This window comes from Hippopotamus amphibius, chromosome 9 (genome assembly GCF_030028045.1).
Source record: "Hippopotamus amphibius kiboko isolate mHipAmp2 chromosome 9, mHipAmp2.hap2, whole genome shotgun sequence".
Lineage (NCBI taxonomy): Eukaryota > Metazoa > Chordata > Mammalia > Artiodactyla > Hippopotamidae > Hippopotamus > Hippopotamus amphibius.
In genome coordinates this window covers 103,326,072-103,437,603 of record NC_080194.1, presented here as the reverse complement: position 1 = coordinate 103,437,603, position 111,532 = coordinate 103,326,072, and the positions used below count along the sequence as shown (strand labels likewise).

Below are 111,532 nucleotides of genomic sequence, written 5' to 3'. Positions count from 1 at the left end.
AGGAAATCCAACATGTGCGAGGGAGAGAGGGCTCCCCAGGGGGCTGCTGAAGGGAGAACCTGAGGTGATACCAGTGCAGGAGCTGAGAAGCAGCCAGGCTTTTCTGGTGCAGGAAGCAAGAGCTCCAGAAGTTTTCTAAAGAGTAAAATGCATCCCCGTACTCAGGTGATAAATCTAACTGTTCTCAAAACTTAAAGAAAACATTTTAGCCCCAATGGAAAGGGACTTCTTTGTATTTCTTAAACCCCCCCCCTTTTTTTTTTTGCTGCTGTTGTTCAGCAGTTTCCAAAAAACAATCAGGTCCTTCTGTTTTTCCATGTTGTTTGTCATTTGTGCATCTACGTGATGATATGAAGAAGAGAGAATTTTGGGTAAAGAATATTCCAGCGTCTCTGGCTACCTCCAGAATGCAGGATCGCACTACTCTCTCGTTTTAAACGCTTCAGTTTTCCTCTTTTATATTATGCAGCAACCCCTGCCCCCCGCCCCCCAATGCACAGAGCCCACGGGTCTCCCAGACGGCTTGGGGCCTGTTCTATTATGTGAGCGCAGGAGACGTGCGCGTCTCAGCCAGCTGCTCTGAAGCTGTGATTAGTCACCTTATTCCCATCTGCTGTTGGTTAAGAACGCGAAACAGCTCTTGTCTTCATTCTGGGTAGGGAGGAAAATAAGAGCCTCTAGGGAGGATTTTAGTGACAAGAGCCTGAGCGTTGAACTTGAACAGACTAGCCTCTGCCACTCTGTAGCTGATGCATTGTGGCAACTGTTCTGAGTTTTAAAGATGATCCTGTCCTGGCTGCAAAGCATCTAGTACCATGGGTGGTTCCTAGGAGATGCTTAACGCCGTGTGGTTGTGACAGGTGTTAATGTTTTGTAGTTTCCACAATGCTTTCATCTGTCCTTTCTCATCGACTCTTCAATGAGGTGGGAGGGTGAGTCTGATGTCTCCACTTGAAAACGGACAAAACCAAGGCTCAGCACAGCCTAGTCCTCTGGGATGGACCCTTTGGGGGCGTAGCGTTTCTGGTCACTGGGCAAGGCTCTGCCACAGACAAAGCCATTGGGAAGGGAACTTCCTTGAAAGAGCATTCATCCCCGCTGTGGTTTTACTTCCAGTCCTACCCTCCCAGCAGCAGGACTGTGTGGTTGAGAACAGAATGTGATTACAGACCTGCTCCCAGAAAGAGGGTGTTTTCATGTTCCAAGTGGGACCAGGAGGAGTAAGTGATGACGGGACAGAGTGGATCCGGGAAATAATGTTTTCCTATCCATTGCCCCGAAAGAAATTGGAAAACAAGCGTGTGTGAGTCACTTCACTCTTGTAAATACGGTTACTACATAGATGGGATAAGAACTATCAGGGCACTCTGTGGTAATAATGACAAAGCCCCAAGCAAAGGATAGAGTTATTTTTAAGCAGGCTTAGAGCTCCTCTTCCAACATAACTAAGTAAACATGTGTGTTAAACCATGTCTTTAAAATGGCGAATGGGGACTTTCCTGGTGGTGCAGTGGTTAAGAATCCGCCTGCCAATGCAGGGAACAAGGGTTTGATCCCTGGTCCAGGAAGATTCCACATGCCGAGGAGCAACTAAGCCCATGTGCGACAACTACTGAGCCTGCGCCTAAGGCCTGTGCTCTGCAACAAGAAAACCCACTGCAATGAGAAGCCCTCTCACCACAACGAACACTTGCCACAACTAGAGAAAGCCCCACCCTCAGCAACGAAGACCCAACACAGCCCCCCCCCCCCAAAAAAAGGTGAATGGGAAGGGTTGTGGCAAGAATGCCATTTTAAATAAAAGTTTTTCAGACTTCTTGAGTTATTTAGAAATAACTTAAAAAACTTCAGAGACTATTATAAGAACTGCCATGAAAGCAGGATTCACATTTGTCTGAGCAAATTATCTGTGTATATGAGACTTCTGTTTACTTTTCCTTTTAAAAGAATGTACAGTGGGGCTAAGAAAGTGATGTAAGACCGTTCTGTGTAGGGCAAAGAACTCTGAGGGCGTCATTGTGTAAAGGATATTCATAATGTTGACAAAGAGAAAAATCAGTGAAATCATACACACACAGGCAGGTGTCATAAATTTAGAAAGATTTCCATGCAGAATGATTGTGTTATTTCTGAAAATATTAGCAAAAGGTCAGTAAATGTGGCTGAATGAAGAAAAATTACTTGCAACAGTAAAATATCCAAAGACTAAAACACTAGCGTGCAAATGGTTATCTCCAACATATAACAATGTATTCCAATAGTCCAGTTATAGACTGGCTTTTGGGAACTTGGAGCCTGTCTTCCCAAACAAGCAGTGCTGTAGACATTAGTCATGTGCTCACAAAAGTTTAGGTAAAACATAATGTAGATAAAACCATGTGTACCTGCAGTGAAAAACAGTATAAATTCTAGCATCAAAGTACAAAAGGAAAACAATAAGATTGGGTTAGAAATGTTATATTATTTTGGATGCTAGTATTTGAGGATTAGAGGACTACTGAAAAAAGAGATTACTTCTAGGGGGATTCTGAGTGAGGTATCTGGGCCTTCAAATAACTGAGGTGCAGGTAGCACCCATGTGATTTCACCTTAATACCTACAGCCTTCTCTTTTCTTGACACAGTTCTATCTCTGGATTATTGTGAGTCAAATCAGCAATGATTATTGTCATTTTTAAGTTCACAAATGGTATGAAGAGGGTGAGAGGATAAAGGACAGTGTTTTTTTTGTTTTGTTTTCTAATTGAGGTATAGTTGATTTACAATGCTGTGTTAAGGACAGTGTGCTTTTTAAGATAAAAGGCAAATGATGAGAGATAGGGGCCTGCTGCAGGGACATAAAGAGGAAGCTTGTGCACCCTCATGAAAGAGTCTGAGACGTAACTTACTGGTAAGCAGTGATGGGCAGGAAAACCAGTGAGCACATGCTTTCCCTGAGGTGGTGACAAAGAGACGCCTCATCAGACTTGTCCTTCAGCCTTAACTCTTGGTTGCTGGTCAGCATTTTCAGGGGTGGTGGATTCTGGGGGTGGGGTGGTGTGGGGGAGGGTAGAGCAAGAAGGATATATTTCAGTCTTTCCCCACATGTTTTCCAAATGTGATAACTATGCGTTTCTGCAGTAGAATCAGCATTATTACACATCACATCCTTTCCTGAGAAATTAAGAAAAATGTAGCTTGAGGCTTTACAAAAGGACCAGAAGAAAACAGTGACCAGAGAGCCGGCGTAGCTAGACTACGCATTTCTGGTATGTGAATTAGCTCATGCACAGTTGGTAAACAGGGGAACCATACTAGTACAACTGTGAAGCCCTACTGTTTCGTATACAAGTTTTCTCAACATGTGACTACTGTTCTTAGCTGCTAAAGCACCAGCACCTGCAAGCAAAGCACACCAATGCAGCTGCACTCAGCAAGCTGAGGGGCAAACCAGACCCTTCTTTCCTCCTGTTAGCGCTGGTGGCCACAGGCTTTATTCTGGAAAGGCTTATGCACAGTTGTCCCTAATCTGTGTATTTGCCCATGTCTCCCTAACACTATAGGCTCAACCTTTCCTCACAGCCCTTCCACCAAGCTACCTTCCCCTTTCATTTAAAAAATTTCCCCGTTTTACTGAGATATAATTGACACAGTATTGTATTAGTTTCAGGTGTACAACATAATGATTTGATATATGTGTATATTGTGAAATTATCACAATTAGTTAACACCCATCACCTCATGTAGTCACAATTTTTTTCTTGTGATGCAAACTTTTAAGATCCAGTCTCTTAGCAACTTTCAAATATTTAACACAGTATTAACTATAGTCATCAAGCTGTACGTTACATTTCCAGAATTTATCTTATAACAAAGTTTGTATTTTTGGGTCACTTTCACTATTTTTAGCAGAAATCTCTACAGCAGGGATTTGTGTCCACACATTCTTTAATCTCCACTACCCAGCGCAGAATAAACATTTATCAGAATGGTGTTGAAATATTTACCCCTCGCTCTGCAGTTCTCCCCACTCTTTCACCTTTGTGCTTTTGCATCAGCTCTATCTGGAATGTTCTTGGCTGGTAGAGCGTTTCCACAGATCCAACTCCCACCCTCCTTCGAATACCCCGCCCCCTTTGCAGCGTCTCCCTGATATGATCTCTGCCCCCCCGCAGCTCTTTATCTGCATCTCTCCATCTCTCAGTTATGATACCTCACATGATATCGACAGCTCCTGTCAGTTCCCTTGCTAGAGCGCTCGGTTCAGGAAACGCAAGAATCTAGTCTGATCTTTATTCCCCCTAAGCCCAGGCCAGCGCCCGGCTGACGAAGTGTACGTGGGGTTGTTTGAAAAGCAGTTTCCGTGGACAGCAGCACGGACTTGGGGGGGCGGGGCCGGCTTGAACTGCGGCTGGGCTGACTCTTAGGCGGCCGGAACCGGGGGGTCAAACCTCGGACCCCCGCCCCGCGCCGTCTTTGTAAGTTCTTGCCGGCTGGGGGCACAAAGGAGGGCAAGGCCAAAAAATGTGGGGGCAGGAAGGGAGATGTGGCGCCCGCAACCGGCCGCCGGGCCTCCTTGAGCCCCACAGGCCTCGGCTGGCGCCGTGTGACCCGGGAACCCACGCCTCTGTGCTGGGGGCCCCAGAGCCGCGTCTCGCCAATCGCCCCGGCAGCTGGGAGCGCGGGGAACTGACCCCCTGGGGCCGCCGTCCGCAGCGACACACAAAGGCCGGAAGTGCGTCTGCGTCGGCCTGGCGAGGCGCCCTCTCTAGGAGCCGGGAGGCCCCACACCTCGGTGGTTCTCCAGACTCGAAGGTGGAGGGCGCGGGGGGCGGCGGAGGACCGGACTCCGCAAGGCCCAGACTGCCAGGGCGTGTGCCCCACTCCAGGGGCAGCGAAGAAACAAACTGGAAATCAAACCCAGAATTTATGTGTGGGAGAGAAACCCCACTTAAATATCCCCAGGCCTGTGTCAGTCAAGGTTTGGAGCACAGTGGAGTATCACCCTAGCTCCCCTCCAGAGGATGAGGAAACAGGCCTGGAGAAAGTGCTCGGCCGCTCAGGGTTCAGGGTCTCTCCGTGACAGAGTGGGTCAGAAACTGGACCTGTGCCACAACGGGCGGTGCACTTTACGCTGCTTGAGGCTGCCTCTCAGAAATGAACACTATTAAGGTCAAAGTCTGTGCTTTCAAAATGGCAGGAAACGTAACACTTTCAAAGCTGACCAAACGAAGTGTGCAAGAATGCGGAGAAGACCGTCTCATACCCTATAGGATGGCTACTATAAAAAACAAAGAAACAAAGCCCCCAAAACTAACTGACAAGCACTGACAAAGATGTGGAGAAATTGGAACCCTTGCGCATGGCCGGTGTGCGTGTAGAATGCTGCAGCCCCCGTGGAAGACGGTATACACTAACAAGGAAACATCTGCAAAAGAAAATAAATAAAGCAATCACATTCGCAATACCATCAAAAAAAAAAAAAAATAAAATACTTAGGAATAAACTTACTGAAGGAGATGAAAATCTGTACACCGAAAACTGTAAGACTTTGGTAAAAGAAACCCAAGAAGTCACAAAAAAATGGAAAGATATCCGGTACTCATGGATTGGAAGAAATAACATTAAAATGTCTATACTGGGGACAGCCCTGGCGGTCCTCCGTGCTTCCACTGCTGGTGGAGCTGGTCCGATCCCTGGTCAGGGAACTAAGATACCACATGACATGTGATGCTGCCAAAAAATAAAGGTTGTTGAAGATTAAAAAATAATAAATAGTCCATACTACACAAATATATCTATAGATTCAATGCAATCCCTTTCAAAATTCCTGTGGCATTTTTCACAGAAATAGAAAAAATAATCCTAAAATTCATATAGATCCACAAAAGACCCAGAATAGCCAAAGCAATCCTGAGAAAAAAGAACAAAGCTGGAGGCACCCTACTTCTTGATCTCAAACTGTTATTAAATATAATAATCAAAACTATGGTACTGGCACACAGAAAAGAACCATAGACCAATGGAACAGAATCGAGAGCCCAGAGATAAACCCACACACAGACAGGCAACTGATCTTCAACAAGGGTGCCAGGAAGACTCAATGGGGACAGGAGAGTGTCTTTAGTAAATGGTGCTGGGAAACTGGTTTTCCACATGCAAAAGAATGAAACTGGACCCCTATCTTCTACCACTCACAAAACTAACTCAAAATGGATTAAAAACAAATATGAGACCTGGAACTGTAAAACTAATGAAGAAAACACAAGGAAAATGCTCCTTGACATTGGTTTTGGTAACGATTTTTTTGAAGATGACACCAAAAGCACAAGCAACAAAAGCAAAGATAAATGAGTAAGACTGCATTAAACTAAAGAAGTCTGCTCAGGAAAAAAAAAATCCACAAAATGAAAATGGAATGGGAATAAATATTTGTAAATCATCTGATAAGGAGTTACTATCCAAGATATATAAGAAACTCATACAACTTAATAGCAAAAACCTAATAACCAATTGTATAATGGACAGAGGACCTGAATTGACATTCTTCCAAGGAAGAGATACAAATCACTAATAGGTACATGAAGAGATACTCAACATCACCAATCATCAGGAAAATGCAAGTCAAAATGACAATGAGATATCACCTCACATTTGTTATAATGGCTAATATCGAAAAGACAAGAGTTAACAAATGCTGGTGAGGATGTAGAAAAAAGGGAACCCTAATGCAGTGTTGATGGGAATGTAACTTGGTACAGTGACTATGGAGAACAGTATGGAGGTTTTTCGAAAAATTAAAAATAGAACTTCAATATGATCCAGCAATCCCACTGGTGGGTAGATATCCAGAGGAAATGAAATCAGGATCTTGAAGAGATGTCTGCATTCCTGTTCATTGCAGCATTATTTGCAATAGTCAAGATATGGAAACAACCTAAGTGTCCATCTATGGATGAATGGATAAAGGAGATGCTATATATATCTTCTTTTGATACATGGGATAATTCAGCCATGAGAAAGGACATCCTGCCATTTTTGACAACATAGATGGACCTTGAGGGCATTATGCTAAGTGAAGTAAGTCAGACAGGGAAGTCTCTGGGTCCAATAGCCAGTTCTGGATTAAGCCAGACTCTTCTGTTCCTTAGTAGAATGTCCTCAGGTTCATCCATGTTGCAGCACCAGTAACGATTTCCTCCCTTTCTCTAAAATTGAATAATATTCCATTGTTTGGATAGGTCACATTTTGTTTAGCTCTTCATCCTTTGATGGACACTTGGGTTGTTTCCACCTCATCTTGACATTTAAGAGGGAAATGACGTGATCTTACCTGTGTTGTCAGAGCATCAAGCGTGACCGGACAGGAGGCAGACTTGTGAGGACTGTAAATACCTGTTAGAGGCGCAGTAAGACAGGTGCAGTCTGGGTGGAGAAAAGGGCCGGAGTCAGAGCATAATTTGGCTTTGGTGACATCTAGGCTGACTGGGATGAAAGGAAGGGGACAGGAACCCAAGGTCTTAGTTTGGGAGGTTGTGAGGAGAAACCCAGAGGAGAAGGAGCAGGAGGAGGAAGGAGAGGAGGATGGTGAAGAGGAGAAGTGGTTTTGGTTTTCTTTGGGGGTGGGGTGGAGTGGAGAAGATCATGCTGTAATTGGGACTCGTGATGCTGAGACGTCTTCAGGACATCCAGGTGGAAATGCTGGGGGACAGGTGTGAAAATGGAGTGAGATGATCCCATAATTATAAAAAGGATCAATAAATACAGTGGAAGAGAAATGTCCTCTCTCCTCTCATCCAGGGCTGCCAGCCAAGCCCTGCAGATTCTTTTTTTTTTTATTATTTTTTTTGGGGTACACCAGGTTCAATCATCTGTTTTTATACACATATCCCCGTATTCCCTCCCTTCCTTGACTCCCCCCTTCTCGAGTCCCCCCCACCCTCCCCGCCCCAGTCCTCTAAGGCATCTTCCATCCTCGAGTTGGACTCCCTTTGTTATACAACTTCCCACTGACTATTTTACAGTTGGTAGTATACATATGTCTGTGCTACTCTCTCGCTTCGTCTCAGTTTCCCCTTCACCCCCTGCCCCCTCCCATACCTCGAGTTCTCCAGTCCATTCTCTGTATCAAGCCCTGCAGATTCTTAGAGCTGCTGGGAGAACCTCTCTGGGTCCGTTAGCTGGGCACACAGTGCCCTCTCGTGGCGACAACTTGTAGCTGCAACTGAGCCTACATGCTCGGGTGGAAATGGCTTTCGGGCACCATCCTGAAAACCGCAGTTGTGGCCCGTTAGTCTAAGAAGGAACTCTCACTCTGACCCACACGGTAGGTTTTAAGATCCTGCATGTGAGGACTGGGTGCTCAAGGGTCCGGGGAAGCTAACCGCCCCCTCAGCAGGTACCGGGAGCCTAGGAGGCACCTGTGGGACAGCAAAGTAGAAATGGGAGCCGGATACGGAAGGTTTATGTGGAGCCCTATACAAAAGTCACAATTTGGAGTTAATTCATGGCCTAGCAACTCAGACCTGGAGTTCGCTCGACTCCCCCCACCACACCCCAAAACCTTTATTTCCTAGCTTAGGTTATGTTTCCTGACTTAGAATAGCTGATAACATGACCCCATATTAGGGAAGGTATTCAACATATAGGATCCTGGCCTATCACCTAGTGACACCCTTTGCCTTATGGCGCACTGACCAATCGATTAATGCCATTTTCCTAGCAGGAATTTTCTTTGTCTTGGGCTTATAAAAGCTGGCTGTGAGCCCACGAAAGGGTCGGCCCTCACTGGTCTGCCAGGAAGTTGGCCCGCTGATTTTTCAGCACCTTTTCCACCCTCTCTGTTTCTTGTTTTCAATAAACCTACTCTTTCCTACACTGCTTTGTGTCTGGAAATTCTTTTCCAACCCATGCTCGAGCCCCAACATTTTACACCTATTACACCTAACTTAAAGGGGTCCGATGCATTTGCTGTAACTCTTGTTTGTTTGAAAGCATTCACATACAGGGAATCTCACAAACAAAAGAGGCCCTGGGCGATGAGAGTGCCTTCATCCCTGTGGTCCCTTGAGGGCCGCAAGCCCAGTATCGTAATTCTATCATCTTTCTCAGTCCGGCCCCTCCCGCAGCCCTGGCTCTTTTGCCTGTCTCCCTAATCATACCTTCCTCTGAGGTCTGGGATTTAACACAAAGGGATCCTGGCCTTGTCAGCGTGTCAGGAATCTAAGCAGCTCTCAGGAGCTCTGGCTCCCATCTGCTCCCTCACTAGGAAACATGCTGCGTCCACCCAGCCCCGGCCAGATGCTTGGTATCTGAGTTTTGAGGTGCCCAGAGCTGGCTGCATGGTTTGGGGGTGGAAGGGAGGAAGAGGAGAGGAAGGGAGGAGAGGAAGGAAGGGAGAAGGCAGCAAAACAGAACCCAGGGAACAGTTTAGACTGAGCTTTGCTGGTAAATTCTGAGCACTCTCCCCTGTCATGTTGTCCACAACATACCATGATTTTTTCCTGATTGGAAGACCTCCCGTGGCTTAGACTCAACACTCCCCTGGTTCTAAGAGCTCCAAGTCTCCTGGTGATTTCTCTGCACAGATGCAGCCCATGCATCCGTCCCTCCTTCCACTCTTCCCAGGACACAACATCCTGCCCCGATGCTCCCAGCCATGTGGGAGGGAGCCACGCACCCATGCTCTGAACTCAGCCTCCTCCCTCCCAGCCAGGGGCCCAGGGCTTCCCTGTCACACGTGAGCCTGAAGCCACATAATCCACGGCCCACTGGGGACACGGAGTGTGCACAGGCAGGGAGGGAGTCATCTTGCCAAGGAGTTGGACTTGTTGATAAGGCAAGATTTAGAGGCTCTGGCTCTGTTTACAGAGCCGAGAGAGGGACCCCCTCAGGGTGGGGAAAGGAAAAATCAAGGTCAGTGACGGGGTGGCGTTGGGGGTACTCATAGCGGTGGCTCCAGGGACAGATTAAAAAAAAAGTAAATGTTGAAAAATTGTCACATGGCTTCACTAAGGGCATTTCACAAGGCTGGTGGCCACGGGAAGACAGGGTGAGAGGTGCCAGAAGGAATGCCAGTGAGGGGTGATGCTCTCTGCCCATGACACTCATCTGGAGGCCTGAGCAAGGGCTTGTCCATAAGCAGGAGTGCACAGAGAAGGGAGTCTTCTGGCCGGAGCCCACCTGAACCCCAGCTCTCCCCCAGGCCCTGCTTCCAGCCACACCCATGTCTGCCTCTTTGTCTTTCATTCCGCGCAGCCTCTGTTGGAGGGCAGAAGACCAGCAGCTGGAGGCAGCCCTGCTCCTGCCTGCATTGAGAAGCAGCAGAAACATGGTTTCCTGAGCAAGGGGTGCGGATGGGGGTGGGGGTCTGGAGAATCACTCCTGCAGCTGGTGTGGCAGCGAGGAGGGTGGGAGGAGGTGATGCCTGGGAGGAGTGCCCTGGGGGAGGCTCTGATCTTGGCAGTGGCAGGTCTTAGAGCCCAGGGCTTGCAGGGGCCTGGGCAGCAGGAAGGAATGCAGTCCCCGGTTACCTCCTAACTGTCCTCTGTGTCACCTCCTTTCCCTGCTGTCTACCACTGCTCAATTCTTAGACCTCCTGGAAGAAAGCACTGTGAGCGCTATCTCCAGTTCTTGCCGCACCATCACTGCTCAAGTCACTGCAACCTGGCAGCGTTTGGTTCTCTTAACGAGTGAGCAGGGTGGAGAGGAAGGCTGCCCCGGAGATGGGAGATGCCTGACAGCTGGAGTTAGGAGGGCTGGGAGAGCCTGGGTTCCTAAAGAGAAGTAGCACTGAAGAATGTTCCTGAATACAGCACCGCAAGGTTGCAGGTGCTGCCAAGGTGGGGGCTGTGCTTGTCACGCTGACCACTGTGTCCTAAGCTGGGTGTCTCACATGTGGTACGTTTGAAGTAACAGGAAAACACAGTAAATAGGAAACAGAAGATGAGATGAAAGCAATCAATTTAACTGTGTCTAATTACAATGTATTTAAATAGGTTAATTTCCTATATAAAAGTGCAGATGTTTAAAAAAAATACAATGCAAATGTTTAGGATATCATTCTCCGTTCCCCAGGATCCTTAAGAAGACACACTTTTACCCAAAAGGCCTTTACAATTTTGCAGTGTGTAAAATGAGCCTCAGCCCAGAGCACAGAAGGCTCTCGGGCAGGGTCGCAGGAGTTTGCAATCCAAGGGCACTGTTCCCCCTAAGTCCACTTGTTGAAGCCCCAACTCCCAGCACCTCAGAATGTGACTGTATTTGGAGATGGGGCCTTTAAAGAGGTAACTGAGTTACAATGAGGCCCTTAGGGTGGGTTCTAGTCCGATATGTCTGGTGCCCTTATAAGAAGAGGAAATTTGGACATACAGGAGACACCAGGGGTGTGCATGCACAGGGTGACAGCTGCGTGAAGACACAGGGAGGAGACGGCCGTCTGCAAGCCAAGGAGAGCCCTCAGGAGAAACCAACCCTGCCAACACCTGATCTTGGATTTCTCGCCTCCAGAACTGGGAGAAATAAATTTGTTGTTTAAACCAGCCAGTGTGTGGTGTTCTGTTACGGCAGCCCTGGGAAATTAATACAGGCGTGTACAAGAACATTGGGTGCTGAGGGGTCATCGGCAAGTTACCAGTGGCATCTGCTACAGGGGCCGACTCATTTCATCAGATTCTCAGGGAGTGACGATCTCCCAAAGTTAGAGTCACAGCATAGAGATTTCATAACTCAGGGTGGAGACAGAGAAAGGTAGTAAGGGCCTCTCACCCCAGCTTCTGAGGCTGCTCACTCTGACATTTACCAGGCGGAAAAAGATCAGCAGAGGCTGATTTCCTGCAAACGACCAAGGGGCTGCGATTTGGGAAGTAACTGCATAAAAGAAAACCCTAGGGGCCTTGAGTGTCTGAGGCTGATCATGTGCTATGTATTTCAGAGGTATGACAGACTTAATTTCCACGGTGGGAAGAAGAAAATAAAATGAGGCTACCTGGGGGTGGGGGTGGGGGTGTCTTCTCCTCTTCTGTCCCTTCTGGGGCAGCCAAGGGCATGAGGAGGCATCTGCCATGGGGGCTTCAGGGAGAAGTTCAGTTGGGTCTCTTCGATTTGGCCCCTTTGTTTAAGAATAATCGATAGCAGTTATTAACCTGCCAGGTAGAAAGTATTTCCACTTCCTGGAGCTCTCCTGCTGTCGGGGTATTTAATCCAGCCACCTTGGCTGCATCAGATTCACGGGAGCCCATGGATTTCTTGACACTCAAGTGGGGAGGAAACCCCGCCCCGGTGAGCGCCGCCTACCTGCACTTTTGCTTTTGGACCACGAGGGGGCGCCCTGGGGATTGGGAGACAGGGCTGTTGAGGATGCTCTTGTTGGAGGGTTTGCAGGCTGCGTCAGGGCACCTACGGAGAGGATGCTAAAAGGGGGGCGTAACTGTGAACTTAGCTTGCAGCTTGGGATAGAGGGAGGGAAGACGGAGGTCTGAGCTTTAAGAGCGAAGAGGAATGCAGAAAGGAATAGCATGGATTGGATTGGAGGCTGATTCTGGGAGCCTGAGCAATGACTGGGGGCACTGGAAATACGATTGCGGGTGGGTCAGTTTGAAAACTCTTCTGCAGATGAGAAGCTGGGATTTACTTTTTCTTATAACAGGGCCAGGGTTCAGAATGTCCCGGTCTCTCTGAAGCCACAGTGACCCCTTGTCCTCGAAGACAAGATGGTGGCTCTGCTGGGGGTGGCAGTGGAGGACTGGGTGTATTGTGGAAATAGGACCCACGGACTTGGTGATGGGTTGGGATTGGTGGGTCGGGAAAGGTCGAGCTTGAGGAGAGGGTTTAGATTTCTTGCTGGGAAGAGAGGTGTGGGCTGAAGATATAAATTTGGGAGCTTTCAGCAGATTGATGGCTTCAAATCCGTGGAAATGGAGTGAAAATCCTAGGAAAGGGTGGGCACAGAAAATAGAGGAGGGTCCATGCATTAACCGTGAAGGGCAAACCGAGTTATCAAAAAACCTCTCTGCACCTCAAAGGCTTAAAATAAAGGTGTGTTTCTCACTTACTTCACAGTTAGTGATGGATGCATAGATGTCAGGAGTCTGGGGACCACGGCCAACCTGTGTGTCCAAGAGGACAATGGATTGGTTTGGTGGACACCCAGCATTGTCTCTGCCACAGTCCAGGTCCTGGCTTCCATCAAAGGAGGCTGAGACAGGAAGCCTGTGTGCGAGGTGACAGCCTGCGGAGGAGGGAGCTGCAGGAAGTGGCTCAGAGTAAAAACTTGGGATGCAGACTTGAGTTGTGCTTTCTGCCACAGCTCATATTCAGCCCATCAGCAAACCCAGCGCTCACTGATTCATCAGCAAGTCCTGCAGGCTTGATCTCCAGGATGTATCCTAATCTGGCTTACTACCTTCTCCACTGCTGCCACTCTGGTCCAAGCCCCTTGCCAGGGCTTGGATCTGGTTTTCTTGTCTCCATCCTTGCATCACTGTGGTCAGTTCACACAGCAGCTGAAGGGATGTTCTAAAAACTTAAATCAAATCATATTGCCACCTTGGTTAAAACCCACCGGGAGTTGCCATGTACAACAGAAACTCCTTCCCAAGGCCTACAAAGCCCTACATGTTCTGGTTTCAACATCTTCTCTTAGGACTTTCTTTCCTCTTGTTCACGATGCTCCAGCCCCACTGATCTTCATCCTGCCTTTCAAACACTGAGATGGCTCCTTCCCTGGGACTTGGCATTTGCTGTGCCCTCTGCCCCAAGTGCAATTCCCCCAGATAGTCCCAGCTTTGATTTCTTCACTTTTCTTTCCCTTATTTTTCACTTGGGAAGGAACAAAAAAGAGACTTGGTGATGGGTAGTCTGGGATGTCTCGTGACAAACTCAGATGGTGTAGAGATTGGCTTCACTCAACCATCTTGAAATCTCCCTTGGTATTTCTTTCTGGAAGAAATCTCAGCATGAAAAGACTGCATGCTGGAATTGGTAATCGTGGAAGTGGACATGGGAGGAGATGAGATTGGAGCTGGACCTTGACAGTGAAGTCCTATATCCAGTTGGTATCCCCTGCCTAATTCAGAGCATGCCATCCCTGCAATCCAGCTGGTAAACTATCCCCAGAGGAATCCTCCAGGGAGAGGTGAGGTAGTACCCAGGGACTGAGGAATTGTTGAGGAGACAATTTGTGGCAAAGAACCCCTCCTGGAGTGGGACACCCTCAAACTGCACTGGAAGTTGGTCCTGCCCACAGGAGAATCTGTTGGTGGGTCTCTGCCGGGTGGGCAGGGGGTGACCGCGGCAGGACCCACAGTTGGCTCTCTGGGCCCCTTCTTCCTCCCTGTGCCCAGTCAATGCCCAGGACCCAGCCCTTCCCTCAGGTTGCTTCCCTTGTCAGGACCCTGCCACCTTCACATCTCGGCTGTCTCAACCCGACTGTTCAGGAACAATCTTTTCACCTCTTCTTGGCAAGCTGTCTTAGGCTTCCCCTGAAATGTGAACCTCTCCAGGAAGTGTCTCTGGGTGTTTGAGTGGATCTGTGCCCTCTCCTTGTCCCCACCCTTGGCCAGGACTCAGGTCTCTTGAGGTTTCCTCCCTCTTGCCCACCTGGCCCATCTCTCCTGTCGTAGGTGGGGTGGATCTCACATTCCAGTCGGCCTCAGCCCTGGCCTGTGCACGCAGACTCTGTGTCTGCTCATTGATCTGAAACTTTTCTTCTGTCACGTGTTAGTATTTGTTCACAGTCTCATAATGTTGTGAAATATCAATTGCTATATTTTCCCTTTTTGACTATTTGGATTTTCTTCTCTGTACCCCTCCTATTGGTTAGACAGGCCGTTGTTTTTTTTTTTTTTTTTGGCCCTGGGGAGGGGGCGGGGAGACATGTGACATCACATAGACTAAAAAAGCTGTTTCTTGGCTTTGATTTTCAAATTGGATCAAAGTACTAAAAAGAAAAGTATAGCCTTCAATTTTAGGCTATCAAGAAAGAAAGATAAGAGAGTTGGTTCAGAATTCTGAAGGCTGCAGGACTTCCCTGATGGTCCAGGGGTTAAGACTTCGCCTTCCAATGCAGGGGGTTACGGGTCCCATCCCTGGTGAGGAGCTAAGATCCCACAATGCCTCAGAGCCAAAAAAACCAAAACATAAAGCAGAAGCAATATTGTAACAAATTCAGTAATGACTTAAAAAAAGAAAAGAATTCTGAAGGCTGGGAATGATTTGTCTAAGGATCTCAACTTGGAGGGTTGACTGTGGAGTAATCAGGAGTGGGAGGCCAAGGCTGGGATGTGAAGGAAGGTCTTGCCTTGCAGGAAGGGAAGAGCAGTCATAGGCAGGGGAGGCCTAATAATACGGCCAGGTGTGAGAGCTGGTCAGGCGTGAGGGTTCTGCTCTGTCTTTGGGGCTTAAACCTGTGCATGGGGGTGGGTGACAGTTCAAAAAACACACTCAAATGAATTTGGAGGGAGTCCAATAACATCAGGGCCGATTCCTGCTTCCTGAAAGTGGGTCCTGGAGGGATAGAGCCTCTCCAATGAGCTGTGTGTGGCCCCAAGGCCAGCAAGGTGTGGGGAAGGTCCGGGAGCTGGAGTGGAGGGCGGTGTCTCACAGGGAGTGGGGGAGTGCCAGGGAAAATGAGGTACAGAAGAGGCTTACAGAGTTCTATGGCCTCTCGACCAAAGGGGACATCGGCAGTGGGCACGTGAGCCATGCCCAAGGGACCGGGTGGTCCAGGCCATGCTATGGTGGATACTCCAGGTAAGGTGTCCAGTAAGCACTGCTTCCAGTGGGTACTAAGAATTTCAGATGAATCCAGTGCTCAGGGGGCAGGATGAATGATAAACTCACATTTCTACAGCATTTTGCAGTTTAAAAGTACCTTTCTATATTGTGTGCTCGGCAAGGCGATGATGCTAATTTGATTTTACAGATTAGAGGATGGGGGTTTGCAAGGCCCTTTGGCTGTGAGTCCGCTCAGTGCCCGGCATCAGGTCTTCTCTCTGGGAATCCACCACCCGGAATTCACCACCATCCCCCTGCACCGTCCCCTGGGCCTGGCTGACGGTGTTGACAGTGGTCTCTAGAGCTCATCTCTCTCACGGCCTCAGAAAGGCGGGCTACTGGGCTTGTGTGCCCACTTCACCTTCAGCCCTGGCTTCCTGCCGTGCATCCCACGGGACAGTGAGGGGCTGGGCCAGGCTGCTGTGCTGCACGTGGCAGGAGTGGGGATCTTGGTCCTGAGGGGGCACTCCCACCACCACCCAGGACTGGTAAGTGCCATTGCCACTGGGGAGAACGTCTCCCCCTGACTCAGTCTCCTGCGTGTCGCCGGCCCGAGTCCAGCGCAGCCCGATTCCTCGTGGGTAGAAGTCATAGGCCAGGCACTTGAGTGTTGTCTTCTGTCCTGGGGCCACGTGGCTGGTGACTGACACAGAGGGAGAATCTGTGGAGGGACAGAGCGTGGATACTGAGGGCCCGAAGTCTCCCCATCCCCGGATGTCGGGGATGAGCGGGGCTCAGAGCTCCGGATCCACCTCCTGGCTCTGTGTCCCCACCCCTCCCCAGCTCAGCCCCTCCAGTGATCGGACTCTTCCCTGCTCTGTGCCCCGCGACCCTCTTCCTCATTACTTCTCAAATCAGTCTCAGCTGGTGACAGTTGATCCTGCTCACACCTGTTTTCATCTTTGCGGGGCAGACATTTTACACACCTGCCTTCTCTCCAGCCAAGCTGGGCAGCATCGTCATGGAGAGAAATGACTTCAGGATCTGTCTGAGATAGTCCCCTGAGTGCCCACCTGAGATCACCCCAGTGTTTCCCAGCAGAGCGAGAGAAGGGTGGAGAGGGGGGAGGGGAGAGCAGGACGTAGGAAGCAGCGGGTACCTTGTCGGTCCAAGTGGGTCCTGCTGTATGGCAGGTACCTCCGCAGCATCCCTGGACACTCCTCTTCCAGGTAGGCCTTGGCCCGCTGCACGTACACTTCCTCAGCCTCCCACTTCTGCTTGGTGTTCAGAGCTGCTGGGTCCAGAGGGACCCAGGCTGGGATTTCTTTGTCGAACTTGATGAAGTCCTGACTGTCATAGGCGTACCTCCAGAACGCTCCACTGCTTTCGTTATTCTGGAGCTCACAGCCGAACATTCCCTGAAAGGTGTGAGACCCTGCATCCTCCCCCCGGCCCCCCCAGAAGTCAGCCAGCCCGCATCAACTCTGTTTAAATAGCTCTTCCTTCTATACAATTTGCAATTCAATAGGAAGAAAGGCTTTTGAAATCGAAGCGTGCAATCCTTTTACCCTGGCAAATGGAGCGCAAGTCAGACACACAGCAGACAGAGAGGGAAACTTGGTTTGGTGTTTTGCACGGGTCTGAGATGAGATGCATTCTTTCCAGCCAGGGAATCTCAGAGAACTACATACGATGGCCAGATTTTCTAGCCCCTCTGCGTGGCCTCATTTAGCGACCTCTGTTTGAATGTACTGTGAGTTCTTAGGAACCTGACACAGCCATGCTGAACTCCATTTCCAAGTTAAGTAGAAAATATTCGTAGTTTTATATAGATTACAAAATCTCTCCTTTTTTCTGAGTTCTAGATGAAGTTGATGTCACTGCTGGTGTAAACATACTTTGATTACTTCTTCCCTCTTTCCCTGTGTTTGAAATCTTTAATACAAATCTCTAAAACCCTGCCTCCCTTCCCCATTCTCCTTCTTAGGGAAGGGGGACACCAGCTCTTTGTTTGAATAATAAAAGCAGGAGTTCACCCGATACTGACTAGTGCTATTGGCACAGGCTCTGATCTCCAGCTATCTGGGCTCGAATCCCAGATCTCTCTCCACCCTCACCAGGCTTGTTGCATGAATTTGAGCTGTTGACCTCTCTGTACTTCAGTTTTGTCACCACTGAAATGGCAACAGCCTTAGTACTATTGTAGAGGGTTACCATGAGCCCTGCATGTGTTAATATCTGTGCCTGGCATATAGTAAGTGCTCAATAAATGTTAGCCACTGTGATTTTCTAATACCCCGTGTCCCTCTTTTTATTCTCTTCACTCATAACTACTCCCATGCACATTTCTATTCTAGCCAATCAGAATGTCTCCCAGTGTCCTTCTGGGCACCTGTGCAGTACCCTCTCCTATTCCTGACATAGCCCAGGCCATTTTCCTTACCAGGGTTTCCCATCCCATCCATATCCTTCAGATTTCTGCACTACTTTTGCTTCCTTTTGGAAGGTTTCAGATTCCATGTAGCTTCTTGGGCATTTTTGTACTCAGAAGCCCATCTTTTGACACCTGCCCTATGGGATGGGCAGTGGGGTTCAGGAGAAAGAGCGCTGGGCTGGGAGACACTGGGAACTGGCCCCTGTGCTTAGCTCCGCACCAGCTCCTCACACCATGAGCCCAGATGACCCCTCTGAGGATGCTCATTATTGACCAGGGGTGGGGGTGTGCTTCCCTGTAATGCTAACAGTCTGTTATCTTGAATTCAGGCCTCACCGAGCCCTGAGGATGGGCCATGATTTACGTCAGGTACCTCCTCTCAGTTGTTCAGCAAATTTCATTTGAGCAAGTAGTATTGGCTGTCCTAGGTTATGGAGCTCTTGGGGAGACCAAGACAGACTCTGTTCTAGCCTTCATGGAATTTACCCAAGTAAGGTTTACAGAATCTCTTGCAGGCAGGTCTCAAGGCTCCAATTTTTGTAGATTCAGACTAGATGACTAAGAAATGTGTTCACTGTCAAGTAGTTAGTGACTGGTGGAGCCACCATGAACCCAGGACAGACTGACCCCAAGGTTATCTTACCCTCCACCCCACATCCCTGGGCAGGGGTGACTCTGACACTCAAAGAGGGATCAGCCTCCAATGGATGGGGTTGTGGAGCTGAGAGCTCAGATGTGCCTGGATTAGTCCTGACTCTGCCATCACTTCCTGTGTGAGCTGAGACCTGGGAGTGAGGATGGGGGAAGCAGGAAAGCAGATATGTGTGGGGTGGGGGTGGAAGGGAGGTGCAGAAATGTCTGTATTTTTACTTGTGCTTCCTGATCCACCTTTGGGAGGGATTATTTCCATCCTGCTGACATCCTGCTCACAACTGAGGGGTTGCCTCTTGAGCTAAGACCCTCTGCCCCAGCAGCCCATCGTGCACTGACCTTCTTTGTCCTTGTAAAAGTCCATGATGTCATTCAGGGTCACCATGAAGATGTCCTCCCTGGCTTTCTGAAGTTCGCTCTCCTTCTCCCAGTCCTCCATTCCTTCCACCTGGCTCCATGGGCCCAGGGGCTTGGCCTTCCTGCTCTCACTATTGTAGTGGAAGAAGGGCTGGTCATTGAGGTAGGCAATGGCCTGAAAGCTGGGGAAGCCTTCACTGGGCCTGGACAGCCCGGTGTAGAGGAAGCTCAGAGAGTAAGACCCTGCAAAAGGGGAGAAGACTTTGAGGAGTGGCATCCAGGCAGGCAAGTCCCAGTGCGGGGCAGCAGAGGGCCAGGAAGGGAGAGGCACTGGGCCCCTTCCTCCTCTGCTCTCTCCACACTGCTGTCAGCCTCAGACCACTGGAGGCTCCCTCAAGTGAAAGGGCTCCACTTCTGTTCTGGGGATGATGGTTCAGGGAGCCTTCACTACATCATGTCTTCTTGGCAAATAAGAAAACAGTATCTCTCAGCCTCCTTGTAGGTATATTGGGACCATGTGGTTGAGGTCTGTCAAAAGGAAATGTGAGTGGAAGTGACATCCTTCTTTTGGTCGCAGGCCCTATGAGCTGGTTTGCCCCATCTGCCTCTCTTCCCTTTAGGGGATGACTGCAGAGGCCACAGGATGAAACAGAAGAATCCCAAGATGCAAACAGCTTGGATCCCTGAGTCACCCCATGGAGGAGAGGAAAGTTGCCTGATCTGTATTCAGCTTCACATGAGTAAGAAATAAGTATTTGATGGCTTAAGCCACCAAAAACTTTGTTACTGGAGCATAGCCTAGTCTAACCTGACAAATACATATAGTTAGAAAGTGTAGGAAGGAGAATTTACTAGAAAACTCAGGAAATGACCTAGAATAGCTTGGCACAGGGTAAGAGCAGGAAGGATCTCACAGTTCCCAGGGCTGTACCTTGCATGTTGGTATGAGGCAGGGACTGGAAGAGGGGGGAGAATTCCCACAATTAATTCCATAATTAACTCATCCTGTAACTCATGTGGGTGTTAATAATATTGGAGGTCATATGGCAGATTCCTAGTTCAAGCACTGAAATTTTTGCTAATTAGTTTCTAAATGTGATGAGCATTTAACTCAGTAGACCTCAAATAAAGCAGATTACCCTCCATAAGGTGGGTGGGCCTCGTCTAATCAGTTGAAGGCCATAAGAGGAAGGACTGAAGTCCAGAAGGAGTTCTGCCTCCAGGTTGTCTTCAGATTCAACAGCAACATCAACTCTTCTCTGGTCTCCAGACTGCTGACCTATCCTGTAGATTTCTGATTTGCCAGTCCAGCCCCACAATTGTGAGCCAATTCCTTAAAACAAACCATTTTCTCTAATGTCCTATTAGTTCTGTTTCTCTGGAGAACCTTAATACAGATTTTGGTGTAGGAGGTGATTAAGGTTCTAAATGTGATTGATGGTTATAAAGTTAACACAAAACATATTTCTGACAGCTCATACATGTAATGGATTTTAAACCTGCACAGTTTATCTTACATTTCTTCATCCTGAAATTCTGTATGCCAAAAGACAGCCTCATTTCCCTGTCCTAGGATCAGCCCTTGCTCTTCCCAAGCTCCAGCTGGCTTCTTTCCTAGTCCTCACCTGCCAGGCCTAGTGTAGTAATGTCTGACTGTGGAGTGAGGGGGAGTGAGGGAGTGAGTTTCCTTCTAGAATCATCTCTTCAGTTAACTTGCCTTCACAGCTGCCCCTTAGGGTCACTCTCTCTTCTCCCCAAGTGTCAGGTACATCCCATGATTACAAGGAGGGAAGGAATGAGAAGTTCTGCCTGTGTGGCTCCTGCTCTGTCCTGGCTGTGTGACCCTGGACAGGTCACTCCACCTCTCTGGGTCTTAGTTTTGTTTATTCTGTAAATTAAGAGTTATAGATTCTGATTCTTTAAGGTCTTATTTTGCCTGAGTCCAGAGGCTCCCTGAATGCTTCTGGAAGTGTGTAAGTTGAGCTAGCTGACAGCCTGGGACACTCGTTCCCACAGCACACCTGGGGATCCCAGCTATATCAGGGCCCTTCTTGAGCCCATGTGTCCAGTTCATTACCTCCCCTCCGTTCTTCTCCAAACCCACCCTTTGCTTCCCCACTCACCAGCCTGGGTCTCCTTGGGGACTGCAGGACCCAGAAGGAGCAGCAGGGACAGCAGGACAGGTGCCATTGTGCTCACTGTCCCCAACTGGAAGGTTCTGAACTTCCCCAGGTCCTGGAGCTCGGAGCAGACAGCTTGGAGATAGGGCCAGGTGTAGCTATGGGAATGGCTGGGCTTTGAGCCCAGTCAGGTGTGTGTGTGTGTGTGTGTGTGTGTGTGTGTGAGAGAGAGAGAGAGAGAGAGAGAGAGAGAGAGAGAGAGAGTTCACAGGCCAATGAGAGGCGCCAGGATGGGCTCCTCCCCTGACAGTGAGAGAAAAGGATGCACAGGCCAGGCTGGGTGGAGTTTGTGCCCAGAGAGTCTACACACGATCTGCAGATTGAGAGCTGAGACAGCTGACCTGGGGACCAGGACTTGGAGTCACCCTTCTAGTCTCTTATGACATCCCCGCCCTGGGATTAGCAGGGGGATTTGGGTGTTGTCAGACCACACTTCCCTCCTCCCCTCTGGAAAAGCCTGGGCCTGGGTAGACCCCAGCCAGGGTTCGACCCCCCCTCCCCAACGCTGCTCCACCAGAGTTCTGTCTGGAGGACATTCACACCTCTGCCCCTGCCGTCTGTGCCTGCGGAATCCCAGTACTTCCATCAGGGAAGCAGACACAGCCAGACGCCCCTTTCGCAGCCTCCCCTGCAACAGCACAGCGCGCTGGGCGTGGGCTCAGGGAAGCTGATGCTCCTTCCCTGGACACTGACTCAGCTGTACGCAAAGCAAAGAAGCAGGCACAGTGGACAGCCCTTTCCGGGGGTCTTGGTGGCTCCTGGGGGCAGCGGGGCAGCCGTAGCCCCGGGGGCGTCCAGCTTCCACTGTGTGGTGTCACTGGTCCACTGTGGCCTCTGGTGCCCCAGGTGGCAGCAGATGTTTACAGAGCCAGTTCCGCAGTCCAGTGCCTGGCAGAAAGAAGGCAGTCGATAAACACTTAGAAAAACAGATCAATGGACACACGAGCAAAGACACAAAGAGATGGCACCAGACCTACGTGAGGGTCCCTGAGGCCAACTTGATGGAAACGGAAGAAGGTCGAGGGATTGGGCAGGTGGGATGATAAACGCAAAAGGGAGGTTGGAGTCAGGTTCTGGGGGGGGGGGGGCCCAATCCTATGGGCGCCCAACGTCCAAGGAATGAGGCACATCCACGATCGCGTCTCTTCCCTCCCAGCCTTCATTCTCCGTACCCCCATCCCTCTAGGTCGGCAGCTCTTAGTCTATTCCCTTGCCAGTTATTCTCAAGATAATTTTTCTTTTTTTAATTAAAAAACTATTTTCTTTCAAGATGTTTTCTTTTTTTAAATTTATTTGAAAGGTTACATCTTTTTTTTTTTTTTTGACTGCGCCACACGGCTGTGGGATCTTAGTTCCCCAACCAGAGATTGAACCCACGACTTCAGCAGTGAAAGAGCAGAGTCCTAACCACTGGACCGCCAGGGAATTCCCTCAAGATAATTTTTAATGCATAAAATAAAACAGGTAGGATACAGAGGAGGCCCCTTACATGGAAACGCAGGTCTTTCCGTACACCCCTTGGGGCTGACAGGCTGTCTGTAGAGGGGTCCCCCAGATACAGAGCACTGTGCTATTCTAAAGGGACTGAGGAATTGTTGAGAAGGCGACAGTCTGTGGCAACGAGCCCCTCCTGGGGTGGGACACCCTCAAACTGCACTGGAAGTTGGTCCTGCCCACAGGAGAATCTGTTGGTGGGTCTCTGCCGGGTGGGCGGGGGTGACCGCGGCAGGACCCACAGTTGGCTCTCTGGGCCCCTTCTTCCTCCCTGTGCCCAGTCAATGCCCAGGACCCAGCCCTTCCCTCAGGTTGCTTCCCTTGTCAGGACCCTGCCACCTTCACATCTCGGCTGTCTCAACCCGACTGTTCAGGAACAATCTTTTCACCTCTTCTTGGCAAGCTGTCTTAGGCTTCCCCTGAAATGTGAACCTCTCCAGGAAGTGTCTCTGGGTGTCTGAGTGGCTGTGTGCCCTCTCCTTGTCCCCACCCTTGGCCAGGACTCAGGTCTCTTGAGGTTTCCTCCCTCTTGCCCACCTGGCCCATCTCTCCTGTCGTAGGTGGGGTGGATCTCACATTCCAGTCGGCCTCAGCCCTGGCCTGTGCGTGCAGACTCTGGGTCTCCTCATTGATCTGAAAGTTTTCTCCTGTCACGTGTTATTCTTTATTTGTTCAATGGTCAGAAGTTGCTTTGAAATATCATTGGCTGTGTTATTTCCTTCAGAGTTTTTTGTTCTTCTTCCATGACTAATTATTAAAGACAGAATTTCCACGTATTGTTCACAAATTACAGGCTAAGAAAAAATACTACTATGAGAGAGAACTATAGGACCATGGGGCTTATCCAGGCTAGTGTCTCCCTGAGGAGCTCAGGACAAGGACAGAATCCAGACTTAGGCCCTTTTCTTGAGTCCCAGAAGTGGGCTGGCAATGTCCCTCCCTGTCACCATCCTTGTCCTGAACCTAGAGCTTTGGAGATACTTTTAGTGGGTTAAGTAGGGTTCTGAGGAACACTATTCCGTACCTCTAAGCCTTCTTCTTGCTCTTCCACTGAGTCATACACCGTTTGATGTCCCCTTTCCTCAAGGTTCCTTGGCCCTTCTCTTGCTCAGTGCTGATGAGTAGAACACACGACACAGTGAACACTTGGTCCAGGTGGTAGGTGATCTCTCTGAGCATCTCAGCGCACAACTCCTCTGGGCAGGCCTCTGCCACTTCACTGGGCTGCTCCCCACTTCCCACTTCTGATTGGTGTCTAGAGTTGCAGGGTCCAGAGAGACTCAGGTTGGGATTTCTTTGCTGAATTTGATGAATCTGTCAATTGTAGGCATACCTCCAGAGCACTACCCTGCTTTGTTTTTTTATTTGTATTTTCACTCCAGAGCTCTCAACCCAACGTTCTCTGGAGGGGGAGAGACCCCGACAGTACAGCCTCCTGGACCCTGTGTGCAGTCAGGTGGTCCGGCTTCATTTCCTGCTTCGTTCTAGCATCATTTCCATCTCTGTTTGTAAAAAATTTTAATGTTTCATTTTTATTACTTTATCCTATAAAGCTATAAAAGCAGTTGAGGCTTGAGCTACATTTTTAAAAATTAATTTTTATTGGCGTATAGTTGTTTTACAATGTTCTGTTAGTTTCTGCAAAGTATGAGCCACATTTTTTGTTTTAAATAAACTTCCACACAGTTACTTCCAATTACATAACTTTTTGGCAGTTCTTTCCTTTTTCTGTTAATTATGTTCCAGTAAAAATTCTTTGCTTAAGACCATAAGTCTTTTTGTTTTTCCAATGCTTGGTTGCAAATTAATATAGCTTCCAAAATATTTTTCCTTTATTTTTCACGCAACGATTTTTCATATCTTCTAGCTGGTAATTTTGGAGATATTTACCTCCATGTCTCTAAATAAAATGCTTTCTTGATGTTTCATTATAAAGTCAATATCCTGGAAGATGATGATTTACTTTCATCCTTTCCCAGCCTCCACCACACACATCCATTTCCTACCATCCATCCTCCAATATAAATATCTCATATAAGAATTTAGGTTAGATCTTTATTATTGTCATTATTACGACTCTGTAATACATTTCATAGCTCTGCTGTGTAGCAAACTATAATCATTTTACTTTCCCACACAACTTTTTATTTTGAATGGAGCTAATAGTTACCACTTTTCAATGTTTTTATTCAACTGCAAACTTCTCACCAGTCACATTAATCTCATCACAAGACATTCAGAAATCTCAGGTTTACACGGGTTGCTCTCCACGCCTGGGATTTCCCTTCATCATCCTCATCCTGGGAATTCCATCTCTTACCTGTGTGGTACCTTCTACGTCCTAGGTACCACATATAGTTTCCTCTCATAGCTTCCTTTTTCAGTTTGATGGAGCACATTATCAAGAAGATTCTGGAGGTAAATTTTTTGAGTGCTTGTGTATCTGAAAATTTCTGTACCCTCACACTTGACTGAGAGTTTGGCTAGGTATAGAAGTTTAGGTTAGAAATGATTTTCTTCAGAAGTTGAGGTGTCTCTCTGTTATCTCTGGCTTTCATTGGTACACTTGAAATGTCTGGAGCCATTCTGATTTGTAATTCTTTAGTATTTGACCTGTTTTTTTTGTCCCCATTGGAAGCTTATAAAAATTTTTATTTTTTTCCTCTAGCATTTTGAAATTTTCTAATGATATGCCTTGATATGAGTCTATTCCTTCTCAATTCTTTCTTTTTTTTTTTTATATATTTTTTTAATTTTTTTTGGGGGGGTACATCAGGTTCAATCATCTGTTTTTATACACATATCCCCGTATTCCCTCCCTTCCTTGACTCCCCCCCCCCCTTCAATTCTTTCTTTAGGGAACTCCTATTGTGTAGCTGTTGAAACTGCCAGCCAGGTTAATTTTTTAAAATTTCTTTTCTCCTACTTTCTATTTCTTTTTCTTTTTACCACAGTTTCTGGGAAATTTCTTGAACTAAGGAAACAGCCCCCCCCCCCCAGATGAGGGGCTCCAGACACAGAGTGACCCATCACTCTGTTCCTGTGCCTGATGGACCACCTAGAGCTTTTCAGGGCCAGAGAGAGGGGCTGGAGGGGGACTTCCAATGACGGGAGGACCCTCCCTTCCCCTGGCAGAGGGGGATCCCCAAGAGACAGTGGACCCTGAGCCATACCCCACCAACCACATGGCTGAGGGCAGAAAGAGGGAGGCTCAAGGGGGCAGCAGGAAGGGCAGTCAATCCTCATGTCTACACCAGCCAGGAGGGCACCGAGTCACTGCTTGGGTCTCCACAAGTGAGGATGTTCCTCTGCCTAATTCACCTGGAAAGCCCATCTACAAAGACAGGTCCTCTCCCTGCTCCCCCAGCCTGATCTGAGAAACAGAGGGGGGCATCCTGGGTGCTGGCAGTGAGGGGAGCCGGGGTGAAGAACACCAGCTGCCACCCTCACTGCCCTGGGGTGCTGTGGATTGGAGGAGGGAACTGCACAAGTTTCTCCTGCTCCACAACTCACAAGAAGGATAGGGCAGTGGGCCACTCTAGCCCAGAACTCACGCCTGTGAGAGCCACCAGAGATCAGTGTGTTAGCATCATTCTGATGCAATCCTACCTCACCAGCAGGAGCAGTCAGCGTGTGTGGACAACTGGCCAATCTGGCATAGAAATGGGGTGGGGGGCAAGGAGGCGGGGAGGGTGCTGGTGGGAGGGCCAATCCACCAGGGGTCTTGAACTCCCTTCACGTTCTGGACGTGTCACGAATGCAAAATCCTGGGGCTTCCCTGTTGGTCTAGTGGTAAAGAATCCCCCTTTTCAATGATCCCTGGTTGGGGAACTAAGATCCCACATGTTGCAGAGCAACTAAGCCCGTGCACAGAAACTACTGAGCTCCTGTGCCACAACTAAAGAAGAGAAAACTCGCACGCCACAACGAGAGAGAAGCCCGCGTGCCACAACGAAGATCCCGCATACTGCAACTAAGAGCTGATGCAGCCAAAAAAGGAAAAAAAAGGAAAGAAATTTAAAAAAAACGAGTGCAAAGTCCCGTGTAATCGTTACTGGGCTGTTTCTCAGGGCACCATCTGCAGCCACCACCAGGGAGGAGGTACTGAACCCTCTGGGAAAAGATCAGGCTTGTGCCAGCTCACTGTCATGCCCCAAGCTCCGTGTTCCCTGCTGCGCTCCAAGCCTGCCGCCTGTAGAGTGCCCACCTGGGTCCCCTGTAGTCATTGTCTGGGATTTGGGGCCATGCTGCTTTCTGTGCCACCATCATCAGTTCTTCGTCTCTGGTCCAGAGCTGTCCTGTCTCCTGCCAGCATCCCTGAAGCAGTAACGGGTTAATTTATTGGCTTGCAAGTAGGGTTAAATTCCAGAGCCTGACAAGCACCTGCCTCAGGGGAGGGTCTCACACCCCCCCCCCCACCCCCCCGCATCTGATTCTCTGCTGGCAGTGGCTGGGGACTTTGTGTGCCAAGCTGATCAACCCACCTGTGTGCACCCCAGCCATGGATATATCAGTGCAGTTTTAGGAAACCGGGTCCACTACTCCAGGGAAAACAGTCAGGATGATCCAGCCCTCACTGCCGGCCTCCTGGAACTCTTGTGGGGACACCACCACACACCTTCACTTGGTAAAGTCCAAGCCTGACATTGATCGGCACTTGGGTTGGTGTTCTAGAGGTACAATCCTGTTCAGCCACAAGAGGGAGCCTATCAGTGGGCTGGGAGAGGAAAATCCGCTCTGCGGGCGCTCCTGAGTCAGTGGAATAGAATCTCCCTCTCTCTTTCTTTTTTCATTGAAATATAGTTAATGTGCAATATTTTACGTTAGTTTCAGCTGTACTATATCATGACTGTACATCTGCATACACTGTGAAGTGATCAGCATGGTAAGGCTAGGAACCTTCTGTCCCCACACAAAGTTATAATATCATTGATATTATCATCAATATCATATGATTCTTTATGCTGTGGATTATTATACATCCCCATGGCTTACTTATTATGTAACTGCAGGTTTTTACCTCTTAATCCCCTTCACCTATTTCGCCTGCCCTTTACTCCCTCCCTTCTGGCAACATTCATTTGTTCTCTGTCTCTGAGTCTGTTTCTGTTTTGACCGTTTGTTTTGTTTTTTTAGATTCCACATATAAATGAGATCATGTGGTATTTGTCTTTCTCTGACTTATGTCACTTGGCATAATACCTCTAAGTTATCCACCTTGTTGCAAATGGCAAGATTTCTTTCTTTTTTAATAGCTGAGTCATATTCCATTGTGTGTATATATATACATTCTCTCTATATATGTATACTGTATATATACACCACATTTTTTTCTTTTTTCCTTTTGGCTGTGCTGCAAGGCTTGTAGGATTTTTTAGTTCCCCAACCAGGGATCGAACCCAGGCCCTTGGCAGTGAAAGTGTGGAGTCCTAACCACTGGACCACCAGGGAATTCCCCATAACATATCTTCTTTATCCATTTAGCTATGAATGCACTCTCAGGTTGCTTCCATATCTTGGCTATTGCAAATAATGCTGCAATGCACACTGGAGTGCAAATATCTTTTCAAATTAGTTTTTATTTTCTTCAGTTAAATACCCGGAAGTGAAAATGCTGGGTCATATGGTAGTTCATTTTTGAGGAAACTCCATACTGTTTTCCACAGCAGCTGTACCAATTTAATTCCCAACAACACTGCCCAAACATTCCCTTCCTGTCCACCTCCTCGTCAGCACTTGTTATTTGTTGTCTTTTTGATGACGGCCATCCTGACATGTGTGAGGGGGAATTTCACTGTGGTTTCAATCGGCATTTCCCTCATGATTAGCAGATGGGGGGGGAGGGGGAGAAGGCAGAAACCTCTGGATATCTCTTCCCCTCCCTCCCACCTCCTGGGATCAGTATAATCCCTACCCAGAGCTTTCTCCTCCTTCCTCCTTCCAACCACCCTTCAGAACAGAGACTCCAACTTGGATTTAACCCAGTAGAGTCAGTGTTTTGGTTAATGATCCAGGTTTTACAGAGAGCACGTCCGGGTTTGAATCCCAGCTCCACCACCAGTGGTTAAATTTGTGACCTTGAGCAAATCACTTAATTCTCTGTGCTTCAACTTCTTCCTCAATAAAATGGATATTATGATAGCAGTTTTATCATAGAGTTTTTTTGGGTGAGAATTAAATGAGATAACATGTACCTGGTACACAGTACTTGCTCAGTGAATGCCATCGACTGTAATTCCTTAGTGTCCCGTTCTTTCTTTGCCCGTCACCCCTGTTACTCATGACTCTGACCACAACTCTTCGGTTCCAGCCTACGTCTCTCCCAGGACTCTGTGCCTTAATCACGCCTACTTAGGACACGTGATCCAGGCTGTTTTCTTGATCTCTTCTGGATATTCCAGATTCTCTGTAGCTTTCTGGGCATTCTGTTCTCTAATCTCGCTCTTTATTACCTCTTACTCTGTGTCTTGGTATCAATGCATCTGAGGAACTGGTTCTTGCCCTGGCCTGGATCTTGGAGCCTGCATCACTCATAGATATTATTTATTCTTTTTTAAAAAATTAGTTAATTAATTGGGTGGTCATTGCTGTGCGTGGGCTTTCTCTAGTTGCAGTGAGCGGGGGCTACTCTTCGTTGTGGTCTATGGGCTTCTCATTGCAGTGGCTCCTCTGGTTGTGGAGCACGGGCTCTAGGCACGCGGGCTTCAGTAGTTGTGGCACGTGGGCTCACTAGTTGTGGCTCACAGGCTCTAGGGCGAAGGCTCAGTAGTTGTGGTGCACAGGCTTAGTTGCTCTGTGGCATGTGGGATCTTCCCAGACCAGGGATCGAACTCGTGTCCCCTGTATTGGCAGGTGGATTCTTAACTACTGAGCCACCAGGGAAGCCCCGAAATTATTTATTCTGAGTATGTTTCTTCATGCGTAAAATGGCCTGGGATTCCATGTAGCTCTGATGGTCTATGGAAAGGAAAACAGTGAGCACCTGGCATGGACCATGAACTATGCACCGTAAGTACTGAGCAAGTTCTAAATGCTGAGTGATGCCCTTGGCAGTGAGGGTCAGGGCAGATCAAGAGATGCACCCTCCCTGTCCTCATGATGCTTACATAGGCTAGTTTTTAGAAACTGAATTCTTATAACAACCATGAGAGGACTCCTGGAGGCAATGCTACCCAGATGATTACTTGATTAAGTCACTAAGAAACAGCTAGTGACTGGTGGAGTCACCATGTGAACCCAGGTCTGATTGACCCCAAGATTGGCTCACTTTCCACCCAACATTCCTGGACAGGGGTGAGTCTGACACTTTCTAAAGTGGGAACAGCCTCAGTCAGGTGGCGGCTGTGGCACTGAGGGTTCAGATGTGCCGAGGATAAGAGCTGACTCTGACATTACTTCCTGTGTGAGCTGAGGCCTGGGAGTGAGGACGGGGGAGGGGTAGCGGAAGGAGGAAAGCAGATGACAATAGGGTTGGGGAAAGGCAGAAATGTCTGTGTGTCTTTTGGGGCTCTGATATTCCCTTCCTGCTCTCTCTCCTTCTCATGCCTGCGTGGGACTGGCCTTTGACCTTGTGAAAACAGCCTTCCATCCACAGCCTTCAGTCCACTAGCCTTCTGTCCTTGGACTAGTCCACGATGTCTTTCAAGGTCACCATGAAGATGTCCTCTCTGGTCTTCTGAACTTGCCTCTCCTCCATCCACACCACCTGGCTCTAGGGTCCCAGGGGTTTACTGCCTTCACAGTCATGGAGAAAGAAGGCCTAATCATTGGGGCGGGCAGTGGCCTAGAACATGGGGAACACTTCATGGGGCCTGGGAAATCTGCTGTAAAGAAAGTCACAGAGCAAGGACCTACAGAAGTGGAGAGGCCTTTGAGGTGTGAGTCTACTGTGAATCCCACTGCAGGGAAGCAGAGGGTCAAGAGGGAAGACCTGGTCGTTGGGATCAACGGTTGCCCACAGCCTCTGGTCTCTAGCCTTTTCTTTCTCGTGGCCTCCCAGCCACGCATGCTCACAGAGGTGAGGACTTGCCTTTATATGGTAGAAAGTGCAGGAAGGAGAAATGTCTAGAAATCTAGGTAATAAACCAGATGGGACAAAACTAGGATGCTGCTCCCGTTAAACTTCACCAGTGCTTTGAGTTAAACCCGTTGCTAAGTTGAATCCTTGCCATACTGGTGGGAAATGCATTTGCTGACTCTTTGTAAATGTTACAGATTTTAAACCCACACGATATTAAAAAATTACTAGCTTATATTTTTGTGACCTTCAGATGGTCACACGATGGTGGGCCCAGGACTAGCTTCTCTCCCTTCTCTCCAGGTCACGTAGTACCCCAGGCCTAGTGCCATCGAATCTGATTCTCTGGGGAGATGTTTTTCTTTTTGTTTTGACGCTTTCCTTCTACTGACTGTAACCGAGCAGGACCCTAAGATGCCTTCCCAGAATAGACCCCACCCATGTCCTCTGCCTGCCTTTTGTACATAGAAAAACTTTAGTCAAAGAATAAATTTAATCAGAGAAGTGAGAAAATGCAAAAAGAAAGGAAAACAGTCAACTAAGACAAAATAATAATACTTTAGCCATTAAACAAAGTCAAGGACTTTTATTTCTTCCTCAAGGACTATAGATAATATTGAGCCATGTCCTTTGAACTGTTTTGCAAATACTGAAACCCTGACCAGGTGGAATAAGTTAACTGTGTGCTAACCACAAGCCCATAGACCCTAGACTGGTCGGAACCAGAAGGTTGCTGATGCTGACTCCACATTACCTCACCACTGACCAATCAGAAGAATGTCCACAAGCTGACCACGCCCTATTCCTTGACTGCTAGAAGACTCCTCACTGCCCCCTGGGGGGGGGGGGACGACAGAGTTTTGAGGGCATTAGCCGGCCGTGGCCCCCTTTGCCTGGCAGAGCAATAAATCTATTCTTTTCTACTTCACTCAAAACTCTGTCTCTGAGATTTAATCCAGCACTGGTGTACAGAGGCCGAATTTCGGCAACGTGACCTCTCCTCAATCCTCGTTGCTGGTGGTCTCTCACTTTCCCCCAAAGCAGATAGATACATCCAGCTGTGGAAAGAGGGAGGCAGGAGAGAAGAAAGATTTCTCCTCCCATCACCGTGGGGGTTACAGAGATGCTCCCCACCCTCGGGTGATCCCTGCACCCTGGGCGCCCTGCTGCTCCAGGTCTTGGCATGTTTCATCAACATATGGCTGTGGGAGGAGGCTGGTCTCATCTGGTGGGAGGAGGCGAGACAAAGAGGGCCTTGTTTGGTGGCATTAAGCAGTGGGATGAGCGTTCTCTTGACCCTTGAGGGCTTCTTTCCTGGCACCAATCCTCAGAAACTTACTGTGAAAGAGAAGTTTGTCTTGGTGCTTTAGGATCCTGTCAGAAGCTTAGAAATAATGAGGCAGAAGTCCCCAGCCTCCAGCCCCAACCTTACCCTCCTGCCCTGATACCCACACTGACCCGGGCACTGTAGACATTTATAAATGGAGCCATTGAGGAATCAGGAGAAATCCAGGCAACTGTGAAACATTTATTCCCCAAGTCCTGTGCATCTCCCCACTTTCCACCCCCACTTCACAGACAGTTAGGCAAGGACTGGTCAGTGTGGCTGGACTGTCTGCACAGCCCCGAATGGCGGGCTCACAGTTCTCTGTTTCCAAGGAGGTGATCACATGCCATCAGCAAAGATGTGCTGAAGGCACCTGACTCAGTGGCTCCTCCTTGAGAAGCGGCTTAGCGGGGGGTAAGAGTCGGACTCTAGAGCCACCCTTGGTTCCCAACCTGCCTCTTCCACTCACTGCCTGAGTGACCTTCACAAGGGACTCAACCTTTTGAACCTTAGTTTCCTTGCTATTCACCTAACTCTGTTACTAGGTGTGTAAATGCTTAGGATTTGATGAATTGACCCCGTTATAATACTGGAATGACCTCTTTATCCCTGGTTATATTTTTGCTATGAAACCTACTTTGATATTAATATAGCCCCTCAAGCTTTCTTTTGATTAGTGTTAGCACAGTATATTTTTCCATCCTATCACTTTTAATCTATGTGTGAATTTATATTTAAAGTGAGTTATTTGTACGTAGCATATAGTTAGTTCTGGCTTTTTTACTCAGTCTGTCTCTCTGCCTATAAACTGGGGTTGGTTGACCACTTACACTTAATGTGGTTATTTATATGGTTAGATTTAAACCTCCCAGGCCGCTATTTGTTTGCCATTTGTCTCATTTGCTTTATTTGTTCCCTTTTCCTCCATTTCTGCCTTCTTTTGGATGAACTGTCATGTTTATATTTCTGTTTTGTCTCCTTGGTTGCCTATTAGCTGCACTCCTTTTCTGACTGCTTTATACTGTATGTCTTCATCTTATCACAGTTTACCTTCAGGTGATATCAGACCATCACACACAGTACAAGAATCTTACAAAACATACTCCTCTTTCTCTCCCCCTGGCCTGTATGTACTATGGGGTCACAGCACACTCCACCATACTCTCACCACAGGTGAAGGTCTTTTCTCATGGAAGTCAGTCTATAAAGTCTGGAAAAGGAGGGAGCACTTATTTCCACACTGCATTCCTTGCCTCATGGCCCGTGCCACCCACCACTCCAGACCCTGCCTCTGACATCATATCTCCCACTGCCCTCTCTGACCTCCCGTCTCCTTCTTGTGAAAAGCCCTGTGATTTCATCGGGCACACCCAGACAATCCATGATAAAGTCCGCATCTCCAGATCCTTAACTTTTTTTTTGGCCGCACCACAAGGCTTGCAAGATCTTAGTTCCCTGACGAGGGAGGGAACCCATGCCTCCTGTAGTGGAAGCATGGTGTCCTAATTCACTGGACCACTGGAGAAGTCCTGAGATATCCTTAACTTAATCACATCCGCAAGGTCCTTTTTTCATATATGGCAACATTCACAGGTTCCGGGAGTTGGGATGTGGATATCTTGGGGGGTATTACCCAGTCTACTCTAGGCAAGAAAAGGAGGCACAAATGGCCCCCAAACATACAAAAAGTGGATCAACATCATTAATATTAAAAAAAATGCAACTTAAAACAAAATGGGGGGACTTCCCTGGTGGCACAGTGGTTAAGAATCTGCCTGCCAATGCAGGGGACACGGTACAAACCTGGTCCGGGAAGATCCCACATGCCGAGGAGCAACTAAGCCTGTGCGCCACAGCTACTGACCCTGCACTCTACAGCCTGCGAGCCACAACTACTGAGCCCATGTGCCGCAACTACTGAAGCCTGTGCATCTAGAGTCCATGCTCCACAACAACAGAAGCCACCACACTGAGAAGCCCGTGCACCACAACAAAGAGTCGCCCCAGCTCGCTTCAACTAGAGAAAGCCCTCGTGCAGCAATGAACATTCAACAAAGCCAATAAATAAATTTTTTTTTTCTATTCAGTTTCAATTTTTTTATTTTTATAAAACTTTGAAAGTTACGAACATGGAAGTTTTAAGAATTTCCTAAGCTTTTTACATAAGTAAACTTCAAGTTCACAGTCTGCAATTTTGAACTATTTATGATTAAGGGGAGGATTAACACAGTAATACCTCAGACAAGGAAGAGGACATTAGTTCTGCAGGCAGTTAGCAATGAAAATGCTAACCCTGAACAATCGGTCACTGACCATTTCCTTATACAGTTTGAGCAAAAAGATGTAGACTACAGAATAGAAACAAAAGTGAATAATAAATTCATCTTCCCCAAATACAGTTCTACTTTATACAAGTCTTGACGTTTACCCATGACATCAACAAAAATTAATGCATTCAGGGAATTAGTTCTCTCCCCCACTGTCAGGAAAAAAAAAAAAAGCATATATATTTTTAAGTTAGAAAAAGTGAACGGCAATTTGCAAGCAAAAGAAAACTAGATTCACATTCTACTATTTACATTTGTTCTATTTACAGGTCAAAATTAAAATGTTTCTTTTCATTAGACAATCAGAAACAAACACTTAAAAAAATGCATTTTACCGCATCAATACTGTGGGGAGGTAATTCTGAATTTAGAAATGCTCTCTAGAGCAAAATTAACTTAACTTTGCGAGGGCCAACTGGCCTATCATTCAGATCTTTAATAGCAGCCATAGCTTCATTGTAGTTTACCATGGCAACAATGGCTTCCCCTGTAGGTAATCCTTGCTCATTATACTGTATTGAAACTGAATCAGGTATGATTCTATAACCATGGAAAAAGTCTAGAATTTCATTAACATTAGCTTTAAATGGAAGGTTCATTATCTTAATAGGTGTTACTCTACCTGAATTACAATTTAATTTTGGATCAGGCATAAATCTCCCCTCAGGAAAATTTCCCATATTACACTTTCCAAAATCAAACTTGCCACCTTCTGGGCGACCAAAATTCACAAAAGGACGATGACTTCTAAAATCATCAGAGGGGCTCCTAAACTCCTCACCAGGAAGTCTAAAACTGTCAGGAAGTCTCGGGTCCTCCTCCGGAGCTTCCCTGAGGTCTTCCTCCGGGAGGTGCCTGAAGTCCTTATCAGAAGGGCTTCTAAAACCTTCCTCCTGGGGACTCCTGAAGTCCTCATCAGGAGGGTGCCTAAAGTCTTCATCTGGAGGGCCCCTGAAATCTTCATCCAGCGGGTGCCTAAAATCTTCCTCTCGGGGGCGCCTAAAATGCTCCTGGGGTGGCCGCCTGAAATGCTCCTGAGGTGGCCGCCTGAAATGCTCCTGAGGCGGCCTTCTGAAATGCTCCTGAGGTGGCCGCCGGAAGTGCTCTGGGGGCGGCCTCCGGAAGTGCTCTGGGGGTGCACTCTACAGCCTGCGAGCCACAACTACTGAGCCCATGTGCCGCAACTACTGAAGCCTGTGCATCTAGAGTCCATGCTCCACAACAACAGAAGCCACCGCACTGAGAAGCCCGTGCACCACAACAAAGAGTCGCCCCAGCTCGCTTCAACTAGAGAAAGCCCTCGTGCAGCAATGAACATCCAACAAAGCCAATAAATAAATTATTAAAAAAAAAAACAAAAAACCAAAATGGGCACAACCACAGAGAGCTGTTGGGTGTTACCTTATAGGATTTGGTATATTCTACCTAACATTAACGTACATTTTGGAAATTCCTCAAAGATGAAAACGCTAAAGGAAATCTTGCTTGGCTGCAGATATAGAAATGTATGAGAGTGTGCGTAACAACACTGATGAAACTGCAAAACCTGGAAACAACCCAGATAGCCATCACTATTAGAACACATAAATCACGGTGGTTTATTTAAACAATGAAGAACTACGAAGCAGTGAAAATTAATGGACTTCAACTCTTTGTATGAGCATTACTTATATTCATACTCATATGAAAATGTAAATATGAGTCTAAAAACATACAATACAGAGGCAAGAAGGAAATCACAGAACCGTATAATCCTGACACATATATAAAAAGTAAAAACAGGCAACATTAAAAAACAGATTTTTAACAAAGTAGATATGTGTTAAAAGTATAAAAACATAAAGGTATGATAAATATAAATTTAGGAAGATGGATACCCTGGAGGGTTGGGAGAAGGAGGGTTTTAAAAGGGGCAACACATCATTAAAAAGTCTACAAATAACAAATGCTGGAGAGGGTGTGGAGAAAAGGTAAACCCTCCTACACTCTTGGTGGGGATGCAAACTGGTGCAGCCACTATGGAAAACAGTATGGATGTTTCTCAAAAAACTAAAAATAGAATTACCATATGACCCAGCAATCCCAACCCTGGGTATATAGTTAAAAAAAAAAAAGAAAAAAGAAAACACTAATATGAAAGGATATATGCACCCCAATGTTCATAGCAGTATTGTTTACAATAGAGAAGATATAAAAGCAATGTAAGTGTCCATTAACAGATGAACAGACCAAGAAGATGAGATACACACACACACATACACAAAAACACACAATGGAATACTACTCAGCCATAAAAAAGAATGAGATTTTGCCATTTGTAACAACATAAATGGACTTGGGGAGTATTATGCTAAGTGAAATAAGTCTGACAGCGAAGGACAAATACTGTATGATATCAATTACATGTGGAATCTAAAAAATACAACAAACTAGTGAATATAACAAAAAAGAAACAGATTCACAGATACAGAGAAAAAACTAGTGATGACCAGTGCGGAGAGGGAAGGGGGGAGGGGCACGATAGGGGTAGGGGACTAAGAGGGACAAACTACTATATATAAAATAAATAAGCTACAGGATATATTCTACAACACAGGGAATATAGTCAATATTTTATAATAACTATAAATGGAATATTGCCTTTAAAAATTGTCAATCACAATGTCGTGCACCTGAAACATGCAATACTGCACAGCAACTACACCTCAATTAAAAAAAAAAAGAAAAAAAAAGAAAAAAAAAGAGAGTTTACCCCTAAACAGTTCCCTAGTAGAGCTACTGAAGGTTGTACTTCAAGAAGAAAATTCAGCACACCTATGTTCATAGCCCACTATTTACAACAGCCACGAGGTGGAAACAACCCAGCTGTCATCAGTGGATGGATGGATGGATAAACAAAATGTGGCTCACACATACATACAATGGAATATTATTCAACCTGAAAAAGGAATGAAGTTCCAATAGATGTACAACATGAATCAACCTTGAAGACGTGATGCTAAGTAAATAAGCCATCACACATGCTGCATGATTCCACTGACACGAGGGGTCTAAAGCAGTCAAATTCATAGAAACAGAAAATAGAATGACAGTTGCTGGGGCTAAGGAGAGGGAGAAATGGGTACAAAGTTTCAGTTTTGAAAGATTAAAGGGTTCTGGAAATCCACTGAACAACAATGTAAATACATTTAACACTACCAAAATGAATACAAAAATGGTTAAGACAATCGTCACAAAGGAAAAAAAGAGAGAGAGAGAGGAAGATTTAATTCAGAAGGAAGGTGTGAAGTTCAAGAAGCAACACTGAGCAAAGAAACTGGTAAACACTGGTAAATCTAAATAAGAATGGAACTAAATACTGTCTGCCATGCAAGGAATGCATCAGAGGTGGACACATCTAGAAGCAGTGACATTAGGGTGACATTTCAATAATTCAGTCTGGAACTAAGCCATATTCTTAATTCATGGGACAGAAACCTGTACAACTAGGAGACTGACAAGATATGCTCAATGAAGAAGTTGTCAGCGATGACACCTAAGTTTTTGGTTGGGATCCAGGGTGGATGGCAGAGTTAGTCATTAATAAGTCTAAGCAGCAGATTTTTATTTTCTTGAGGGTATGAAATTATAGTGGATAAACCACCAAAAGGTCTTTAAAGGTTGGTAATTTGAACTATGATGATGCTGGCAGTATAGCAGTGTTTAGGGGTTTGCTACCTGCAGCCAGATTCTTTATTCAAATCCCATCTCCTCCACTCACTAGCTGGCCAACCTTTTATTAATTACTTCTCTATTCTTCATTTCTCTACTTTGTAACAGTATAATAATAGTATTTACTGCATGAGGTTGTTATGAAGTGTGAGTTAATAACCATTTAGCACTTAGAATATCCATCATTTATGAAGCACTGAATAAATGTTGGTGTAGCGAGATACTGGAAATTTGGACTGGGATTTCAAGATGCGATGTTTTGGAAAATACAATACATATGACATTCTAAAGTGATTTGCTAGTCTGAGATGCAATATTTCAAAGGAAAACCAAATAAATAGCAGTTATGTCACTCAAACTCTACGCCCACATCTAAGTTGTATAAAATGGCAGAGTTGTTGGAAATTAGAGGGACAGAGGATTAACTCTGGGGAGAAGCTACTTTGGAAAGAGATGTGCTGTTAGTTCTCCCCAGGGGCAAGGGTGACGGTGCTGCCTCCTGCGTCTCATGGCTAGTGAGAGGGGCTCCAATGTGTTGACTCCAGACTGATGAATCAGAGAGGCAGGAGACAGGATATCCATGAGAGGAACGGAAGGAGATGCGGCTGCATTGGAAATGGCCTGTATGCTCAGAGTTTTTTGGCCCTAAGGATGCATCAGTGTTTCCTGTGGTCCAGATGTGAATAGGAGAGAGCCAGTGAGAGGTTTCTTATGTCTTGCCGAATAGTATTCCCTGGAGGAGTGAACAGGCTTCAAAGGTAAAAAAAATATTCATTTGGCAAACTGTCAAAAAGATCAAATCAATTAAAAGGTGAAGATTATCAAGCTGGACTTGTACTTCTCCATAGCAATATTAAGCACTAGAAAATAGTGAAATGATGTCCCAGATACCCACAGGGGCAGAGATCAGGTGTTGCAATTCTCCCTGGGTTTGGTAGAGAGGGGCTGGGCTCCCTGAGTTGCTGAGAGGGCATGGAGCAGATAGATGCCCATCATGTTGTGAGGGCAAGTTTATGCTATTTCACCCAGCCAAGAGAAACGTATGGAATTCTATCTGCTGTTGCCTGCAAACCCCCACAGTGAAAACACACCGAAGCCTTTGCCCCCCTTCCAGATGATCTGAAAACCCCCGTTTCAATTCACTAAGACAGACCCAGCACCCTCGACAACAGAGGGTTATTCTCCAGGGCCCATTCTTTAGCAGCTGGGCTGCCTGCCCCTCTGGCTGCAATTCTTTGACCCTGCACTAAGGCTGCCAGGAATGACAAGGGGCGGGGAGGAGTGGGTGTTGGGGGGAGGCAGGGCCTGGGGGAGAGCTGGGACCCTGCGGGCTCCAGCCTGAGGACTCTTCTCTCCGCCTCTTTCCCCTGCTGTTGGGCTTCTGCTCGAAGCTGCCAGGTGAGTGCCGGGGCAGAGCACAGCTGGGGTGGCATGGGGCCTGGGGTAGTGGTGGGGGGGCCTCCTGGAGCTCTGGGCTGTGCATCTGCAACTCTGATGCACAAACCCACGCCTGGGGATAGTATTAGAATTCAGACTTGACTTGCTACACCTGGGGTGTGGCCTGAGATTCTGCACACCAGGTGATGCCACGGCTGCTGCACTGTGGCCCACACTTAGAATAAAAGATCTAGAATGTTTTTCTAGGCCAGGTGGGGTAAGCTGGAGATAGAGAGCTGGTCCAGTGCTGGCCTCAGTGGACATCTTTCCTTCACACCTTAACTCTGTGAGGTGGATTCTGCCACCCATGGAATCTTGGAATTTTTTCCCCAAAGAACAAGAGATGCTTAGAAAAATTCTTAACAAAACAATGACGGAATTTAAAAAAATTTGTTTACATATTTGAAGATCCCTTCAAACTCTGGGTTTTCCTCCTTCTCCAAACTCTTGAGCTCATAGGAATTGGTTCTAAAATCTTAGGGCTCATATACTGCCAACCCCATCCCAAATAAACTGATTTGCAAACTATTTCTCCTCTTGAGAAACAGAGTAGTCCCTTGAGCTTTCTCAGCAATGCTCAGCCTTCAGCTCCTTAGGTCTCGAAGAAGTTTGGCCTGGGGTCTCTGGCCCCCTGTGGGCAAAGGTGCAGACGTTTGTGGGAGGAGGATGCAGGTCTCAGAGAACAAGAAGGGTGGGCTGGGGATGGCTGGGACAGATGGGGAGACCACAGGGTGAGGAGGGAGGACGGACAGCTGTGTTTAGGCTCCGGTTTAAAGGCAACTCCTTTGGTCTGCAGACTTGGGGAGATGGAGCAAGATATTTAGTGTCTGTGCCCTCCAGGAGCCCTGGAAGGTGTGTGGAATAAACATTGTTTTGGTGATAACAGCCACAGGGCAAAGGTTAGGAAGGGTGCTCCAAACCCAGGGGTTCTCAGGCAAGCCCTCTTGTCCTGCCTTTTCTGTTCCTCCTTTCCAAACCTCCGAAGCTCTGTGGTGAGCTCTGGAGACCTCAGCTTGGTTCTGAGAGCCTCGCAGAGGACATTAGGATGTCTGGCTACGGGTCTGGTGTGCGCACGGGAGAGAGAGAAGAACCAGAGAGAGGGCCTCTGGAAACTACTCAAACTCCTGACACTTGCAGTATGCCAGGACTGATCTGCGTTAAATTCCAGGTCTGCTGGGGATGTGCTGGCAACATGTTTAGAGGGTGCTGGGCCTGCACTTGGAAATGAGACGAGGCTGAAGCGTGACTTGAGAATTTACCAAGTTAGCATTTAGTCTGATGATTCTCCAGAAGAGTCAGGGCAGAAACCCTCAGAGCCCAGGGCTGCACCCCGCCCCCCCCACCAAGTGCTGGGACCCTTTGATCTTATGAGGTGGGAGGGGCTGCAGACATCCTCACAGGAGGATGTATAGCCAGCTTGGAAATGGGCTGATTATGATGCCCTGTTGCCGAGACCAGCTCGGCGACTCGAGGTGAGTGACGGGTGCTGCAAGCTTAAAGAAAACACAGACACAGATTTAAGAGAAAGATGGGACCAGGGGACTCAACACCTCTAGGATCAAGAGCCTTGCTGATTGATCCCACGTTGCTTTTATTGAGTTCTTGGCATAGCCTAAGGGTCTAACGCTTCCAGTTTAGTCCCATAAACAAGGCTATCTTTGAAATAAACACACAAAGGCCTCACATGACTGGGGCAATGATCTTTGTTTGCCTCCTGGGTTTGATTTGAGCAGGTGTGGATCTGAGCAGGGTGCAGATTTGAGCTGGGCGTGGAGAGCAAAGCAGCCCTGGGGGCAGGAGACCTCTCTCAGAAGGATTAAGGGTCTGTGCCCCACCCCTGTTGGCCCCTCTGCGACTGTGCCTGTCTTAGGTTGTTCCTCCCCTGAGGAATCTTACTCGTCTCTGGCTAACCAGCCATCCTCCAGGGCCAAACAGGGTGATATGAGAAAGGGGCTGCGCCCCCAGAGAGGGTCAATATTCTGTTTCCACGGTAGCCTATGCCCCCATAGTCTCCACGCCCAGCACCCTTAGCTCCTCCACTGCTCAAGCAGGACATTCTGCATCCAGTCACTCGGCCCACATACTTTAATTACTTTTAGTAACATTTACAAGGTTTCAGAAAGACTTCTGAATGTCTTCCCACACCCTGTAAAAGCCCTCTGAGATGCTCTGGTATAGACGTTTTGCTAGAGAGCTGGCAACTGAAGCCAAGAGTGGAGACGTGATGGACCAGTGCTACCCTAAAGCAGTGGTTCTCAACCAGAGGCAATTTTGATCCCAGGGGACACTAAGCAATGTCTGGAGAGTTGTGGGTGGGAGGGGAGAAGTGTGCTACTGGCTTGAGTGGATAGAAGCCAGGAATGCTGCTATCTTACAAAGCATGGACAGCACCCTTCCTACCCAGAAACAAAAATGATCAGGCTCCCAATGTCAACAGTGCCAAGGCTGAGAAAACCAGGACCAGCCTTGAAATTTGACCTTTCTTTTGGTCCCCTGTAGAGCTCAGTTTCCTCCAAAGGAAACTGAAACATTTATGGAGAAACCACTTCTTTCCCAGGCACTTCACTAAGTTTTCTCACCCAATACATAAGCTAGTGACTTTGTTTTATTGTTGTCTTGATTTCCAAGTTAGAAACAGATTTCGTTCCTTATCTATTTACCTTTTACTATTTTCAATTATTCATCTACTTCCTTTGAATTCTGGAAGAATTATCCAATGTGCTTTTGTGCTTTCTAGCACCCTGATTTCATTTCTCCTGGAATGTCCTATTGCCTTCAAAGATCAAACTGATGATCTCTCTCCTACTCTATTTGTAGTGGGTGTATATATTTAAAGATCCATTACTCTCATTTTCAAGGAGTCTTAGGGATGAGAGGGGATAAACCTTTACCTCCAATAAGCCATCTTTAATCATGGGACCAATTTTGCATCTTTCTAGAGACTGGAAATAAATTTCTTCTAAAAATTTTAACCCAATTTTATAGAAAAGAATTTTCAGCAACCTGATATACTTCTGAGTTTTCACAGTCTATGAAGGAAGAGGAAAGACAGGGACTGAGAAGGAGGCTCACAGTTAGTGGATGGTGATACTATCCTCTGGTCAACTGAGGCCCTTAGAACTGTTCCTTGGAGGCATCTCAATCCATCCCTTTTAATTGCACAAAAGTGACCATTCTGCCTAAGTTTTGGCATATAGTCCATTCTTATCTATAGTTTATAACACTACTACCCATTTAAGATTGTTTTGTGCATCTCTCTGGGTATTATAACTGGGAAGCTGATGTGAGATAAATTAGGCATGTCTTGCTTGCTGCCATGTTAACTTAGAAATTCAGGTTATTATTATGAGACTTAACAGGAAGAAACCTAAGCAAGTTCAAGGTCAGAGAGGAAACAAGGATGGTCTGAATTACAGGAAAGATAATTCGGGGGTCAAATCCTTGAAGAAGCTGGAAAGAGCAACCTAGGGACACAGATTTGAAAGGGAGGGTACCCTTGGACAAGGGGAAAGACACTTCTTTTTCTAAGATGCTACAGCAGGACTGACTGAAGATAAGAGAAGAAGGAGCTGCAGGGTTTCACATTAAAGAGTCTATTTTCTCTGGAAAAAGAGCTTTGTATGGTCTTCTGAGAGTGAGGGGAACCAGGTATGTAAGAGTCCGGGCTAAAGGGGGAGGGTTAGGAAGAGCAGCTGGGCGTTGGGGAGGGCTGCTGAGGAGGACAGAGAAGAAGATAGCAAACTGGGCATGACAGCATTCTGTCCAGAGAATTGAAGAATTTCTGAAGCCTGTCCTCAACCATGGTTACCTCTCACCACGAGGGAGATATAAACCCAAGGAGCAAGGACAAAGCAGGGTCGAAGTTTGAATTTTTATCCAGTCACCTCTGGCTTTAGCCCAAACACCATTACATTTAACTAGTAGATTCTGCTGGGTTTTCTTCAAAGTGTTCTCCTTTCCTAAGCTGCTTAGTTCTAAAGAACATCAGACTAGAGCAAGCCTTGACATTCACTCTGTTCACTGGATGCACGTTGAGCCCCCCAACCTAACCTCATCTGTCTCACCATTGTGGTGGGGGCCAGACTGACACACCTGTGAGCACCTGGGGGCCTGGAGTCAGAGAAAAGCAGGCGGGCAAGGCAACGCACACCCTCCCAGGGGCGGCACTGATTTCGTTCAGGTAACACCGACAGGAAGCCCGGACCTGGCAGCCATCCCCTGGGGAAGCAATGGTTTTCAGAGGACTCCGGTCTCTGACTGTTTAGCCTTTGGGAGCAGAAGCGGGAGGGAGGGAAAGAGAGACAAAGACAGACTGTGGTCTCCCCACAGGCCGAGAGTTCCTCTCCCCTCCAGCAGTACAGAAGGGGGGACATACTCACACTCACTCACTGTTAATATTTTACATAGATAATTCCGTTGACTATAAAGAGGTGCAGTCAGGTCATGGTATTTGATCAACCAGGTCCTAGGAGAAGCGCAAAGAAGCCTGCCTTGCCCATCCTCGGATCCGGTGTGAAGAGGTGGCCTGGCGCTTCTCCTACAGGCCAGTGAGCAGCTACCTACACTCACCACTGTCCTCTGCTCCCTGACAGGATGTGTGGCAGGTTCCTGAGGCAGCTGGTGGTGGAGGAGAGCTGGCACTCCACCCCCGTGGGGCGACTCCTGCTTCCCGTGTTCCTGGGGTTCCGCCTGGTGCTGCTGGCCGCCAGTGGAACGGGGGTCTACGGCGACTCGCAGAGCGAGTTCGTGTGTCACACGCAGCAGCCGGGCTGCAAGGCTGCCTGCTACGATGCCTTCCACCCTCTTTCCCCGCTGCGCTTCTGGGCCTTTCACGTCACCCTGGTGGCTGTGCCCAGTGCCCTCTACATGGGTTTCACTCTGTATCATGTGATCTTGCACTGGGAGGAATCCGAAAAGGTGAAGAAGGAAGAGGAGACCCTGATCCGCCAAGGGGAAAAGAGCAGAGATGCCTTGGGGGCTGGAAGCCCCAGGCTGCTCTGGGCCTATGTGGCACAACTGGGGGTGCGACTGGCCCTTGAGGGGGCAGCCTTGGCAGGCCAGTACCACCTGTATGGGTTCAAGCTGCCCAGCTCTTTTGCGTGTCGTCGAGAGCCTTGCATTGGTAGCATAAGCTGTAATCTGTCTCGCCCCTCTGAGAAGACCATCTTCCTGAAGACCATGTTTGGGGTCACTGGGCTCTGTCTCCTGTTTACGCTTTTGGAGCTTGTGTTCCTGGGCCTGGGGAGATGGTGGAAGATCTGGAAGCACAAAGCTCCCTCTTCTAACTACTTCCCAACTTCAGAGAGCGCTAAAAGACACAAGGAACCAACTGATAACTTCCCAGCAGTGGAAACAAAAGAACAGTTTGGAGAAGCAGGTGAGAGGGGCACTGATGTCCCTCTTTCCACCCACCCCTGACGCATGGGTCCTGATGATCCCCCACGCAGGTCCCTCGCCCTCTGGGAAGTACAACTCCAACACGTTACAAAGTAGAACACCGGGTTCTGGGCAGATATGTCCTGAACACTGCTCCCATCCATCTCCCAACTGCATCCCCATCAATTGGATGGTTCCTTCCAATGAATCAGGACCCAAGTGCTCAGTCAGTTGTACCTCCTACCCTTCCACTTAGGTCTCTTCCCACTTAGAAAAAGTCTCAGCTTCCGCTTGATCTTCTACTTCGCAGTTATGAAGACACCTGGCTCACCTCTGAAGGAAACCCTATGACTAGATCTTTGTCCGAACATCCAGTGAGTATGGGGCTGTCTCCATGGTAAATTAAAGGCTGTTGAGCATATCCATGGCTGTGGGGGGTGAGGGATGGTGTCTGAAGCTTTACCACATTGTATTTATTCATTTTTCAGCTGGACATTTGGATTGTTTCCACTTTGGGGCTATTATGGATAATGGTGCTAAGAACATTCATGTACTAGTTTTTGTGAACATATGTTTTCAGTTCTCTTGTGCAAATACTTAGGAGTGAAATTGCTGGGGCATATGGTAACACTTTGTTTAAATTTTTGAGGAACTGCCAAACTTTTTCCCACAGTCGCTGTACTACCTACTCTTTTACATTCTTAGCAGCAATGTAAGTGGGTTCCAATTTATTCACATCCTTGCCAACACTTGGTATTTTTTTTTCCTGTTTTTTTAAATTCGAGCCATCCTAGTGGATAAGGTGGTATTTCACTGTGGTTTTGATTTGCATTTCCCTAATGACTAATGATGTTGAGCATCTTTTCTTGTGCTTATTGGCCATTTGTATAGCTTCTTTGGAGAAATGTCTATTCGAATCCTTTGCCCATTTTTAAAATGGGTTGTTTGTATTTTTGTTGTTGAGTTCTTCATATATTCTGGATACTAGATCCTTATCAGATGTATGATTCCAAATATTTTCTCCCATTCAGTGGGTGGTCTTTCACTTTATTAACAGTGCCTTTGATGCACAAAAGTTTTCAATTCTGATGAAACCCATTTTATCAATTTTTTCTTTTGTTGCTTATGATTTTGGTGTTATCCTTAAGAAACCACTGCCTAATCCATGACTATGAAGATTACACCTGTTCCCTTCTAAAAGTTTTATAGTTTTCGCTTTACATTTAGGTCTTTGATTTTGAATTAATTTTTGTACATAGTATGACATAAGGGTCCAACTTCATTCTTTTGAATGGAGACATCCAGTTGTCCCAGCACCATTTGTGAAAAGCCTATTTTCCCTGCATATGATGGTTTTGGCACTGTTGTTAGAAATCAATGGCTTGTAGGTGTATGGCACTGTTTCTGTACTCTTGATTCGATTCCAGTGCTCTATATGTCTGTTCTTATGGCAGTGCCATATTGTGATTACTGCAGCTCTACAAAATTGCTTGGAATTGGGAAGTGTGAGTCCTCCTACTTTGTTCTTCGATTGGCCAGCTGGGATTCCCTGAAATTCCATTTGAATTTCATATGAATAATATTGTAAATTAGGGAGCCTCAATATTTTCAGTAAAGAGGATGTTCATTTCAGGAGTATGGCAGGATTGAAGACACAAAGACATTAAGGAGAAAGGCAGACATACAGATACATAGACACACCACAAATACTCATGGCAAAATCAGTAACTGATAAGAACACCTCTTCATGCTTGGTCCATATTTAAGACTCAGATTCCTTCTCTCTCTCCCTTTCTCTCCTTTTTTGGCCGTGCCATGTGGCTTGCGGGACATGGGATCTTAGTTCCCTTGACCAGGGACCAGGGATTGAACCCAGGTTCCCTGCAGTGGAAGCACGGAGTCCTAACCACTGGGCCGCCAGGGAATGCCCTCACATTCCCTCTCAATACAGTATTCCAATTTACAAAGAAAACGCAGCTATCAGTTGTATCATTTAAAAACAGACATTCTGTGGAACTTTCATCAAAAACTCCAAATAGTGATCGCAGGAACCCCCTTTCCAAATCATTTAATCATACATTCAGTAACCACTTACGTAGCATATTACAGGAAAGGCAGTATCTGATTTTGGGACACAAAGAATGAAAAATTTCTATCATAAGAAAAGGAATAGAGTGGGAAGAATAAAAAAAAGCACCTCAGAAACACGAGATCAAAAATCCATTGAAGAGAAACAGATAATTCCCTGAAACAGATAAGCACGTTGCTTGTTGAAAGCCTCAATGAATGCTCCTTGGGATAGCAAAATGGTTGCTGTCTTCAAGTTGGGTACCAAAAGGCAATGCAAGTGTGCTTCTGAATCTTAACCACTCCCACTTAAAACACCTGATTTCCTTCCCACCGCTCTTCCGGTCCTATCAGGTCTTTCACAATGTCCTCACAAGAGCTACAGCTTCAGCTTCACTCTCCAGGTACTGCTCTCACTCCCTGGTCTTCACCTTCTCAGGTAGGAGAGTAAGGAACTGCTCCAGCACCAGCAGCTACAGGATCAGCTCCTTCCTAGCATCTCAGATGACAGCCGCTCACAGCAGATCACCCTTAGAGCACCCTTTAGCCCACAGACCTCCTCCACGTTGAACCACCTAAAACACTGGTGGGAAGTCTCAAATCTGGGGAAGCCCATCTAACCCTAGATGCCTTCCCTTTACTTAATTTTTAGAACCTCTATCTGCATCAGGTGAACGAGGCCCCTGCTCTGAGAAAGGGCTTCCTCTACCTGGTGTGTCTCCCATGCTGGGGAAGAAAGAGAGGGAAACCAGGGTGGCAAAGTGATCAGATAGCTCCCCACTAGGTCGCAGGGCTAAACACTCCTTTCCCTGCTCCCCTCCTAGAAAGTTGGCTCTGCAGTTTGCCTAACTCCTCGAACACCAGGAGAATTCGTGGGCTTCGAGTTGGTGGGCTTCACGGGGGCAGCAAAAAATCCTGCCTTTCTAGAAACTCAATTAGACTCGGGGTTGGAGTATAAGAACGGGTTCCTTTCCTGGAGAATGAGGCTGATGGAAAAGGGAGAGCTTCAAGAAGAGCCAGCCTACGGGGCACGGCGCCTCCTTAGCCCCACTCCAGGCGCGGTTGCACAGATGCCCCTCGTTCTCCTGGCCCTTCAGGCCGCTAGGCTGCTGCTCTCCCGGAACGCCCTTTTGGGCCACAGCACGCCTAGGACTCCAGACCCTAAATCTTCCGAGCGACCGGCGCGCTGAACACTAACCTCAGCTCGCAAACCTGAAGAGCAGGCAAAGTTCATTAGCGCCTCCCGGTCCGCGCTCCACCAGCGGCTACTGCAGCTGCGCGGTCGTCGCATTCCGGCGCGCAGCCCAAACCTACGGGCTCCTCGGGGCCTCTCTAGGCTTCCCGGGAGGCTTCCGCATTTCTATTGTTGGTCCAGTAGCGGCCCGCTGTCCCGTCACGCCCCGCGCGCCGTCGTGGCGCGGAAGCCCGGCGGTTCGCGAGGTCCGCCCCACGGCGCGCGCGGGGAACGGTGGCCGCCCGGCGGTCACGCGCCCCCGCTGGGTCCTGAACCTAGGGAGAGACTGCACTCTTCCCTCCCGCGGGAGGCGGCGGCCGCGGCTCCGAAGGGCACCGCCCGCAGCCCGTAGGCCTCTCACCCGATCCCGACTTCGGCCCCGGGGCCGAGAAGCGGCATGGAGGCCGAGGACTTCCAGGAGGAGCTGACCTGCTCCATCTGCCTGGACTATTTCGAGGACCCGGTGTCCATCGAGTGCGGCCACAACTTCTGCCGCGGCTGCCTGCGCCGCAGCTGGGAGCCAGGCGGCAGCCAGGTCTCCTGCCCCGAGTGCCGGCAGCCGTCGGCGCCCGCCGCGATGCGGCCCAACTGGGCCCTGGCCCGGCTGACGGAGAGGATGCGGCGCCGGTATCCGGGCCCCGCGCCCCACGGCCTGTGCAGCCGCCACCGGGAGCCGCTGCGCCTCTTCTGCGAGGACGATCAGCGGCTCGTGTGTTTGGTGTGCAGGGAGTCCCAGGAGCACCAGGCCCACACCATGGCCCCCCTCGACGAGGCCTTCGAGAGCTACCGGGTGAGCCGGCCGTTAACGGGGCTGCCGGTATTGCCTGGGGACGTTTACTGTTTACATTGGAAGCATGCACCCCCTCCTGCCCCCACCAGGCTCAGAAAAGCTGAGCGACTCGCGGATCTCAGGGGTGGAGTTAAAACTGGGAGTGGGAGGGCAGGTTCAAGGCTCAGTCATCCCTGTAGAACTTTCCAGGAACTGGCTCCCGAAGCTCCTAGTTTAAGACAGTTATCCTGAGAGGTTATACACCAGCGCTGTCCAATAGAAACAGCAATATGAGCCATATGTTATTAAAATTTTTTCTAGTGGTGAAAAGAAACAGGTGATGTTAATTTTAATAATTTATTTAACTCAGTTATCCAAAATACCATTCAACATTGATTTTTTTTTTCTTAAAGCTCGTTCTGTTTCCTCTTTATTGTGAAAATGAAACAAAATATATCAGAAAATGGAGAACTCAGGTTCATCTTACAGCTGTTCTCTGACTTGGATGGGGACGGATAGTGTTCATTTCATATATATGTACATACATATATATATATTTTGGAGTATAGTTGCTTTACAATGTTGTGTTAGTTTCTGCTGTATAGCAAGGTGAATCAACTATACGTATACACATATCCCCTCTTTTTTGGATTTCCTTCCCGTTTAGGTCACCACAGAGCATTGAGTAGAGTTCCCTGTGCTATACAGTAGGTTCTCATTAGTCGGCTATTTTATACACAGTAGTGTATATATGTCAATCCGAACCTCCCAGCTTATCCCATCCCCGCTTCCCCCCTCGGTATCCATGTTTGTTCTCTATGTCTGTTTCTCTATTTCTGCTTTACAAATAAGTTCATCTATGCAATTTTTATAGATTCCACATATATGCAATAATATATGATATTTGCTTTTCTCTTTCTGATTTACTTCACTCTGTATGACAGTCTCTAGGTCCATCCACGTCTCTGCAAATGGCACAATTTCATTCCTTCTTATGGCTGAGTAATATTCCATTGTATATATGTGCCACATCTTCTTTATCCATTCCTCTGTTGATGGGCATTTAGGTTGCTTCCATGTCCTGGCTATTGTAAATAGTGCTGCAATGAACATTCATTCAACATTGATTGATATAAAAAATATCAATGAGATATTTTACTTTTTTTTTCCATGATAGGTTTTTGAAATCTGTGTACTTTACATTTACACACATCAATTCAGACTAGCCACATTTCATGAACTCACATGGCTAACGGATGCTATATTGGACAGTACGGGTTTATACCTACAGATGTCATAGACCACTAATGATTTGGGAAAAACCTGATTTGTAGGGATGAGTCTGGATTTTGTTACTCACTTCCTTTATCAGTTGGGAAAATCACTTAATGTTTGAATTTGGAGATTATCTCTTCTACCTTATCTTATGAGTTAAGAAGCTTCAGTCGAATAAATTGGTTTATTATACTCTACTCCAGCCACACTGGCCTCTTGCTTTTGTTTCAAGCCTGTTCTCTCTCTCTCTCTACCCATACCTTCCATCCTTTAGATCCTTTTAGATTGTAGCTTGAAGACCTTCTTTGATCATCCTTTCCAGAGTAGCCCCACCCCCTTCCATTACTGACGGTGTCACTCCGGTGGTCTCCATCTGAATTGGTATCTAGTAAGTACTTGTTGAAAACATGCATTTAATGATACAAGTTAAACTGTATTGTAAACTGTGAGATGCTGTACAGTTTTATCAGCTGACTACAAACAGGAAACGGATGCAAAGTTAGACTAGGAAGTGCACAGTCATTTTTTTATTCAGTAACCTTTAGTGGTGCTTCCTGTATGCTAGGCATTGTTCTAGAATCTGGATGTAAATGGATAAGAAAGACATGGTATGAGGCATAAGCATGTAGACCAGTAATTTCAGTGTGTGTGAGAGTTATCAAAGTTTGTGCCAACATACAGAAGGTCTGAGGTTAGAGTGATCACATAGGAGGGAGGATTGCCTTCACAGGGGAGTGAGACATGAGTCCACTCTTGATGGATGAGTACAGCAAGGTAGGGGAGAGGATATTCAGGCCAAGGGAACGGCATATTCAATAGCGTGGCAACATGGAAGAGCATGTGATAAATAAGAAGACCAGAGGTCGCTCTGTGCTTCAGGAGGGTAGCACGGAGTGGGAGGATGGTGGGAGTTGAGGCTGAAGACTGAGGCTGGGTCCACATCATGGAGGATCCTGTTTACCATACTGAGAAGAGCGAGCTTTCTCTTCCAGGGAATGAGGATCACTGACGGGTTTTAAGGCAGTGGATGCCATGATCATGTTTTAGAAAGTTCATTGTGGCATCCATGGGGGTGAATGGAGAAGACCAATTAAGCTGCTGTTATACCATTTCAAGCAGGAGGTAGTAAGGGCTGAATCAGTGCAGGGTAGGGGTGATGGAGAAGAGGAGGGTGTGGGTTAATTATGAGCTGGAGTTGAATGACGTTGTAACTGATTGAAACTGATGGGTCGGGGAAAGTGAGGGGTCCAGGATGGCAGTCCAGATATCTGGTGCTCATTTGGGACATGTTGAGAGTAAAGTAATGTGACAGGAAGTCCAAGGAGGAGGGACAGGAGATGGGGCATAGGAAGCTAGAAACATAGTATTTTAGATAAGAATCATCAGCCTATCTTTGAAGTCATGGAAGAAGTAACCAGATGAGATTTTCCTGGAGGGACCACATGAAGGGTAAAAAGAAGAGGGCATGAAGAGAAGCTTGGGAAACACCCAGCAAAAGAGCCAGCAAAAGAGATTGAAAGGACCCATCAGAGAAATGGAAGAGAAAATACATGGGACTTCCTTGGTGGTCCATTGGTTGAGACTCCACACTTCCACTGCAGGGGGTGCGGGTTCCATCCCTGGTCTGGGAACTAAGATTCCGCGTGCGGCACTGCATGGCAAAAAAAAAAAAAAAAAAAAAAATTATAGGGGCGGGCTGAGGCAAGTGTAAGTCGATAGGTATGAAAGGAGAAAACAGCCCTTGAAGCGTCAATCTTTGGCAATAACTATCAGGTGTTGATTACTCATGCATCACTGACAGTCCTAAGCATTTTCATATGGTAAGTCTTTAATTTCCATAGCAGCCCCGTTAGATGGATTCTGTTATCCCCATTTTGTAGATGAGGCAGCTGAGGCCTAGTTGTGAGACCACTTGCCCAAGGTCACAGAAGCTAGGGAGTGGCTAAGCTTGGACCGGAAGTCCTCTAATTCCTAGTCCATATCACTTTTCACTCTGCTAATCTAGCTGAGGAGACTTCTTGGAAGAGGTGGGATTTCAGGATTAAACCAAAATGGGCCAACAGGTAGGGAGTGAGTGGGTAAGGGTAACTCTGGGGAAGGTTGAATGTCATGAGGTTGACTGGCCAGGTGCTTAGGAGTCAGGTCATTAGGCACAATTGTCCACTGTCTGTCCTTTTCTGCACTGTCCTCTGCTTTGTCACTGCTCAGTTTATCCATCTCCACCCCTACCCCAAGTTAGCTGGAAAAACATTAAGCTGCTCTTGGGTGGAGCAATTCTTTTTCCACCATCCCATTCCCAGTACACTCAGGTGGGTGCACTGCGTCTTAAAAGTTTGGAGTTCCGCAAGTCTGTGGAAAATAGCCACCATCCTATGCCCACACCTGGGCCCTGCAGACAGTGTGCTAGATGCTTCCTCTTAGGATTTGAGCCCCTGAGCACTGCATCAGAGCAGGAAACCTGCTTTGATGAATTCCTTGCCCACTCTGTTTGCTCTCTTGGGCTGCACCAGTGGTTCAGGATATACATTAGGACCACCTGGAAGCACTTTTAAGAAATACTTCCCCCCAGCCCCCGTGGGTATTTGATTCAGTTGGTGGGGCCCTTGGCATCAGCGTTGTTTAAAAGTTCACTAGGTGATTCTAATGTACAGATAGAGGACCATGGACCTACTAGTACCTTCACAGAGTGAAATCTCAAAATCTTTCAGAGCAGAAGTTGTCTTTAATAGAGTAAGTGGTGATTGGGGAGAAAAAGAGAACAGAGAAAGGAATAGCGTCGTGAACTTCAGGGAGCAAATTGTTTGCCTGGAAAAGGCTTCCAAGCACAGCTCTTCTTTCCTTCAAGCCAATATTTAATCTGCTGACTCTGGGAGCTAATCCCTTCATTGCTATTAACTCACTTAACAAGTATTCAGTATATCTTGAACCACCTGTTTTGTGTCAGGCGCTGTACTGCAGTACCAGACCCAGCACTGGGAGTACAGTGGTGAAAAGACCATGGAACTTAGAGTCTGGCTGGGGCGCGGATGGGAGGCAAACCATAGACTAGGAAATGAAATAACCACAGATGGTGATAATTGCTGTGAAAGAAGTAAAGTGGCATGCCAGAGAAGTGACAAGGGCTTTAATAAAGGGACAGGGTAGCCTTCTCTGAGGAGATGACATTTCAGTAGAGACTCGATGGGTGAGGAATCAGCCGTCTGAGGAACTGTGGGAAGAGCATCCCTGGCAGTGGACAGCAAATTCAAAGACCCTGAGGCTGGGAAGAGCAGGACATATCTATGGAACTGAAATATCTATGCACCTGGAGCATCAGGTTCGAATTTTCTTGGTGATGGGGAAAGCCAATGGAGAATCTTAAGCAGGGGATTGACATGATCTGCTGGTCTTTAGAAGAGTATTCTGGCTGCTCTGTGGGCACTGGATAAGAGAAGAACAAGCTGGGAAGTAGGGAGCCCAGTCATGTTATTGTAATTGTCTGGACAAGAGGTGCTTTGAACTAGGAGCTGGCTGGGGGCGGCAAATAGGCAGGTTTGACATGTGTTTTGAAGGCAGACCTCCCTGCTTGGATTGGATGCAGAGGTTACAGTGACTGGAATTCACAGGACCTGAGTGCTGGGGTGGTGTTTAAGAAGAGCCCGTCTAGCCTAGTTGTCCTCATCTTCTGGTGAGGAAGCTGCTGCCCAGGAAATGTGTGAGGCTCACTTGACCACAGATCCATAGCTAGTTTGTAAAGGTCTAGACTGAAACTCGGATCTGATTTGAAGTTTCATGTCGTTTGAACTACATGATCATAAGTCAGTAAAGGTTTTCATTCTATAAATGTCTGCGCTTTTATTATAGTTCTGTATACACACAGCTGTCTGATGTTAAGTGAAGAGAAAGTGATTTTTTAAACTTTGGTATGTCTGCCCTGCTTTGAAAAGCTTGTGTTGCCGCCGTTCTGTTATTGCAGGGAAGAAGCTTCTTAATCTTCCCAGAAGGTTCCCAAGTTTACTCAGGGGACTGCTTTAAGAGCCCAACTGTGGCGGATACAAAAAAGCTTAGATAATGGAACCCCAAAATTCATACGTACTGAAACTGTTAAGGGCTTTTAAAAACCGAAAAGTTCTATTTCAAGTATGTTTATGTTTATTAGCAAACAAAAGTGAAAACAAAAAAAATCTTGGTCACATTCAGAGGAGCTGTTTATCGCATTATGGGCTTCACAGGTACATCAGATTTGACAGTGATTTGTGCGTGTTTCTAGCCTGTCTGCCTCTGTCTCTAAGGTCATGCCTGATATTCTGCTGTTAGGTGCTTCCCCTCTGCAGCCTACTTTGCTGCTTCTCATGGATTCACTTACTTTTTAAATAGCTTATTTGGGTTTCTTATAAAAAGAATATGTTTCGTGTAGAAATTTGAACAAAACAGATTTATAAAATTTCTAGCCCTCCCCCTCCAACTTCCAAGCCATTCCTATTCCCCAGAGATAAACAGTGTTAATAATACTTAGGTATATATCATTCCAGATTTTCCTGCTATTCAAATACAAACACACACACTTGCACAGGCACATGTATATTTGTTCTTTTCAAACAGAATTATATGGAGAGCTACCTGAAATTGATGTAGTGTCAGTATACCATCATTTAATAGTTCCACATTGATGGATAGTGAATAACGCTGCAGTGAACGTTCCTATATATATGTGGGTTGTTTTTGCTAATGTTTTGTTGGATATTATTAGAAGTAGGATTATGCATATTTTAAATTTTGTTAAATCCTGCCAATTGTCCTTCAAAAAGATGGGACCTTTTTACTCTCCTACTATTATGGTGCCAGAGACCTTCTTCCTTGCCAGGACTAGTCATTTATTAATGTTTTAACAAGTTTTAATCTTTTTTACTTAATGGGCAAACTCTATATTGTGTTATGATGATTCGAGATCAGAATAATTCTTAGGCATCTGTAGTCATCTTCAGCATTTTCTCAATCTCATCCCCTGTTTGAATTAGGTGACTTTTAGCTCTTGAACAAGGAAGATGCTGGGAGAGATGATTTCTTACTTATGTGCGTTTCTGCTGACAGGGAAAACTTCTGAAGGCTCAGCGTAGTCTGACAGCCAAGATGAAGAAAGCCCTGCATTTACAGGACATGGAAGTGAAGAATGCTGCAGAGTGGAAGGTAACAGCGGAAGTGGTTGTGTATTTCTTGCCCTTGAATCCTTTCGGTCTGAGGCTGCTGAAGGGCTTTCGCTGTGAAGAGAGTGTAGGATCTCATCAGCTGTCAGGCCCCTTGCAGATAAGGTGACAGAAAAGGAAGGATCTACCTCTCCTGACCTGTGGCTTTGGGCAACATGAGTTCCACACACTTCATCCTCATATCTCAAGGATAGTGCCCCTTTCTTTCCCACTCTCTCCCTAGGTTGGCTTCCTAGGTTGGAGTTGATTTGGGTCTGTGGCACTGTGGAAAGCAAATGGACTTTGCTTCCGGAGATGCTAGTCTAGGTGGGAGGCATGATGAGGGTGCATGTACGTACATCTAGATTTAACATAACTGAACGGTAGGTGTTCTGATGGCTAAATTGAATAATAGATGTGAAAGTGCATTTCAGTTTAAAAAGTATACAAACAAGGCATTGCTATTATAGTAGAGACTCAGATGTTACAAAGAATAGATTAATACTATAAAAACTAGTACAAAGATATCAAGTAGGTGTAAAGAAAGGAGTAGGGAAAATTTGTAGGGGGTGGGCAGGAGCTTTCTGGAGGAGGTGATTTGGATGGAAGAATCATGGATTGTTGGGGAGTCATGTACAAGGAATTTAGGAGGAAGGACCAGGTAGAATAAGGACTGAACCAGTCTCCTGTGACTGTAGGAGAAGATGAGGAATAAGCGAATGAGAGCCAGTGCAGAGTTTGCAAAGCTGCACATCTTCCTGGCTGAAGAAGAACAACTGTTTCTTGAGAGACTGAGCCAAGAAGAAGTAGAGACAAAGAAGAAACAGAATGAGAACACATTAAGGCTCAATCAGATGATCACTTCCATGAAGAAGCTTATCTTAGAGGTGGGAGAGAAGAGCCAGAGCCCCACCCTGGAGCTGCTCCAGGTGAGACCTGCAGGAAAGGGCATGGTCTGTCTTTACAGAGTTGTTAGTCAACATCGCTAACTGAACTCCCTCTTGCCTTTAGAGCTGAATGTCCTTCCTGGTGAGTGGGTTTAGTAGAAGACATGTTCTCTCTCTGTTGCTATTGTGTTATTATACAATTAAAGAGTCAAAGATTTACCTTTCAAAGGAAATTAATGTGAAATGTAGGCCTGATGAGCTTAGGTAATATGACATACTTAGATTCCAAGAATTGTCTAGAACTTTTACAACTTGCTTGAGTAGTGAAGTTCCAACTACATATCCAGACATATACTACAGCAGAATCTTTGAAATAACATTTCTTCTGTAAATGGATTCTTCCATTTATCATAACGTTTTTGAGGTTCATTCATGTTGTAGCATATATATTAGTATTGTATTTGCATCCCTTTTTTTATTCCTGAATAGTATTCCACTGTAAAATATACCACATTTTGTGTATCTGTTCACCAGTTGATGGACATAGGGTTGTTTCCACCTTCTGGTTATTATGAAGGATGCTGCTTTAACATTTGTCTGCCATTCTTTGTGTGGACATATGTTTTCATTTCTCTTGGGTAAGTAGTAGGAGCAGAATTGCTGGGCTATGTAGTATATTTATAGTTAACTTTTTAAGAAACTGCCTTTTTCAAACTGCTTTTTTCCATTTTATATTTCCACCACATCCTCACTAACATTTGTCTGTGAGTGAAAGAGTGTAGATGGAGAAGTAGGCAAAAAGCCAGGAAAGAGCTAATGTCATAGTGCCAAAGGAGGAAGAGGGGGGCTTCAAGAAAGGACTGGTCAACATTGTTAAATAGTGAGAGGGGTCACATGAGAAAAAGACTGTGTTGTGTTAATCCATTGGGTTTGGCAGCATGAGAGCATATGTGATGTTAATAAATGCAACTGACAGAAAAATACCTGCTCACAAAGTTGACTAACAGATCTGAAGAGGAAGGTACATAACTTATTTCTTTCTTCTCTTCGCAGAATCCAAAAGATGTGTTGACCAGGTACGAACTCTTGCCTCCTTATGAGGGCTTGAGTAGAATGGTAAAGCTACAGGTCAAACAGAGGGGAAACGAGGCTTGGGCCGCATGGATTAATCTAGGCATTGATGTGAGGGGCTCTGGGGGAGGAATTCTACTGTTCACTTTTGCCAGGAGGAGTGGGAGAGAAGTAGTCTGAGCTTTGGGCCTGGAACCTTCAGGTGGGAGTTGGGAGTCTTGGCTGTCTTAGTTGTCTCCTAAGAAGATCAGCCTTCTGTACTTTTCTTAGGTGTGAGAACCAGGATGTGAAGTATTCCTTTGAAGTGCTACAGGTGAAGACTGTGTGCCGGCTACCAATGATGAAGGAAATGCTGAAGCGATGCCAAGGTGAGCAGAATTTCTGGGAGTCGGAGCTCAGAGAATGAATGAGAGAAAGGAAAGAGAAAACAGAACATGCAGCTGACAGGAGGGTCAGGAAAATGGTAATAACTACTTAGGAATAAATGGATGTATGCTTCATTCAAAGAAACATCTGTTTAACACAGTGTTATAAGGTACTAGTGATACAAAAAGAAAAAGGCCTATTTTTACTAAGAATTTGTAAGCAAATTGGGGAGACAGACACATATCACTTTACTGTAATACAGTGGGATCCAGCGTTTATCAGTGGTGTGAATAAAATACTACAGAAGTACAGAGGAAGACCTCTGTTGGGGGTAAACTGGGAAAGTCTTCACAGCAGAGGTGACAGTTCAGGAATTTGAAGGATGAGTAGCAGTTTGCCAAGTGGAAAATGAGGGAATCCTCTTCCTAGCAGAGGCAGCAGCATGAGCTAAGGTGTGGAGAAAATGGAGGGGAGTGTATCTGATGTGACTCAGCCATAAGGTGCATATGGGAAAAGGCAAGAACTGAGTTTGAGAAGATGAGTGTAGAAAAGACTGAAGATAAACTTATTAGATCTCCAGGGAAGTATCAAGGCATGTACATGATGTAAAGCTATGCACTTAGTTCTCAAGTGCACATCCCTAATTAAGAACCATGTTGTGGATGTCCACTTCCAGCTAAAATTAAGTAGCAGGGACTTGATTTGCCCCTGAAACTTAGTTGACCAAAAAAACCCCCAAGCAGACAATACATAAAACAACAGTTTTGAAAACACTGGACATGAGGCAGTGAAGGACAGTGATCCATGGGAAATGTGGGAGAAATGAGGTGCACTCTTTGGTGGCCCCAGCCTGCAGCCTTGAGAGTTTCCAGGCCTCCTCAGGGAGGGTAACAGAGGTGGAGACGGGTGGACTCCCTGAGTTGAGGAGTGGAGCTGAGAGTCCGGGGAGAACAAAGAGGTGAGAGTTTACAGAGCACTGGACAGAGTACTGAAGAGGAGGGAGCTGGACAGAGAGAACCCAGATGATCTACAGAGACACCCTGTGAGCATTCAGCAGAATGCTGATCGGTACCTGCTTGTGAAGAGCTGACTGAGTTTGAGGAAGGAAATTTCCCAAGTGAGTGGAAAGAACACTGTTCCCACCAGCCTCTGGAAAACTTAATTCGTGGGGCACTGGGTAGAGTGCTCAGGACAGTCTTGCCTCCTTAGCGGGGAATAATTAACCTTACACTGAGCACTGCTTTGGACCCACTTTACAAATAATGAAAGCAAGAACCAAAAGGATGAAATTATCTCCAAGTACCTGCATCCTGGGACAAAGCGCAAGAAGATGGATAGGAATTTAAAAAAATGAGTACCCAACAATGTAAAATCACAATGTCTGGCATCCAGTCAGAGATCACGAGGCAGGCAAAAAGGTAGGAAAACATGACCATGATGAGAGTAATCCATCGACACTGACCCAGGATTGGCCTGGATGTTGGAATAAGCATAGGAGAACATTAATACAGTCATTGTAACTATTTTGTAAAGAGGCATATCGGGACATGGAAGATATAAAAAAAATCCCAGATCAGACTTCTAGAGATGAACACTTTGGTAACTGAGATGAAGAACAAGCTGGTTGTTTGTTAACAAGTGACTGGACATTGCAGAAGAAAAGCTTAGTGAGCTTGAAAAGATAGAGCAGTGGAAACTATGCAGAATGAAACACATAGAGAAAAAAACTTAAAAAATGAAAATAGCATCAGTGAGCGGTGGGTCAGTTTCATGCAGCCTTACGTCTGGTCATTGGGACCCCTCAGGGAGAGGAGTGGGATGGGGATGAGACAGAAAAAAACATTTGAAGAAATAATGACCAAAACGTTCCAAAGTTGATGAAAACTATAGGTACACAGATCCAAGAAACTCAACAAACCCTGAGCACGAGAAAGATGAGGAAAACCACATCAAAACCAGTGGTAAGGGGAAGATTTTAAACACAACAAGTAGAAAAGGACACGTTACTTATAAACAGTGGAACAAAGATGAAGATGACATCACATTACTCATTGAAAGCAATGCAAGTGAGCAAAATCTTTAAAGGACTGAAAGAAAATAACTGTTAACCTAAACTTTTATTCCTGGCAAAAATAGCCTTCAAAACAAAGGTGAAACAGATGTTTGCAGATATCCAAACCAGAAAGAGTTTATTAGACCAACACTGCAAGAAATGTTAGAGGAAGTCCTTCAATCAGAGGGAAACTGATGCCAGGTGGTAGTCAGATCTACACAAAGGAATAAAAGATCTTACGAAACAGTAGCAACATAAAGAAATACGTGTTTTTTGTCATTTAAATCTCATTAAAAGGTAATAGGGATGGTTAATTTATGTGTTAATTTGACTGGGGCACAAGGTGCTCAGGTACTTGGTCAAACATTATTTTGGGTGTTGCTGTGACAGTAAGGGTGTCTTGGGATGAGATTAGCATCTGAATCAGGAAACATGAGTAAAGCAGATTGCCCTTCATAATGCTGGGGGGCCTAAGCTAACCAGTTGAAGGTCTGACTAGAACAAAAGGCTGACGCTTCACCCTGAACAGGAGGGAACTCTACAGCAGAGTGCCTTCAGACTCCACCTGCGGCTGCGGTTCTTCCTGCCTGGTGGCCTTTGAACTGGAACATCGGTTTTCCCTGGGTCTTCTGTCACACACAGTTGATCTGGACTTGCCAGTCACCATAATCACATGAAACAATTCCTCATAAACTCTCTCTCTCTATACACATATATCCTATTGGTTCTATTTCTCTGAAGAACCCTGACAAATACAGTAATTGACTGTTTAAACAGACAGACAGAAAATAACATATTGTGGACTTTATAATGTATTTACAAGTAAAGTGCACAACAATAATAGCATGAATTGTTGGGAGGGGAGAAACGGAAGTATTCTGTTATACATTCTTATGTGTGAAGTGGTATGATGTCTTTTGAAGGTAGGCTGTTAAGTTAAAGGTGTATATTATAAACCTTACGGTAGCCACTAAAATAAAAGTTATAACTAATAAGTCAGCAAAGGAGATGAAGTGGATTCATAAAAATAGTTGGTTAATCAGAAAGAAGGCAAAAAAGAGGAAAAAAGAATAGGACAAATAGAAAAAAGATGATAGACACAAACCTAATCATATTAATAATCATACTAAGTATAAATGGTCCTAATCAAAAGGGAGAGATTGGTTGGATTGGATAAAAAAAAGCAAGACCCAGTTATATGCGGCAAGAAATGCACATTAAAGACCCATATATGTTAAAAGTAAAACAATGGAAAAAGCTATACTGTGCTAACATTAGTCAAAAGAAATCTGGAATGGTTGTATTAATATCAAGTAGATTTCAGAGCAAAGAATATTACCAGAGATAAAGTCAAGTCCTAGTGATTAAGGTGTCAATTTATTAGGACATAACAGCGCTAAACATTTATACACCTAATAATAGAGCTTCAGAATATATAAAGCAAAAACTAACAGAGTTTCAGGGAGGAACAGAGAAATCCACAGTTATAGCTGGAATTTTCAATACCTTTTAAAAATAATTTTTAGAAGAAGTAGGCAGAAAATCAGTAAAGATATAGTAGACTGACTAACACTGTCAGTCAAGTTGAGTAGCACTGTCAACCAGCTTGACCACCCTGTTATTTGTAGAATACTGCCCCAAACAAAAGCAGAATACACATTTTTGAGTGTACATGGAACATTTTCCAAGGTAGAACTAGGTAGGCCATAAGACATTTCTCAGTATTCAAAAGGATTCAAGCCATACAAAGTATGTTATCTGACCCCAATGCATTTGAGTTAGAAATGAGTAAAAAGGGACTTCCCTGGTGGTGCAGTGGTTAAGAATCCTCTTGCCAATGGAGAGGACACGGGTTTGAGCCCTGGTCCGGGAAGATTCCACATGCCATGAAGCAACTAAGCCTGTGCCCCACAACTGCTGAGTCTGTGCTGTAGAGCCTGTGAGCCACAACTGTTGAGCCTGCCTGCCACAACTGCTGAAGCCAGTGCACCTAGAACCTGTGCTCGGCAATAAGAGAAGCCACTACAATGAGAAGCCTGTGCACCGCAATGAAGAGTAGCCCCCACTTGCCACAACTAGAGAAAGCCCGAGTGCACAATGAAGACCCAGTGCAGCCAATCAATCAATCAATTAAAAAAAAATCAGTAAAAAAATATCCTTGGAAAATCCCCAAATGTTAGGAAACTAAATGACACACTTCTTAATTAAAGGTGAAATCACAAGGGAAATGGAATGTATTGATACTTTGAACTGAATGAAAAGGAAAACAATATTTCAGAATTTGTGGGATACAGCTAAAGCAATACTTACGGAGAAATGTATAGCACTAATCACCTATATTATAGAAGAAGAAAGTTCTTAAATCAGTGACATCAGTTTCTACCTTAAGACCCTAGAAAAAGAAGAGCAAATAAAGCCCCCTAAAACAGAAGAATGGAAATAATAAAAATGAGAGCAGAAATCATTGCAATAGAATACAGAAAAACAACAGAAAAATCAGTGGAACCAAAAGCTGTTTCTTTGAGAATATCAATTTTATTGGTATACAGTACTTTAAGCAGAATGACCAGAATAAAAAAGAGAAGACACACATTACTACTATCAAGAATGAGAGAGGAATCATCGCTATGAATTCTATAGACATTAAAAGGATAATAAGGGAATATTGTGAACAATTTTATGCTGATAAATCTGACATAGATGAAATGGACAAAGTCCTTAAAAGACTCAAATGACCAAAGCTGACTCAAGAAGAAATAGATAACTGGAATAATCTTATGTCTATTAAAGAAGTTCGTGTTATAGTTAGAAACCTTTCAAAATGGCTTCACTGGTGACTTCACCAAACATTTAAGAAATATCTATTCTACATAAACTCTTAACAAAAAATTGAAGAGACTCTTCCCAATTTGTTCTATGAGACCTACATTACCATGATACTAAAGTCAGTCAAAGACGTTACAAGAGAAGAGAACTATAGATCAATGTCCCTCATGAACATAGAAAAATTCTGAAGAAAATTTTAGCAAATTGAATTCAACAATGTATAATACATTGCAACCAAATGGGATTTATCTTAGAAAAGCAGGTTTGGTTTAACACTTGAAAATCAATATAATTCACCACGTTAGCAAATAAAAAAGGAGAACTATTTGATCACCTAGTAGATGTAGAAAAAGCCCTTGTCAAAATCTAACATTCATTTTTTTTCTTTTTACATTTATTTTCCTTATTTCTATTGAAGTTATACATTTTTAGTATATTTGCTGGCTATTTGTATTTTTTCTCTGATTTTTTTTTTTGGCTGCTTTGGGTCTTCATTACTGTGTGCAGGCTTTCTCTAGTTGTGGTGAGCGGGGGCTACTCTTTGTTGTGGTTTGAGGGCTTCTCATTGTGGTGGCTTCTCTAGTTTCGGAGCATGGGCTCTAGGCACATGGGCTTCAGTAGCTGCAGCACATGGGCTCAGTAGTTGTGGCACACGGGATTAGTTGCTCCCAAGCGCTAACATTCATTTCTGATTAAAAAAAAACAACAGGACTTCCCTGGTGGCATAGTGGTTAGGAATCTGCCTGCCAGTGCAGGGGACACAGGTTTGATCCCTGGTCCAGGAAGATCCCACATGCCACAGAAGAACTAAGCCTGTGAGTCACAACTACTGAGCCCACATGCTGCAACTGCTGAAGCCCACAAACCTAGAGCCCGTGCTCTGCAGGAAGAGAAGCCACCACAATGCGAAGCCCGCACACTGAAACAAAGGGTAGCCCCCATTCACCGCAACTAGAGAAAGCCTGAGTGCAGCAGCTAACACCCAACACAGCCAGTAAATAAATAAATAACAAACAAAACCAAACAAAAAACACAAACAACTCTCAGTAAACTAAAGAGACATGGAGAGTCTGGGAGGGAAGAGAATTTGGAGGCAGGCCAGGGAGGAAGTTATAGACACAATTACAATGAAAGATGCTGAAGGTCTGAATGAAGACAATGGTGATGGGAAAGGAGAGGAAGAAAAGAGCCTTAGTGATGTTTCAGAGGTAGAATTGTTAGGACTTGGTGATTAATTAGCCACCGAGGGTCAGAGGGAAAGAAGAATCAAATAACCTTAAGATTTCCAAGTGTGAGTGTTTGGGTGGAGGTAATGTTCTTAGACCCTAGAGAACATAGAAAACAAGAAGTCTGCATGTGAGGGAGGATTAGCCTCAAGAGAATGGAAGGGGGCTTGGGATGCTCTGAATTTGGTTTTGAGGTATCTGCTGGGGGTTTGTGGAGATGCCCAGCAAACAGCTGGAAACGGTAAAGAGAGACCTTGTTAATGGTGATATCTGTGTGTTCTGTACAAAGAACCAGCCGGTTAAGAGCCTTGGGTCTGGTCCCGATTCTACAAGCCAGTATTTGTTACTGTTTCTCCAGATTTTATGCTGATGGTGAAGACTTGGGGCCACGAGATAATGGGCTCCCCATTCTCTAGGTCGTAGTCTTTTAGAGCAGAAGGGAGGTGAAGATTCCAGGTTGCTGGTGCATACTGTGGCCTGTTCGGCCCAGCTGAGGATCAGTGAAGGGACAGTGAGGAGTCTCATCTCTGACAGGGCTTGGTAGGAGGAGAAGGATGGCAATGAAGCAGGAACAGGTGGGCATTTCTGGAGGAGGGTTGGTGGTAAGCCCTTGCATTATTGATGTCAGCTCTCATTTTCTCTGCAGTGGCTGTAAACCTAGCTGAGGACACCGCTTATCCCAAACTTGTCTTCTCCCAGGAAGGGAGATATGTGAAAAACGCAGCATCAGACAGTTCTTGGCCACTGTTTTCTACAGCATGGAGCTACTTTACTGGGTGGAGGAATCCTCAGAGGACCACAGACTTTGTGGAGAGATTTCAGCACTTACCCTGTGTTTTGGGAAAAAACGTTTTCACTTCAGGGAAACATTACTGGGAAGTTGAGCACCAGGGTAGCCTGGAGGTTGCTGTGGGGGTGTGTCGGGAGGACATCATGGGGATTACTGGTGGTTCAACAATGTCCCCTCGCGTGGGAATCTGGGCCCTTTGTTGGAGTTCTGCTGGCTATCAGCCCCTGACAGGCTTCTCTGTGAGTCTTACCAAGCTAGAGCCAGCTCTTCACCGGGTGGGAGTTTTCCTAGATCACAGGGCTAGGGAAATCTCATTCTACAGTGCTGTGGACGGAGAGCACCTGTATACTTTTTCCTTTTCTTCTGTCCCACGGCTCCGGCCTTTTTTTTGGTTGAGTCCATTAGCATCTTTAGTCATCCCACCAGTGACTGGTGGGAAATGAGGCTGTTCTTCTCCTGCCCAAGAATCTTTGCCTTGTACCCCAGCCCAGGGACGTACATCCCTTGGCCCTCACCTTTGACTTCATACCTAGCCATCCTGGGTGGTCCATCAGTTCCGTCCATTCAGATTGCAACTTCACGTTTTATTCAGCCCCCTGGACATCCCATGCGTAGACACATATGGAAGACCCTTCTGGGTACCTTTCCAGTAGCCACTGGGCCCACTTGTTCTCCTTTTCCTCTGGTTCTTCCTAATTGAACTGTTTGCGATGTGCCCTCCACATGCTTCAGGGAGAGGCAGACCCATGAGAGGGAATTCTGGCCAGTGAGGTAGGGTGGGAAATTCTCCAAGGTGCTTCTGGGGAAGGTTTTGTAGCTTTTAGAAAGAGATGTCTGGGAAGACACAGCCCCTCTTCTGATGTTAGCAGCTATATTGAAACTAAGAGGAGCACAGTAACTGTGGAAAAAGGAGAAATGTGGTCTTTGTTGGCATCAAATAAAATGGTTGGAATTTCCCTAATACCGAATTTCTTGTTATATGAGATTATTGCTCCCTTATTGTATAAGGCAGTTTGAGTTGCATTTTGGTCACTTGCAGGCTGAAGGATCCTAACCGGGTGCTATAGGCACATAGTGTGGACATCCCACAGTATATATAGGCCTGTCTCATTTTTTTCCTGAAATTTGACAGATGTATAGACTCTCTTTGTATTTAGTTATGTAATTCCTCTTCTATCCAGTAAGTGCTGCCATTTCTCACTTTCCTGGATTGGAAAGTTGAGGCGGTCTTCCCCTGCTCTGCCCATGCTGTTACTCTTCCCCCGACCGTGGCTCTGCCCTCAAGTGTATCATCTCTCCATTTGTCAGATTCATATATTGTGTGCGTAAGATTATTAGCGTAGTCCTGAAAATGTTGGGAACCACTCGTTAAGTATTTACACTGTGCTAGCCTCTTCACATAATGCTCCCATGTGACTCTTGCAACAGAGGTGGAAATTAAAGTCCTGTCTTTACAAAAGAGAAAACGAACCTTTAGAGGACTTTGCTCAGGCCTGCCAAGCCGTCAGATGGGCATGTTGGGATTGCATCTAGCTCTGAGAGGAAGCCTCTGCTCTTTTCTGCTCTGCGTCCACCCGTGAGCATTTATTGAACGCTGACTGTGGTCACCATCACCTTCGTTTCAGGTTTTTATTTTGTTACATGTTTTTACCTTGTATGTGTGTTCTCCTCTCTTTACCCTCCTGCTCCAGATTGGGTGCACTCAGAGGATTGTGACTGTTACTGGATAGTTATTTGAAAAATAATGATTGTTTCTCTCTGGTTATAAAATCATGTACTTATTGTAGAAACTTTGGAACATTTAAAAAGTGTAAAGAAAAAATTACACTTTTTTTAATGATAATCCTACCACTAACTAACATTCTAATGTGTCTCCTCCCAGACTTTCAGTAGACTTTCTGGCAGTAATTTAACAAGGCTTTCTACAAAACTTCCAGCACCCTCACTAGTCTCTCCTCCCCTTCCTGTGTCCCAGCCCATCCTGGCTTGTCTTCCTTTTCAGCCTGAGCAATCCCCCTCACTCAGTGATTTCTGCTGAGTTCTCCTTAACTCTCCAAGATACTTGTTGTTATGAGTTGAATTCTGTCCTCCAAAGAAAAAGATATGTTGAAGTCCTAGCTGTGAATATGACCTTATCTGAGGCCATTAGGGTGGGTCCTAATCCAGGGTCATTGGTATCCTTAGAATTTTGTACACATAAACTTACACATACACGCAGAAATGCCATGTGAGGACACAGAGGGAAGATGGCTATGGGAGAGGCTGGAGTTATGTTGTCACAAGCCAATGAATGCCTGGGGCTGCTAGACGCTGGAAAGGCAAAGATGAATCCTCCCCTAGAAGCTTCTGAGGGAGCATGGCCCTGCCAACACCTTGATTTCAGACTTCTAGCCGCCAGAACTGTGAGACAATAAATTTCTGCTATTTTAAGCCACCCAGTTTGTGAATTTAGGAATTTAACACACTTGCCCACCAGGACTTCCTTCAGTACTGTGAAATAAAATTTATATTTTATGGCAAGACAAGAAAAATTGAAACCTAAAAAATTTTCTCTGCACATTGGTCTCCCTCCCTGCACTGTGCATTGTGTGTCTGCATTATGCATCGACCAGCCCTCCCCCGTCAGCAGAAATACCTGCTCAGCCGTAAAGAGCAACATTTTTCTAGCACCAACAAGATGACTCCTTATAACAGTCCTTCTTGGTAAGGGGTCACATGGCGCTTAGATCTGATATAAACTGTCAATAATATGTCATTTAATGTATAGCCTCCTGTCTCAAAAAACTTGTATAACTGTGCCTTGACTTCTGACGGGTGGAAAGGTTCTCAGAGCTTTCTCAGATGCTCTTCCTGGGTTATAATCCTTAAATTTGGCTCGAATAAAATTTTCCATTTCTTTCTTAGATCGACTAGTTAATTTTTCATCGACAATACCTACATTGTTAATTTCCAGTCCTTGGGAAGCTCATCAGTACCTTTCCTGCACTCTTCTTTCTGGGCTGTTAAACCAGCTTGGTTGGTTCAGCTACAGAGATTTGCTCTCTGACTTCACGTAGGCTCTTTAAGCTGTTGGGTAAACAAGCTTGATCTTTTCATCCCTTGAATTCCTTTTTACATCTTCTGATGGCAGTGATTCCAAACCTTTTCCTCTTTTCTCAAAGAAAAGGCCTTTATAAGCCTCCCTTCATACTACTATAAGGGAGGTGAAACTTTACCTCTATTTATCTGAGGTTTTCATCTGGGACTCTGACAAAAAGACAGATTAACAAGAAGTTTGTTAACAAATGCAGCACATCATGCAGGAGAAATGTAAAATGAAGACTAACTCAAAGCAGTGGCTTAGAATTCTGGCTTTCATAGTATCATCAACAAAGAACAATAAAATTATGGAGAAACGATAGGACAAAGGAAAGCAGTTTTAGGCTTCCAAGGGTGGCGGACTGGGAAGCTAAATATATATGCGGAAATGAATGGAGCAGTGTTGGTTTACAGATTCTTCTGCTGCTGTCTCTGCGCCGAGTCTGTCTCCAGTAAGAGGAGAATTTATATCCTGCCTTTAGAATTTCTGGGTTTGCTACTTCTTAATTGCCTTCAGCCCAAAATAATTTTTATGTCAAAGAGGCATATTTTGGGTGACACATTCTGGTTTCCATCACTACTTAATACTGCAAAAAACTTGCATCTTTTACTGAGAAAAAAATTTTCCTCTTCTACCCATCTGATTAACAATTTTTGGCCTCTTTTTGGGGTCTTGATATTGGACTGTCTCTCATCTCCTCAGGTATGGGATGGGACCCAGGTGTTGTATTGGTTACAAATAAACTCTTCTGATGTACAAACAGGATTGAGAATAAACACGTCCTAATCAGTTCTCTATTTTACTTAGTTTCTCTGAGTCTTTACTCTGTTAGTGTGTTATATGACTCTTTACGAGGGATATTTATTCAGCATTTCTTATGTTTTTTTCCCCACAGAAAATTTTTTATTGAAGTATAGTTGATTTACAACATGTTAATTACTGCTGTACAGCAAAGTGATTCATGTATATATGTATACATATATATACATATGTGTGTGTGTGTGTGTATATATATATTTACACACACATTCTCTTTTTATAAGATATTCTTTTCCATTATGGTTTATCATAGGATACTGAACATAGTTCTCCACCACAGAAACTTTAGCTCTGGGAGCAGAAATGAAGACTCCCCAGAAGATAGTTTCGCAGCCACTGTTTAACCTGCACTTTTTTGAGGCGATCTTGACCATCTCAGATTTCAATGTAGCTTGCACCCCCTGGCCCCCAGAGTGGTGGGTACATGCATTGGTGCTGTAAGTCACTCACACTGTGTGGCCCTGGATAAGATTCTGCTAAAGTCTTTCCCCCTGGATTGGGGCTTTCCTGGTGGTCCAGTGGCTGAGACTCTGTGCTCCCAATGCAGGGTGCATGGGTTTGATACCTGGTCAGGGAACTAGATCACACATGCCACAACTGAAACAGGGGGGAAGGGGGCAGGACACCAGGACACAACCTTTAAAAGAATGACATAGCCTGAGGACAAGACAAACTGATTAGAACCAAATAGGTTTAGGATGGCAGATGAGTCGACTTCCAGTGGACCTTGAGCCTCAGGATACCCCCATTGTAACACATAAGCTCAGTGACACACCCACAGGCACCATGACACTTCCAAGGCCAACCATGGGTCAAAAAGTGGGCAGTGGCCCAATTCCTGGAAATCCCCACCCCTTCCCCCAAATAGCTGGAATACTCTCACTCATTAGCCTATAAAATTACCCACCCCTATAAAAACTGACAAACTCCATACCCTGGGGCTGCTCTCACCTTCTGAGATGGCCCACACTCTGTGAAGTGTGTTTCTCTCTAAATAAATCTACTTCTTACCTATCACTTTGTCTCTCACTGAATTCTTTCTGTGACAGACATCAAGAACCTGAGCTTCATTAAGTCCTGAGACCAGGTGTGTGATCTCAGTTAAAAGACTGGGTTCAAGTCCCAATCTGAGGTGCATGGCTCACAACTAAAAGATCCTGCATGCTGCAACTAAAGATCCCTCACACAGCAACGAAGATCCTGCGTGCCACAACCAAGACCCAGCGCAGCTAAATCAATCAATCAATATTTTTTAAAAAAAGTATTTTCCCCGGGAGACCAGGCTTCTGCTATGGAAAACACTGGCCACATTTTCCCAGTGATTTCTATTCCTCCTGCCCTTGCCAGAGCCATGAGGCAATATTTCTCAACTTTTCACTCTGAGAATTTGGTGGGGTTCCTGGAGGTAAAACCCAAGAAAATATGCAGCTCCCACAATACTGCAGCTCCCCAAAGCTGCTTACTTTTAAGCTAGCCCACACTCAACCTCCAGCAATTCATCAAAACTACCATTTAAGTATTCCTACATCCCAGTAACCCAGCACTGGAAGCCAAGATGGAAAAGATCTCCACGGCCACCATGACCTTCCCCTTGGTGCTGTTATACGCGGGGAGGAAGGCGATCCACACACTACAGAACACCAGCATGCTGAATGTCAAGAACTTGGCTTCATTGAATGTCAGGCAGGCTCCTGGCCAGGAGGACCAAGGTGAAGCTTCGAGAGGGCCAAGGAGCCCAAGTACCCTAAGGAAAGGTAGAACATCACGACGGAGCCCTTGTTGCACACAATGGTTAGGAGGGTAGGCTCCGAATGTGTATCCACGTCAATGAAAGGGGGAGAGATTCCCAACCAGACAGCACAGAGAGTCACTTGAATCAATGAGCAGAGGGGAATGATGGAATTGGGTGCCCCTGAAAGCAACCACTGCCTCGTCTTTCTGCCTGGGGTTGTGACCTTGAAAGCCAGGACTACAGTGATGGTTTTAGCCAAAATGGTGGAAACAGCCACAGTGAACACGACTGCAAATGTCATCTGTTGGAGGATGCAGGTGGCAGTGTTGGGATGGCCAATGAAGAGTAAGGAGCAGAGGAAGCACAGGATGAGGGAGGTGAGCAGGATATAGCTGAGAGCCCAGTTATTAGCTTTGACTATGGGGGTGTCCCTGTACTTCACAAAGACGCCCAGAACCACAGCTGTGAGGACAGACAAAGGGCTGTGCAGGCCAGGACCATCCCCAGAGGATCTTCACAGGCCAAGAAGGTCACAGCCTTTGGGAGGCAATGATCTTGATCACTGTGTGGGTATTGATCGTCTGGACACTTCATACATTCCTTCACAAGTGGTGAGGAAAGTAAGGAGCCATTACCTTGGGCTCAGTGATTTTCATGAGCTCCCCAAACACTCACATGTGTTCAGTTTTCTATAATTTGACACCAAATAAAGGAACACCAGAGAGAGAAATTCCAAGTTAATGCTGTCTAGTTTTTGTGGTTTGTCAAAGACCGAGAAGCCCTAATATCTCTTTTGTTCGTAAGCACAGGAAAAATTTTTTCCTATAAACAAAAATTATACCCAACTATATCTCTGAAATATGGTCAGAGTAGGACATATGCTGGATTCATTTACTCAAAAGCATCTGTTGATAACCGGCAGTGACCTAGATAATATCCCAAGTGTTGCAGAGATAGAGAGGACCAAGGCATGAACTCTCACCGAAGAAGCTTCAAGTGTACATCATTTCTGCTATTCTCATCACGGCAAACCTATGTCCTGTTCATTGTCACTTTCACTATTGTTGTTCCGATTTGAATAACTTGTATTTGAACAGAATAACTCCCTAATGAGTCTCCCTGTCTTCTGTCTTGACTCGCTCTCATCTCTCACCCATTCAATCACAGGCATTATTGTTTCCATTATTTAAATCCTTTCATACTACTTCCTTGATTCACTGCCACAGTTATTCTCATGTTCTTCCACAACAGTGATTCTCAGAAGTTAGCCTGCAGTAGAAGTATATGAAGGGTTAGTTAAAGCAGTTTGCTGGGCCCTGGCCTGCATTTCTGATTGGGAAACTCAGAACCGAGAGTTCTGTGCGTTCCTCAGTGATGCTGATGCTGTTGGTATACGTACTACATTTTGAGAACCACTGTTCTAGACTGTGTCCAAGCTCACAGACACGCAAATGGCTCTGCTATTGTCTACATTCTACCTACTTCTCCAGCAGCACCTTTTTGGCGGTAGAGTAGGGAGGCTAAAGAGATCAATTTTATTGTACACCTGTGGTGCTCCAGGCAAATGACTTGGTATAATATCTCCCCCTCAATTTTCACAGAATCTTGAGAGGTAGGTAGATAGAAGCAACCACTTTGCATAAGAAAATAATTGAGGCTTAAGAGCTGAAATAACTCACCTGAGATCTTGGAGGTAGGTCGAGCAGGACTAGATCTAGACTCTTGAGCAGCAGTGGACTAGCGTGAGGCAAATGGGACACCAGAGGGGGCAAAATTCAAGCAGGATTCTCTTTCAGGTACCAACCTGCCCCTGCATGACCCCGAGTGCCTCCTTAATGTTTGTACCTCCTGCACCTCACTTTCCTTACTGTAGTCTAGGTCCTACTCACGTTTGATTCCAAAGCCGGTAATCTTTCCATTACACACTTCTGCTAGTTTTCATGTTGATCACGACCTTTTGTCTTAAAAAGCTGTCATTCTCTTCAAATTATATGGTTTAGAGAAATTTCTGTATTTTGAATTTTTTCTCAAGATGAATTTCTCGATATAATTTCATAAATTGATCATCAAAAAGGCCAATCTGATTTATAAAATGGTAATACATTTTAGATAAAATCTTAGAAAAGATTGATCAAGTACATTAAAGAAACAGCACATCACAGCCAATTGGGGCTGAAAATTTTAAATGTTTTCTAACAAAAGAACTTGAAAGAACATTCGAGTCAGGCTGAACTGAGTTCATAATAGTCCAAATATTGGCAAGAATTTTATGCTGAATTATAACAAACAAAAGCAAACCATAAAGTTCATGAAGTTTTGCTCTTTAAAAAAATAATGGTACCATTTAAATTGAATGAAAGTTACCTGTTTCCTGAAGGTTTAATGGAATGTTCAAGTGAACCGATCTGGACCAGGTGCCCTGCTGGGTGAGTGGCCCTTTGAAATTCTTCATTACTATCAAAACCTTGAGAGAAATCTATCTCCAGTTCTTAGAACGCCCCTTTGTCCTCATACCTGTGTGTATCGCACTTACTTTCTCGTCTTACTGGGGCATCATTTCCGCCCTTCTCCCCGTGACTAACTATAAACACCTATTTCTGTGGCTAACTATAAACACCTGTCTCTGGACTGAGCTTGAATCATCTCACCTGAGTAGCATCCCTTGCCTTTGTCAGGACTTGACTCTATATTTTGCCACTTTAGAATATTTTTGTATCACACTTGTGCACTTCTTACAGTTCCTTACTCAATATTTTAAATGTGTAGCTGCATTATTGGAATATTTTTCTGCTGTAGAGTTAATGTGGTTATTACTTGTCCATAGAAAAGCTACTGGGCTTTCGTATACTTATTTAGAGACTAGACTTCTTACCCAATTGGGGCAAAAATCATCATTTTTGCCCTGCTTTTAAACAAGAGTTCTTTAAACACAGTGAAGAAAGATTAGATTTTAATAATCTTCAATATCTTAAATGGGGTTTTCACCCTAATTATTTTCTTATATAATTATTTTCTTTGAACTGATTTTTCTTACAAATGAAATTTAGAATAATTTTGCCTGATTCCAAAATGAGGGTTCTGGCATTGTTATTTAAAATTTCTTTAAGGATATTAATTATTTCTGAGAAGATTAGGATGTTTACAGCACTGAAATTCTTATTCTGTAAAATAAAGAGATGTTATATGGATAGGAAGGGGAATCTATTACATAGGAAAGAGGAAGTTCACTGAGTAAAGCAGACAGAAATCAGAGGAGTTAATTAGTGAATTCAGTAGAAATTATACTTTACAGCAAATCATTTTCTAGATAAAAAGGAAGGACATGCAACGGCATATTCAACAAATTAACATCAGTATTATGGAAAGTCCATTTTCAAGAGCTAAAGTAATTCTGGCTGCTTCAGTTTGCATGTGTTCAATATATTGTCATTACTGCTAATTTATAAGAAGTAAATTGAATTGTACTTACCACGTTTTAGAATGATTATTTCAATGTAAACACCATTAAACTCACATATTTTTGTGCCATGTACAGGGGTAGAGAGTTATTACGTGGCTTCATGTGTGAACATGCACATGGTGTTTCTATCATTGAGTCTATCCTTATCAGGAACTTTACATAAAAGGTAAATAACCACACAATGTTGCGTTATGGTATCTGATCTTCAGCCATTGTGCAAACTAATATTTTTCTTAGTACTGTAGAGTGAGCCTTTAATTATTCATCTAATAAAATAATATTTTATTGTAGTGAAAAAATATACTCTACAGCCTGGTTTATGGACACAGTGAGAGAAAACTGGCAGAACTTTGCAGTGTTCGGGGTACTTTTGATGCCAAATGTGTGGGAAGCTCAGAACCTATTAAAAATCGGATCAAAGTAAAGGTCTCTTTTTCAGGGCACAGGATCCACTGCAAGCTGCTCTGGCCATGAGCCCCCAACTGATGACAGTGAGATACTAATGAGGAACACGTGCAAATAAAGCCAACACTAACTCCAAGTGAGCTAGTCAGCAGCCTAGTTGGCAAAGGGTTCATGATGAAAGCATAACAGAAGAAGCAGCTGAGTTTCCCTCAAATGATTCATTTGTGCTTGTGTGCTCCTAAGAGCTCCTGAGGACACACCCGACCTAACAGTCATTACCCGAGAAATAAGTCATATGCATGGCATTTTCTATTTTACACTGTCATCCCTGCCTGTAAGCCAACTTCAAGAGGCATGGAGCAGGAGCAGGAGGAATTCTGCTCTTGAGCTGCTGCATCAAGTGCCAGCACTGAACGAGGTAGACCACCCTCTGCTTTTGTAACTTCCCATCCTTTCACTGTTGGCCCGAGGGTGAGTCCCGTCAGGGGGTGTAAAGAAGTCAAGGTTCGTTCTTCCATCTAATTAAGATATATATTATATCTCTGCATAAGTTTGTATTTTGACGATAAAATTGCCAAGCAGTTCTTAAGGTTACCCCAGGTATACTGAACATTGTTACTAGCTGAGTGGAATTTTTTTTATTTTATCTACTTGATCATTTTTATGAAAATATATTTTTATATCTGTATCTTGAATTAGGGGATTATACATGAAAGTTTTAGTAATTATACTGTTTCAGTTCATTCTTTGGAGTAGTTTTGGTATAAAATGATGTACTTTAATCTCTTGAATTTTCTTTTTATTTTTGTAGATGACCTCTTGTATTCCATGCATTGTTGCGTTGTTCAGAACTTCAGTGTTAAATCACAGGAATGAAAGTGACCAATTTATGTTGTCCACAAATTTGATTGGTGGGGGTGCTTTCCCTCTTTTGTCATTTAATTACCTTGTCTGTTGGCAAATACAAAATATTGACTTGGATTTGAAAAGTCTCCAGTAAAAGACTGTTGTCACTTTCCACCATGGGGTCCCAACATCTCACCCTATACCTGCTGTTTTTCAGTCAAATGAGACTTTTTTTTCCAGGTCTCTGTGATGAGGAAAAGCTGGAGTTCATACACAGCTAGAAAATAGCTCTATGCCTGCTCTGCTTCTATAAAACCTGCCTGCTGCACTAGAGTGAGGACAAAATACTTTAACAATCAACTGGAACCTAAAAGATGATCGGATAAGTATGGAATGTTCTGTTCCTGCCCCTCCTCGCCTTTGTTTGAAAACTCTTTGCATGTAACCCTTAGCAACTCCGTGCTCTGTAATCACCTGTAACCTATGGAAACTGAGTAGCCAATCAATTAATGCCCACTGTAGCCAATCCATTAATGCCAACTGTAGCTATGTGTCTTAACCTATATGAGGAGAGAATTCACCTGGACCGGGCCCAGAATTTTGGAGCGTTAGCACGTCTGGGTCCGCTGGCTCAATAAATCTGAGTTCTCCAACCCTCCGAGTGTGGTGCTTGGTTTCTCGTGGGATCGATTTCTGCAACCTCTGAAGAGTGGAAAAATGCGCCACGTATTTTTGATAAGCAATTCTTCCTCCCTTTATTCAGCTGATATAATCCTTTTCATCTTTCAGAAGTCAATAATAAAACCTGCAGCCTTTTGGAAAAATCTCTGACCTCCCAAGGTAATGTTAGATCCTCCCCCACGTCTCTGTACTAGTGGCCGTGGTCCTTGTGGTCACTATCACGTTCACCTCCTCTCCTTGCCTCTGAACGAGCAGAGCACAGGTGTGACTGAACAACGAGGGGAACCGGAATATATACTCAGCACATTGTACAATACAGGCTGAGAGCAGCAATACAGGAGGTTTTTTCATTTGTGAAATCACACAGATCATTTCTGAACACCTGTTTATGTTATGAATGGTGCTAGGCACCTGAGAAAGGAAGCCAAATAAGATGCAGCCTTCAGTGTGATCAGGGTCTGGTTGAGAGTAACGCACACAGTAAAACCAAGATGCTCATGACACTGTGTATTAAGTTTCCTGATAGAAACAAACATAGGTCCTCCTGGGATGGCCCTAAAAACCATTTCCTGAGGCAGTGCCCTGGCGGTCCTGTGGTTAGAACTACCTGCTTTCACTGATGGGGGCCTGGGTTCCATCCCTGGAACCTCACGGGCCTCGCAGTTCCACGAGCTGCACAGTGAGGCCAAAAAAATTTGTTTTTTCTCTTGAGAAGATAATGCTCAGGGTCTAAAAGATGAGTATGAATAAACCCAGGAGAAGAGTATCTTTTCATGGGAGAAATTATCAACTTTAATAATGAAGTTACTCAGTAAACCAGAGAAGAACTTGAAGGTTTCAGTCCTATTCTACATCCTTCCCTTTGGGGGGACAAATAGGAATGTAAATGAAAGGGTGAGGAAGGCAATTCCTCCTGACCGGTACCCATGTGGTTGGACATCTCCTCGTCTGGGAAGCACATGCAGTCAAAGCAGCAGGCAGCCTTTCCCCACTGGGGAGTTTGCCTCTCTCTAGGGCCACAGCTCTGGCTGCACACAGAGCGAGTGGTCTCAAGAAATCAGAGGAAAGTCTTGTGCAGACCAGCAAAGGTGATCTAGTCCTATGTAACCAGAGTGTTTCAGGGACAACCAATAGGTGTTACTTTAAAAAAGGAGCCCATTCACTTAACTGGATTAGATGCTCTTCTCCACTACATGAGGCTCACTCTACCAAGTGTGAGGGGCATGTACTTGATTAGACGTATTTTTCCCAAATCTATTAGGCGCTAGGAAAATGAAGTAGCTCAAATTTAAAGGAAAGTTAGAGAATTACTCAGGTTAGAAGGGGGGCACTGTGCTCCTGGTGTTGAGCTGGAGGAGGTCTCTAAGTGCTCATGACCCGGCTCTGTTCTGAATACCTATGTGTCATAAACATCCAGCAACCAACCTCCTTAAACCTGATGGCCCAGTCGATCAACTCCTCATAGACAGAAAGATCTTGACCACGTGGAGCCTGTGGGACAAACGGTCCTGCTTTCACCTGAAGCCCAAGCCCATCCGGAAAGTTCCAAAAGTTGAGAATATCATATTGTTTCACAGAGATTCTTTGCTGATCCAAATAGATCTGGTCCCCAGCACTGTTGTTAAAGTGGGTGCTCTTCAGAAAGGAGTGGAGCTGGAAGAGGTGTGGTTGGGTGGGAGAAAGAATTCTGATGAGGACACATGAGATCTGTCAGCTGTATGACTTTGGAATGACTCATCCTTTTTAAATTTCAAATTTAAAAGTTCTCACTTTTATTATAAAAGTCAAATGAGGTAATTCCTATGAAGACAACTTGATAAACTATAATGGCTGTATATATATATGTAAATACATATATTTAATATATGATTACTAAATATTTCATGATTATTAAATATTATATTTAATATTATATGATTATATTATTTAATATTATATAACTATTGTAACTTAACAACTGTAGTGTCAAACTCAACATAGGTACTATATTGTTAGTCACTTCCTTGATGAAGTGCTTTAGAACATGAAAGCCAAAAAATATCTATGCACACAGTTTAGAAAAAATGACCGCAGAGTCAAATTCAGCCTCATCTACTTGTCATTATTATCCTCTGAAAAGTCCTCTTTACTGATCGGCAAAATGGGGATAAAACACTGTTTAAAATAATTACATAAGATATATCACATACATATACACATATATGACTTATATAGCACATTTATATATATATATATGCATGAGATACAAATTTAAATTAGCCACTCTATTGCCAGACCTGACACAGGCACTTCAAGAACTCTTGTGCCCTCTACTACCATTTAAGGCATCATGAAAGATTTTCAGACCTATTTGAACCAAAAAAAAAAAAAAAGTTTTCAAGATGGAGTCTCAGTGACTATAGGGTGGCTCATAACGTCCACATTTGTCCCTGCCATTGGCACCGTCTTCTTTATGATCATTTCTATATAAGCAAGTTGAAATTGAAAGCATCTAAGACTCAATCTCCTTCTTAGGCAGTCAAGGTAGGAAAGAAAGTCTTGTCACTCTGAAGAAAGAACCCCAAGCCCTGATTTCCCACTGAAGTTCTAAAACAGTTCCTTTGGTTCTGCATATGGACTACAGCTAAAACCTAAGGGCGTCAGAGGAGTAGCAGCTTGTTTTGAAAGGTTACCTGCCAAGGGTAAACCACCGGCCTCTCTCCATTTCCCGTTGATGGCATTTCTGTCTGCTGAAGGAGAAGTTCAGGAAGGGTTTGGGCCACCGCATGCACGGCATTGTATACATAGTAACTCCCGTCAAACATGCTCGTATCACACTTGTGCAAAGGAGAGACTCCAAAGAGGCATTTGGTGGACAGTTCTCCAGTGTTTCACAGTCAGCTTCAGAAAGGGAGCAATCAAAGTGAAGATGTTCTGACAGGTATTAATTTGTGCAACAGTTTCCAGTTCTCTTAGTGTCAATTCTACCTACTAGTCAAACTGCTGGGTCGTATGGTAATTCTTTGCTTCCCTTTCTGAGGAGCTGCCCAACTGTTTTCCTCAGAGGCTGCACCATTTTACACCCTCATCAGCAGTGAACAAGGGTTCCAATTTCACCACATTCTCACCAACACATGCATTTTACCTTTTCTTTTTTTTTTTATAGATAGTGGTTGTGGTGTAGTAAAATTTCTGAAATGTTGACTTTGTGCTATCACAGAATCAAAATGTTTAAGAATCTGTGACAATATGCCTGAAATAGAGGGTGGGGCAGTGCCGAGACCAGCTCGGCGACTCGAGGTGAGTGACGGGTGCCGCAAGCTTGAAGAAAACACAGACACAGACTGAACAGAAAGATGGGACCGGGGGACTCAAGACCTCTAGGATCAAGAGCCTCGCTGATTCATCCCACGTGGCTTTTATTGAGTTCTTGGCTAACACTCCCAGGTTAATCCCATAAACAATCAAAGGCCTCACATGACTGGGGCAATGATCTTTGTTTGCCTCCTGGGTCCGAGTTGAGCAGGTGTGGATTTGAGCTGGGCGTGGAGAGCAAAACAGCCCTGGGGGCAGGAGACCTCTCTCAGATATTAGGGGTCTGTGCCCCACCCCTGTTGGCCCCTCTGCGACTGTGCCTGTCTTAGGTTGTTCCTCCCCTGAGGAATCTTACCCGTCTCTGGCTAACCAGTCATCCTCCAGGGCCAAACAGGGTGATATGAGGTGTGCAAGTGAGAAAGGGGCTGCGCCCCTAGAGACGGCCAACCCTCTGCCTATGCCCCCATAGTCTCCACGCCCCGCACCCTCAGCTCCTCCACTGCTCAAGCAGGACATTCTGAATCCCATCGCTCGGCCCACATACTTTAACATTTTCAAGGTTTCAGAAAGGCTCCTGAATGTCTTCCCACAGGGCAGCTTTATGAAATAGAGAGGTGGAAAGCTGCCCCAGGAGGCCCCTGAACTTCCTATGCACTCCAGGGACACCTATGCTCCTGCTGTGTAGACAGCTGGCTGGTAGGGACCCACAGGATGTGACTGATGTGTGGCCCAGGTGAGTCATTAGACCCTCTCCGCCTCAGTGGCCTCATCTATAGAGTGAGGGTTAATAGCTCTGTCTTTCTCTCCTAAAGGAGCCCAGACCACACCAGCCCCTGGTCCGTGACCTGAGGGGTTTGGGTCCTGGATCTGCAAGTCGGCCCCTTGGTGGCTTTGAATGAAGACGACATGTGACCTTGCCCATCAGATACCTGACCCTCAGCAGACCCTCTAGAAATGTTCACTCAAGTGAGCTCCTAAACTGTTCAATTAGTGGCTAAAAAGGACAAGAATTATAGAATAACCACAACTTACAGAATATATTGTTTGTCAGCAAGAGACGGAGACATGAGTTCAAGTTGTGGCTGAAAAATAATTAAAAGGTTGGAAGTTTGCTGACTGTGAAAACTTTATTTTTTTCCTTCTTATTAATCATGTTTAAATGGCTCTTTTACCCCCTGCTGTGTGGGGAGCCACCAAGTCATAAATGTTCAGGACTCAATTTCCTGGATTCTCATTGGGGCTGGAGGTGTCTGTCCAGCTGGGTGAGCTCAGGGCCCTGAGCAGGACCTCCAGCCCCACCTTCCCCACCCCTGTAAGATGTCAAACGTCCTGTGTTGAAAAGCCTCTCACTCTCTTCCTCCCACCCTGGGGCAGAGATTGTTTCTAAAAAGTCCCCAAAGTTGAATGCATTGTAGGCAGAGAAAAGACAAACCCCAAAGAAACAAAAAAAACAGGAGAAAGGAGAGCTCATTCCCTCCTTACAGACACAGTGTGTTTGTATAATTCAGTCAGGACTGACAGCAAATTCCAGATCCCGTTCCCAGAGCTGCACATTCACGTCCCTGTTACCAGGAGTATTGGCCGCTACTCATTAAAGTCTGCCCTGTTCTCTGGAGAATCTCCCTGAGCCAAACTAAAACCACTTCACCTGGGAGTCTGTGTCTCCTGGGAGATGGGAGGGCCAGCCTATGACTGACTGGGTACAAAAGGGGGCCATTGCCTCCAACTGGGACCCACTCCGGATTACAAATCTGTGTCAGCCTCCCTGTGGGATTGGGCTCCACAGAGACCACATCTGCATTCAGCTGTTCCTCCTGCCCTAACCAGCTTCTCTCATTTCATCTACTGAGATCACTCTCTCAGGAAACTATTCATGTCAGAACCCCCGTCTCAGGCTCTGCTTTAGGGAACCAGACCTAAGACAGTGGCCGAGCCTGAGCTAATGTGTGCATAGTGGCATTCAGCTGCAGGGCACAGAGGTGCTGAAATTCAGCCCAAACTCTGCGGGCCAAGATGTGCAATGGGGGAGGGTGGGGAGGGGCTTGTACTCATTTGCCCAAAAACACTGATGATGCTGGGATTTGAAGCCCAGGAACTCTGGCTTCGGACCTCCCATCTCTCAGTCAGTGGGGTGTTGCCTCCATATGTTAAAATAATACAAGGACGACTAAGGTGAGACGGGGAGAGCTGTATAAGTTGAAAGGTGCTTTTGTGACCACCACCATCATCAAACAATCACAAACTTACTGAAAAATCTGTTCAAAGAACTATTTTCCTGACCTGTCTCAGAGTAAATTGCCAGCTTGGTATTTTATTACCCCGTGAATCACCCACAGACGACGACATCTCCCAAGTGACCACAACACGACCTCCAGGTCCGGGAGTTAACGCTGACACATCCCACCGTCTAACCTCAGAGCCCCCAGTTCCCCGCCTCCCCCGACAACGTCCTTGCAGCAGAAGGACCCCGCCCTCGAGTTATCTTTAGGTGTTGCCTCTCTGTAGTCTCCTTCGTCTGGAACATCTTCAGTCCATCTTTGGTTTTCAAAGATTCCAAACCAGTTACAGACCAGGAGGAGAACATTCCTCCATTTTGGGTTTGTCTGACTCTTTTCAGGATTTCCTTCAGGTTTGCCTCCTTGGCGAATATCACACAGGTGAGCTGTGTTCTTCTCACTGTGTCCTGTCAGGTAACTCCAGTTCAACTCATCCCGTTCCTGCTGCTGCTGCTCTCTGACCCCTTGATGACAGGGGCATCTGCCAGGTTTCTCCACTCTGATGCTACCGTTTCCCCCCTGTAGTGAATAGGTATTTGGAGCAGCAGTACTTTGAAACTATTTGTTTCCTCATCAAATTGCAGTTTATCCATTAATTTACATATATCAGTATGTACTCATGTTTTCCTATTTCTTGACTGGCTTAACATTTCCTAACTGTCCTTACTTATTATGATGCTCAAATTTGTCCCTGATTTGGTCAGTGGAAGCCCCTCAGGCTGGCTTCTGGGTCCTTTTGTCATCTCCCCCTCAATATTCACCTTTTCTTTCTTTCTAGCCCACAATGTTCCATGGTCACCATGTACTTTTGCAGCCCTGGAGTTGGCCATTTCTCTAAGAACACCTGGCTTGTTTCAGAGGGAAATGATATTTATAATCCAAGATCTGGGCATGAAGTGTGCTTATTGCTACTTTGGTATTCTGTTTCTAAACGATATCAGTCTAGAAAAGTAGGGAATATGCATGGGTTTTGTTTTGTTTTGTTGTGGGTTTTTGTTTTGTTTTGTTGTGGGTTTTTTGTTTTGTTTTGGCTGTGTTGGGTCTTCGTTGTTGCACACGGGTTTTCTCTAGTTGAGGCAAGTGGGGGCTACTCTTTGTTGTGTGAGGGCTTCTTGTTGTGGTGGCTTCTCTTGTTGAGGAGCACGGGCTCTAGGTATACAGGCTCAGTAGTTGTTGCACAAAGGCTTAGTTGCTCAGCAGCATGTGGGATCTTCCCGGACCAGGGAGGAAACTCATGTTCCCTGCATTGGCAGGCAGATTCCCAACCACTGTGCCACCAGGGAAGTCCCTGGAATATGTGTTTTTATACAGATACGCACAATTCTATCTATCTATCTTCTGTCTATATAATCTAGCTAGCTCTCTTCCATATGTGTAGAAAAGCATGGATTTACACTATACATTCAGTTTCAATCACTGACTCCACAGAATTTATTCTGGTTTCTCTGTTTCTGAACCAGTGACTCTCTTCTTCTCCAACAAGGAGAAACTTGGCTTCCATCATCCTTAAGATATTTACTTACTTGATCAATCCCCCTTTATGTAGCCAGTGCCCACTCCATCCCTTTTCACTCACGGATGGCCTCCTCACCCTACTTGCATTCTCCACGCCCTATTTAGCCTCTGGCTGCCTTTGCCAGGCCATCCATCTGAGTGGGCAACATTCTCACCTTGCCTGGGTTCCCCACCCATGCCAGGCTGCTGTCCCTGTGGACCTTTGCCTTCCCTACTCATTCTCTGACTTGGAGTCACCGTACCTCCCTTCTCTGCCCCTGCCCTGCAGTGTGTGCCTGCCCACCTTCTCTGCCTCCTCCCCACCTCCCCATGGCTTTAGGGCTGGATTACCCAGGAAGGGAAGACAAGGCAGGAGAGGAAAAATTGAGGGAGGGGGCAGAAAGGGGAAAGGAAGAGCCCTGTGCAGCTTCTGATACCAATCGAAACCAAGCCAGTGCTTGTAGCCTTTCTGCCCAAACAATTGACTAATTAACCGTCTTTTATTCCATGTTCATTGTGTTAAGACAGTTGGGAGTTGAGGAAGGAATGCAAAGAGGTATGAAAAACATCTTTTCTGCCTTCCAGAAGCATCATGGGAGATGAGATGAAGACATTAAATCAAAACAAATAATATAATAATGTTTTGTAACACTCAGTTGAGTGTTACAAAAAAATATGTGCTCCAAAAAAGGTAGGTTTAAACTATGAATATACTTTCTAAGCAATGGGCAAAGTCGCAGTGGATTAATTTTTACCTATTTAATATGTCAAATTGGAGTTTTGAAAAAGGCTCCACCCAACCAGTGATTGTGATGGTCAAAAGCACTTAGTCCCTGAATCTCCCTGATTCAGTTGTACACATTCCCCCTAATGTGCACAAAGGTATCAGGTAAGGAGATGTTTACTGACTTGCTCAACATAACATTTAATTTAGAAGATTTAAAATAAAATCTGTGATATGAATGTCATGACTTCAGTTACCACAATCATTCTTATATTCATTAGAGTTTGGTGAGAAAATTTCATTCTTGATCAGAGCTCAGAAGGAGTAGATGGTGCTAACTGAGGCGGGGTCGGGGGTGGAGATAGTCCTATGAGAATCAGAAAAGCCGAGTGTACATAACTGGCACTTATTAATCACCTCTTTTATATGACACAATATATAACACTCCATGCAGTCACTGAGAAGCTAAATGAATGCGCAGAATCTCTGGTCATCTGTCAAGTGCAGTAGGTGAAGCCCATCTTCATTTCTGGGTTTTATCACAAAGTAAATCAAGGTCTCTGGTGTTCTGGGATGCAGCTTCCTTGAAGAACAAAGCACAAGTCCTTAGGGAAAGTCAGGCTCCAATTAAGGTCGCATCTCTGGGCTCAACCATTAGAATAATGGGTTTTTCTAGTTGCATAAGTACCTGGCGGCTTAATTTCAGGGGGATCTGCAATAATTAACAAACACATGAAAACTGAGTAACGAAGCACCGCCAACAAGAGAAACAAAGCATTGATATATAAGATACATATGGACAATAATGATTTATAAACATGACAGCTAGTTTTAGCATCATATACATTTGATTCTTTTTTAAAAACTACAAATTCGATGTATTTAATAGATATAGGGACAGTCAGGTTATCTGTTTTTCATAGAGTGAATATTGATAGTTGTGCCTTTCAAGGAACTGCCCAAATTTATATATAAAATATATGGAGTAAAGTTGTTTGCAGCATTCCCTTATTATCTTTTCATTGCATTAAAATACAATTTCCACCTATTGAGACACGATTGTCTTACAGGAGCACATAAGTTTAAGGTGCACAGCATAATGGTGTGACTTATGTATATCATGAAATTATTACCCCAGTAAGTTTCCCTGACATCCATCAGCTCATAGATACAAAGAAAAAAACACTGTTTCCTTCAGATGATAACTCTCAGGATCTACTCTCTTAACAACTTTTCTATAACCGTACAGAAACATTAACTACAGTCATCAAGCTCTACATGGCATCGCTAGTACCTACATATCTTATAACTGGAAGTTGGTAGCTTTATCCCATCTCCCTCCTTATCTTTGATCATTTATACTTATTCTATAAATTATGTCAAGACTAGATAGTGAAAGCATTCGTCCATCATTCATTCCACAAAATATCGATTGAGCACTTATTTCAGACCAGGCCAGAGACAAAATCAGGTTGGCTTGTGTCCTTTTTTTGATTTAAATTTTAAGTACAAAGGATGAGGTTTTAAAATTTACCAGATCCTTAGTCATTATGGCAAACTGTCTTGAGCTGTGTAAAGATAATTTTGGGTCCACTGAAACTTGCAAGGTAATCCTAGTAGGAATTACCCATGTTAATTACACAGCCTTCCTCAACTTCTATAGAGTCTAAGCACCAATCCCAGTAGAACCCATCTAATTTCATGATGGGAAGAGGTCTTTGTGAAGGATTATGCCTGTTTTTAATATCTCCTCTCTCCCAAGTGTTGTGCAAATGGTGAGCTTCTGATGACCTGCAGTGTTTTTTTCTGAGCCTTTATAGCCCCTTTCTCACCCCGTCATGCCTTCAGTGTTGGGGGAGCCAACAGAGAGACCTTCTAATCTCAGGTGACTGAAGGGCAAGCAAACTGTCGTGGAGGGAGAAGCCCCAGCCTGCGGGTGACTGGGTGGAGCTTGTAGGGAGCATCTGCCCTTCCCAGGTGTGCCAGAGGCCCCCTTTCTCCCAGGGCTGAGTCCCCTGTCTGTACACACTTACGGGACGGCCACACAGATGCCCACAAGTAAAATGGAAACCATCTCTATCCTCCTCTTCCCTGAGGAAGCCTCCTCAAGGGGAGCGGCTGCTTATTCAATATGTGACTCCTAGCAATAAGCTTTATTATAGGGCTGTGCTTGAGATGAAAAAATGGTAACTGTTCTGTGTGTTCTTCAGAGGAGAGATTCCAGATCTTTCTACAAATGTAACACCTTGTTATTTTAAAATTTCAAATGGCATGCATACATGTCCCCTGCAGATAGACACACACACACAACAAACATGTACACAAATGTCATTTGTTAATTTTCAAAAGTTCAAATTGTTCAAAATTTTTATTCAAGAACTCTAATCAACTGCACATCTAACTCCCTAAGCAGTTACTGGATGACTGAGAGGCATCATTCAGAGTTTACGAAAGGAATAAAATGAGAGGTTAGTGTTAAAGACATTCTTAGGTGTAAAGAAAACACAGGAACCAAACTGGATGTTCCATGACAAAGTGTTAGGTGGTGGGACCCCTGCTGCCAGCCTGAGGTAACTGATAACAGAGCAGAGGGGAGAGTGGGCTCTGGACTGGGTGGGGAAGCCTCCAGGGAGGGGCTTGGTATTGAACTAGAACTTGAAGGGGAGAACAGAACGCAGGGTGTGCAGGAAGAGCACACGTGGTTATTATTGGAATGTAAAGGGAGCCCAGCTTGATGCAGCAGGACCCCTGGAAGGTGAGGGGGCTGTGGGAGTCCTTCACATCTGGCAGAAATGCTTCAATAAGGGATCTCACTGTGGCTGCACAGGAGAATCAGTGGGGATGCTTTGAATGCAACACTCTGGGCAAACAGTTTTAGAATAAATGAGATCTCCTAGGCATCAGGATTTTTTAAAGCACCACAATAATTTCATTATACAAGCAGTGGCCGAGGACTGCTAACAGGAGAGATTCTGTAAGTTCTGATGGAGAAGAACACCATTCAGAAGTCATGTCGTGGTCATCACTGCCCTCATGACTGCATACACTTCCCCTTCCTCTAGTGGACTTGAAACGAAATTTAAAGCATTGCTGGGGGTGAAAAGACTGCATAATCATGTCATGCTAACTGCATTGAGTCTGGATGAATATTATAGTTGGGTCTTTATAAAGCCACAGAGTTAGCCCTCCAGAGCTGCAGGACAAGGAAAGGTCACAGATGGTTCCAAATACATTCATGTCCGATATGACAAATTATTCCTTGAATAGAACACATTCACATATGTGTGTTTGTGTATGTGCATATATATATACATATGATCCCCCCATGTGTGTATGTATATTTATTTATATATATGTATATATATAAATAAAATCTTTAAAAACTCGCAATAAACACAATTAACGCAGCTAGGTAACTGTCTGACCTGTGTTTCTTTACAAGGTTTGAAGGAGAAGTTCTGCAGGACTCTGACAACAGCAAGTTTCATGTTCATGATGGCAAACCTCATGCCAAGGCAGTTGCGGGGTCCAGTGCCAAAAGGCAGGTATGTGTAAGGATTTATGCTGTCCTTGTTCTTCTTACTGAACCTGGATCCACAACAGCAGATGAAAACAAGTTAATGAAATAAAAAACCACAAAGGCTCCACATCTGAGGTTTTAACTTAAACACTCAACTGGTAGCATAAGGGATGCCTGTGTGGGCTCGTCATTCATTCCCTTCTTTCCTGTCCCCTTGTGTCTCTCTGTCTCTCTCTCTCCCCCACAACACAGAATGCTAAAGTCAGATTTATGTAAGTATTTGATTCTGCTCTACTCTAATATAATCACTAATGTCCTTTCTAACTGTTCCACTAGCCTATAAGTTCTTTGATGGTTAGACCTCTGTTGTATTCAAATTTGACTCCTCAATATTCGAATATATTAAGGAAAAATATGGATTTGTGGGAAGTGATAATGGCATGATGGTTATGTATAGTTTAAAGAGTCCCTGCTTTGCAAAACATTCTGGAATATTTACAGACAACATGACTTCAAATCATGTGGGAAGATGGAGGAGGGTAGCAGTAGCAGGTGGAAGGAGCAGAGACGTGGGATGCTTGTTGGGCAGGGAAAGGGCACATACAGAGACGTTAACAGTATTCACAGACTTGTGCCTATAGAATGTACTGTGTATATGTCAAAAATTCTCCATAATAGGCATTTTAAAAAACATTCGGATTTCTCACTGCATAGCCCAGTCTCTGACACACATAGGTACACACTTACTGTCTGCTTGACAACTGACAGAATCAAAACGAATTGGGAGATTAAGACTGACACATATACACCGCCATGTGTAACAGAGATAGCTAGTGGGAACCTGCTGTATAGCACAGGGAGCTCAGCTCGGTGCTCTGTGATGACCTAGATGGGGCAGCATGGGGGAGGATGGGAGGGAGGTCCAAGAGGGAGGGGATATATGTATACATATAGCCGATTCACTTTGTAGTATGACAGAAATTAACACAACATTGTAAAGCAAATATACCCCCCAAAAATAAATAAATAAATGAAGTGAACCAAAATGAACAATAACAACAACAACCAAAAGAAGTACAGGGAGTGGTCTCTGGTTTTAGGTTCCTGAAGCTGCAGGAGGGGTTGCTGCTGAGCTTGAGGGAAACACCGAGGTTCCCTGGCCCAGAAAACAGAGGACTTGGTGGACTCTGACTTCTTCTTTCAAAAAGTGCCGTGTGTACAGGTTATGTTGGCACTAGGGACACCAGGATGAATAAGACCAAGTCCCTACAATAAGGAAGGTTATGTAGTCAGGGGCTAATAAAAGTCTAGGTCCCAGCTAGTGCCCTAAAATGTTCATCCCAAATTTTGCTCACCATGCAATAAGTAGGAAAGCACCAACTCTTTCTAGAGTCCAGTCTGTGCCCACACCAGACCTTGACTCTGAATTCCCAGAAGAGGATGCTCAACCCCTCCAAGGAAGAAGTCTCAGACGTCTAGAGAGCAGAGGACTTCTCTTTGGAAGGTCACCAAACACTGAGGTAGACAGGAGCTGGCCCAGGTCTGCAGCCACAGACAGAACCAGGGCACCTCTGTGCACCTCCCTCCTCAGGGAGGCTGCCTGGACCACCCGGATGAGACCTCTAGGTCCCCAGCCTGCACTCTCATGATAATGCTACAGGAAATGGAAGAGGATGTTTAAAGAAATGGAAATGCAAGAACATTGTGAACTCAAAGAGAAAGGAGGACAGAAACACTTAAAGGAAATAAAAAGTCTATACACCTAAAATAAGCTAAATAAGATAGTGGTTAGGTAAATCATGGCAACTGCATACAATCATTCATGTATGTTATATATATAGACATATAGATAGACACACAAATACACGTAGAATGTTGTTTATAGTTTACTGTTAAATCAAGTAAGCAGTTCAAAACCAAATTAAATATACTACCATTCCAGTTTAAAAAATCTAGATATGCATAGAAAAATGTCCATGAGAACATACATCACATTATTAATGAGGCTTATCTTAAGGTATTAGGAATGTAGATGGCTATAATTTTCTTTTTTCTAGTCCACAGTTTCTAACATTTGATTCAAATGATGATCACTCTTATATTAAGAAAAAATGTCAAACAATAAAAAGATGTACAAATAAATGATTTTACAACCCCTCACTTGTCACCTACAGTAAGAGGCATCTGATATGCTGGAACCACTCTGGATCAGGGAGGGTTCCCTTCCCCTGGGGTCTTATACCTTTCAGGGCAGAACTCCTCAGGCTCTGGCCAGAGCTCCGGGTCTCTGTGAATAGTGAAGACTGGCACCATCATCACTGTCCCTTTGGGAATGAACACCCTGTGGATTTTTACATCTCTCTTACAGACCCTCTCAAGTCTAGCAGTAATTGGGAACAATCTGAGAGCTTCATTCAGCACCACGTCAAGATACTGCATCTGTGCCAGGGCATCGTAGGTGGGAGGTGCCTGGAAGAAAGAAACGGATTCTGAGAAATTGAGATTGGGGGTCAACCTTCAACGCCATCTACATAGTCCTATTGAAATGGTAGCAGCTCCAGAGAGTAATGTAATCGGTAAAGGACCTCAGCATTTGTAGATGTTTTAATACCTACCATGTGCTTTGACCTGCTCAGTGGCCTGTTGAGATGTGTGGAGTGGTGATGACTACACGAGAACATGGGTACCCTCCCCTACACAGGGCCTGAAGTCCCATCCATTATCATGCAGTGATATTTCTTTCTCATGAGAACAAACGTGACTAATAGACTATGACCCTTAGTCTGAAGTGAAATGTCCCAAAGTCACTGTTTCCTTTCAAAAGAGAGGCCACACATCTCTACCAAGGAAAGAAGTGTGTAAGAGCAAATCCTCTATTCAACATAAAATTTTTATTTGAGAAATCTCCTTTACTAATTTTTTTTTACATCTTTATTGGAATATAATTGCTTTACAATGTTGTGTTAGTTTCTGCTGTGCAACCAAGAGAATCAGCTATATGTACACATATATCCCCATATCCCCTCCCTCTTGAGCCCCCCTCCCACCCTCGCCCTCCCACCCCTCTAGGTCACCACAAAGCACGGAGCTGATCTCCCTGTGCACTGCAGCAGCTTCCCACTAGCCATCTAGTCTACATTTGGCAGTGTATATATGTCAGTGCTACTCTCTCACTACGTCCCAGCCTCCCCTTCCCCCGCTGTGTCCTCAAGTCCGCTCTCTATGTCTGCATCTCTATTCCTGCTAATTCCTTTGACTATACATATAAAATATGATATTTAAGTCTATAAATAATTTAGGGAGAAACGAGTTCCTTTTTAAACCAAATATGCAAAAGAAGAGTAAGATGGATGCTACAAGGGAACACAATTTCAGATCCAGGGAAAGTTACAAGAGGATGAGAACCCCACCCTCAGCCCACCCTCTGCTGCTGGAAGAGTCTCCTATTGTCCCTGCAGGTGTGACTGTAAGGTCTGAAGGTCTAAACAAGCCACTCCAGCCCCAGAGGCCAGGGCTCCACACACCACAAAGAATTCCAGTTTGGGCAGAGATCTGAGACCAGTGGGGGTGACATGTGGTGTCACGTGGGGTTATATTTAAGGGGGACATTGCAGAGGGAAAGGGTTGGCTCAGGAGCCAGACACCCTGGTGCAAAAGTTGCCGTTTTCACCACTAGGTACGTGACTAGTGTATGAAAGTATTTCATCTCTCTGTAGCTCAGGTTTCTCCTATGTTACACAGAGGTGGTTAGAGGTGACACTTCATGGGGTTGTGTGGCAGACACACTCGCTGCTCACCCAGTATCCACACAGTCTCCGTATTTCCCCGCCCACTTGAAGTTACAGGAAACCAGCTTTGCCAATGGGCTGTGACCTGAGGTGATTATGTCAGTTCAGGGAAATATCACTTGAAAAGCCAGTGAGCAACTCTTGAGTCCCTTATTCCCCAGGAAGGCCTCCTATTCCAGATAAGGCAGCTACAAGGGGTGGAGCCTCTTAGCCCAGATCCCCGAGTAACTGTGTGGAGCAGAGCTGCCCACTCTCATCCTCCACCAACCATCCATGTTGGACGTGGAGATGTGGGTTAGAAGTAAAGCTTTGTTATGAAAGCCCCTGAGACTTGAGGGCTCCTCTGTTATGGAGGCATAACCTAGGCTCTCCTGACTTATACAGAATTTTATGAATATTAAATTCATTTATAACTAGCATCTAGAACAGACATATATAGTAAAAAAGTAAATTTTGACCAATAGAGGTATTGTCATTGTAGGTATTATTATAAAAAGGGAAGAACACAATGTTTAAGCAATTCTCTATTGCCTGGTGACCATCTTATTGCAATTAAAAGAATTGCAATATGTGGTTTACCGAAGAAGACATATCATCTCTAAATTAGTTAGGCCCTACGATCTATCCTTACCTTGTATTTGAAGGACGCAGGACTCGGAAAGATCATAAAACTTGTCCAAAACCACAGCCAGGACTCAAACTCATGTCCTCTGTTTCCTACTTTATGCCTTTTGTTGTCTAAAGGCTCCTCCTGGTCTGCAGTTTACCCGGGGTGGTAAACTGAGTTAATGGTCCCAATTCTCTAGCCCTGCCTGTGTACACGCCCTCTACCATCTAACCCTGTGGTGCCCTCCCATTCTGACTCTGGGGTTGCCCAGGCGGCTCACTTTAAACCAGTGGAAAGTTGGCTAAGTGTGTTGCTAGCAGAGTTTTGAAAGCCACCCATATGATTGGTTTTTCTTCTTGCCATCTACCATTGCCTTGAGAAGCAGACATGTGGACACTGAGAGGCAGGACACGCAAGTGTGGAGCTGAGTCAGCCCAGCCAGCTCAGCCAAGGCCAGCCTAGATCAGCCAACAGCCAGAACCAAGCAAGTCCAGTCAATATCAACAGGTAACTATGCCAACACTAGAGCAATAGATGCTTACTGCTAGATGCCACTGAGGTTTTGTGATTTTCACTTAGCATTATGGTGATAACTGATATGCCAGGACCAGTACTTGTTTCAAACTACTTATATTTCTGTGAGTAGTATGCATTACCTATGTTTTCGCCTTTGTGTTTGACTATTGAGATCTTTCCTAAATAGCACAGGTAAAAATTTTGATACTTAGGCTTTTTGCAAAAATCTCCAAACAAGTGGCAAGGAGACCTTCGTGCTAAGGCTTCACCTTCCCCCCTCCCTCTCCAAGTATCATCACTCACCTTGTTGGGGAGAGTTTCATCAATCTCCTTCTGCAGCTTCCGCTGGACATCAGGGTGAGTGGCCAATTTATAGAAAAGGAAGGAGAGAGCCTCAGTAGTGGGCTCGTAGCCACCAAAAATAAAGATAATACTTTGGGCCACCATTTCTGGGTCAGACAGAGCTAAAAGGAGAGGAGAGACATTGTAGGTAAATCACATCAACGTAAAACATCACAGTTTAGATGATGAGAAATCCCAATGAGACTCCCAAATCCCTAGGGAAAAATGTGAAAGCAATTCAGAGTAAAACTGGGAGTGGTCTGCACTCTCATGTCTGTCTTACAGAGCCAGAAACAGGCAAAAATTGTCTTAATCCAATTTTTCTCAAGGTCTATACTATCCTTGGCCTTCTGCTCCTGGCTATGTCGCCCTTTCCATCAACACAGCTGAGTAATTTCCAGAGACAGCACTTTCGTCTAACACACACAGCGTTATCAGTATATCCCTGGGAGAATCCTCAATGCGCTTTAGCTACAAGCTGTATGGGGTAGCATGGTTTTCCTTAAAAAATTATATTATTCTAGCCAAAGTATAACATGATTTTTTTTGAGTAAGTTTGCGGTACTAAGGCTATAGTGTGAGGAAAATTTATAGAAGACTTGGGACACAAGTGTTCAAACAGATGATCTCGGATATATGGAAACTACGGAGAAAAAAAAAATCAAGAAGAGCTGTGACGGATCCTTGTTTAATCAATGACAGTAAAATAGCAGAAGGAAGAATGTGTCCTTAGGAGGGCATTGATCCGCATGCAATATAGAAAAATAGGGTCCAGGGAGTGGAATTAGCGATGCTGATTCAATCATGGCCTGAATGTTCTCTTCTCAGTACACGCCCCCCACTCTCTGCTCTTCTTTATGTTCAGCAAACAGCCCTTGTAATTATACATTGGTCTCCCTTTTTATTTTCCCCTGAGAGATGCCAAGCATGATCAGGCTCTAATCTATCTGATGGAACTGGACCAGAGCTTTTAAATAGTTTAAGCTCAACTCAACATGGTACCTGCCCCAATCATGGAACTCACAACAAAAACAATACAAAATGAGTGTAAGGAAAATACAGAGTTCTGATTTCTCAATAATGATTTCTGTGAAGCTATCGTGGGTAAATTCAACTATCAAATTCTTTCCCCCAGTTAGCATAAACCCTAGGATAGTAAAAGTTTAAAGCTGTACTGCCTAATATGTGGCTATTTAATTTAAATTTTAATTGATTAAAATTAAATAGAATTTAATATTTAGTTCTTCAGTGCATTACCTACATGTCGAGCATTCAATAACCACATATGTCTAGTGGTTACTGTATTGAACACTGCAGATATAGAATATTTCCTACAGAAATTTGTATTGGACCATGTAGTTAGATATATAGATAAATGATAGATAGATAGATAGAGACATTGTTGTAGATATATTTACAGTGGTGTGCTAGAGTCAGCTCATCCCTCTCTCAAGAACCAATTTTCAAAAATCCAAGGATTTTGTGAGATGGCTGTCAAACCATTGGTAGCTTGAAATTAACCATGTGGGAGTATTCGTATCATGCAAATAAACTAAAAACAGGGCATTCTTGTTTTGAACAGAGTCTGTTTGCACCACTGGTTATGAGTAGATATAGAGATACTTATGTTCATCAGTCTTCTGTAAATATATTTGATGATGTGTTTGATGGGCTTATCTTTGTCCACCAAAAGGATTGAGAAGCAAAGAAACCATAGTAGAAATGACCATTTCTACCCAGATTTTGATTTCTAAATACCATTTCCCACTAAAGGAAACCAGAGCTCCTTTCAGGACTAGTCAGGGGATACAGAATAGATACCTGGAACGTCTTGCATCAGAATAGAGATGCAGATGTAGAGAATGGACAGGTAGACATGGAGGGGAAAGGGAGGGTAGGATGAATTGGGAGATTAGGATTGACATATATACACTGCCATGTGTAAAATGGATAGCTAGTGCAAACCTGCTGTATAGCACAGGGAACTCAGCTCAGTGCTCTCTGATGACCTAGATGGGTGGGATTGGGGGGTGGGTGGGAGGGAGGCCCAAGAGGGAGGGGATATATGTATACATATAGCTAATTCATTTCGTTGTACAGCAGAAACTAACACAACATTGTAAAGCAACCGTACTCCAATTTAAAAAAAAAGAAAGGGAGGAAGTTCTCAGAAAATGATAGATACTCTGCATACTATAATGGTGGATACAGGTACATTTGTCAAAACCCATAGGAATTACAATGCCAAGAATGAACCCTAATATAAAGTATGGACTTTTGGTGGCAATAATATATCAATGTAGGTTCACTGATTGTAACAATTTACTACTTTGATGTGATCTTTTGATAGTGGAAGAGGCTGTGTGTAGGTGAGGGGGGTATGTATATTTGAAATCTCTGTACTTTCCCCTCAATTTTGCTGTGAACCAAACAGCTCTAAAAAATAGTCTATTGGGAAAAAAAAGTTCAAGAGAAAAAAAAGGAAAAAAAAAAAAAAAAGATACAGGAGACTACTTAAAAGGGATCCAGGGGACAAACCTGAGAGAATTTGAGAATCAAAATGAAAAATATGAGAGTAAATTATGAGAATGTACTGATATAAATAGATGATGGGGAGAATGGAAAGCTCTCCTTTACAATAGAATTTCAACCGATAAATATAGAAGAATGATGGAATTACAAGGTCATCATTTTGCAAACATGATAGTAATGAAGTTTTCAGTCAAAAACCACCCTGCATGATAAAACTAGTAGGTGACAATTTGAGGAGGAACAGTATATTTACAGCCTCAAAGTCTCCTCCCTCAAGTTACTTATTAACTACAAAGAGAAAAAATAAACTTTACAGTAGAGGAAGCTCGTGAACACAACCTCAACCACGTGTTCCAAGTAAGGTCACCAGCACTGGGGCCGCGTGCCTCCTGATGGGATGCAGCTTTGATGCAAATTCCCAGGCAGAGGTTCTGACTCAGTGGGTCTGGAGGAGCCTGAGAACTGACATTGGAAACAAGCTCCCCGGAGGTTCAGCAGCAGGTGATCCACAGACCATGGCTGACTTCTGGGCATGACAGCCTTGTTACACGTGCCCTTCCAGCTCTGAGCATAGTTGTGCCTGCACACTTCTAGGAAGTAACTCTGGATACCAATTCTATTTGAACATGTGGATTTCTTCAATGTAGCAGAAATCTCCAGCTGCCTGGAAAACTTCCTGCACATTTTCAGAACCACCCCCTCTCTCTGTGCCTCCCCGCAGCGGCCCCTCAGAAGCTCCCCCTGGTTACCTTTGCAGGTATCCACATCTTTGGAATTCTGAGAGTTAATCATCAGCTGAAGAAGATCCACTCGGTGCTAAAACAGAAAGAGGAATTTCAATAACTGAAAGTCACATGTGAAGACAGAAGTAAATCAGGAGTGCAGTATTTCACCTCTTTCCTGAGAATATGGCCCTTTAATGAACAGAAGGCTGGCTGTGACTAACTGAGTCCTCAGTGAACAAAAACATCCACCTACAAATGTTGGAGAGCATGATGTTTCCCTGAGGTAAATCCAGCCATCATGCCCAACTCCTTTTTGGTCCTCACTCCCTGATCTTTTGCTTCTCTGGTTTTTGAAACAGTTTCTTAACCAAAGAGTTACCTACTCTCTCTCCTGTCATACCTGTTTGCTCAGGAGAGCAAGAAAAAAAACCTCAATCTTTTTTTCTCTCCAGCTTTAATTCTTAAGGAATGGCCACATAAATGAATACCCAGACATTTGCAGAGGTTGCTGGCAGCTTTGGTAGAAGCATCTTAAAAAGCCCCATCCTTCTAGAACACTATACAACTTTCAGTGCCTTCCTGAGGTACCTGACCCTGTCCCCCAGACCTGCAGACATCCTTGTGCTGGCCTCCAGGACTCATGAGGCAAAGCTGGCTTAACCAGCGTGTAGCCTCATTGCCAAGAGAAGACCCCTGCCCACTCCAGCTTATGAGAGGGCTCAAATTTAACACAGAATACACTCTACCAGGTGCCTGATGGGGCTTTCCATTGGAAAACCTGTGAAATAGGAGGCTTAGATTTGAAGTGATTCTTTGCCACGCTAATATTTGGTGAAATATGAGTAAGTCATATATGTGCAGCTCAATAAATTACTGAAAGGTGAACACCCTCATGTCACCACCACCAGACTTTACCGTTTCCTTATCTTTGCGGCGACTTTCTTTCATCCTTTTTATAGATTTTGTGATAAAATTCACAGCACTTTTTGGAAACACAGAGAGATTTAATATTTCAAAGACTGGACGAAGGAACGGAAAAAGTGCTGTAGGGGAAAAGATAAAAAGAAAGCAGAGTGAAAATGCAAAATTTACTAGGAGCAAGTAGAATTAGCTCTACCAATCAGAGAGTGAAAGACACCAGGGTTCTCAACCAGGATCATTCACTCTATGATCTTTGCTCAGACTTCCAAGCCAATGACTGAGCAAGCCCAAGTCCACGTATGGGGCCATCACTATAGTAGTGAGATTAGTGGTCCTTTCTCCATATTTCAAGTGACCAGAGGAACAGGATTACATCTTGGACTTCATTGCCTTTTTTCTATTGAACTACAGTTTCTTTGGATAAAACAGACCATAGTCTGCTTCTTCAATTAATCATGGTGTTCAAAAAATAATAGGATCGGTTTAGTACAGTGCATGTTTTCCAACCACAATGGAATGAAATTAGAAATCAATAATAGAAAACTGGGAAACTCACATATGTGTGGAAATTAAACAATACACTCCAAAATAACAAATGGGTTGTAGAAGAAATCAAAAGGGCAATCAGGAATTACTTTGAAGTGAATAAAAATTGTCATGACATACCAAAACTGGGATGCGATGCAGCAAAAGAAGTGCTCAGAGAGAAATTTATGTCTTTATCTTCATTTTAAAAGAACAAAGATTTCCTATCAATAACCTAAGTTTTACCTTAATATACTGAGAAAAAGAGGAGCAAACAAAAAGTAAAGCAAACAGAAGGAAGAAAATAACAAAGATGAGAGCAGAAACTAATGAACTAAAGAATTTTTAAAAAATAGAGGAAAATCAATGAAACAAAAAATTGATTCTTTTACAAGACCTTTCTAACTAGATTGACCAAGAGAAAAAGACAAAAGACAAATTGCCTCTGTCGAACTTTAAGAAGGGAGATTATTACTCACATTAAACAAATGAGAAGGACTATAAGGTATATGCCAATAAATAAGATAACTTAGATAAAATGGACAGATTCCTAGAAAGACACAAACTGCAGAAACAGATGCAAAAAAAAATTAGACACTCTGGATAGATCTGTAAGAAGTACAAAGTTTGAGTTAGTAATCAAGAAACTATCCACAATTTGACAAAGGTCCAGATGGTTTTAATGGGGAATACTACCAAATATTTAAAGAAGGATTAACAGCAATTTTTCATAAACTCTTCTAAACACTAGAAGAGGATGAACCAATTTCAAACTCATTCTACATGGCCAGTATTAATCTGATACAAAAGCCAGACAAAGATAGCACAGGAAAAGGAAACTACAGATCAACATATCTCATGAACATGGGTGCATAAGTCCTCAACAAATGAATCCAGTAAAGTATAAAAAGAGGTGTACACCATAAAAAAAGTATAATAACGAAAGCTGTGTAATAACAAAAGTTGTGTAACACACAGCATCAGTAGCATAAAGAACAAAACCATATGACCATCTAAATATACAGTAGAAGCATCCGACTGAATCCAACACACTCTTGTGATAATAACAGTCAGCAAAAGGGAACAGGAGGGAATTTCCTCAACCTGATGAAGGCCGTCTATGAAAAACCCATATGTAACACCATACTTGATTGTCAAAGACCGGATGATTTCCTCTAAGTTTAAGAGCAAGACAAGGAAGCTTCTCTCACCACTTCTTCTTGACGTTGAACTAGACGTTCCAGACAGGAGAATTAGGGAAGAAAAAAGATATAAAATCTGTCCATATAGGAAATGAAGAGGTAAATGATCTCTATCATCAAATAACATAATCTTGTATGCAAAAAATTATAAAGATTCCGCTAAAAACTTATTAGAACTAACAAGTTCAGCAGGGTTTCAGGATACAAGACCAGTATACAAACATCAACTGTATTTCTATACAGGGCAATAAATAATCCAAAAGTGAAATTAATAAAATAACTCCATTTATAAGAACATAAAAAATAGAATACTTAGGAATAAGTCAACAAAAAGGTGCAAATTTCTACTCTGAAAACTGCAACATTGTTGAAATGAAGATTTAAGTAAACGAAAACATCCCATGTTCATGTATCAGGACACCTAACATTGTCAAGACAGCAAATCTACAGATTTAACACATTCCCTATCAGAATCCCAGCTGACTTCCTTGTGGAAATTTACAAGCTGAATTTAAAATTCATATGGAATTTCAAGGGGCCCAGAAGAGCCAAAACGATATTGAGGGGAAGAAAGGAAATAAGTTGTAGGACTCATACTTCCTGATTTCAAAACTTATACCACAAAGGTGCAATAAGCGAAGTTCGATGTTCTCAGCAACATCTAAATATATGATACAGCAGCGTTAACTGTAGTCACATTGCACATTATACCACCAGTATTTATTTATGTTATAACTCAGTTTGTGCCTTTTGACCACCTTCATTCAATTCCCCCACCACCCAACCCCCACTTCTGGTAATCAAAAATATGAAATAGTTTTTCTATGAGTTTGATTTTCTTCTTTTTGATTCAGCATTTAAGTATTTGTCTTTCTCTCTCTGACTTATTTCACTTATCATATTACCTTCCAGGTATATCCACATTATGCAAATAGCAGGATTTCCTTCCTTTTGGTGGCTGAATAGAATTCCGCTGCGTGTGTAAACACACACGTGTGCGCACACACACATACCACATTTTCTTCATCCATATGTCAACAGATGCTTAGGTTCTAAATATTATTGAATCGTACATTTTAAATGGGTGAATTACATGGTATGTGAGTTATATCTCAATATAGATATTGTGAAAAGAAAGAAAGAGATGGAAGGAGGGAGGGACGGAAGGAAGGAAGGAAGGAAAGAAGGAAGGAAGGAAGGAAATAAAGAAAAGAAATACTGTAGTCCACATACCTGAAAGGACAAGGAGTGGATCAAGGAAATCAAATCTTAAGAGCTTCTTAGTATGTTCCACAAAGGGATCATGTGGGTTGTTGAGGGAGTCAATGTTCACTCCAAATGATGTGCTAGTAATCACATCCATGCTATAGGCCCCAAAGATGCTGAGTAGAGAGAGAAAGACATGGACAATTAAAATCATGACTAGTGTACTATCCATACCAACTCATGCAACAAGAAAATCATGTAAAATCAGATGCCCAGCAAGACAGATAAAGAGCCACACAATTTCAGAACCACCTGCAGGATCATGGAAGAGTCTATGCTGCTATCACTCACTCATGAGGTGTGTATAAGGTGCCAGTGATGCAGCTGGCTCTGTACTGGGGGGATGGGGATGCTAAGGCAGGTTAGACACCCCCCACCATGAACTCAAGGAGCTCAGTCATAGAGAGAGAGACACCCCTAATCAGACAAAGTACAGAGTGTGTTTTGACTACAGGCAATAGTAGGTGTATAAGGACTGTGTCTGAGCAGAACAAAGGGTATAAAATTAACTCATCCTGGGGAGCCAAGAAAGGGGACATCCATCTGGGACTCGCCTCCGTACAGAGCCTGTGCTCAGGGCTGATCCCCCTTTAGCGCATTACAGAAGGGTGGCCCCGGTTCTGAGTCACCAGGAACATCCCCCTCACTGTCTTACACCCCTGCTAAGGCTCCTGAAAGACCCACTCTTTCTCAGCTCCAGTGGTCTGGGGTTGCCCTGAGGGCAGAATCATTTCTGTGAAATGGAAGAACTAAAAATGTTTCTAGTTAAAAATAAATAAATCACTCTAAAATTGACTTAGGGGATTTAACAGCTAAGCAATCCTATGTCCCCAGGTTTTCCAGGACAGTCCCAGTTTACTTGTTTTTCCTGCATAATGAGAAAAATCCCAGTATCAACAGTCAATTCTATGGTCATCCTACCCATAGCCTGTACAAGGTGTTCTGTCTTTTTGGACTGAAGGAAAGAGAATTGGTGGCAAGAAGTGGTACTAACATTTAGTATTTGCAGGTATCCTCAGCCAAACTGTGAAGAGATTCAAGTTGTTCTAAGTTCCACGTTGTGATGAACGTACAGCACCCACTGCCCACCAGTGTGTACCAAGTCCCTTCCCTGCCACCGTTCCATACGTACACACAAAATTGACGCACTCATGTTTCTTTTTCTCTCCTTGCTCCCTGCTTTTTTTTTTTGGTGAGCCACCTCTCTTTCTGGAGTGAGCCTTTGGGAGTTGTGCCATCACACACCTGCTTCTGTCTGTCACTAGAGTAACTCAGCAGCGGGAATCTGGCTCCCTGGCAGGCAGCTGGAGAGTCTCAGTGGAGCTCAGGTACCAGCTTCAGCCCTGCTTACTCTTTCACAGTGATGGGCTTGCCTTTCTCTGCTTCTTCCTTCAGGTTCCTCACCAACACATCTCCATACTGGCTGACGATGGGGAACATCTAGACATGAAATACAACAGCACCTGAAGTTAAACGTGGAGACTCAAGTCCTAGAAGGACCCGGCTTTCCCATGAATGGAGCTGTAAGTGACATTTGATAAGGAATTTCATAATGTCTCTTCTAGGAGGTGAAGATAAAAGGCCATTTTAGGAAGCTCAAATTTAGCAGCCTGCTCCCTGGAAAAGGACTATGATTTTATTTTCTACCTTCTTTAAGTTTCTAATTGAAAGTTCTCTTCTTTTCTTACCTCCTTGAGCTTTCCACTGGTGAAGGTTGGACATAGCAATGTTCGTATTTTTTTCCATTGTTCATCCTCAGCCAGAGAGATGGCATTTTTCATAACTCCCACTGGACCAAATGTCTAGAATTTAAAACACACACACACACACACACACACACACACACACACACACATACATTTTACCCTACATGAGTTTTGGAGGTGTCAACATTTTTGGAAATTGTGTTAAATGTGCACCAATTATTCAACAAATATTTAGTGACTGCGTACGTAGAAGCGGGCTTTATGTTAGATGCTCAATAAATATTTATCCCAAATGCTTCCTGTGAGGGTCAAGGAGACATCCAGCCACCTGATGTCATTTCCAGACTTTATATACCAATCTCCTTTTACATGAAAATGATGCATATGGTAGGAAAACGGTTCTTCCAGAGGGATAGACAGGTATAAGACCTAGTTCATCCTCGTGGGCTGTGCAAGGTACAAGGGTATTGGTGACAGATAGCCAGATAGCCTTGGCAAAGTGTATGTTGATTTCAACAAGTTCTGTCTTTACATATATCTAAAGCCTGAGCAATTGGGAAAAGGGATGTTAATATAGTGATCATTTTTAAAAAACAGTGCTTAGCACTTGAAAGATTAGGAATCTATTTGCTAGTCTGAAGAAATAATGCAATTACATGAAAAATATTTTCCCCTACATTTTTGGCCCGGGATAAGAAGGAAAAAAGGTAATTCTATTTCTCAGCTTGGGACTGGCCTATCACACCAACCTGCTTGGAAATTTCCACTTTCTTCCAAAATAAAATTTTGTTTTAAAGTGGATATCTCCAATACCCATTCATGATGAAAACTCACAAATTAGGAAGAGCGGGAAACTCCCTCTACTTGATAAAGGGCATATACAAAAAAAAAAAAAAGTAGTACTTTGTAGAGATCAAGTAAATAAATTGAATCACTAATTTAAAATCTCTCCATAAAATATCCAAGGCCAAATGAGTTCATTGCTGAAATATATAAAACATTTAATTAAAAAATAACCAAACAAGGATACTTTTCCCAAAAAAGTGGTCCTTCAGAAATGAGGGAGCGTTAAAGACATTTTTAGACAAAAAAAAAAAAAAAAGCAGAAAGAATTCATCACTACTAGACCGGCCTTACAAGGAAGGTAGGTCTTCAAGCTGAAAAGACAGAACACTAACCAGTAAGATGAAATTGTATGAAATAATAAAACTCACTAGTAAATGTAAATATACAGACAAATTCGGCATACAGTAATATTGTAATGGTGGTGTGCAAATCACTTATGACTCTAGGGTAAAGGTTAAAAGAAAAAAGAGTTTTTAAAAAGTATAGCTAAAATAATTTGTTAATGGATACACAATGTAAAAAGATGTACAATTCACCCTAAAACAATTCAGGCTTGAACAGTGCAGGTCTACTTACAGGTGCATTTTTTTTCAATAGTAAATACTATAGTACTACATGATCCGTGATTGGCTGAATCTGTGGATATGAAACCACAGATATGGAGGAACCTCAAATACAAAGGAACTGCATAACAGAGGCCCGACTCTGTTGGCTACAGGGAAGGTTAGTGCCCCCTATCCCCAACACTTTTCAAGGATCAACTGTAAACCGTGACATCAAAAACATAAAAAAGTAGGGGAGGGAGAGTAAAAGCATTCAGCTTTTCAATGAGAATAAACTGAAGCTGTTCTAAGCTTAAAATAGGCTATTATATGTATGTATCAGATGTTTTCTGTTAGCTTCATGGTAACCACTAAGTAAAACCTATAGTTGATAAAGAAAGATAAAGAGGAAGGAATCAAAGATACCACCATAAAAAAATCATGAAGTCACAAAGGAGACAAGAAGAAGAGAAAAAGAAAAAACAAGATCTATGACACACCTGGATGAAGAAAATGGCAACAGTAAGTCCAACCTATCAATCACTTTAAATGCAGATGAACAGATGAATGGATAAAGAAACGTGTGTGTGTGAGAATCATTATATATATAATGGAATATTATTCAGCTTTAAAAGAGAAAATCCTGCCATTTACTACAACATGGATGAATCTTGAGGAATTAAGCCAGACCCGGAAGGACAAATATCACGTGGTCTCACTTATATACAGAATCTAAAAAATAAAAATAAAAAAAAGATCAAATTGATAGTAACATAGAGAAGAATGGTGGTTATCAGAGGTTAGTGGGAGGTGGGGCAGGGGGAAGGGAAGAAGATATTGATCAAAGGGTACAGATTTTCAGTTATAAGGTGAATAAACAGAGCCCTAATTTTATAGTATGGTGACTATAGTTAATAATACTGTAATGCACACTTGAAATTTACTAAAAAAGTAGAGCTCAAAAGTTCATAACATACACATACAAAAGGTAACTATGGAAGCGGGGGGATGTAGACGTTAATTGTTTGTGTTAATCATCTCATAACATATACATATATCAAAAGTATCATGTTGTACACTTTGAATATATGCAATTCTTTTGTCCAAAATAAATAAATAAAAAATTTTAGTTGGTAAAAGACTCTGTGCTTCCCCTTAAGATCAGGAACAATACAAAGATGTTCACTCTCACCATTCTTTCCCTACATTATAAGAAGTTTGAACTAGTGCAGTAAGTTCTAGCTAGTGCAGCAAGACCAGAAAAATTAATGAAAGGCATATCCATTGGAAAAGAAAAAAATAGAAGTGTTCCTATTTTCATTAACATAATTGTCAGTACAGAAATTCTCAAGGAGATAATCAGGAAACCTTTAGAACTAATAAATGATCTCAGCCAGTTTGCAGGATATGAGATCACACAAAAACCAACCCATTTCTATGTAATAACAATGAATATGTGACAGCACATTAAAAACACAGTACCATTTACAATCACTCCAGAGAAAATGAAATAATTTAGGTGTAAATAAAACAAAACACGTATGAAATCTCTATGCTGAATACTACAAAATGTGAAAAGATCAAAGAAAGCATAAATAAATTGAGAGACACACTGTGTTCACAGATTCAAAGGTGCAACCTAGGGAAAATATAGATTTTCCCCAAGTTCATCCAAGGGTTAATTCAATTCTTATCAAAACCTCAGCAGTTATTTTGCAAACATAGATTAGCTCATCCTAAATTTGTAGGGAAAAACAAAGGACCTAAAATACCTAAAACAATCCTGAAAAAAGTAAAGTGGGAGGCATATTCTGCTTGCTAAGACTTACTGTGCAGCTACAGTAATCAAGATTATGTGGTACTGGGGGAGGGATAGATACATAGATCAATGAACTGAACAGAGAGTGAGAAACAGACCCACAGAAATAGGCCCTGATGATTGTTGACAAACAATGGTGCAAAAGCTATTTAATGAAGGAAGGATAGTCTTTCCACAAATGGTGGAGGAACATGTAGACATTTACAAGCAAAAGCAAAAAACAAAAAACAAAAAAACAAAAACAAACAAAAAAACCAAGCAAAAACCAAAAGAACCGTGACCTAAGCTTCACGTTATACAAAAATCAACATGAAATGGATTGTAGAGTTAAATGTAAATAAAACATGATACTGTATACTCTTTAGAGGAATAAAGGAGAAAAACTTCAGAACCTAGGAATAGGTAAAGAAGTTTCAGACTTGACATCAAAGGTACAACCCAGAAAAGAAAAATAAATTTGCCTCATCGAAATTAAAAAAAGTTTGCTCTGCTAAAGACCCTCATAAGAGGGAAAAAAACAAGCTACTCACCATGACTATAAAAGAATAGTAAGAAGGAGCCTTATAGGGAAGGAACATTTCTGTACATTGATGGTGGTAGTTACACAAATCCAAATACATGATAGGTTTTCATAGAGCATCACACACACACAGATGAGAGCACAAAAAACTGATTAGAACTGAATGAGCTCTGTGGGTAGAATCAACGTCTATTTCCTGCTTTGATATTGTGCTATAATAATTCAGGACATTACCATTGGGAGAAACATGACGAGGGTACATAACATGGGATCTCCCCGTATTTTTTTCTGTTAATTTATGATTTTTTTGCTGTTAATTTATAATTATTTCAAAATGAAAATTTAATAATTAATTATTTAAAAAATTTAAAATGGACACCTACCCTCCGGTTTGTGAAGACAGAATAACATTCTTTCACTAGCACTGTTCTGATCATCTCTGGATCTGTGATGGCCAACACAGGCTGCTGACCATCGAAAAACCTGCGTAGGGAAAACAGAGCTGATTAAACTTAGCCAGTTTCTGCAGCTGGAGCCACACACAGAAGTCCAGATTTTCACCTAGGTGTTACATAATCCCTATTCCTAGAGATCATGGTTAGAAATAACATTAAAACATGGTTTAGGTCTAGAGGTGTGTACATGGGTATTTCCTAAACCAACTTCATAATTTCTTAGGGCTTTAAAATATTTCATATCAAAACTAAGGTAGCTTAGTAAATAGTTGAAGGCAAGTTAATTAACTGGAAACAAACAAAAAAATAACTAATTAAGGAGAGTCCACCCACCATGTCATTTTTGAAGATATATCAAAAGCCTGAAAAATGCAATGATGTGGTAGTTGAAAACTGTATACACACTGATCATAAATATGTAACAATGTGTCTGCAAATGGAAGAGGACTGGGAATGCTGTACAAGGGAGAGTAGGATTATGAAAGATTTCTCTGCTCTATTTTCAAAAATATGTTTACTTTATACTTTTTAAAAGGAAATCATATTTTAAATAATGAGGAGATTTCCTTGGTAGCATCAAGGATTTGAAACAAAAGGACTGAGAGAATAAAGCAATTCAGAGGAACATGTATAAATTCATTTTTAAAATATTTTTCTTTCACTACTTATATTTACTCTTTGACATGGGCTCGGGCTCGGGCTCCATGTAGGTGACATCCATCAGCAGCAGGGCAGGCCCATGTTTGACCCACCTACCACACAAAGCTGACTCCCCAGATGTGACACATCCCAATTTGGCCTGATCTCCTGACTGTCAGGATGCCCATTCCTGGGAATGGGCCACTGGCATGAGGTTTACTCTGAGTTACACTGTCTTCTGGCATTTTGCTTCCTCTATCAATCATTTACAATTGCTAGAACACAGTGGAAAATTTTCTATATGTTACCTATTATTCCTTTGACCTCACAGAGGAATTTCAAATGGTTTTGTGATCACGTATAAAAATGGATGAGAATCAGTGCATTATTTAAAGAAAGAAATATTCTAAAAGTCAGAGGGTTTGAGTGTCAAGTGCATTTAGTGTGGAAGCAGTGACAGCAGGGATTGAGGAGGCACTTAATCTGCTCTTCCACCTGATTTACCATATTTCTTGGACGATTCTCTTCTGCTCATCATGTTTTTTCAAAAACACCCGGGTGAAGAAGGGGTAGTAGTTTTGGATGACCCTTTATATTCATGATACCAGTCTTAGTATTTCTTACACTGCCAGTTAAAATTCAGATTCTTGGGCCCCACCCCAGATCCTCTGGATCTGATGTTGCTGGGGTGGAGGGCAAGTCTTCACTTTTAACAGACTCTCCTAGGTGGTTCTTACTTACACCCAAGCATGAGAAACATCTCCTAAAAAGAGAACTGGGATCCACTATGAAAGAGTGACTCCATCCAGAGCTCCCAAGTACTAAATGTTGGAGGGGCAGCTGGAGCTGGTCCAGTAGTGAGTGATGCAGGGCTATGTGTTCTATCCACTCCATCATATTGCCTTTTGGGACCATGGAGACTCAGCAGGGCCCTGTGGTTTCTAAGGACTTGATGAGAGATGATGAAGAGGTACAGAGAGGAAGAACTTTCTCCCACTTGCTTTTGGCAAATAATCATTACATTACGCCTCTCGCACTGCTCTCATCAAACCTCCAACAGCTGCAAAAGGGACCAGCCACTGCAATCAGCTGGGGCCACTCTACAAAATCATCAAGCCTTTCAGCCTGCTGGAGACACTCTGGGTTACAAATATCCCACATCTCTTCAAAGTCAGAGGAATAGAGTAGTTAAAGCAATACCTCTATATACTTCTATTGAAAAGCATTGACTTAAAAAAAGAACAAAAACAAAAACAAAAAACAAAACAAAAAAACAAACCTAAACTACATAAGTGCGGAGAAATGTTTTAAAATTTGAGCAGAAATGGCTTCCTTTTCATGTTACCTATACTCCCCAGTCCTTCTTTGAAAAGGACATATTAAATCCAAAACTTAGATAAAGGATTTTTGGCTTTTAATTAAAACTGAATTATGTGGGAAAGAGTAAAAACATACATTTGTGAGCACATGTTAGAATGTTCTGGAATAATGCATTTTATGCAAATAAAGGAGCCCCAAGGAAGGAAAAAATGGCAAAGGTGGGGAAGAGGAAGATACTGGGCAGAAAGTGATGCTAGGAGTCCCTGGGCTTCAAAGTCTGAAGCAAAGTGATGACCTATGACTTTCCAGGCCTTACTCAGACTGTGGACCTGGACACCTGGCGACATCCGGGATCTCTGGTAGAAAGAACAAGATTCCAAAGCTTTACAATAGATGACTTCATCCCAAGAAGCTCTGGACCGAGATTGTCCTCCACACCACAGGGGGGCACCAAACTATAACAAGTCTATCCAATGGAAGGTTCCAGATACTCACCCCCACATTCTTCCATACTTTTTAAAACATTTATTGTCAAAATCCCAAATACCCTGTAAGAGAAAAAAAATTGGATTATTGGTTTAAATGTATTGAACTCTACATTTAATTGGAACAAAAATGACTTGAATCACATGAAATCAGGCTTACTGGCAAATGTAAGGAGATACTTATCCAGAGACAACTTAGGGGAAAGGAGACAAAATAGAGGAGATATTTGAAATGGAGAATTTAAAATCACTCTTGAATGTTCTCTGAGTATTGTAGATGCTAAACACTTACCCTTGTCAATGAATACTAATTACTCCTTGTCTTTCTGAAGGGTTTTTGCTTATGCATATCTTGTTTCTAAAATTTCATAACCCTCTGAGTTAACCCTCCATGGACACGTGAGAAAACTGAAGCTGAGGGAAAGTAAGAGTTCCCTACACACACTTTCATCTCCTGGTTAGGCAGAATTTTCATTTATCTCATGCAGAATAATGAAGTTAAAGCGCCAGTAACCTCTTTTGGTTTAGCAGATTTTAAAACTGCTAGAGACTGTGTTGAGTGAGAAAGTGAGTGAGTGAGTGAATGAATGACAAAGAGATCGCCTTCTAGTTACCCAGCCCAACATGGAAAACATGGGAAGATGCTGCAACTACACAAAGGACAAAGGACAGTGAAATTAAAACACTTTGCCCTGAGTTGTCACTTCTATAACTTAAAAACAAACAAACAAACAAACAAACAAACAAAAACCCCTTCCAGCTAAATTTCTGCTGTGATATTTGATGGTTTAACTATGCAAAAGGAAGTCCCAGAAATGTGGGCCCTGGAGTGCATCTACTAAGGAGTTCACCTGGGAAAGGTGGAAAGGAAATTATTGCTTTTTCAGAGGGAAAAAAGTTCAAGAAGTTCTTAGGCAGTAATAAGACAATGAAGACCTCAGTTGGGAGAATCAGGATGTGAGAAATAAGCCTCATGTCTGCAGAAAGGAAATCTGAGCCAGAGAGTAGCCTGCACACAGAGCTCTGCCCCGGACATCTGGACGTAGCTCATGACCTTCAGTTCAGGGGCCAGGCCCTGGGTGAGGCATCAGAGCTGCACTAATATTAAGGCTCAACCAGAATTCACAGTCTATCTGTTGCCTAGTACATTACGTTCAGTTAAATTGAAATTTTAATAATTTTGCCAAATCATGTCCTTTCCAGTGATTTTGTATAAGTGATTCTGCCTTTTTTTTTTTTAAACCTGCAGTTCATTTAGTAGTTAAATATCTGAAGTCGAAGACAGCCACCATCTAGTCTCCGTTATACTCTCTCTCTACTCAGACTCATCTGTGAGGTGCCTCCTTTGAAGGCACAGAAGTAAAGCAGAAAGGTCTTGCTCCATCTCTCAAATCCCCCAGATAGCCACCGCTACAAGAGTTGGATTAGAGAATGGAAATAATGGCTGGGGTTAGCAGCTCTTGAGGGAATTCATGTATGTGCAAATTACAAATGATGAATATGAGCATTGCCTTAGAAAGTGAAGTTTCCAATCAATCCAGGAGGAATTTTTTTTAAGGGTACCCACAGCATATGCTAGCAACAGGAAAGTCTGACTCCAGTGTACACAGCTTAACGAGCCATGACTGGGCACTCTCTTCATGCTTTTCTCCTAAGGGGATTCTACCTTCCAGGGAATCTGTATCTGGTGGAAAGAAAGTCCTTTTCTGTGAAGAGGATGCTCACGAGATGGAACAGCAAGACCTGTGCTGAGTCAGCTACAGAGCTGTGCTGTGTGAGGAGGCAAAATGTGAAGCTCCTAACAGCTGACAATGGAGCCATGGGGTAAACTTGGCCATGGACTGAGTGGAGCCTGTGGTGTCATTTCTGGAAAACATGAAACTTCAGCCCCTCCTCCTGAGAAGAGGGATTTTTATTATGGAACTCAGCTGAGATTTGCAACCATAAGAAGCACAGCTGGAGCTCAAACAGCACGCACCTTTTGGTAGGACAGAATATTTCCAAAATAAGGCAGAGGTCTTGGCCCGGGAATCCCCAGCTTCTTAAAAAATCCATGTGAATAAGTCCCATATCTATAAGGTGAAAGAGGAAACCAGGTCACAGGGGTTGCGTAATAAGTGCTGGGGCTGGCCAGTCACTGACTCAGAACTGGAACAGTCAACACAGGGAGGTAACATGTAGGCAATAAATAATAACAGCAATTCCCGAAGTGATTAAATTACATTCACTCATCACCTCCTTTTCCACCTGCACGGTGAGACCCAAAAAAGTAATGATGATTAGATAAAAGTAGCTGAAGTCTTCATGGTCCCAATCCTACAATGAATACTTGGTAAATGGTTCCAGTTTGAGTGCTGCTGAGAGATTCAGGCAGGAATCTTCCAAGGAATTACTCATGTTTATTAGTTACTTGACTCTTCCATGATGTGGAGATTCTCTTTCTAGGTAGAATGGGGAAATTTTTTTCTTTGGAAGTACCCAAAGCTTTAGCAACTTCCTGTGTATTAACTTTGGTCTTCAAAACAGACAGGGAAAGGGAGACCTCATTAGCACTCCAAGTCCAAGATTACAGAGGAGACAATCAACAGTTACTCACAGATAGAGGAGCACCAGGACAGTAGCCAGGAGAACCCAGGTTTCCACGGTAAAGCTTGGGATTAGGTCCATGGCCAGTTTCTTCTGAGTTTCCCTCTTGTGAGTTTCCTTTCAGCTGTGTGTGCTGTTCTTTGCAGGCCTTTGAGTGTGGAATTTCCCTTCTTGACCAGTGGAGCTTCAGCGAGGCTGGAAGGTTTATGTGCTGGGAAAGGGGGAAGAGCTGGAGCTGCAGCCAATAGAAGGGCCACCTGTGCTCCACCTGCAGGGGCCCTCTCTGCCTTGATAGTTGGCAAAACATCACGGACACTCCAATTTGACCTCCCTGGACTTCATATTTTGTGAGAATTCAAAACAACTCAATCAGTGTCATCAGTAAGCCCAACCATTACAGAAATTCACATAAAGCCACTGGCCATATATCCACTAAATTACCCTTGTCTCCAAAACTGCCCACAATTTAAAATACTTGAAGTTCTTCTGACAAGCTGGGTCTACGGATCTTTACCTATGCAGTTTCCTCTGCCTAGAATTATCCTTGTTCCCTCTATAAATCTCCTACTCATCCTTCAAATCCCAGCTCAGACAGAACCCACTGTTTTAGAGACTTTCCTAACCAACTTCCTTGAACAGATATAACTCCTTCTTCATCTGGCAAACTTCTGTCCTCTGCACACAATTCTATTATGTCCATCACCTTTGCTGGATTCCCCACCAGATTGAGAGCTTGGGCACAGTCTGGGTATTCATCACCATCATGTCCCTGGAACCAAGAGAGTGCTTTCTGCCAAGTGGGAATGAGAAGGTTTGGTGGACTTGAGTTGGTGGAGGTAAGACCACTGGGCCACTGTATGCTGTTTTCAAGTGGCTCTTTGGTGACCACGCCATCTTCCTGGATTGTTAATACAACAGGAGGGCCTGGCTGCACCTCGGCCACCATCCCTGCACATTCAGGGTTCTGTTGACGAGAGGACTGCTGAAGGAGAGGCAGGACGTGGAGGGGATGGTGATGGCTGCACCAAGGAATCAGGCTGATTCCTGTCCTGCCCTCAGAGGGTCTGTAGTAGACCAAAGAATGGTGCACTCTCTCTGGAAAGGCTGCAAGTCCAAGATCAATGGGTGTAA

At 44.2% G+C, this 111,532-nt stretch overlaps 4 protein-coding genes across 9 annotated transcripts; 2 read left to right on the top strand and 2 right to left on the bottom strand.

Annotated features, from left to right (window-relative positions):
* Nucleotides 1-15,160: 15,160 nt before the first annotated feature.
* AZGP1 (alpha-2-glycoprotein 1, zinc-binding) lies at nucleotides 15,161-48,452 on the bottom strand. 4 transcript variants are annotated; one of them, XM_057747924.1, is made up of 5 exons: nucleotides 48,269-48,452; nucleotides 27,016-27,125; nucleotides 19,117-19,265; nucleotides 16,852-17,127; nucleotides 15,161-16,413 (listed from the first exon to the last, which is right to left on the bottom strand). In XM_057747924.1, exons 1-5 carry the CDS (start codon nucleotides 48,359-48,361, stop codon nucleotides 16,088-16,090), a joined length of 954 nt encoding a protein of 317 aa, XP_057603907.1. In that variant the 5' UTR covers nucleotides 48,362-48,452; the 3' UTR covers nucleotides 15,161-16,087. The 4 variants fall into 4 exon arrangements, with proteins under 4 accessions (XP_057603907.1, XP_057603911.1, XP_057603909.1 ...); XM_057747928.1 differs by lacking the exon at nucleotides 27,016-27,125 and adding an exon at nucleotides 21,857-22,202 and having other exon boundaries at nucleotides 15,162-16,413; nucleotides 48,269-48,383; XM_057747926.1 differs by lacking the exon at nucleotides 48,269-48,452 and adding an exon at nucleotides 21,857-22,202 and having other exon boundaries at nucleotides 15,162-16,413.
* GJC3 (gap junction protein gamma 3) lies at nucleotides 44,221-45,045 on the top strand. The gene has a single exon (XM_057747929.1). The coding sequence runs from the start codon at nucleotides 44,221-44,223 to the stop codon at nucleotides 45,043-45,045; it is 825 nt and encodes a 274-aa protein (XP_057603912.1).
* TRIM4 (tripartite motif containing 4) lies at nucleotides 48,352-68,726 on the top strand. Of its 2 annotated transcripts, XM_057747923.1 has the most exons (7): nucleotides 48,352-49,094; nucleotides 51,396-51,470; nucleotides 55,419-55,514; nucleotides 56,209-56,439; nucleotides 57,451-57,473; nucleotides 57,739-57,836; nucleotides 64,586-68,726. In XM_057747923.1, the coding sequence occupies exons 1-7, from the start codon at nucleotides 48,702-48,704 to the stop codon at nucleotides 65,170-65,172; spliced, it is 1,503 nt and encodes a 500-aa protein (XP_057603906.1). In that variant the 5' UTR covers nucleotides 48,352-48,701; the 3' UTR covers nucleotides 65,173-68,726. The 2 variants fall into 2 exon arrangements, with proteins under 2 accessions (XP_057603906.1, XP_057603905.1); XM_057747922.1 differs by lacking the exon at nucleotides 51,396-51,470 and having other exon boundaries at nucleotides 64,586-68,725.
* Nucleotides 68,727-83,945: 15,219 nt separating this feature from the next.
* Nucleotides 83,946-109,886, bottom strand: LOC130861454 (cytochrome P450 3A12-like). 2 transcript variants are annotated; one of them, XM_057750358.1, is made up of 12 exons: nucleotides 109,794-109,886; nucleotides 107,826-107,878; nucleotides 105,300-105,399; nucleotides 101,172-101,285; nucleotides 100,835-100,923; nucleotides 99,451-99,599; nucleotides 96,485-96,612; nucleotides 95,594-95,660; nucleotides 92,274-92,434; nucleotides 89,302-89,528; nucleotides 86,965-87,127; nucleotides 83,982-84,251 (listed from the first exon to the last, which is right to left on the bottom strand). In XM_057750358.1, exons 2-12 carry the CDS (start codon nucleotides 107,831-107,833, stop codon nucleotides 84,156-84,158), a joined length of 1,302 nt encoding a protein of 433 aa, XP_057606341.1. In that variant the 5' UTR covers nucleotides 107,834-107,878; nucleotides 109,794-109,886; the 3' UTR covers nucleotides 83,982-84,155. The 2 variants fall into 2 exon arrangements, with proteins under 2 accessions (XP_057606339.1, XP_057606341.1); XM_057750356.1 differs by lacking the exons at nucleotides 100,835-100,923; nucleotides 101,172-101,285; nucleotides 105,300-105,399; nucleotides 107,826-107,878; nucleotides 109,794-109,886 and having other exon boundaries at nucleotides 83,946-84,118; nucleotides 84,228-84,251; nucleotides 99,451-100,377.
* Between the last annotated feature and the right edge of the window lie 1,646 nt (nucleotides 109,887-111,532).

Excerpts from the sequence above, each read along its gene's own strand:
- GJC3 (XM_057747929.1), top strand. The coding sequence starts at position 44,221 with ATGTGTGGCAGGTTCCTGAGGCAGCTGGTGGTGGAGGAGAGCTGGCAC.
- AZGP1 (XM_057747924.1), bottom strand. The coding sequence starts at position 48,361 with ATGCGACGACCGCGCAGCTGCAGTAGCCGCTGGTGGAGCGCGGACCGG. Across the intron at positions 27,126-48,268 it reads CTTCAGGTTTGCGAGCTGAG|GGATGCTGGCAGGAGACAGG; the intron begins GTTAGTGTTCAG and ends TTACTGCTTCAG. Across the intron at positions 19,266-27,015 it reads AATGACTACAGGGGACCCAG|TGAGAGCAGGAAGGCCAAGC; the intron begins GTGGGCACTCTA and ends CCACTACAATAG.
- TRIM4 (XM_057747923.1), top strand. The coding sequence starts at position 48,702 with ATGGAGGCCGAGGACTTCCAGGAGGAGCTGACCTGCTCCATCTGCCTG. Across the intron at positions 51,471-55,418 it reads TATACCATTTCAAGCAGGAG|GGAAAACTTCTGAAGGCTCA; the intron begins GTAGTAAGGGCT and ends TTCTGCTGACAG. Across the intron at positions 56,440-57,450 it reads CCACCCTGGAGCTGCTCCAG|AATCCAAAAGATGTGTTGAC; the intron begins GTGAGACCTGCA and ends TTCTCTTCGCAG.
- LOC130861454 (XM_057750358.1), bottom strand. Across the intron at positions 100,924-101,171 it reads CCAGTGGAAAGCTCAAGGAG|ATGTTCCCCATCGTCAGCCA; the intron begins GTAAGAAAAGAA and ends TTTCATGTCTAG. Across the intron at positions 95,661-96,484 it reads GCCGCAAAGATAAGGAAACG|CACCGAGTGGATCTTCTTCA; the intron begins GTAAAGTCTGGT and ends TTTCTGTTTTAG.